Source organism: Vipera berus, assembly GCF_964194415.1.
Source record: "Vipera berus genome assembly, chromosome: 1".
NCBI lineage: Eukaryota > Metazoa > Chordata > Lepidosauria > Squamata > Viperidae > Vipera > Vipera berus.
In genome coordinates, this window is record NC_138202.1 from 276,549,569 (window position 1) to 276,693,747 (window position 144,179).

Below are 144,179 nucleotides of genomic sequence, written 5' to 3' on the forward strand. Positions count from 1 at the left end.
AGTTGAGGATTACCTGTACTGTATGCATATTTCTCAGAACTGAACAGTTAGGAAAGTGATTGCAACATAAAGGGAAAGGAGGGTGTTTAGAAACCTTTCTTTTACGCTGAGATTTCCATAGCTTCCACCCCAAAACTGTTAATTGTGCTCCGAGTAATTCTGCAAAAAATAAGATCATTATAGGCAATGAAAACATGAACCTTTTGTATTAAAGTTCTGTATTACCCTGCCTATAAGGATGATCAAACATTAGTACTTTCCTTGTGTATCTAGCTAGTGGACAAAGAGAATCCTGCAGTGTTATGCCTGAATTGCATTTTTGTGGTTAATGGAACCTAAAGTGCAGAACCTAAAGTAACTACTGTGCGTATTATTTGATCTTTGATGAAGAGAGGAAAAAATCCTGTTTCAAAGAAAAACCCTCTCTTTCTACTTCTATTTTGGGGAGCGGGGGAATTTAATTGTGATTGTGGTGATATCATTTCAAAACTATTCCATGGTAGATGTGATGGCATGATGGAGTGATGCCGACATATGACTTTCTATAGAGAGACACTGTGGGATAATATGAACAAGAGATATAAAACAGAGCTTAAAGAGTAGAGAGGGTGGTGTTGAACATGAGATAAGAATCACATTATTTATTTGTTTGTATATTCCATAGAGGTCTTTCATTTTTAAATGAAAGATTAGCAGCAGCTCCTATCCTATTTCAAGAGGGAAACAGAAATCTACTATGTGGGGGATTGATTATGTTCCATCAGGTTACTATTTTTGGGACCACATAATTTTTCTCCATGACTTATCTATTTCTAACTTCTCAGGTCTTGCAATGGTGCGCCTATAGTGAAGGGAAAACACCAGGTTCCTTGTCAACAAGATACAGGTCCTGATTGTAAATGCCTGCAGGCTCAGGGCTGGCTAAGCTTAAAATGGCAAAGGGGATGGGGTTAGAGAAGAAAGTAGAGGATTCACTGCTAAAACACTACTTTGGCTTAATGAATTATGCAATTTGTGGCAGCCATAATGTCCCTTATTCTTCAGCCTTTTCTAAAAACTCTGAGAAATTCTTTGTTAATTTGTTTTTAGATCTTTCTTTTGTTCGGTTTAGACTTTTTTCCCCCCACCATCTGTTCTGAACATCCAATTTGGGTTGTTTTGTTTGTCTGTTGGTTTGTTTCTTGATCTATTACAATCTCTCTTCGCATTCATCCTTAACAACTTCTTTAATTTCATTTCATAATTCCTCTGAGTTTGAGATCTTCAAAGTGACCTCCGATGCTCTTTTTGAAAATTGTGGGGATGTGCTCAAAATCATACCATAGAAACTGGTTGCTTTTCTTCTTCCAAGTCTTAGCTTGACTTAGAACATGCTCGTGACAAATTCATGATCTTGTTCCATAGTTATCCCTGGGCCATATATTTACTGTTGTATCCAATCTCTTCTGTTTCACTGTACAAATCACAAACTCAATTTGATTTCTCTGTGCTCCCTCTGGCAATGTCAATCTATGTAGATGTCATTCGGTTATTTGGAGACAGTGTTAGCAAGTGAGGAAATGATTAGATTGGCAGAAACTGATAAATCACTCTCCCATTTCATTTCTGTATCCTGGGCCATACAGTGTAGATATGTTTTCTTCCTTACTATTTCTATCTTGAGTAGTGCATCTTGCTTGCATCTTTTGTCAATTTCAGATTGAACGTGTCAGTTTCCTCTTCTTCTTCTGCATCAGTGGTTGGAGGATAAACTTGGATAGCCATCATATTAAACAGCTGTCCACAAAGTCAAATGGATATTATTCAGTCATTATTCAGTACTGTCTCTGTCATATTTTTCCTGACTACAAAGGCAAAGCTGTTCCTTCTATGTTTGTCATGTCCTGAATAGTAAACAGTGTGATTTTTCTCACTGAGAGTGTCCAGTTCCAATCTATTTCAGTTTGGATGTCTAAGGTGTCAATGTGTAATCAATACATTTCATTTGTCACTGCACTGAGCTTTTCCATATTCATGCTTCTTACATTTCATATTCACACTGAAATTCCGTCTTTGCAGTTTCTAATATTTTTTCTTGCATAGCAACAGCAGTAACTAGATACAGCAAAGGCTTTAATTTAACTGCTTTATAAACATAATTAGTAGACCCAAATATCCTCAGCTGTTCCTCAATAGCATGTTGAAGGTCATACAATTTGCATGCCCCATCATCCATTGTCAATCACTTTGTCTATCCATGTAGTTTTCTTGTTAAAAGAGCCATGGTGTCGCAGTGGTTAGAATGCAGTAGTGCAGGCTAACTCTGCCCATTGCCAGGAGTTTGATTCTGACTGGCTCAAGGTTGACTCAGCCTTCCATCCCTCTGATAAAATGAGGACCCAAATTATTGGGAACAATATGCTGATTCTATAAACCACTATAAAGCACTATGAAGCAGTTTATAAGTTTGAGTGCTATTGCTAAAATACAAGAGTGGTCTACTTTTGCCTTCTTCCACATGTATGAAATGATGCCTTTGCTGTTGTCACTAAAACAACCATCCATCTCCAGAATCTTCCTGTGTCACAGTTGCCTGATATAGGAGCCAGTTTGTTATGCTGGGCAGCTGGGATGTCCTTTATACCCTGGTTGCCCTTGCTGGGAGAATACACTTTTGGTCTACACTCCTGGAATTCTTTGCCCATTCCTCCCAGGATCAGCTCCATCCTATACCAGATGAAGACTTGAGGGGGGAGATAGGTTTCTGAAAACCAGAGTTACCAGGTTATAAACCAGAGAAAATGACTTTTTCTGTGGAGTTTCACATATAAATATCTATTTGTAGAGATTTCCAGGCCTGAGTAAGAAGTATCCTTTCTGGACCACTGCTTTTGGTGGAACATAGCTGCACAATCTTTCCTCCTGGATAAGTAACCACAATATAGGCAATCTCCCTTTTCAGTCCTTTGTTCAGAATTTTTTATATATAGGAAAGCATTACAAGCCAAGTAACCCTGGAAACAGCATCTACAGTTCTACGACACCTTGTCTGTTCTCTCCATTGGAAAATCCGTTGAGAGATTGGGAGTAAAATGCTTTGGTTTCCCTTTTTTTTTTTTTTGCAGAATCCTCTAAATATTTTTTTTGTTTGGTCTTTTAATACTTTGATGAGTAACAGCACAGCTCAGATAAAGACATTTCCCATCTCTTGCAGCCTGACACCTTTTTATTTATTTACCTCTATTTCTGTGGCATATACCGTGTTGCCCGGAAAGTAAGACCTACCCTGAAATTAAGCCCTAACTTGATTTTTTTGGGGTGGGCCTAATATAAGCCCTATCCCAAAAATAAGCCCTAGTTTTGGGGTGCAGAAGAAGTGGGCTGGCTGGACGGGACTGTTGGTGCCGCTGCCGCAAGGTGAGACCATGGAAAAGGCACCTCCCCCCGAAAATAGGACGTGGTGCCTCTTTTGAAGAAAAAAAACTATCAGTTCAGGTCTTATTTTCAGGGAAACAAGTAGTTTTTATTGACCTGGCCTGGAGGCAGTCAGCAAATGTTTGGGGAAAGAGAGGAAAAGGAGTTCAGTTGGGGCCGTGAAGGGCGGCTGTGCTGTCCCAAGGGCTGATGAGTTGACTTGGCTGTAGAGGTGTAGTGGCAGATGTCCCATTGATTCAGTCTGGTATCATTTGAGTGTTGAGTACTAAGAGCTAAGTAGGGACACCCCCCAACTTCATTTGCTGGGCCACATGCTGTTGGTCCAATCCAAAATTGGAGAGAGAAAGACTGTATGAAACCGAGAAACTAAAGAGAAAAGTTGGAGAGTGAAGTTAGGTTAGTGTGCAGAGAAAGAGAAAGAGAAAAAAGGTCCATGGGTAGCTTCCCTGAAAGAACAAAAGTGAAGATCCAGGAAAGAGGCCATATCCATCCAAGACAAGATAGGGGGGATCCAGCTGGCTGCAGACAGCATCTTCACTTTTTGAGGACCAAAATAAGAAGAAGGGATGAAGTCCTGGGAAAGGACTGGGCTGAAGAATCTGAGAGAGGTTCTTCCCCCAATAAAGAAGTAGTCGGTGTTCTGCTGAGCAGATCCAGGAGACAGTCAAGTTGTGCTGAGCACATTATAGTGAATCCAGTGGTTCCTTTCTTTTTACTCTCTCCTGATACGCACAGAAAAGGCAGGTGAGTTAGGGAATATTCTCTGAGAAGGAAGGAAACCTGGTACCTCAGAAGGAAACCTGGTACCACGTGAATACCTGGATTATGTTGTAAATACCTATTGCAAATACTTGCTGTAAATAGTAAAAAGTATAGAAGCCTTGACAGTCTTACTTCTTGTGTCAATTGCCACTCTTTCAAACCAAAATATACCTCAAATTCAAAAAGAATCCTGTCACACTGAGTCTCTCTCTCTCTCTCTCTCTCTCTCTCTCTCTCTCTCTCTCTCTCTCTCTCTCTCTCTCTCTCTCTCTCTCTCCCCCTCTCCCTCTCCCTCTCCCTCTCCCTCTCCCTCTCCCTCTCCCTCTCTCTCTCTCTCTCTCTTTCTCTCTGCCAGAAATTGAATTTAGGTCATTTGGCATACAAAGCAGTGGAACTTTTTTTTAAAAAAATGCAAAATTAGAAGGTACAGATTTCACAAAGGAGTTTTGTGATCCGTCAATTAAAAAAACACTCTTCCTCTCAATTATTTGTGAAGACTGCATAGGCCAGACATGTCAAACACAAGTCCCAGGGGCCGGATCCGGCCCGCAAAGTAGTTTCATGTGGCCCCCGAAGCCATCCTGGAAACAGTGAGGAAACGGCCCCCGCTGCCTTGGCCCTGGCCCAGAGACCCTCCTTCTGCCAGAGACCCCCAGATCTGTCCCACTCCTGTCCATGCCCCCATAGGCACCCTTGATGCCAATGATGTAGAGTTGGCCATGCCCACCCAGTAGGCCATGTGCACTCCAGCCACGCCCACCCAGTAGGCCGCGCCCACCCTGGCCATACCCACCCGACCCCCCAAGGGCAACCACAATGCTGATGTGGCCCTCAATGAAATTGAGTTTGACACCCCTGGCATAGGCCATCAACCAATTGCGTATGCCCTGTCAAAGACTCGTTGAGATTAGATTGTTTTGATAAAGGGCCTTTACAAACACTAGTGAAGAAAAAAGGCAGGAGGCTTGGACGTGGCCTTGGAACACTGAAAGTTCTCAAGCTAAATCTCAGCATTATTTCAGAAAAGGAGAAAAAATGTATCTTCCCCTGGAATGTTGGAACCGTTTGCTGGATCCAGATGGAAGTTGCTGTGGTTTCGCAAAAGTGAATGTGGCTTTGCTTAAAGTACTCTAAAAAGATATACGTTGGATGGCCCTTAAAAACAATGCAAAAACTGCAGCTAGTCCAGAATGCAGTGAGTTGCCTCGTGCCAAGTATAGATTAAAGAGAATCGACTAGTTTTGATTCTCCTGCATTGGAAATCAAATATCCTTTGAACTTAATTTCCAGTCCTGCTGTAAGTCTTTAAATCCCTTAATGGTTTTAAGCTTAAGTATTTAATTGAGTCAAAGATGCCTTACGGTATTCTGGTGCCGTCATTTGTACCAGAAGAGTTTGCAGATTTATTTGTGTATTTGGGATTATATGCTTTTCTAATCCAGAAAGATCCTGATCGCATATTGTACATTTGGACAGGACTTTTGGCAAAAGTCTGGTTTTAAAATAAGTAAGGTATACAAAAATGTCAGTATTGCATAATAATAATAATAATAATAATAATAATAATAATAATAATAATAATAATAATAATAATAATAATAATAATAAGAAGAAGAAGAAGAAGAAGAAGAAGAAGAAGAAGAAGAAGAAGAAGAAGAAGAAGAAGAAGAAGAAGAAGAAGAAGAAGAAGAAACAGAAGAAGAAGAAGAAGAAAAAGAAAAAGAAAAAGAAGAAGAAGTTGGAAGGGACCTTGGAGGTCATCTAGTCCAACCCCCTGCTCAGGCAGGAAACCTTATACCATTTCAGGCAAATGGCTGTCCAGTCTCTTCTTAAAAACCTCCAGTGTTGGAGCATTCACCACCTCTGGAGGCAGGTTGTTCCACTGGTTAGTTGTTCTGTCAGGAAGTTTCTCCTTAGTTCTAGGTTGCTTCTCTCCTTGACTAGTTTCCACCCGTTGCTTCTTGTCCTGCTTTCAGGTGCTTTGGAGAATAGCTTGGCTCCCTCTTCTTTGTGGCAGCCCCTGAGATATTGGAACACTGCTATCATGTCACCGCTCACCCTTCTCTTCATTAAACTACACAAACACAATTCCAGCAACCGTTCCCTATATGTTTTAGCCTCCAGTCCCCCAATCATCTTTGTTGCTCTTCTCTGTACTCTTTCTAGAGTCTCAACATCTTTTTTACATCGTGGTGACCAAAACTGGATGCAGTATTCCAGTTTTATTATATTATCTAAATATTATCTATGTCACCCACTTGGAAAATGTTGCTGAATTTTCTTTTGACTCGACAGTGATGGTTTTCTTTTGCATTAAAGTATAACTGTTAGACTGATAAGATGGCAGAACCCACACACCCTTACCTATTGTGTTATCCTCTGCAATTCCTTTCTGTGAAGAGGTAGCTTATTATTCGTGGTCATTCTGCTTTTTACAAATGCATTGTGACATTTTATCCCTTTTATTTATACTTCCTTGAGGATTGACAGGGGAGGTAATGGCTTTCATATTTTACGAGGTATCCTGTTTTTAAGTGGGTGGAAATAATAGATGATTGAGCAAGACTGAAGGATATTGGATAATCCAAGTGAAAACTATGTCCTTAGTTTACAGTTTGGATCAATTTTTCCCCAAGAGATTTTGAGACAAATTCATTTTACCAAGCAGAAATTATATTGAAGTACCGTACTATGACTATTAGAGCTATTCAAAACTTCAGTCAGAAGATTCATCAGTTTCAGAACCAAATCATATTTTGGGAATACTTTATTATATCAAACTGAATAAAAGGATTCAATTTGTCAAATTCAAACTGAATCTTATGATTCAAAATGTATCAGAGTCATGTCCCAATTTTTCTAAATAAGATTAGAAAGTCATTTGTCCTTGATCCTTTTTTGAATCAATACAGATTTTTTTTTTCTTTTCATCCTTTTTCCTCCCTGTACATTTTTGGTCCCTTTGCACACAATAGATTAGTGCTGTATTTCAAAACAAGCAGCGCCACCTAGTGAATTAAATAGATATACTTCTCTTATACGTGAATTAGGTGAACCCATCATGTGAACGACTTTTTTATTCCTTGAGATTTTGTTTTAGATTCCCCCCCCCCGCTTTTATTATTTTTATAAATAACTCAAGATGGTAAACATACATAACATTGTTTCCTTCCAGGGAAATATATCTAACACTCTTCCCTACTTTTTATTATTGCATGTATTATTCATTATATTTACTATACATTTATTTTTTTTAACAAAAGGGTCTCAGCTAGAAAAACATATGAAAAAAAATGTTTTCACTTGGGGATATCTCATACCACCAGTGTTTCTACTGCCCTTACACAATAGCTTGGAGATGATGGTCTTTACCAAGGGTCTTCAAACTTGGCCCTTTTATGACTTGTGGACTTCAATTCCCAGAATCCCTTAGCCAGGCATGCTGGCTGAAGAATTCTGGGAGTGGAAGTCCAGAAGTCATAAAAGGGCCAGGTTTGAAGACCCCTGGTCTTTACTCTTTGCAGATTTCTGTTGGTGTCAAAAAATATTGAGCAATGTCATTTCTATGTTTGCAAATGTAATATTCACAGATTATGAATCAGCCAGTATTCATTCTCAATCCCAGGGAGCCAAGAGAGAAGCACCATAGTCTGATCAACAATTTAACACCCAAGATGGCAAAAGGAGATTCTAGCAACCACCTTTCCTGGCAGAATTAAATACAGCATCAAATAAAAATTGACTCCTAGTGATTCCATAAACAAAGTCATGCATTGTTTTTAGCACTGAAATGGAAACACTTCACCATTGCTTCCTTTCATGATCTTTTTAACTTTTGAATCTAGCGTACTAACAGTTTTCTAACTGATGAATTGGAATCAATAAATCAACAATTGGCTAGGTGCTTCCACCTGTTCTGATGCTATTAGAGGTGGCCTCCAATTAATATTCTTATGCCATTACCGTCTTCCTGTTATCATTTGAGTAGCTTTGTATAACTTCATGGTGTTTCCTTTCCTACCATTTCAGACCTATAACTCGGAATGGCCAGAGTGGATGAGTTTTCTCTCGTGAGAATCAGTCTTTAACCATGTCATGACATTCTTTTAAAGTTGCCAGGAAATGAATAACACATCAGTTGTTCCCAGTGTTATGGTGTTCTTTAAAAAAATCTTCGTGGCCTTTAGCCTCACTGTTGAAGATGCATTGTTCTCACCCTTAAATAAGACATACCTGACATTCAAAGCTGTATAAACAACATTCTGCTAGAATTTTGTAAATGTGAAGCTGATTACAAATGGATAGGGCAAAAAGGGAATCAAAAGAACTTTTCTGTGCCTGCCAACCATTCATTCTTTGGTCATATCAACAGCATTTCCTGCCAACAAGTCAATGGTACAAGCAGAAAGGGTCTTTTAAAAGTCAGCTTCTGTTTCGCTGGGGATGTAACCGATAGTAGTGTAGATATTAGAAGAAGTTAATATAATAAAAACACCTGATCCGCATTTATTGCCTAAGAAGCTAATCCTACAGTATAATGTAGACCTAATATTGTTTTTACATTGCAATAAGAATTCAAGGACAAATATTCAAATGTGCAGTATATAAAGGTAAAGGTAATGGTTTCCCTGCACATGCGTGCTAGTAGTTTCCAACTCTAGGGGCCGGTGCTCATCTCCGTTTCAAAGCCGAAGAGCCAGCACTTGTCTCCGTGGTCATGTGGCTGGCATGACTAGACGCCAAAAGGCGCATGGAACGCTGTTGCCTTCCCACCATAGTGATCCCTATTTTTCTACTTGCATTTTTACGTGCTTTCGAACTGCTAGGTTGGCAGAAGCTGGGACGAGTAACAGGCGCTCACTCTGTTACGCGGCACTCGGGATTCGACCCGCCAAACTGCCGACCTTCTGATCGACAAACTCAGCATCCTAACCCACTGAGCCACCGCGTTCCTTGTGCAGTGTATAGATCAACTCAAACGCTACTATTTCAGAGCCCAAACACAAGAACCACACTCCGGTTATTCATATGAGATCCTTAAGAGAAGTTACAGAACAAACTATGTCTTATATGATGGACAACAGAAAGGTGATCAGAATCAAGGGCAGTCTTGCTATATATTGAAATGATTTTAGGTAACTGTTAGCCACAGCTAATGTGAGAATATTTAAGAGGCAGAATTGCAGAATTGCTGTAACCATGAAGAATTGTGTGGTATAGTACAGGGCTTTTCAACCTTTTCAACCATTGTACCACTTTTAGGATATGGCAACATGCGAGTACCACCAGTCGCCCTGCAAGGTGGCAAAAATTTGATGACAAAAAAAAAGGAAAAAAGTGATGAAGTACAGGTAGTCCTCGACTTACAACAGTTCGCTTAGTGACTGTTCGAAGTTACAATGGCACTGAAAAAAGTGCCCCCCAAACCACAGCCGAGCAAGACACCTGCCTGCCCGCCCGGCAGCGCTCTTCCTCCTGTCTGAGGTTGAGGATTGGCAGCGGGGGTGGGGTGGGGTGGGTGTTTGGTTTTTATTCCCACCATCTGCTGGGTGGTTGCAGCAGGTTTTGGTCACTTCACATGACCCTGAATGTAAACCACAAGACCCTGGAGATGCTGCAACATTCTAGCTGATCGGTGCTTCTTCTGGGCTCAGAAGCGCCAGGATCAGCACCAAGCTCCAGCTGGAACCTGGTGCTGATCCTAGCACTTCCTTTGAGCCCTGACAGCCCCGAAGAAGCGCTGATCCTGGCACTTCTGCTGAGCCCTGACAGCCCTGCAGCTCCAGCCATCTCTCGCTCAGGCTTGTGTAGTGCTGCCACCGGTTCAGCTCATTCCCCTCCCTCACTACCACTTTTCTAGGATGGTTGCGTACCACCTGCCAGGTGACAATGTACCACAGGTGGTACCCATACCACCGGTTGAAAAGCCCTGGTATAGTAGTTTACATAGACTGTAAAGCAGAAAGTATCAGGTTCACGCCAGCCACTATTTTCAGTTTTCAAGCCTTCCAATATGGTGTGATTTAGTAACGTAAGATGAGCCATAGTAGACTGGATCCAATCCCCATTTAATCCAGCAGTTTGGATCCTTTTGACCTTCTACATCAAAAGGGGGAATGAGGAACCAGTAAAAGCAAGCAAAATAGATGTTGACCTCGTCACTGTTTCCCCCCTGCTTTTAAAGACCCTTGTAAGTTGTGTTGGTGAAATGAGATTCCATTAGCCATTTCACCAGCAGATGTTTTTCACGGTAACTGCAACCATGATTGCATGCTATTGCAAAAGCTACCATAGTGAGGGCAATGCATTCTAGTAAAAGTTCCAAGAACAGGATTCTGAGAGAGGAAAACTCTGGCTTGAGCAAAGAGCAGGACGAGGCATATTTTCTCACCAGTAACCAAATATAACAGTCATAAGTTCTAAAGAGTCATAGAAATAAAATTAAAAAAAATTAAGTTCTCGGGCTAGGGAGTACATTTAGATCCAAAAATACGCATCAAAGAACATAGGAATATGAACAGAACATCGTCTGCTGTTTTTTGAAAAGCAGCTGCAGCTTTCCTTGGGTTCATACAGTTATTCTCTCAGGTTGGATTGCCTTCACTCTTAAAGTCCCTATTGTGTCCCTATTCTGATGTTCGTCTGATTATATCCAAGGGCAGAAACTGTTTTATGCTGCTTGATGTAAACAGCAGATATTGACAATTAATTAAAAATATTTTCCCAAAACTATATCTTGCGTTACAGTGATTATCTCATCAAAATCATCCTACAGTACCAGGTTCCTCCATGTTTACAACTTTTACCTGGGTAGTGCATTACATTCTGCTTGCAAATGCATTTAGCTTCTTTCTAATTTGCTATAGGATTCCCCAGTATTTTCTTGCATTGCCTATGTTGTAAATTTGTAACAGTGAAATTTACTATTGATGATGATGATGATAACTGATAACTTTATTGTCACTTTGAATGTACACCAATCGGCATACATCAAAATGAAATTTCGTTGCATACAGCTCTCAAAGGGTCACCACCTCCAATATATACTCCTTGTTCGTGGCCCGCTCAAATTTCACATTGTCCATTTTAGTCTCTAGGGAGTGAACGATGGCACACAGGACAGATGGAAATGGGGCTCCATGTGGATTAGCCCTCAAGTTAGCTTGTATTCTGACAACCTCGCCTACTTTCCTTTTTCTGATCCCGACTCTTCCACCTTTTCCTTAAAGAGGCCTTGCTTCTTTTTGCCCCTGGAGCACGCTGCTGCCGCCACCAACTCCTCCAAAAGCCTCTCTCTCTTCCTCTGGGCCTGCTGACAGCCTCATCCAGTTCCTTTGCTCCATAAGCTCCAGGTCCTCTCCTCCTCTGCCTCCTCTGGAAACAGCCCTGATTTGCAATACAATCCATCACTAGGCCAGCAGTCAGATCTTGCTGCTGGTAGAACAAATTCAAACAGCGCCAACGGCTTTTAACGGTCTCACCAACAGTTCCAAAACAACTAGAAACTCGCCATGCCAGCAAAGATTGTCGGTCGTATGTTGTGTGTTACCTTAGTTCCACCATGTTGCTCAAGCACATTAAAATCTTCCTGATCATGTGGCCTATAGCCCTTACTATCCCTCCCAAAACTATTTGCCTTCAAGAGCCAATGCAGCCGCAGCCATTCCAGGCGCCGCCATCTTAGAATTTGCCACTAGTAGTAATATACCTACTAATCTACCACTAATTCTAATGGATAATGAACTTGTCAGTTATTGAGGTAAACGTTTACTTAGCAATATCCTTTTTGAATGCTATTATATCTCCATCCCTCTGGCTTCCTCCATGCTTTTGTAGCTCTACCTGGCTAATGTGAATTACTCAGTGTCCCTCTGCCCCCAGCCCCTTTTACCTTACCAACTGTCCCTCCTCCTTGTACTAGTGTTTTTCAGACTTAGTGGAAATTCTAAGTCCTTCCACCAAGTCAAAATGGTAATCCCCTGGAAAGTATATCTACATAATACCACATCTACATGGAAAATACATCTATAATTAAAGACGCATGTTTACATTCAAATAGAGTTGGTTTCTGCATGCTAAAAGGGGTTTTTTTTGTTGGTGGTGGTGATGGGGGTTGTTTCTTTATTTCTTTATTTCAGGTTATCTTTATCTTTGCTCTTTTCGGTTCCTGAAATCCATTAGTGAATTGTCTCATTTTTTAAAAAAAGTATTCACTGAATAACATCAAAGGGTTCAGAAAGAATAGCAAATGGGTGGTGAAAATCTTCGTGAAAGTGTATCTCCACAGCAATGTTCTAAAAAACCATTACTACAGCAACTTAGTTTATACCACCTGTTTCAACACATTCTTCTTTTTAAAATAAGCGTTAGCCATTTTTCTGTTCAGTTTTCAAGTTGGCAAGGCAGCGAAAGGCGATGGGAGAAAGAATAACTGCCCAGCAGCTCTACACATTGCTGTTTCTTGCAAGGTGGATGAAGACTTCAAGTCCTGATCTTCAGCAGAAACTGCCACTGAGCCTAGCAGAAAGGGGCATAGCTTTCCTCTGCGCTGAGGAGTTGCCACGGCAGGGACTTGGCAATACAGGTAGTCCTCGACTTACGACCACAACTGAGCCCAACATCTCTGTTGCTAAGCGGAACATTTGTTAAGTGAGTTTTGCCCATTTTGCGACATTTATTGCCACAGTGGTTAAGGGAATCACTGCAGTTGTTAAGTTAGTAACATGGCTGTTCCCCACTGACTTTGCTTATCAGACGGTCACAAAAACCGATCACATGACTCCAGGACACTGCAGCCGCCACAAATATGAACCAGATGCAAAGTATCTGAATTTTTATCATGTGACCAAGGGGATGCGGCAGCAGTCATAAGTGTGAAAAATGGTCATAAGTCACTTTTTCCAAGGCCATGGTAACATTGAACGGTCACTAAATGAACTGTTGTACGTCGAGGGCTACCTGTATTATGCTTCTCCTTTTTCATTTGATTCTAGAGAATCAGAAAGTTAGGGATTTAATGCCTGGGATGGGTAATGGTCCAGATATGAGCAAATAAAACTATAATTAATGAGAAACACTCCCACACTCTGCATCAACTGATCCAGAAGATAGAAAAAAATCCACACTAGTGTCTTCCCTTAATAATTAGATGTTTGCAACTCGAGGGTTGTTTTTGTGAAGACTGGGTGACAGAAAAAAAAGAGCACCATTGTAGAGGAAAAGATTATCCATTTCATATTCCTAGACTTTGCCCTCTAGGTAATACACAAAGGACTTGGCTGCCTTCACAACAGACTTCCTTGCAATTTCAATGAGGGAAAAAATAGTAATTTATAAAGTAGCGTCTTACCATACTTACTCCACCAAGAGGAAAGATAAAATTGCAGCCGTGCTTAATTCTGGATGTATATCACAAAATTGCTGATCAGTCAATTTTTACTTTAATCCTCACGATGCTTCCTTAAATGTACACAGGTGCACACAGGGCAAGAATGTTGGATTACTCTGCAAGGCTGATCTATATCATCTCATCTCCAATAACAATATATGACTACCTAGCAGCACTGGCATAAAACGTCATCTGCCATAATTATGCATAATAATGATGCCCAACTAGTTGAAAATAGCTGAGCTTGGTGGGCCTCAAAAAGCTAAGCAGGATAAGAACTGGCTATTACTTGGATGGATTACCACTATGAACTATTAGGACTGTAAGCTAAACAGCAAAGGTAACAGAGGAAGGCAATGGCAAACTATTTTCAAGTTTTTGTCAGGAAAACTGTACGGATGAATCTATAAATTCACCAAAAGTCAGGCTTTACCTAAAGATTTTACTTATAACAACGTTGGATATTATCTGCAGGTTAATTTGAAAACAGATGGAATTAGGAACTTTCAGTGATTTGGGGAATGTGTTTTTTTTTATTCCAGCTATTGATTAGAAAGTTTTAATTTTCTAGATAAGCCACAAGACACATTGAATTCTCAGATTAAATGACTGATAACCTTGGCCTCCTGGAAACCTGGGCTGACAAGCTATATTGGAATGTGCATCTCTTCTATCCTTAAAACTGTTATAAACAATAGTGGCAGTGCAAGAAGTCAACCAAACTACTTTTTTTGGCTTGTTTGTTTTGTGCCCTTGGCCAGTAAATAATCAAGAAGTACCATTTTTGGAAAAAGTGAAACGTGCTTAATACTCCAAAAATGTACATAATTGAAGGGTCCTTGATGCTCTCTGAGCTTGGATGTTTTCTTTGTCCTGAGAGCAAACTTCACTCCTCACTAGCACTGATGATGTTACCTAGTTTGGGTAATGAAACGTCGGCAAGAAAATGAACCAAATTGAGACAGCACCAAGGACCCCCCCATTTCAACCTTGAGCTAGAAATATTCACCTTCATTGGGATACATAATTTCATGAATAGGCTAATGTGTATATACAGATGCAAATGTAGAAGCATGGGTCTAACTTAAACTAAAATATTATACATCTCAGTCTGCTGTTATTTAGCTTATATCTGATGGAAAATCTTAAAGCTCTGCTATCCCATTTAATAGTTACCGGTATTTAAATGTATCATTTTTTATTGTTACAGGTCTCATTTATTCTTTAAATGCAAGGTGTTTTCTCAGACAGTTTTCTGCAAAATAGGATATGTGGTTGTTCTGTTTTCCTTCTGTACAAGAAAAGATGCAGCTAGTAGAGTAGTAGAATTAATGTGTATTTGCTCAGCTATCGTGAGAGAAATTTCTTGGAACTTCAAGGTCTAGGAAAGTGACTATTTAATATATGGGAAATTAAATTTCTTACATGTAATTTACAAGTTAAAAATATCTCAAATGTTTTTGTACTCCTTAGAGCAATAACTTTAATTGAAAATGCCAGAAAAATTGTTTCCTTCCCATCATTGCTTGAAATGAAATGGCAGCAAACTTTTATTTAATTAATAAAGTTTATATACTGTTCCAATTAGTTTACAATCTGTAATACCATTTTATGAACCACTGTCTTCTGTGCACTTTCAAATAACTAAAGTTCAAAACTGAATTAGGAAAAGGATTCCTCGTCATTCTTGCTCTGAATTATGAAATCATGCCTTACCTTCCATTTTTTATATAAATAAACAATTTTCATAATTTCTCCTTTACAAAGAAGAGGTAAGCTAGAAAAGTGTTGTATATTCATTCTTTCACTATTGTTTCTGAAAACCTTTAGTTCCAATATAGACTATACAGAAACTTGAAAGGCAGCAAATTTGTAATGTAATAACAGTACAATAAATTCAGTATAATAAACGTTTTATTGCTGTCCACAGAGATATTCACTAGATGGTGCTGTTGTTCTCCAGATGAACAATTTAAAATATTCTGTATTATCTTCATCAATGTCCCTACAGTATGATCTAAAAAATAACATAAAATATTGTGTTTTATACCACAGTATGATATGATTAACATGGTAAACTAGAACTGCTGAGATCCAGATCCAGATAGATGTAGGCTACAACAATCACTCTCTTAGCCCAGCCTACCTCAGAGTTGTGGGGGGAGGGGGGAATTAGAGGCAGTATTATATGAGAAAAACAGGATATAAATCTAGCAAATAAACAGTAGTTATTTTTTCTTTTTACAACCCTATAATCCCTTTTACTGGGTTGGAATCAGGATGACTGAACGGAGCTGATCATTTAGTGGCTGGATGCCCTTCCTGACACAGAGTTCGCAGCAGATATTTTCTCTTTGCGCCCTGACAGAGAAAAATCTATCCCTGCCTAGAACTGAACTTGCAACCTCCGGAATGTGAGGTTAATGTCTTCACCTCTAGGCCACTACGATGCTTAGCAAATAAATAGTAAATAAATGATTAAGGATTTTTCTCCAGACATTGTCAATAATCTACTCAATAACCATGAAATATGGTCTTACATTATTCCCTTGCTGCACAGATTGTGAGAGGTTTGCCTGTAAAATTGTTGGAGTAATCTTTATTTGGGGGGGGGGAGAAGACAGATGTATGCAACAGTGTATTCTCTAATAAACATGTTTACAATCCTGCTGAGCCCTTAATTCAAGTAGGAAATGAGAGTAGGAAAATTACTTATATAATAGTAAAGCATTTATCAACTGGAATCCAGTTCTTAGTTCGGGTCTGATTGTTATGCTATTTAGCTATTATGACATAGAATATACTATTTTGGCCGGCCAAAGATAATTTGCTGATTCAGGCAGATGTAAGGTAGGACTCTGTACTCCATTTATGTACAGAAAGCAGTTGGGCTGGTAAATGAATCTTATGTTACTAGTAGTATCAAATGACTTTTTTCTTAATAGCTATAGAGTAGCTTGAAGTGCAAGGGACGCGGTGGCTCAGTGGGTTAGGACGCTGAGCTTGTCGATTGGAAGGTCGGCAGTTTGGCGGGTCGAATCCCGAGTGCCGCGTAGCAGAGTGAGCGCCTGTTACTCGTCCCAGCTTCTGCCAACCTAGCAGTTCGAAAGCACGTAAAAATGCAAGTAGAAAAATAGGGACCACTACGGTGGGAAGGTAACAGCGTTCCGTGCGCCTTTGGCGTCTAGTCATGCCGGCCACATGACCACGGAGACGTCCTCGGACAAGCGCTGGCTCTTCGGCTTTGAAACGGAGATGAGCACCGGCCCCTAGAGTCGGAAACGACTAGCACCCATGCGCGGGGGAACCTTTACCTTTACCTTTACCTAGCTTGAAGTGCATCTGATGCATCAAGTGGGACAAGCAGGTGATCATCCACATGTTTTTTTGTGAAATGTCTTTTAGTCTTAACATCTATGGGTAGTTGAGAAAAAGGTTTAAAATTAGATTTCAACTGCGGCAGGAAGGCCACAGGTTCTTCACTTCTATGCTTTAGTTTAGTAGCATCCTGTTTTTGGCCACTCCTTAAGCACCATTATCAATCAATTCTACTGGCTTAAAGCTATGCCTAGTTTCTGATGAACAATTTACTGGGTACATATGTAGAGCTGACTTAGGTAGAGTTCAACAAATGGCAAGCTGAATAGAACCCATCCTGCTGAGCACCTAAATACCCAGAAAGTCCAGGGCTGTTGGCCAGTTTCAATTTTTTTAAAAACAAATAAATTAACTGATTGCTGCGTTTTGTTTGGTTTTATTAAATTTTTAGGACTGTATTAAGAACCCTTCCCCAAATTAAGGCTCCGCTGGATATGGAAAATCTCAGGTTTGCAGAAGGAAATGAGGCAGAGGATGAGAACAAATTTAGACTTTGGATTTTTGATGGATTAAGCCAAAGCAAGTAAAATATTTTACCAAAGGAGTAGGAGATACATAATTGATGCTAAGCCAGTTCCCTCAAGCAAGGGCAACTATCCAGCCTGGTCTGATGGGTTTGGGGTTTTAACATTGTTTTTAACTAACTTACTACATTGGGCACAATCATTTAACTTTAAATCTTGTATCCTGTATTCTTATTTTTATTGCCCTGTACACCGCCCTGAGTCCTTCGGGAGAAGGGCGGTATATAAATCAAATAAATAAATAAATAAATAAATAAATAAATAAATAAATAAATAAATAAATAAATAAATAAATTTCCGAAGCGCCGTTTAAGATATTGCAGCAAGAAAGGCTCTCTTTCCCACGCATACAACTTTTCAGTAAGATTCCTCTGCAATATCCACAAGACATGTTATCTTCGAGTAGGCTCAACCGCTAAATAAAGCACAAGACTCCATTCGCTTTCCCGATTTTGCCCGTTCTCCGGGTCGGAGAGGAGAAGGGGAGGGGGCGGCCGCCGCGGCCCGATCTTGCCATCCCTCACCCCCCCGCCGCAGGACCGCCCCTTCTCCTGCGAGGGGAATTCGTTCTCTCGCGGAGCCCTCGCTAGGGTACCAGGAGACAACCCAAACGACACTCTTGCCCGCTACCTCGCTGGTGGCCGCCGCGCCTCTCCCTGTCTGGCGCTCGCCCGCTAGGAGCCGCTCTGGCCCGCGTCTCGGCTGCTCTCGGAGGGAACTACGCCGCTGCGAGCGAAGAGCCCTCCCGACCGCCATATTGGTGCCCGCGCCGCAGCTATTGCGTGTTTGTCCCTGCAGCGCCAGCCGAGCCTGCCCTGGGGCGGCCCAGCGGAGTTGGGAGGAGCCCCCTTTTCCCCGACCCGTCCGCCTCCCCCCCCTCTAACCCTCCGCTACCCCGTCATGGCGACCAGGCCCGGTGGCCCGTGAAAGAAGCCGACCGCCGTCACCCCAGCGGAGAACAACCCCCTTTCGGCGCGGTTCTAAGCCTTTCCCTCCGCCACACAACATGGAGGCCGTGAAAGCTTTTAATAGCGAGGTCTGTCTTGGGACTCCGAGGAGGGGATGCGGGGGTGGGGAGATCAGGGAGGGGTGCTGCGGCGGCTGCTGCCGCCGTTCTTCAGCGATACTACTAGGGTGGAGGAGAGGCCTAGATGCCGTTGGGGGAACCGGGGCTGTTCGAGGGAGGAAGGAAAGTAGGAGCGGGTTTGGGAGGTGGGGGGGGGCGTCTCGCTACTTCCACTGGAGTGTCACTGTTCTGATGATGGTGTAACACGCAACAGGGCTGGAATTAAGGAGGGGAAACCGAAACGGCAACCTTGCCTTGTTTTTCTGGGTTTTTACCCCTCCCCCCGCCCTCCCCCGCCCCAATTTCTTCTCCACCCCATTTTTTTTTGCCCCTTTTAAATACCTCCCCTTCCAGGGATATATTTTCCCCAACACTCTTTCACCTCCCCCTCCCCCCCCCCCACAAATACAGTTGTACTAGCTTACATTATATAGAACGTGTGTACAGCGCAGATGAAGGTTTGGGTCTGCTGTACCCAACCCTTAAGATCCAGTGTATTAGTAGTCTTGGCTTACTTAGGTTGTGTTTGGGATAAGGAGACAGCAACACTCCGGATGATGGAAGAGGCCTAAAAAAATAAAAAAAGTCTGCATCTCCGTTAGCCTTGGGGGGAAAGCAGCGCATGCACAACTGCTAAGCAAAGGGTACCTTTGGAGTTCTGCTATATATGCGGAATAGTCTGCTAAATGGGGAGGGGGGGAGTGACTTAATGTCAACCAATCAAAACTGCTGAATTAATAACAGAGGCTATTTCATTTATTTTGGTTAATTTGAAAATAATAATAATAATGTGGAGGTAATGGGAAACAGGTTGCTAAGAAGGAGGATAATCGTATTTCCTGAACATAAATATTGTTTACTTTGCTTCCATTGTGCAAATGTTGCACTACTTTATTAAGCAGATGGATTTGATACTGTGAAAAATGTAACTTTTGGGAGAGTTGTAAAAGGAGAAAATTTAACACGCGTTTGTTTTATGAGGATCTCAGATATTGTTAAAATTTTTATATTAGGAGTGCTACCATTTTTAAGATCAGCTTGCAAGAAGATTTCTACAGTCGTGAAATTATATGTAAGCTGTTTAAGATGATATGTGAAATCACAGACTTTTAGCTTGGTTTGATATATGAACCCAGCTTCTGTGATTAATTTGGTTTGTTATATAAACTCAGCTTCTGTGATTAATTCATAGTTCAATTTATCTTGAATTTAGAAAATTTAAGTAAACCATGGTTCACTTAACTATGGGTGTGTTGTACAAATGCAGACATAATATTGAATTACTGGTTATGTTGTATTGAACCTGGTGGATTTACTTTTGAGTAAACACAAAGAAGCTAAAAGGGTGATAATTACAAATACCTACTTCAGAGTAAGTCACTTTGAAAACCATGGAAATTGCTTCTCATAGAATATTAATTGGATTAGACCATAAACAAAAAAACACACTTCAAGTAGAAATGAAATATTATAAACTTAATTTTTATGAGAAGCCATTTGTTTTGAAAACAAAAGACTTCATGTATGTTTTAGGTGCTTTCAAGTGTACAGAGAGCTTCTATAAGTATCATTTGCAGTTAATATTAATTGTTCTAAAATATGTAAATTAGCTTACCACAACATACACAGAGTGTTGTAGAGTTGTAATCTGAAGAAATTTCATTAAATTTTACTCAAGTTTACTTTTGAATAGACAGCTATAGGATTGTACTATAATTCTGTTTTGCCTGCATTTAGGTTCCACCACTATGGAATAAGCACTATTAGATTTAATGGGTTTTACTTTGGGCTAAACATGCCTAAAATTGCATTTAATGAGATTCAACCTTTGTGAGTTTACATTCAAGTGTAGATTTATAGGATTGAATAATTCAGCTACAGTATCTGCCTTAACCCTAGATTCATAAATGCATTATGATTTACATTGATAAAAATGTATGTGAAACAAAAAATAATAACGAACTTATTGTGAATCAGGAAATATTAACAATCCAAGTTTGAACTGTTTGCCTTAAACTGTTAGAATATCTCAATCCCAGCCCTTCAAGTTGTACTATAGGTGTGATACTTAATCAATTGGCTGGATTTTTGTTAAAGATTATAATCCAATTTATGTGATCACTTTGTTTTAATGGCATATAATGTGGCTAAATCTAGTAGAAAAACATTTTCAGATTTTTATTTTTGAAAAAAAATATCATTTTGTCTATAGATTATTTGTTTTAATTAATTTTTAAGCTTGGCAAGAAAAGAAGGTTCCTTAATAAAACCCCAAATTCATAATAAATAAGATAAATATTTTAGACAGGAACCATTTTATATATGGTCAGTGTGAAAAAGTACACAATTTATATGCCATGGAAAACATTGATATCTGTATTTAGGTGAAAATGTTCACAAATGTTGCAGATTGGTTTGTATATACAAATGTTCATCCTGTGGACTGTGAACAATTTTTAAGCATTTAGTCATTCTAAAATAGAAAATATTGAATAATAAGATTTTCCCCCACTGTTCTGCAAAATTTTCATTTCAGTTTTTCATCTTTTTTCCTGTATTTTTTTACAGGTCTTCACATCTGTAGCTTCTGTAGTTTATACTTACATTTGAAACAAATCTTCTTTATTTTTGCCTTTTATTTCCCTTTGAAATAAGAAACTTATTTCATTTATATATCTTTTCTTTGAATTTAAGGCAGCTTAACTAAGATTCCTTGATGTTCTTCCATTCAAATATTTCCTAGACAAATTTGGCTTCAACAATATTGTAGAATCATGAGCTGCTTCTGATTTTACTCAGGCTAGTTAATTCTGTATCCAGAAAATTAAGAAGGAAAACCTAACGCTGTTTAAATACAAAAGAAACATAAAACACTGTGTGGGGGATAGCGGGCTGAAATAGGCAGCATACCCTATCTGCAATATCTTGGAAGTAAACCCTTTTCTGCTATAGCAGAACATTCTCAAACTGTTAGCAAGGATTTATGTGGTTAGAGTTTTGTAATACCACCTTCAAAATAGCTGTCTATTGACAGTGCTAACCATGTCTTGTCAGAGTTTTAGTCCAAAACATAAAGATCATGTTTTGAAAATGATTTGGGAAAATTGCTTTGGAAGGTAGAGAAGTACCAGTACAGTAACTTTTTCATACAACCCATTAAAGCAGCTGTGACTTTCTCAAGCTTATAAGGAAGATGCTTCTTTAAAGAGGCCCTGTGCATGGGCTCCTGTACATTCCAAAGAACATCTTCCTAATAATTTTCAAAATAAAACACAGTTTTTTATTGATTTAGAAAACACAGTGGTATGTCTTTTAATAAAGCTTGTGACCATTTGAACTTGTGTTTACTCTTGTTAATTGTATAACTGTTTATTCTATATGTTGGAGTAATTTCAAATGAATGGAAAAAATCTAGGCACAATTATCAGTCTACTTATAAATTCCCTGTACAATGCTATCTGCAAGTATGGTAGTATACATCAAGATTGACATTCATTAGGAATTTTAGCAAGGGGAAGCCCAGTATGATTTGTAAAGAGAATTTGGATTGTTTTTCTGCTAATATTTCTTGACTCACAATCAGTTCTATTCACTCTGTTTCAGCACCATGCTCAGCAGCATCAATGACTGTTTTCTGTTCCTCCCTGTTCATTTTACATTCCTATATACAAAGTGAACCAATAGAGATGGGGCAGAAGTCAACTAGATAACTTTGAAAAACAACTGCTTTCTTAGAATACGTAAACAACAAAAGCCATCCTTAAGATTTAAGTAAAGTATGGAAAGCATCTGTCTTTGTTTCACCTCTGCTAAAATACCAACTGCACATAGAGACATGTTACTGGCATTGAATAATGTAACATGTAATATGTAACATAAGTTTTCAATACCATTTAAGTTATTTTTATTCATTATAATTTATAACATTTATAATACTTACTAGGTTTTAATTTATTTCCCCAAATACAAGGAAATAGTATCATTTTTTTTAAAAAAATAGATATTAGTTCATAAAGATTTCTATTAAGCAGCATGTAAACTTGTTTTTTATCAGGGACGCGGTGGCTCAGTGGGTTAGGACGCTGAGCTTGTCGATCGGAAGGTTGGCAGTTTGGCTGGTCGAATCCCGAGTGCCGCGGAACAGAGTGAGCGCCTGTTACTCGTCCCAGCTTCTGCCAACCTAGCAGTTCAAAAGCACGTAAAAATGCAAGTAGGAAAATAGGGACCACTCCGGTGGGAAGGTAACAGCGTTCCGTGCGCCTTTGGCGTCTAGTCATGCCGGCCACATGACCACGGGGACGTCCTCGGACAAGCGCTGGCTCTTCGGCTTTGAAACGGAGATGAGCACCGGCCCCTAGAGTCGGAAACGACTAGCACGCATGTGCGGGGGAACCTTTACCTTTACCTTTAAACTTGTTTTTTATAGTATGTTCCTGTAAAATAACTTGGAGTAGCTAAGATTTTTTTTTAAAAAAAGATTTATATTCAATGTTCTTTCTTTTGCAGGGATACAGAAACAAAATCCTGTGTATAAACAATAAAAAGCAGACATATTATTGATGACCAACCAGATATTGGTTTCTCTATTTGAGATATTAATAGATATTAATGTTTATATCATGTGAATAGGGCTGTGTGGTTGTTTCAAGCTTGTAAAGGGTTATTCTAGCTATTTCAGAAATATTATAATCTTGAGATAGATATATTTTGAGGTTGGAGACGAAATATTTCAGAATGAGAACACATCCAGATTTGTAAGACTATCCAATTTATTTGAAACAAGTTTTGAGTTTGCAATATTTTGCAAACATCTACCCCTACATTTTAATGTTTTTCTTAAAAATAATCTTTATTTTGTACTGAAGTGATAGTAGAAATAGTTTGTCGGAGAATGCTTGTGATGCTCTGTGATGTCATGCTGGCCACATGAGGTGGAAATGTCTTCAGACAGTGCTGGCTCAATGGCCTTGAAAAGGAGACGAGCGCTGCCCCCTATATTTGGGAATGACCAGCAGAGTAAAATCCACAGGGAGTCCTTTACCTTTACCTTTATGATTGATAGAGGTGCTTTGATTACCTGTTTTTAAAAGTTTTTTTTCAAAATTATTGTAAGATAAATTTTTTATTTTTTATTTTTTTATTTTAATCCCATTTATATCCCGCCCTTCTCCGAAGACTCAGGGCGGCTTACAATTTAAGCACAAACCAATGTGCTTAGCAATAGCCTTCATTCTATGTATATGCCTGCTTATTAGGGCTTTCCCCCCCCAAGCGGCATTATTACAAAGTCAGCTTAATTGCCCCCAACAATCTGGGTCCTCATTTTACCTACCTCGGAAGGATGGAAGGCTGAGTCAACTTGAGCCTGGTGGGATGCGAACCTGCACTAATTGCAGGCAGGTGGTGTTACTTAAGGAGGCATTAGCCCACTGCTCCACCAAGGCTCTATTTCTACAAGTAGAAATAAAAATTAAGAGTGAAAGAAAAGAGAAATGCAGAAATAAAAGTTTCAAGCCATTTCTATAACAACAAACTCATTCTAATCATCACAACCTTCAATCAGAATTTCATTTTTTTTAGCTTCGAGTATAAAATCCAGATCCATCAAACCTAAAAGGAAAATGTCTGGTTTCAGTTTTATATATTTTTTAAAAATCTTCTGAATTAAGGAAAAAAAAATCTAGTCTCAATATTTTTTTTGCTTCATCACAAGTCTACCAGAGATGATAAAAAATATCGTCTTTACAATTGCATTTCTAGCATAAGTTTGAAACACCTTTATACATTTTTAACAATTTTTTAGGCATTAAAGACCAACAACACATAATTTTACAAAAAAATTATTTTAAATTATAATTCAGTGTAATCTTCATTCATCTATATATTTTCCCATTGATCAGTCATTATATTATACCCAAATCATACAATCTTTCACATACTCATTTTCCAAATTCACTTTCAACAACATTTTATAAATCTTAGCAATAACACGTTCATCATTAGCACACAATGCATTTTCAAATTCACTTTGCAAATTCAAAACCATGCTTTTCTTATCTAAATTAAACCTTTCTTTTTGTGATACATATGTGAGCCAGTGGCAAACATACCCTTCTATCTTCAATTCTTATTTCCTCAAAATTAGCTTTATCTTGAGTAAAACATATTATTTACCACAGTTCCACCAGATTAGTCTTGTTTTTATTGCTCCTATAAAAAAAGATTTTGGGGTGTGATGGCTAACAAGGTATCCTAGGTGAGAGCTTTGTTTTATATTTGTTCCAAAGTATTAGGTTGACATGTTTAACAAAATGATTTTTAAAATCTGCATTCACCCTTGTAGCACAACAAATCTCAATTTGTTGCCCTACAAGACTAGAAGTCTCAGTTCACCCAATTCTTTATACAAACTGAACAGCAATATTCAATGTCTAATTTAAAATTTGGTAGCCTTCCTCTTTTTCACATTTTGCAACAGTTTACATTAATTTTTGGGTTTTTTCCCTTTGCCATATGAATTTAAAAATACCATTTTCCCTTTCTTAAATAGAACATCAGTAATCAATATTGCTAACATTTGGAAAAAGACATCTTAGATAAAAAGGTTCGTCTTAATTACAGAAATTCTACCCAACAAAGGTAATAGAATTTTTTTCCACCTTTATAAATCCTTTTTAATATCATTCCAAATAGTCATGTAATTATTTGGAAGTAACTTAATGTTTGTATTAGTCAATGTAACCCCAAACACTTAGTCTTTTTCTCCACTTTAAAACCTGATGTTCTCATCAAAATTTCGTTATCCTGTAATTGTCATATTATTAACCAAAAAAACCTTTCTTTATGTTGAAGTAGCTGGACTCCCAAAGTCATTCAGCTTCTTCATTAAATATTCCATTCCACTAGTTGCTTTTGTAGAATCAAAACTAAACCAGCAGCAAAAGTTCTCTGTTTATACATTTCTTTTTTTATCTTCAGAATTAATATTTTCCTTTCCTGTCTAATCTTTCTAACAGAACTTCTAAAAACACAATGAAAAGTATAGGATATAAAGAACATCCTTGCCTTGTTTGTAGCCTTTTCAATCTGACTTGGCTTAATCAAAGCTCAATAACATGAGCTTGCTGGGATGTATACATCAACTTAATCCTATGAATATTTTCTTATCAAAGTCCATGTTTTCCAACACTTTAAACATAAAGACCCAATTTAAATTGTCAAAACTTCTGAAAAATATTAATGCTGCTTTTCCTGATTGTGGTATTGTGAATACTCAGCAACACCTAAGACAGTTTTCAGTTGTCTCTTAGCTGCTTTTTTGGCAAAAATCCAGACTGATCTTTGTGGATAAAAGTATGTAAAACTTCAATCTTACAGCGCATATTGCAATAAAAAGTTTGTAATCATTATTTAGCAGTGATATTGGTTTGTAATTTTTTCATTAAAAATATCCTGAGCTTCTTTTGGCAATAAAGCAACATTGGCTTCTTTCCAGTTTTGGGCGTTATAGAAACTTGCAAAATAGAATTCATTACATTCTTAAGTGGCTGTAAGAGGTAGTAGACTACAGGTAGTCTACCTGTAGTAGACTACAGATAGTCCTCAATTTACAATAGTTCATTTAGTAACCGTTCAAAGTTACAATGGTACTGAAAAAAGTTACTTATGACTGTTTTTCACACTTATGACCATTGCAGCATCCTCATGGTCATGTGATCAAAATTTAGATGCTTGGCAACTGACTCATATTTATGATGGTTGCAGTGTCCTGAGGTCATGTGATCACCTCTTGTGACCTGACAAGCAAAGTCCATTGGGAATTCAGATTCAGTTAACAACTGTGTTACTAACTTAACAGTTATAGTGATTCATTTAACAACTGTGACAAAGTTGTAAATTGGTGGAAAATTCACTTAACCATTTCACATAACAACATAGATTTGGGACTCAATTGTGGTTGTAAGTCGAGGTCTACCTATATTGACTCCAAAGTCCATATGAACCTGGTTCTTTACCCATTTTCATCTTTTTAATGACATCTCATATTTCAAAAGTTGTTATAGGTGCATTGATTTTTTATGGGCTTGTGAAAGTTTTGGTACTTGTTTGTTTTCATAGATAATTCCATCTATTCCAAATCCATTTCCTGTTTTTTATACAAGTTGGGGGAAAAGTTGTAAAAGAACCTCTGAATAGATTCATTATCTCTTAACACAGTATCACCCTCTTGAATTTTCTCTATGAGTTTCATTTCCTTTTCTCTTAATTTATATCTCCTTGGCTTTTAATAATCAAAGGGAAAACTTTAACTCTGAGATGAAAACTGAATGAAATCTGAATGAAAAGGTTATAGAGAATTGTAAAAAGAATCCGAATAAATTTTTTGACAATAGTTTGGGGAAAGGTACAGATTTAATAATGACTGGGATGCTAGTAAGTCTGTTAAGTAGGGTTATCTTATTCAGCACAGTTGCCTTGTGAAAAAGAAATCTCAAGAGAAGATACAAACAATATTGTATAAAATTAAAAGAAAAGAAATTGAAGCATAGAAATTACCAACAGACACGAAGTTTTTATATCAGATTAAGTTGCTAAACCAGCAATTTAGCAGAAACTGAATTGAATTTGGTTACTTGACTTCTTAATGTATCAGAAAGTTGACAGGTGGAAGTAAATTTCCCACTGCTCATCTTCAGCTTACCACAGTAATAGTAAGAATAGTGAAAATATTTTCCCCTTTTTGAACTTCACTAACATAGCAGTGGGTTTTTTTGTTTAATTTGTTTTGTTCTCTATAATAGTTTAATTGTGAAACAATGTCATTATTTCAGATTATTGTGTTTTGACCATTCATACTTATATTTATTATTCTGTGCTTTTATTTACTAATTCATCCACCTACTTTAGAAAGTGTTGCCATCTATTTTATCATAAAATAATAGTAATATAAATAGTAATTTTATTGCATCTGATTGATTGATTCTTTTTTTGTTGTTCCTGGGGTCCTGATTTCTTTAATTGCAATTTGAACAAGCAGCATGCACAGATTGTTACATTTGTGTAACATAAAGAACATAAGTGTGAAATCCAATCCAAGAATTATGCTTTGTTATGTCCAAACAAGTTAACATTTTTAAATCACTTTAAGTTAGAGTTTCTGGTTCATGTGTAAAATCCTAGCCACTTTGGGTATATAAAAGTTAATTCATGTGTGGAACAATAAATCTGTAATACAGGTTGCATGTTCAGACATAGCTTGTTTAAATTGTTCAGTAAGTGAAAGAAAATAAGTAATTTTTAATATATAATTGTAGCCTTTGCTTTTTATCATTAATTGCTGTTTTAAATATTCTCTAATTTTTTTTGTATACTATTGTGACAGAATTTGTGTACCGGTCTATTGGAAGTCTGCTACTTGTAAAGTATTTAGAATAAAGACAGAACATGCAAAGAATAACAGCACATTATGATTTGATGATATATTTTCAGGTGTTCATTGCTATTAAATGGCAATTTACATGATTACATAAATTGATAGATTGATCTTTTGGAACCAAGTAACTTGCTTTTTCCCACTATACCAGAAATATTTTAGATATTTACAAAATAAAATATTTCTGTAATTCAAAAAGCATAATGCAGGCAGGCTTATATTTTTATAGAATAGACCTATATCAGATGAAACATAATGCAGAAAGAACCACAAGGTGAACTATTAATGTGTTTACTTTTGGAACAGAATACTGGATTAAATGGATGTTTAATCTAAATGAAGAGAATTCCCTTTAAATGCAATCTGTAGTTTAATATCTCTCTTCCTTTATCTAAAGTATCTACCATAACCATTCTCTTTTCTCTCGATACATACATATTCTTAAAATAAAATTAGCCTTCAAAGTTTAAAGAATAATTTCTGCTTGGAAACTATAATTTTGAATTCATATATTTTGTTTAGGGGAATTGCTTTTGCAGCTTGGTTTTTAAAAACATGTTTTACTATTCTTTTAGATATATTAATGAGAACATATTTTTCATCTGTCGATACATTGATCTGGGAAACCATGACTCATCTTTTTTCCCGTTTGAGAGAAGGATAAGATACAGGTAAAACTCAAAAAATTAGAATATCGTGCAAAAGTTCATTTATTTCAGTAATGCAACTTAAAAGGGGAAACTAATATATGAGATAGACTCATTACATGCAAAGCAAGATAGTTCAAGTCGTGATTTGTCATAATTGTGATGATTTGGCGCTCCAAAATCTCCTGGTAGACGGCTGCGTTGACCCTGGACTTAATGAAGCACAGTGGACCAACACCAGCAGATGACATGGTTCCCCAAATCAACACAGACTGTGGAAACTTCACACTGGACTTCAAGCATCTTGCAGTGTGTGCCTCTTCATTCTTCCTCCAGACTCTGGGTCCTTGGTTTCCAAATGAGATGCAAAAGTTGCTCTCATCAGAAAAGAGGACTTTGGACCACTGAGTAACAGACCAGGTCTGTTTTTCTTTAGCCCAGGTAAGACGCTTCTGACAACGTTTGTTGTTCAGGAGTGGCTTTACAAGAGGAATACGACATTTGAAGCCCATGTCCAGGATCCGTCTGTGTGTGGTAGCTCTTGATGCACTGACTCCAGCCTCAGTCCACTCCTTGTGAAAGTCCCCAACACTTTTGAATGGCCTTTTCCTGACAATCCTCTCCAGGCTGCGGTCATCCCTGCTGCTTGTGCACCTTTTTCTTCCACACTTTTCCCTTCCACATAACTTTCTATTAATGTGCTTTGATACAGCACTTTGGGAACATCCAGCTTCTTTTGCAATTACCTTTTGAGGCTTTCCCTCCTTATGGAGGGTGTCAGATGGTTTTCTGCACAACTGTCAGGTCAGCAGTCTTCCCCATGATTGTGATTTTTACTGAACCAGACTGAGAGACCATTTAAAGGCTCAGGAACCCTTTGCAGGTGTTATGGCTTAATTAGCTGATTAGAGTGGGACACTTTGAGCCTAGAATATTGCACCTTTTCACAATATTCTAATTTTCTGAGATTGTGGATTTGGGATTTTCATGAGCTGTACTTGTGGATTTGGGGTTTTCATGAGCTGTACACCATAATCACAATTATGACAAATCACGGCTTGGACTATCTTGCTTTGTATGTAATGAGTCTATCTCATATATTAGTTTCCCCTTTTAAGTTGCATTACTGAAATAAATGAACTTTTGCACAATATTCTAATTTTTTGAGTTTCACCTGTATTGTGTAATAATTATGCCAAATCACAAACCATAACTTTAAAATTGGATTGGTCAAATCTCAACAGTATAAAAAAAATTCTTTCCACCCCAACATGATTTCATTGTTTAGCCATTCATTTTAGAACAAAAATGAAGGTAGAGCAGCTAGGCTAGGAATTTAAAAAGAGTGAGTAGACAGCATGTAGATAAATGTTATTGAAAGAAAATTAAGAGTAAGTGGACACTAAAGTTAATTCATAAATTATTTTGAGATTTTTATTTTGTTTCAAATTAGTTGTAATTAATCATCTGCAACAAAATATATATGATCCACTACAATGAAACCTATAGACTTCTTTTCCTATACAGTATTGCAAAATACTTTTAACACAATATGTAATGGTTACTGTTACCCTAAATCTTTATAAACTAAAGACCTTTGAGGGGTACTATAGGCGATATGTAGCAGGATCAGATTCTTTTGGCCTCACTCTTATCTCAGAGTGGAAGGATGACAATGGATGAAGTTATATTGAGTTCATTGTAAAATGTTCAATAACAAAAGCTGTGTGGGGCTTTGATACTTGCCTTGTGTTACTTTTCTTGATAGAGTAAGCTGTATGTCATACATTAACAATGGTTCCCTATGCTAAGTTTTATTTTTTTAAAAATGGAGGATGTTGAAGGTGGAGCTTAGCTGACTTGGAGTTAGATTGTTAAACTTCAAAACTTTTCTATATCGAGTCAAGTAGGAATAGTGTCAAATTCAGTTCTCAGGAAAGTTTGTCTGGCGTTAGGGTAGTTTGTGGTAAACTCTTTGTGAAGGTATTTACTTCCTCTTCATAGAACGGGTGTCAAACTCGCAACGTCACGTGACATGTCACGACATACATATCACGATTTTTTTGCCATTGCCAGCAGTGGAATGGGCATGTTTTGCTATGATGCATCTGGCCCATGGGCCGGCAGTTTGACATCCCTGGCATAGAAAAATCAAGCAAATAGCAAGGGTTCACAGTTATCCATTCCCACAAGGGTCAGTGTAGCAAAGAAATGTTATTTTGCTCTCAGTACATGTTCAGTATTTTTGTCCAGAGCAGCTTTTGTTGTCATTTACTCTGGAAAACATCTTGCAACTCTCAAGTGCTTTCTGCAACAAATGTGCACAACATTTTGAAATTTGTTGTTCCACATAATTTGTTTCAAATTTAATTAAAATATTTAATATAATCTAGGACAGTTGTATAGAATCTATTTCATTTTTTACAACCTTGAGGGTATGATTGTGATGCTTGTAGAGGTTTACATTGCCATTTGCCAGCTGGACCCCTGCCCATTACACTTTATTTGAAGTCAGTTGGCAGGAGTAAGAGAAGATGACTTTTATATGGAAGAAAAACACTAGACCCACAAGTTTATAGTTACCACTAATTATTAATTTTAATATTCCTCTTTGGAGCAGGTTGATTGAATTTATACCGGTAGCTGTGATTCAACTATTGTATAAATGTTTTTCAAGACTAATATTAGTATTTGCAGCCACTGAGTTTTATTATTTTATAAATTTCTGTTATTGTTGTAATCCATTTGCTTTGGGATTTGCATAAATCAGAAATAGTTTTTCAGTATTTTTAATACATGAAAAATATTGGGTAGAGAGTGGGAAATAGCACTTAGATTTAGATACATATTTCTATTGTATTTAGGTGGAATAAGGAGTAAGATAAGGTTTGGCAACCATTTTAACTAGCAGATCTGCTTGAGGCTTGTAAATAGCTGAGATTTTTTCTCCCATATATATGCACGCTCTGAAAGCTTGTGCAATTTGGCTTAATTATTGTTTCATTGGTGGTATTTAGGGATGTTGGGTACTATGGTGCCAGAGGTGTTATATTGCTCATCTGTGGACTAGGAAAAGTGGATAACATTGAATATATGAACCTGTGTTGGTATGCTCAGGAGTTCTGTCTAGAATATTTCCTGTTTTTAAGAATAATACATATGGTCTTTTATTTAAACTTCATTGAACATGGGAAAACTTGGTCTAGCTATTTAACATCTTGAATATGTGAATTTGTGAGTTTCTGATTATGCTCTGAATTTTCCTATTCCATCCCCCAGGTGAAGTGGCATCTTTCCATTCAAGAATACATAGTGGCTGTAAAACACTTGACTAGATAGAACTTTTTCATAGGGGAATACTCACACCCAGGTACTATGAAACTCAGGTAGAAAGGGCATAAGAGTGAAAATCTCAAGAAGCAAACTGGCAGGCAAATACTGGTTTTAGTGAAAGAGTGAGACGGGCTCCTTGCTATACATCAGGAAATCTTCATCTGTTAAGCTTCAGGTAGCACATCCAATTATGATCAGCTGTTGATCATGATAATAATTGGTAACTCTCCAGTTTGGATAGTATCATAATCATCTTTATGGTGGCTGACCATCATTTCTGATTTTCTTTTCTTTAAAATATATGGTTAACTTTTTCCTGATGTATAAATGTCATGCTAAGTTGTGGTGTAAGTAAATCATTGATGAATTGTAGATTCAGATACAGAATATAATAACTTCATCTGAATTTGTACCTTGCTCACACCAAGCCTTACCACAACACTTTTTAGTGGTGTTATGCAAATTTATTGTATTGTATTGCATTACATTACATTACATTATGTATTAAATGTATATGTTGCCCAACTTTGGGCAGTTTTCAAAATAGTAAAAAATAAATAAAGCAACATAAAACAAAACCAAAAATGGCAGAGAGAACTAACCCAGAGAGAATAAAAGAAAAAGAAGAAACGGGGGCTGCAATAATTGTTAACACCTTGTAATGTATCTAGATCAGGCATGTCAAACTCGCGACATCACGTGACGTATCACGACTTTTCCCCCATTGACGGCAATGGGGTGGGCGCGGTTTCAGGACTACGCGTCTGGCCCACGGAGCGGCAGTTTAACATGCCTGATCTAGATGAACAGTGATTTCAGGCTTTACTGCAGTCTGGTCACTAATGTGGTGAAAATGAAAAGGATTACTTGATTCACTTACACATTTGACTTTTAAGTTTGGTTTCAACAAAAAATTTGCTAGCTTTGCTTCTACCCAAACCAGTCTCTTTTAAGGGGCAGAGTTAAGGTAAGGGGTAAGCTCCTACTGGTTTTTTTTTTCCAGTTTTAAACTTAACTAACAGATTGTATAGTTCTACTCCAGAAGCTGGAAAATGCTGTTTTTGTATTGGGAGTCCATACTGTTCTCTCAGTCAGTGCAAAATCATTCAGGGTTTCATGTAAGTGCCAGATCACACCTGGAATCAATAATAAGACATGATTAATTGCAATAAACTAAAGCTCAGTTTTGATCTGATGAAAATATTAGAGGATCTAACGTTCTTAGATAAATTTTAATTGTTTTTCCATTTATATTCACAGTCATCTCTTTTCTTTCAGCTTTACTCACTGAATGATTACAAACCTCCTATTTCAAAGGCTAAAATGACACAGATTACTAAAGCAGCAATCAAGGCCATAAAGGTAAGAAAATGATTATACAGTTTACAAATACCTCTTAGCTTTAAGTGGTCCAGGTAGTTTGTTAGTACAGTGCAATGCCCGGGTAGCCTGCTCATTATCTCAATAATCCCTTTAAAAAAAAACTTCAGTACTGATTAACATTTAATATGTGGAACCTCTAAATATTTATACTTGTTTATATTTATTGGGGTATTTTCTTAATTCTGCATAAAAGAAACTTCTCTGAAAACATGTTAAATATTAATTGCATGCCTCACTGTGGCCCTAATTATTTGGGGCTTTTAATTCACAGCACACATACTCATGTATATATACACATATACACACACATATACATACAAAAAACAGGTTTTTTTTAGATCAAATAAATAATATAGTCAATAGGTAAAAGTCATTAAGGGGAACAAAAACCAAAAATAATAGATGCTAAATACCCATTTAGTGGGAGTTTTTTATTAGACCCTGTAAAAAGAGCCTTGGTGGAGCAGTGGGCTGATGCCTCCTTAAGTAACACCAGCTGCCTGCAATTAGTGCAGGTTCGCGTCCCACCAGGCTCAAGGTTGACTCAGCCTTCCATCCTTCCCAGGTAGGTAAAATGAGGACCCAGATTGTTGGGGGCAATTAAGCTGACTTTGTAATAATGCCGCTTGGGGTGTGTGTGAAAGCCCTAACAAGCAGGCATATACATAGAATGAAGGCTACTGCTAAGCTTGTAAGCCGCCCTGAGTCTTTGGAGAAGGGCGGGATATAAATGTAATAAAAAAAATGTTTTTTTCTTCTTTCAGTGTCATACTTTTCCTTTAATATTAACATTAGCATTTGGTCATGCATTTAGTCAAAAAGAAGAAGCTATTCCTTCTTTACAGTATTCTTAAACCCTATTTTATATTAAAGGGATATTTTTAAAAGGACAAAGAAATAGAGTAGGAAATCTTCCAAATGTAGGTCTTGAGGGTATCATTCACTAAATGAAGCGTCGGAGACGGAGTCTGGAGAGCTGTTGGAGATCCAGCCGGTCTGAATCTGACCGATTGTGAATAAGATCTTTCACTAGGTCTTATCTTGCGGCGATGAGGACGGCGAAGTCTAATTACTTCGCCGCCCTCATCACATCCGCAGATAATCGCCCGGCCGCCCTGTTTAGGGTAACTTGTTCCCTCCTTTCTCAGGAGGTGAGGGAGGAGCCCTTGCAGAGGCGGGCCGAGGAGTTTAGCCAGCATCTGGTGGACAAAATCGCTCAGATTCGGACCGGTTTGGACTCTGACTGGACAGAGTCTGACGGGGAGGAATCGAGCGGTCTTGAGAGTATTATCTGGACTGAGTTTGGTCCTGTGACTCCCGAGGAGGTGGACAGGATTATGGGGAGGCTGAGCTCTACCACCTGTTTATTGGACCTGTGCCCTTCCTGGCTGGTTTATTCAGCTCGGGAGGAGACACGAGGCTGGTTCCAGGCAGTGATATCTGCTTCTTTGAGTGAGGGTGTCTTTTCCGCTGCCTTGAAGGAAGCGGTGGTGAGACCCCTTCTCAAGAAGCCTGCCCTGGATCCAGCTATTTTGAATAACTATCATCCAGTCTCCAATCTTCGCTTTTTAGCGAAGGTTGTTGAGAGTGTGGTGGCGCATCAGCTTCCTCTGTTCCTGAAGGAAACTGATTATCTTGACCTGTACCAATTGGGTTTCAGGCCTGGGTACAGCACAGAGACGGCATTGGTCGTGCTGATGAATGATCTCTGGCGGGCTCGGGACAGGGGTTGTTCCTCTGTCCTAGTCCTATTAGATCTCTCAGCAGCTTTTGATACCATCGACCATGGTATCCTGCTGCGACGTCTCAGGGGGTTGGGAGTGGGGGGCACTGTTTTGCGGTGGTTCTTTTACCTCTTCGGCCTTTCTCAGTCGGTGTTGACGGGAGGGCAGAGGTCCGCCCCGAGGTCTCTCGTTTGTGGAGTTCCTCAGGGGTCGGTCCTCTCTCCCCTCCTGTTCAATATCTATATGAAGTTGCTGGGTGAGATCATTCATGGTTTTGGGGTGGGGTATCATCAGTACGCTGATGATACCCAACTTTTTCTTTCCATCCCAAACCAACTCAGTGATGCCCTCAACGTGATGTCCCGTTGCCTGGAGGCGGTTCAGGTTTGGATGGGGAGAAACAGGCTCCAACTCAATCCTGCCAAGACTGAGTGGCTGTGCGTACAGGCATCTCGAGTGAACCATTCTATTCCATCTTTAATGATGGGGGGTGAGGTGTTACCCCCCCCACATGTCGATAGGGCTCGCAACTAGGGTGTCCTGGATTCGCGGCTCAGCCTTGAAGATCATATAGGAGCCGTGACCAGGGGGGCTTTTGTCCAGGTTCACCTGGTGCGCCAATTGCGGCCCTATCTGGACCGAGATGCCTTGCGCACGGTCACTCATGCGCTCGTGACCTCCTGGTTAGACTACTGCAATGCTCTCTACATGGGGCTGCCCTTGAGGACCACTCGGAGGCTTCAGCTGGTGCAGAATGCAGCCGCGCGAGTTGTGATGGGGGCTTCCCGATACTCCCATGTAACACCTCTGCTCCGCGAGCTGCATTGGCTTCCGGTTGCCCTCCAGGTGAGATTCAAGGTGCTGGTGATGACCTATAAAGCCCTAAATGGCTTGGGTCCGGGATATCTGAGGGAACACCTGCCGTCATCAAGTTCCCTTCGTCCTGTGCGCTCTCACAGGGAGGGCCTTCTCAGGGTGCCGCCGGGCAATGCGCAGGGGGAGGGCCTTCTCTGTGGGCGCGCCTGCCCTCTGGAACCAGTTACCCGTAGAGCTTAGGACTGCCCCTGATTTTCGTTTGTTCCGCCGGGACCTGAAGACCTGGCTCTTTGAGCTTTCCGGCCAGGACTGAGGATTTTTTAACTTTTTAATTTATTGTAATTGGGTTTTTAATTAGAGTTATAGGGGTTTTAGATTTTAATTAAGGATAATTTAACCTATTTTAATTGTTATTAATTTTTGTATTATAAATAAATAAATAAATAAAATAAAGTACATTAATCAGAAAGCTGCTAAAACAAGAAAGAAGATGGTATAGAATGGAACCTATATAAACGTTGCAAGCCACCCAGAGTAACCTGTATGTGAGTTGGAAAGCTATATAAATTTGTTTAATGAATAAATAAATAAACCTATTGAACAAATTATATATATTTATTTCTAGTTCTACAAACATGTTGTGCAGAGTGTTGAGAAATTCATTCAAAAGGTAAGTCATCAAACAAAACGTTAGTAATTTAAATACTCATGAATCTAGATATTTAAATATAGATAAATGTATTAAAGATATTAATGTTATATTATTATGAATATATTGTCACAATTTACAATATGATGGAGTACAGTAGGTATTTTTCCTCTGGAGTGTTTGTAAGGGCAAGGATCAAATAAGAGATATTTCTTGTTTGAAAGTCAGAACAAAAGTCCATTATGATTCATTCCACTATTTCTTCCTTTACACGGATTACTTTCCAATCAGTGGGTCCCTTAGATCACAAAAACTAGAATGCATAACTGTTTGCTTATGATAAAGGGTTTTATCCATTGTATGGATATTATTTGAATTCAGTTTAATAAAAGTTCAACTTCCTTTGGTATTTACCCACATATTTTGAGAGTAACAAAATAAGCACAGATTGCCTCAGATGGCTGTCTCAGCACTAAATAACAGCTCTACCAGAGGTTCAGAACATATATTTGAACATCTTCCCATGTCATGTGCAGCCATTTGTAGACCATCTATCTCCTTGAACAATAACTAAATGATGTTCCATAGAATGAGAACATTCAGAGGAATCAGAATAGATTAACCCCAGCATGGCATTGGCTTGACATTCATTGTCCATAGGAGATTGCCTAGTAGTCTTATTGCATTTTTTTAAGAGCACAGGTGGCAATGTCCATGCCTGGAGACAATAGTCTTGTTGCTTGTGCTGTCAAACCCAGTGTCATTCTATGTGAGCAAATTGTGAGCAATACAGTTAATACTAACAAACTACTCATGATGGTGTGATTTTTGATATTGGCCCTAATTGTCAATACATATTGTACAGTTTCAATTATTCCCATCACACCAAGGTATGATCTCAGTTCCAGAAAGACTTGACCTTATATAAAATTGGTGTCCAGCAATCATTTTCTAATTTGTCTTTTTGTTTCCATACAATCGTACCTTCAGAGATGATATAGTCTGATTAAGTTAACTTTAAGGTTAAGTTACTTCTGCCAAATATTAACATATCTTCTTTAATAATAATATTAGATAATTTGTCTGAGGGTAAATTATGGTGCACACTGATCCAAAAACACAGTGTCCAATCTAAAGTATCAGTTGCAGGGGGGACTTACTTCAAGTGAGTAGAGGTGCATTTCACAAATCATAGGTCTTATGCAAATTTTAAATACGATAGATCTCTGTGAGTGACAGTGAACATTACCATACTAGGTTTCCACCCCTTTCTGCTGTGGACTCTGACTTTCACTTTCAGTGCTTGGGCTTTAAACTGATAAGAATGAGTTGACAAGGGGAATGTCAATGTTTGCAGAATGATTTGTCTCATTTATCGGAACCTTGGCAGGGAACATCACAATGTTTCACCTTTTCCAGGGGAAAAGCATCCCCTCTGGTATTGAGCTTTATCTTAATTTTACACCCCCCCCAAATAATACCAGCTGGTGGCATAACTGCTGCATAGAGTACATCTTAGTAAAGTTATGCCTCTGATAAATTGCAGTGTTCCCCAGTACTAGCTGTGTTATTATCTAAATAGTTCAAAAAACTTAGAATATTTCAACTGTTAACATAAAAATGAAGGTACATTTCCCTAAAATTATTTACTATTACCTTTATATAAATGAAATTTAAATAATTGAAATTTTACAACAAGGAAATGTTACAAATGATTATAGCATACTCTGTGAAACACATTTTAATATAAAACAATACCATACTGGGGGAAAAAAGAGCATTCATAGTTTCTACAGATTTGCTAGCTAATAAATCTTATAGGAAATTTTCATTCTTATTGTATTTCTATGTAGTGTAAACCAGAATACAAGGTGCCTGGCTTATATGTCATTGACTCGATTGTACGGCAGTCTCGGCATCAGTTTGGGCAAGAAAAGGATGTCTTTGCTCCTCGGTTTAGCAATAACATCATTAGCACTTTCCAGAATTTATATCGTTGCCCTGGGGATGATAAGGTATGGATTCTTCTACATTTTACTCTTTTCCCAATAAATGATTTATTAATGTATAATTTATGTTAAAAATATAATTTTACAAAAAAATGATGCATGGTTTTTTTTACTTGACAATGTTCCTGAGTAATAGATAATACTGTTTGTGAATTGGGAAGAAAATACTGCACATATCCTCATTGTATTCCCATGTGGGGTAAACATTGTTATGCAGAGTACTGAAAAAGAGCAGGAAATAATAATAATAAAAAAACCAACAACAACAACCCCCCAGATTAAAAACAAAAAGAAAAGTAGATGTAGCTAAACCATTCACTATGTTTGTTGATATCATTCTGCCCTGCTGTACTTTGTCATGTTTCATATATTACTTTTCATTTTTAAAAAATTTCTCATTTCTCTCTTAAGAGCACATCAATTTATTATAGTCATGACTTTCTTCACCTTTCTTTTACTATATAACGTCATCCAACGTATATTAATTTTTCAGTTTCAGTCTCATCAGTTCTTTCTGTATGACCAAACCATCTCATTGTATTTTCATAACGGTCACTGCCTTTTTATTCAGTCCATACTAATTCACTACTCATTGAATGATCATCTTTTTATGGTTATACTACATACCCTTCCTAAGGAATCTGGTCCCATTACATTTGGCTTTTATGTTTTCCTTGACATATTCAATTCTCAATCCAGTATAATCAAGTACTATTGGCATAAACACATTCTTTAACCCAGCCGTTTTTCTTTGTTTTGGAAAGAATCCTTTTTGCAGCAGTTCAGATACTACTCGCTATCTTTCTACCGTCATTTTTTATGTTTTAAATTTTTTCCATTTTCACTCTTTTCAAAGGACACACACATTCATCTACTATTAACTTGCAGTATTCTGTTTCCCTTGAGAAATACAACTTCCTTGCTTTTCAGTAATTAATTTTCAGGTTGGTACTTCATACAAGCAAATGTCTATTTTGGAAAAATTATATCAATCAACATTTTCCAATATTTTTAGTACTATTTTTGATGTGTGGAACAAATGAAAGGGACATAATTTTATTGGGTAGTGAATTATAGATGGAAAATAATGTAATTGTTTATTGGTACTTGATTATCATTTCAACATATAGCATGTGAGCCATATTTTTGAACCCCATAGTGAAATCAAAAGAATAGACAGACTCTGGCTCTAGCAGGTGACGTAGTGCTGATTTTAATCTGCACAGGTATTGTATAATAAACATTGCATAATATATTCATAGCAAGGTAATACAATAATATTCTTATAGAATATATATAAAATTAAGCATAACAGTGCCTATACATTATGTATGTAAATGTGCTAAGCTCTATAAAATTGAGAAAAGGGAGTATCTAAAGTTCTTAGGGATTTAAAATAACAGTTTAAACAGAATACTAAAGAGATTTACATTGGATGGAATCTAGGAACCCATAAACTAAATTCACTCAGGCAGTAGAATTTATTTTCTTCCCTAACCCCCAACTATTTTAATAGGTGTACAAGTAGCTGTAGAGGAAGGGGACATTAATCTTTCATTTTCAATAATAGAATTCGTTTCTGTTCTTATTTTCTAAGACTATGTGGCCACTGCTAGAAGATTCAGAATTTGAATCACTAGATACACTAGCTTCAAAATAGAATCACTAGAATCATTCAGTGCATTTGTAGGAATGAAATGAGAAAATCTAATACAAATTGAACATACGTTAATTGTGTCACATAGACCAGGGGTCCTCAACCTCCAGGCCACAGGCCGCTATCAGGCTGTGGCCTGTTTGGATCTGGGCCGTGTGAGCGGCTGGCTAGAGCACACACAGAGCTCTACTTGTGCGAGTGGGAGCCAGTTCCCCTCTCTCCCCTCCCCCCCCGCCAGGCCGCCAAGCCATAAAGGTTGGGGACCACTGACAGACTATTTTTCATTCTCTAAAACTGGAGAAGTTTCATGATTTCCAGTCCTGATATAAAAAGGGCACTGAAATCTACAACACATTCCTGATCCTTGTAACCATGATAAGGAATCTTAAACATAGCCTCATAGTTTTATTTTAAAAGCTGTTTAACTTGGAATAGGGATTTGTATGATGTAAAGTCTAAAATGTCATCTCTTTCCTTCCTAGAGTAAAATTGTTAGAGTGCTCAATTTGTGGCAGAAGAATAATGTGTTCAAAAGTGAAATTATCCAGCCTCTATTGGATATGGCAGCAGGAATTCCTCCTCCAGTTGTTACTCCTGTTTTGCCAGGAACAACTGCTACTTTGAGTAATAATACACCAGGTAACAAGAACCCAACATTATCCTTTTGTTTTACATCCATGACAACTTTCCCTTTGTTACATCTTTTAAGATTTAAATTTGCAAGAATAATTGATTTTTGTTGCATTACTTTTTTCAGTTACATTCTTTCCTGATATGTATATATTTTTCCTTAAAATGTATTCTTTCCTGATATGAATAATAAACATATATTCAGATTTCTGGGTTTCTTTGGACAGGGACTTCCTTTATTTTTTATATTTTATAGCTTTTTTATATTTTATTTCTGATCTTTTGAAATATATTAGGTACACCATAACTAAGAGAAGGAAATGAAAAAAATATTTTTTTCTATAAGGATTTGAATGAACTGAATAATTAAATTGGTTAATGTTTGCTTGTGAAATTTCTGTTGGTAGAAAAATAGACTATAATTCAATATCAGCCAGAAGAGTCAAGAATTAAGACATATGCATACATGCCTAATGAAGATGGTTAAATTCAACATTAAAAGTGCCATTGCTAAGAAGTTTATTTTTCCAGGAAAATAACATATTTACACATTAGCCATTAGGGGTCAGCATATTCTACAACATTAAATACGCAACTCTAAATGACAGGGTTATGCTCTCTAAATAATACTGTAGCTTTTTATATATAAAATCATAGTTTATAACAGTATGATGATAGTGTTATAAATTGTTGATATCAAACCCATAGTTTGAAACCAGAGCACATTCTATCATGCAATATGTTGAGATTCAACAAATAGAAGAAGGATTTAACAATGATTGGCTGCACTCATAGGAAACCACTTTATGTTCGTTGAGCATAAAGAAAGCAGTATTGCAGGATACTTTTGCTGACTGCCAGCAGTTCGAGTCTCACCTGCTCAATGTTGACTCAGCCTTCCATCCTTCCGAGGTCGGTAAAATGAGGACCCAGATTGTTGGAGGCAATATGTTGACTTTGTAAACTGCTTAAAGAAGGTTGCAAAGCACGGTGAAACGGTATATAAGTCTAAATGCTATTGCTATTTCTTCAGAATAAGTCAAGGCACTGCTTTTAGATCATCTTTTCCTTATATTGGACAACATTGAATACCAAATCTTGATTACCCTCCTCAAACTCATTAAAAAATTTCACCCATTTTTGTTACATGGAACTTAGCCTTGGCTTGGAAGATAGGAGCTCTCAGTTAGAAGATCTATACATATTCCATAAAAACAAGATGTTTCTAGGCCAGATATAAATTGTTATTCAAAATTCCAACAAGCACAGGAGAGAATATTCTTGCCAACTGACAGCACATGGCTCAAACAAGATGTACATAGGGCTCTGAAGGTCCGCTTCAAACTCAAACTGGAGAGGTAAATAGTTTGTTTTCTATAAATAGAGAATCAGAGAAAATAACTTTCTGTTCCAGAGTTGACACATGACTTGGAGAATGCTTTGTCCTGTTGTTCACAGCAAACACAGAATCATGCTTCACAGCATTCTGTGTGAAAAATGACTATGTTGGCAATCTTTAATAGTAGGAGTACCAATAATAGATATTTGTAAGATGAATCTGGGATAAGGCTATCTACCTTAAAAATATGTGAAACAGGTAAAGCTGCCTTTCAGAAGTGGCCTTTGATCTCCTTTGGGTTGTGTAGAGTGCTGATCCACCCTGGGAATACTGCTATATTTTATTGCTTTTCTGTTCACTGTTATCTCCTGCAACCAAGAAGAGTAGGTGTCAGAATCCATTTATATCACATTTCATAAATGTATAGGTAGAACAATGTGCTTATTCTGGGGATTCTGCCATCTCTCCGAAGGGGGGGGGGGAGAGGATAGACTTTAGGTGATCTTCAAACAACAGGGAACATTTGAACTGGGGGAGGGAGGGGGAGAGACAGATCTGGATTGCATCTTCATTTACAACTAAAAAGGAAAGCAATAACCATAAAACCAAGGAGAGTTCCCTTTCCCATGGAAGGACCTGACACCTAAGCAAATGATGAGAGCCTGACCAAATGGATGAGGGGAGGGGCTGAAATGGGAATGCTTTATATAGGATTGAAATGTAACTTTGTTAGATTCCGTCTTGTATTGCCACAATCGATTCCATCCTAGTAAACATTTTCCTTTTGGACTAAACTTGCATCCAAGAGTTCTTATTTCCTAAGATGTGGATTGAGGTGGGTCCTGACAGTAGGTGGACTTATGTGAAGTACTGTCTGGTCACCAAAAGATAGACTTGATAAGCTCACTGTATTTAGTAAGGGAAGTAGTTTGAACTAGCATCCTAGTCACCCAAGAGTTGAGATACAAGGTACTTTACTGCACTAAATGTTAAACACTTTTTTTCTGTTCTCATGTGTCTTGCTAATGGGGAGTTACAGTGGTATTCATATTAATGCATTGAACAATTGATACAGGAGGAGCTGAATTGGACTCAGATAAAGAATAGATGGGAGAAATTTATTTATTTTATTTATATCGCAACTTATTCAAGAGTTTCAGGTGCTTACAGAGCACTCCTGCTGTTTTTCCCCAAAAAATCCTGTGAAGTAGGTTGGGTTGAGAATGATTGTTCCAAAGTCATCCAGTTATTTTCTGTGGCTAAGAATGGATTAGATGAAATACAAATGTGATTAATCTCTTGCTATTTACTACTTCTTTCCAACGGTATCTAAAGATAACTGCTTGTCTTCTTTGCAGGAACTCCAGTGACTCCTGCTACTCCAGCCAATGTAATCCAAAGTTTACCTGATCCATGGGTATCTCAGATAACTAATACAGATACGCTTGCTGCTGTAGCACAGATCCTGCAGAGTCCACAAGGCCAACAGGTAATAAGTCCATTTTGGTCCCTTATCCACCTAGAAATACATAATTCTGCTTCTCTGCTTCATATAATTTAAATTGCTATTGAAAAGTTAAAAACTAATTTCAATTTGTTTTGCATTTTTAAAATGTTTGCAATTTCTGTTTTTAAAGCAAATAACATGAATATCAATAATAAATACTGAATATGAACACTTGTCCCAATGCCTTTTATGCCAGAATTTTAAAGGGAAATATATAAATAAGGAACTTCCCCATCATCACAAGTATAAACAATTTTAGTAATTTATCACCTCTTAAAATACAACAAATGCCAGCTTATCTCTTAACTGTAAACAAGATCTTAAAACCTCTTTGTTCAGTCGTAGTCAGCAAAAGGCCATTAAAGGGTTACTAGAGATAATAATGTATCTGTTTTAACCCCAATCAAATAAACCAACTTTGTATTGCTTCCCTGTACCTTTAACAACCTTGATTTTTAATCCCCTCAAATAGTGTTTTAGAACTTGATTTCTTTTCATTTTTTCTGTATTCCTTCTCTGAAATTCCTTCAAAATTAACAATTCTCTCTTGCAAATCTAGTGCAGAAAAGTTATTTCAATAATTAACTTCTGTGTTATTTTTAGATCTTTTTAAAATTATAAATACTTCATTTGGTTTCATTTGTATATACAGTTTATCATCTTTTTCATATTCTTATAGCTTGTCATTTTAAAATCCACATTCAAATCAATTTCAGTCTTGCCGGTAGAGCTTGTTCCTCTATGTAAAATTTATACACCATCTTTCTATGATAACAAGACATTCTTAAAATTCACTTCTGAGTCTATTGTTCACAAATATCCTTGAAAATATCCAGCATTAAAATATTTTGCTCCATTCTGAATTAACAAGTTGACTTCAAGTTTTGTTGTCCTTTAATTGTAATTTTTAGTTTCTTCTAGCCCAAACATGTCAAACTTGTGACATCATGTGACATTGTGCAATGTATCGGAACTTTTTTGCCATTGCCAGCAATGGGGTGGGCGTGGCTTCCCGATGACATGTCCGTCCTGTGCGCTGGCAGTTGACACCCCTGTTCTAGCCCCCTCTAGTGTTCAGCTTTCAAATTCCCAGTTTTTTCATGTTTTTTTCCTAAGGAATCCAAACAACAATAATTTCCCATGGGAAGGATTCTTATAATTAGGTTTAGGTTTTATTAAATTTTTATACCGCCCTTCTCCCGAAGGACTCAGGGCGGTGAACAGGGCATATCATAAAACTACAAAAATACAAAAGTTAAAAAAGAATTAAATTATTGCCCACAGTAAAAACAATAGAAAATATATATAAATATTAAAACCCTAAGTAACTCCCCATCAGGCCAGGCCAGCTTGTTCAAATAAATGGGTCTTTAACCCGCGCCGGAAGGAGCGGAGATCCGGTGCCATCTGGAGCTCAACCGGCAGCTGATTCCACAAAGCCGGAGCGCCCACAGAGAAGGCCCTCCCCCTGGGGGCCACCAGCCGACATTCTCTGACTGGAGGCACGCTGAGGAGGCCCTCTCTGTGGGAACGCACAGGGCGGAGGGGAGTCGACGCCGGCAGCAGGTGGTCCCCGAGGTATTCCGGACCCATGCCATGTAAGGACTTAAAAACCATCACTAAGACCTTGAACCTCACCCGGAAGACAACTGGTAACCAATGCAGCTCGCGGAGCAAAGGTGTAACATGGGAGTACCGGGAAACTCCCAAGACAACTCTCGCGGCCGCATTCTGTACCAGTTGGAGCCTCCGAGTGGTCTTCAAGGGAAGCCCCATGTAGAGAGCATTGCAATAGTCAAGACGAGAGGTCACGAGCGCATGAGTGACCGTACACAGGGCATCCCGGTCTAGATAGGGCCGCAACTGACGCACCAGGCGAACCTGTGCGAAAGCCCCCCTAGTCACGGCTACTACATGATCTTCTAAGGTAAGCCGTGCATCTAGGAGGACTCCCAAGTTGCGAGCCCTATCTACGGGGGGTAAAGACTCACCCCCCATAGAAAGTGATGGAACATTTTGAATGTCCCGGGATGCCGGAATGTACAGCCACTCAGTCTTGTCAGGGTTGAGTTGAAGTCTGGACCTCTAGACTGTTTTTAACTTTCCAAAATCAGTGCTCTAAACACTTTTTTGCTGTTAATTCCAAAAAGTATTTTTTTAATTAATCATTAAACTTATACTTGAAACTAATTTTGTTAAGGAGAAGAAGACTCATCCAGTGAATGCAGTAAAGATTTGGCCATTCTGGAAAAAAATAATATTTAAAAATCAGTAAAAAATAATAATTCCAAAAGCAATTAAGAAATAAAATTCAGCTAAGTATTATGTCCATATAGGCTATATTCAACTGTGAGCTTAGATGGAATCCCCTTTACTCCCAGCTACTGGCATAAACTGACCATTAAAATCTCAGTAACCTTTTGCCCCCCTCTGCTAGCCATGATCCAACATCTGGCCACTGATTTCTACTGCAAATGATATCCCTGCTTTTTGCCCTGTCCTCACCAGTTTCTTTTGTAACTGCATTGAAGATTTCTTATATTTTACAAAATGTTTAAAATTTTAAAATTAGGAATTATGTGCTTGAAATTGAAGTTTTGATTGGAGATAGTTTGTCCTATCTTTCAAAGCAGTGCTAGAATTTATGCTTAATTCCAGATTTTATTTATAGCAAAACTATCTTCTTCCCAACTCCATTTCAGCTTCAGCAGTTAATACAGACATTGCAGATGCAACAACAAAAACCACAACCATCATTGCTTCAAGCACTGGATGCGGGTCTCGTCGTTCAGCTACAGGCTCTCACTGCTCAACTTACGGCTGCTGCTGCTGCCGCCAATACGCTCAATCCGCTAGAACAGAGTGTCTCTTTTAACAAGGTAGTTATTCGTAAGATTTCTAAACAAAAATTTGATTACAGTTATACTCAATCCTGCACAGTGTAGAAGCTTTTGTTGGATTCATTTCAGAGATTTTCTCTCTACAGTACTAGATGGGAAGTACAGTGGGATTTCATTCACTGAATAAGCCTGAGACCCTTAGTCATACTCCATTTAATAATAATAATAATAATAATAATAATAATAATAATAATAATAATAATAATAATAATAATAATAATAATAATAATTTTATTTATATACCCTTTCTGTGGTAATTTAAATATATACATAACAAAAATCAACTTGGTTATGAAGGAAAAAGGTTCATTTCTAATCTCAGGTTGAAAACTTGCTGACTAGTAGCGTTGTTGAGTTCTTATCTACAGCAGTTTCCATAAGAAGATAAAAGTTGTTCTAATCATGGAGTGGTAACATAATGAAATTTTCTATTTTATTTATCTTTTTTTCTTTTTTGTTTATTTTCTACTATATTATGTTTTGCTTGTTTTATCTTTTTTTTCCTTTTAAGTCTTAGCTTAATATGCTGTATGCCAGGGGTCCCTAAACCCTGGGCTGCAGCCCACTACCGGGCCGTGGCCTTTTCAAATTTGGGCCGCACACGCACAGCTCAACTTGCACAAGCAGCGGGCTGGTGGGCACACACTGTTCTCACCAGCCTTCCACTCGCGTGGCCCAGTTCCCCTTTCCCACCTCAGCCGAGCTACCAAGCTGCAAAGGTTGTGGACCACTGCTTTATATGACTGATACAAGAACCAGTTTGGTGTTGTGGTTAAAGCACCAGGCTAGAAACCAGGAAACTGAGTTCTAGTTCCACCTTAGGCACAAAATCAGTTGGGTAAACTTGGGTCAAGCATTCTCTCACTCAGCCCTAGGAAGGAAGCAGTGGCAAACCACTCCAAAATCTTGTCAAGAAAATTGCAGGGACTAGTCTAGACAGTTCCCAGAAATATTTTTTTTAAAAAATAAACAGACTCAAATGGCTAAAAGTAAAGAGACTGATACACTATTTTTGTTGTATTCATCAATGCTTCTGTATTATCTTGACCATAGCTAAATGAATACAATAATAGTAGTAATAACTATACTTCTATTTATGTAGTACCTGATATGAATTTTTTCCCCCACAATCAGTTGACCAATATTAGCGTGACTTTTTTTTGTCCTCTTTTTGCAATTCTTGGTTTTCTATTGGGCACTAAACTTGCAGGTCTAAGTGCTTCATGGTTGTCTTTTTATCAAAACCTATCTTATAATTTTTAATTTTAGTAACGCAAGTCATGTCTTTGGAGTACATATAGATAATGTATATCAGTTAATATCCCAATTAAATATTTTGGTTTTTATATTTATGCATTTGTTTTACATCTATGGTAATATATATAAGTGAGACATAAGGTACTGTTTTAGAAAGAATATTGTGTACATATTTTGGTATCTGGGTGTTATAGTGTGTGTGTGTGTGTGCGTGTGTGTGTGTGTATGTATATATATATATATGTATGTGTGTGTGTACACAGAGACACACACACACAGAGACACACACACACACAGACACACACACACACACATATATATGTATGTATGTATGTATATATGTATATATGGAACATTAAAATATATCTAATAATGCTTTTCTTGTTCAACAATGCATTTTTAATGCATTATTTGTTTGCTCCTAGAAGCTGATAGATAGGTTTGGAGATTTTGGAGAAGAAACTGATTTGAATGAAGAGCCCAAAAAGGAAACTCCAACTTCTCAGTTGTAAGTCTTAATTTGTGTTTGGAAACACCTTATTTTATATTTTGATTTGAACTTATTTTCAAAGTAAATCTGCAGTTAACTCAGCTTCTAATTGCTTACCCAAATCCAGAGGCTTTTCACATATGCAAAATGGTTTTGGAATATTTGTGACATTAACTGATATTGGAGAAAAGTTATAGAAATCATTTTTTTTAAAAATGATCATTTAAAAAAAATGATTAGTTGGTTTTTTTAAAAAAAAAATCAGGCAGATCAGATTTCCCCTACTTGAGTTTTCCAGTATATTTTAATCTTACTAAAATATTCTTAAGTTGTGGTCTTACACTGAGAAAGGGAGAAGAAGGGAGAGAGGTTGAAGATAAACCATAATTTCTTAAATCAACAGTTGAGTTCATTCAAGATATTAAGCTATAAGCTGTTGTTTAAAAATCACACTGTTGGATTCTCTGTACCACATAAAGTGCAATATGATCTACTACAATGTTTGAATCCCATTAAAAACCCATTAGATCAAGCTTGTCTTCTTGTCTCTTCCTATTCTTACCATACTTCAAGAGAACATCAAATTCTGCTTCTACAAAGTTCTGTTGTATTCTTTAATGAATTCTAAATATATTTATACAGTTACTGTAAAACAATAGGGTAACTACTAAATTATGTATTTTAGGCCCCTTGTATCTGAGTCCGTGAACAATTCACTTTTTCATCAGCTAGCTGAACAACTACAGCAACAAAACTTTGAACATCTTCGACAGCAACTTCTAGATCAGCAGCCACCAAAGGTATACTATTTTTCCTACTTTTGGAAATACTGCATTTTTTAAATTTCTAAACTAACCACATGGCTTTAGGTTTCTAAATTTTTGAAGCAACATGTTACTTTAGAAATTCCCCAAAAAAGTATATTTGTTTTGCCATCTTGAATTCCCCTCAGCATTAGCTTCCTTTTCCTTCTTTCCCCCCTTTTTTTGTTCAATGTAACACTTGCTTATACTTCACTTGTTTATATTTGCACTTTAACTTCTAATCCTAACAATCTATTTGAACTTAGGATCTCTGTAGTTCCAGGACTATGGTTTGAAATAAAAGACTGAACTTTGCACACTTGTTTGCTTGCTTGTTAATGTTATCCAAAATTCCAAACATATTCCATAATACAAATTATATATTAGTTATTGAAACCCAGAGAGAGAGGTAGGTCATAGATAGGTAGAGAGGCAGACATGTATTGCAGAGCTTGAGGCTAAAAAAATAAACATTCTTCACTGCAGGTAAGCCCTGAGGAAACTCAAGAAGAAAATTTTGGTTCTGAGCATTCAGCATCACCTTCGCAAGACAGCAGTCACCAACAGTTTTTAGAAGTGGAAACAAAGCTTGACAGTTCAATGGATGTTCAACAACAGGTAAAATTTAGTATTTCTATTTAAATTATGAATTCAGTAGATCACAAAATTGTAAAATAAACACTATCCTATCTATAATCTCATGGATGTCTCTATACTGGGAATGTAAATATTAACATTAGCTTTGATGTCATAATATAATTTGTTGGAGAGCAGCATACTCTGTCCATGAGGACAGGAACAAATTCCCATCGTTCAGTACGCTCACACAGAGAAGGCCTCCTCAGGGTACCGTCAGCTAGGCAATGTCGGCTGGCGACCCCCAGGGGGAGGGCCTTCTCTGTGGGAGCGCCAACCCTATGGAATCAGCTCCCCCCTGAGCTTCGGATGGCCCAAAACCTCCAATCCTTTCGCCGCGGCCTCAAAACACACCTGTTCCACCAGGCTGACCTAGACTGACAGGCATTTTAATTAATTTATATTTAGTATTTTTAATTCATTTTTTAAATTCTCTAATTTTAATTTACTGCACTGATGTTCTCAATTTCATTTTTATCTTGATTTCTGTACTTATTATATGTTTTGTTGTTAGCCGCCCTGAGTCCTTCGGGAGATAGGGCGGGATATAAATCCCATCAATAAATAAATAAATAAATAAATAAATGAGGACAATAAGGACACGTCAAGATATTGAGTCAGGAGATTTTCCTAGATATAAACTGATATATTCAGGAATATATGAAAAAAAATCTTCATAAACACATATAGATAAGAATGAATATAATTTCCAATATGTTGGCATCTCACTTGCTCCCTATTTAGGACATGGATATAGATGAGGCCCAGGAGGTTGTAGAACAAGAAGTCTTCGAGCAAGAAGAAAAGAAACCAGCAGTTCTTTCAAGATCACGAACACGCTCAAGATCACGTTCAAGGTTTCTGTAACTTTTATTACAAAGATATTTGTCTTCCTGCTTAAAACCCATAGTTGGTTTCTTAATATTCATAATATTAATATTCATAATATTCATAAGAATTGTCTTATGAATATTATGTTTTACATTGACATAATTTAATTGATTATTTTGTAGGTCACCAAGAAAAAGAAGGTCAAGATCACGGTCTGGTTCTCGAAAGCGTAAACACAGAAAGCGCTCGCGTTCTAGATCAAGAGAAAGAAAGAGGAAGTCATCAAGGTCATACTCAAGTGAAAGAAGAGCTAGAGAAAGAGAAAAAGAAAGACAGAAAAAAGGGTTACCTCCTGTCCGATCAAAAACACTAAGTGGTATGTATGTTTGTTTGGGTATTTTCTGAAATGTTTGTAGTACATTTTCATTTTGGTCCAAGATTCTCAGTGTCTGTATTTTCTTTCATTAAAATTGCATTACCACTTCTTAAATGGGTAAATTTCAGCATGATTCTTCGTAGTAGGTAGAATACTGTAGTTTGACTTCTGTATAACACTCTCTAGAATCTATAAATCAAGGAGAAACTGGAGAAGCAGAACTATTACTATTATTGCTAACTTTAAAGATCTTTTGCAGGCAATGCCATGATATTTGAGGGGGTGTATGAGGGACCTGTCTCCATAATATAACTTGCTTTCATTCCTCCCGGCCCATAAAAGAGAGGCAATTCTGTAGAAATTGCAAACACCAATTGCAATCGGGATTGTTAGCAAATCTTCCCTCACTGTAGCTATCTTAATCAGGATTGTTATTTCCTTGCCAGTAACTCTGAGAAGAAAATGACAATCCTATCTTTAGAAACCATGTTTTCATGGGTCTGCTGGAGACAGAATCTTAAAACTTTCCTTCACTGATTATCAAGGATAGTTTGGGTTCCTGCAATCCCAGCTGATGTGCACTGTGCTAAATAGTATGGTTAAATTTAGTGAGACTTCCTGGGTTTCAGAGTCAACCCAGAATTAAGAGTTGTTTGATATTTCTGGGACTTAGGTTGTCCATGTGATGTTTATTGTGGAAGAAATATTCAGCTCACATTTAAAATTTTCCATGATTAGTTGTCCATTTTTATCCATTTTGTTAATTTGTCTGCACAGAATTAATATTTTAATAATATGCACATGGTATAAAATTTGTGCAAGATTTGATATAAACATATGTTTTTTATTGTAATAATCCAATGAATTGGGTGTATTGTTAAGATACATTTAACTAATGTTAATGAAAGCATTTTTAAAACATTTCTTAAAATATATTGCAAGAAGCTAAAGAAATTGCTCATAAATATTCAGTGGTATGTCCACTATAACTTCCCATATTGTTCTAAATATTTTTTGCCATTTTTTTTCTGTAATGCCGGGACAGGAGTTGTATTCTTCTCTCTGTAACTTGTAGGAACTTCAAGAAAAGTTTGGAAGATAATAAATTGGTTTCTAAGAGGGAGGAGGAATTAAAAGATTGCTACTCCCTCTTTCGGGCATCACCTGCTATTTCAAAAAGACTTCTGTTCGAGTATTGATTTTGATTCCTTTGTTAATCACTGCATTTGAAATAACCAAATCTACAATATTTCTATATTCTCACCATGTCTCTCCTTTTTAATGTATATTAAAATATTCTTATCTATATGTAGCTTTCATAAAAAGTTAGTGTTTCAGGATTTTGTTATCCTGCTATTCACTTCTTGGAAGACGGTTGACATTTCCATTTCCACTGATTTAAATTAAATAATTGTATTGTTTTCTACGTATAGGCAAGTTGTAAATTGTTTCAGCTTGTCTTTCACTCTCTGACAGTAAAAGATTGTAGTGATGATAAATGTCAAATGATACGAATAAAATATAAACCTTATAATTTGTTGTGGCAGTCTGCAGTACCACGCTTTGGGTTGGTCAAGTGGACAAGAAGGCCACACAGCAAGATTTAACCAATTTATTTGAAGAATTTGGACAAATAGAATCTATAAATGTAAGTAAAATAATCTGCAATTTTTAAAAAGAATGGTAATTTTGAGTTTTCATAAATTGTTTAATTTACATAAGAGGAAGTTTTATATTATTTACTTTAAAATAAAAGTATCTAGAGGTTGTGTGGCTGGATCCAAAGAAATATAAATTACATTCACATAATAAGATATTTTTGTTACTCCATTTGTGCCTCTTAAAACATTTCACCTGAATTTCAGGAAATCATTTAGAATGGCATGGGGTATGACATAAAAAATATAAAAATAAATATAAATTGAGATTACTAGTATTCATTATTGTAAGAGATTTTTTTTGAAACTCAGTTATTAATTTTGTTTTAATTTTACTTGTTCTTTTGTTTTGTTTTGTTTTGTTTTTATAGATGATCCCTCCCAGAGGTTGTGCATATGTCTGTATGGTTCATAGGCAAGATGCTTATCGTGCTCTTCAGAAATTAAGCTCTGGATCCTACAAAATTGGATCTAAAATTATTAAGGTACAGTTTCAGTGGTCCTGCTTATCTGTACTATGAATTGTAGTTTATTGTCATAATCCTGTGCTTTTGTATATAATGAAGGAAAGCCACTGTTAGTGCTTAAGATTGTGGGCTATAACTGGGGATAGCAAGATTCAAATCCATGCTGAGCCGTAGAAACTCACTGGTTGACTTGAGCAAGTCACTATGTTTCTCATCCTATTTCATATGGTTGTTATAATAGGTTGATCAGTTTGCAAGAATGGTGGAACATAAATCTAAGAAATAGTAATAGAAGAATGAACGCCAGGAGGTCAAGAAGTAATGTCCAGACCAATGGAAAAGTCTCTGTCCACTGTACTTATCTACAAATCATGTAGAAGGGAGTTGAATGTGTTGGACATTATTGGAAATTGGGATGTATTGAGTGTCATGTAAGTAGGGTTTCGCAAAGAGGTGGGGTGAGTGATTCACCAGATTGTTAACTCCAAGCATAGGTTGGGTAAGAAAGATGGTTAGTGAGAATTGGGATGAAATCACTGCTTGCCTTTGATCAGAGGTCCCCAACCTTTTGGGCACCAGGGACCAATTCCATGGAGAAAAGTTTTTCCAAAGACCAGAGAGTGCATGGTTTTCAGTGCTGCCTGCATTCCACGGATGGGGCTTTGCTTTTTTGTGCGGACCAGTTGTTGGCATCCCATGGCCAGGTACCAGTCCACGGACCAGGGGTTGGGGACCCCTGCCTTAGATGAACAGGATGGTTGAATGGGAAGAGTACAGAATACATATGCCAAGTACCAATGTTTTCATCAAGGGGAAATATAGTGGAAGGCATTGGTTGACTATTTCAGGGGACAGATGATTTGTGGTGATCTCTTTTTTTCTAGTCCAGTAGCTCCATGCTGGGGACGTTGTCAGATTTTCAGAGTATCTGGCCTCATAGTGTTCCTGGTAAACAGCAGATCTGTCTATAATAAAGCAGTGTCAATTCATGATTGGTGATGGACAGACAAGTAGATCTGATGTGTGTTACTCATGCCTAACTGCATGAAAGGAGCAATATTCTTCTTTCAAAAATTTTCCCAACCAGGTTTTGGGTCCTGCCCCAGTCTGAGTACCAGGGTCAGGGAGATAGGGTGCTGTTGATATATTATAAGACCTTATCTGTGACCAGGATCATTAGTTTGAATGTTGCAGAATGTTAAGTTGGGCCTAAGGACAAACTAGGGGTACTGTTGCTATACCAGTGGCTCTGCTGTCTATCTGGATCTTTTCCAAGCTTCCTGGGCCTGGTTGTTGGGTTGAAGATTGAGTTTCCTCCCTATGGGTATTAGGGAATTTTAACCTCCGTACAATGAACGCTGGGAAAGCCTAGGAGTTTCATGAAGATCTGCATACATAGCTAGGCATGAATTAGGTCTAATTTTTGCTTTAGAGCAATTGTCTTATGATCTGAAGGATATGGAAGGTATTACCATTACCTCTTTGTTATAGTTAAATCAGCAGCCTGTGTTATCCATAGAGTCAGGTCCATTTGGCTTGTCTGCTAGATTGGTGAATCCATCAGTTAACTGCCTACTTCACCACTTGCAAGAAATGACTCCTGAATGGCCTCACTCCACTGGCTGATCCAGGCAGCCTCTTGGGTTTTAGTGGCCCTCTGGAAGATGAAGCAGCAGGAATGATACCTGGAGCATAGGTGAAAGATGAATAGTGAAACTAACAAAGCACAACTAACTGTCCAGGTTCAAGCTTATTCCAGAGCAATAAGAAACACAAAGCATTCCTACTTTTCTCTCTCTCAGGGGATTGTGGCAGGATATAAATATAATAAGTTTCTAGATTATATTCTATAATCTATATATAGATTCCTACGTGTGTGTGTGTGTGTGTGTGTGTGTGTGTGTGTTGTGTAGATTTTAATATTTTTGTTACTGGAAAAAATGTTCCTAAGAAAGAATTCACCTGAAGAACACATTTTAATGACTCCAATTAAATGGAGATATTATCCAAAAATAGAAAAAGAAAAAATTAAAATGAGTTAAAAATATTTATTGTCTGATTATTAGAAGGGGAAAAAACTGTCCTGTAAAATAGTAGAACATAATTAGAAATTTAGGGTAAACAATAAGCCTGACATTGGGAAGAATGATGTCCATATTCTTTGGGAGTGAGAACTTTAAAATTCTTTACTGCTGCATTTATATCAGAAAAAAAAGAAGGAAAATTCATGATGAGGAAATATTCTTTTAATGTCAGAAGATATCATTACAACGTATTTGGACAATGCATTTTTCTGTTTTGCAAGTATGTGTTGTTCAACAAATGAATTGTTGATCAAACTGTAAAAATAAACAGAATACTATGATGCCTTGTAGAGATTATTGTATTTTTGTTTCCAACACTGCTGAATTTGCTTTATTTTCAGATTGCATGGGCTTTAAACAAAGGAGTGAAAACTGAATACAAACAGTTTTGGGATGTGGATCTTGGAGTATCATATATACCCTGGGAAAAAGTTAAGCTGGATGATTTAGATGGCTTTGCAGAAGGAGGCATGATTGACCAGGAAACAGTAAATAGTGGTAAGGACAATTTAAAATACTTTGTAATTAAAACTTTATTTTCATTTTTTCATATTTTGTTCCAGAGAAATGTGTTTCCAATAATCTAAATATGCATTCCAAATGCTGTTCCTCTCTGGCTGTGTAAGAGGTAGGCTGACTGTTGGCAGTCAAGCTGAATCACAGAGTTGCAGTTTGTGACATCTCTAGAATATTTCTGTCTTCAACTAGGATATATGCTAGTTTCCAAAGGAAATTTGGAAATTATTTATTTAAATAAACTTACTTATTTAGTAAATAAACTTATTTACTAATTATTTATTTCATTTCCAAAAGAAATTTATTTACTAATTAAATAAATCTCATGTAATATAACATTTAAGGTTTAGTGTAGATATATCCTTAGTCCAAAATTGTAGAGAATTTGTAAATAGGAAAAATCAATTGCTACTTACAAAATAATGTTTTGCCAAAAAAATGTGTGGTTTGGTTTAATTTGATACACAGAAAGAAATAGGAAAAGCATACTAAGAAAAATAGGACAAAAATATATTATGAAATACTCAGATCAGAATCTCCCAGAGGTGCTTTAATCCAAATATTGTACATATCTAATAATGTCATGTTTCCCCCAAAATAAGACCAACCCAGAAAATTAAGCCCCAGCCTGATTTTTTTAGCGTGCTTATAGTATAAGCCATACCCTAAAAATAAGCCCAGGGGGGTGGGCTTGTTCAGCACAGGAGGCAGCAAGCATGCAGGGGCCAACAGTGTGCGACAGGAGTCACAGCCTGCACAGCACAGGTAAGTCCAAGCATGGAGGCAAAGTCCGGGGGGGCAGGTGATCCAGACATGCTGCGTGGCCAGAAGGCTCGCACAGTGGCAGCAGACAGAGGTGCCTCTGCCTCCCCCTGCTGCTGCTGCCGCATGAGCCTCATGCAAGCCAGACAGCTGCGCAGCACGGCTGGATTGCCTGCCTCTTCCCTCATGCCTCTGTCTCCGCTTGTTTCTAGTGACACCGTGTGAGCCTCCCGTGAGCCAGGTGGCCGCGCAACACATCTGAATTGCCTCCCTCCTGTGCTTCTGCCCTTGGGACAAGTGGGATGTGGCTGCTACCGGCCCCCGTGCACTTACCGCCTCTTGTTGGGCTGATCACCCTGATACTGTGCTTCCCCCAAAAAGGCCCTATGCATCTTTTGGTCAAAAAAAAAAAAGACCGTTGCTTATTTTCAGGGAAACATGGTGTGTGAAAGCCCTAATAAGCAGCCATATACATAGAATGAAGGCTACTGCTAAGCTTGTAAGCCGCCCTGAGTCTTCGGAGAAGGGCGGGATATAAATGGAATTTAAAAAAAAAATTAAAAAATATTTTTTTACACTGTTAGAAACGGAGCAAACATTAATCCAAGGTTGTAAATTTCAAGAACCACAAAATATCCCTTCTCCCCCCACCCCACCCTCAAAAAACCCTCTAGTTCTACATAAAACAATCCGGGAATGTGCCATTCAGATAGTTTTTTAAAATATATTTTTAAAATATATTTTTCAATCTCCACTCATTGTGAAAAGGTAGGTATCATAGCTAGTGAAGCAAATGCTTGTTTTCTTCTAATACGCTTTTCAAAACACTGATCAGTTGTTGTTTCTTTAGAATGGGAAACTACAAGGACTTCAGAGACTGTAAAAGAGAGTGTTCAGATAACCCAGAGTGCAACTGTTGACAAAACCACAGTTGTCACAACACAGGCAGAAACCTATAAACAATCTGTCACTATGTTACAGGTTAGTATTGTATTCCATTTTCTGTCCACACTTTTCTTCCAGTAGTAAAGGACATTCAGATTATTGATTCGATTGATAACTCTACTTTTGTGTCAGTGCATATCATATCTTCTCGTGCCTTCTGCAACTTGTTAAGACTTTTTTTTTCCTTTTATTGTGAAAAAAACTCTGAAATTAAGTATGCACAAAACAGAAAACGTCTTGGTTTCACCCATAGAACAAAGAACTCCACTCAGACATCTCAGGAACGTCTCATGTTGGTTGCTTCCTAAGGAGGCTCCCAATAAGTATGTCGTAAAAAAATTACCTCAGTAAGCAAAAGTAAGAGGCAGCAAAACTCTGAGAATGATTTTCTTCCCTATAGTAAATCACCCTGTGAAGGAAATGAACAGTTTAAAAAATGCAATAAATAAAATTTAAAAATACTTAAATTGACCTGGGGTTATTTTGGGAATTAACTGGCAAGTGTTCAGTTTACTGATAGGAGAGAGAATTTGGAAAGAAAATGAAAAGTAGTCATCTGGACTTTCTAGAAGTTCATTTGTTGGTCAACATTGGTCTACATTGAAAAGACAAAAGTAATACTACATTGCCCTTCCTATATGCCAGGGGTCTTCAAACTTGGCCTATTTATTTATTTATTTATTTATTTATTTATTTATTTATTTATTTATTTATTTATTTATTTATTTATTTATTTTATTGGATTTGTATACCGCCCTATTCCCGTAGGACTCAGGGCGGTTTACAGGGCAGTTAAAACCATGAATACAAAAAATTAAAAGCAATTAAAACAATTAAATTAAATTCAAGCCCCAAGAGTAAATCTAAAACCCAGTTAAATTAACAACCCCACAGTCTGGACCAAACAGATCGAAGAGCCAAGTTTTCAGGTCCCGGCGAAATGAGCGAAGGTCGGGGGCAGTCCTAAGTTCTGTGGGTAGTTGGTTCCATAGGGCAGGCACACCCACAGAGAACGCCCTTCCCCTGGGAATAACCCGCCGGCATTCATTAACCGGCAGTACCCTGAGAAGGCCCTCCCTGTGGGGGTGCACAGGACGATGGGAAGATGATGCCGGCAGCAGGTGTTCCCTTAGATAGTCCGGACCCAAGCCATTTAGGGCTTTATAGGTCATTACCAACACCTTGAATCTCACCCGGAGGGCAACCTGAAGCCAATGTAGCTCACGGAGAAGAGGTGTTACACGGGAGTATCGGGAAGCTCCCATCAAAACTTGCGCGGCTGAATTCTGCACCAGTTGAAGCCTTCGGGTGGTCCTCAAGGGCAGCCCCATGTAGAGGGCATTGCAGTAGTCTAACCGGGAGGTCACGAGCGCATGAGTGACTGTATTATGACTTTTGGACTTCAACTCCCAGAATTCCTCAGCAGTCCACAAGTCATAAAAGGGCCAAGTTTGAAGACCCCTGCTATATGCTTTTCTGTGATAACTTGCAAGCTATAAATGTCCTTATTTTGAGGCTCCTTCATTCCACAGATGAAATTCAACAGCAGAATAGGCCAAAGAGGCAGATTTACAGGGGTGCAATTTTAAAATTTCCTTTCATAAATATGTATGGATTAAAGATCACCAGGAATATTTTTCTCATTATAACAGATTCCTGTAGCGCCAACTGTGCCGGCTGTTAATTTAGTTCCACCTGCATTTACAATGTCTGTCCCTCCACCTGGTTACAGTGCAATTCCTCCGCCTCCATTCTTGAGAGCAAGCTTTAATCCTTCACAACCACCTCCTGGTAAAGTTATCTTTCCATTCTGTGACATAAACATCAAAGTGTATTGGCATTGTTATTTGTTTATTTCTCTTTAAGTTTACATTTGCTGAGAATTTTGCATAATTAGCCAGAAAAGCTTTGGTTCCCTCTTTGCAAAGCAGGGCCCAAAATTGTGAACAAGGACTTGGCTTCAAGTGGTTTAAGGAGTCCTTCAACTTTATGAATCTATGACTACTTATTTTCAAAATATTAATTTAATCTGTAGTCATCTATTTGCACAGTGAAGTGGCAGTAAATCTTGTTTAATTCAGTAAATATCTGTATGTGTGCATTTTTTTTTAATTGAAAAGTTTTATCATACATTTTATCTTTGACAGTCCCCCCTACCCCTCCCCTGTCCCTCCCTCCTTACCCCTCCCCCCCTCCCCACCCCCCACCCCCGACTTCCCAGAGCTAAGTACAAGGTATAAAAAAACAAAGAAAGAATCATAAACAACCATATGCTAACAACCATAGACTCTAAAATCTATCACTCTCTAGCTCACATAGGATAACTACAAACACTATTAATATAGAATATATAAAAAAAACAGAAAAAAAAAGAAAGGAAGACTTATTCAAATACTACATGAAACTTCTTAGTCCCATATTTGTTCTGGATATACTCAATCCATTCCTCTTAACAGTTTAATAGCCTCCTTAGACTTCACAACCTCTAAATTCAAAATCAAAGCCTTTTCTTTTTCCTTTATTTCATTCTCCAATTCTTCCCTCCTAGCTTCCACAGCACATCTATGTTTATTGTTCATATATATCAACACCCCTCTCAAATAGGCCTTGCTAGCATCCCAAACCATATCCATAGAGGTGCCCTTATTCATATAAATTTCAAAAAAAACAACAAACCCATTTAATGCATTTAATTACAACACTTTATTGAATTAGATAATGTATGCTTGAACATATTTATAATTCAGTTAAGAATTTAGCTCTTGTTATTTTTCATAAACTTTAATAAATTTGTTTATTAATATTTATTCTTTGTTTCTTCCAGGTTACATGCCTCCACCTGTTCCGCCACCTGTTCCACCACCAGTAGTCCCAACATGTAAGCTGTTTTTAATTTTTTTTTCATAGGATTCCAATAAAACTGTCACAGTTGGGAAAAAAACTTTGGTGGAATTGGATTTATTTTTATAAATTGATTGGTGTCAGAAATTTCTCCTTAGTTCTAAGTTGCTTCTCTCTTATTTGTGGTTACTTGTTTATAAATTAAGTAGAAAAATGTAGATTAACATACTGGTGTTTTGTTTTAGAAAGACTTGTATAGATTTGCACAAGCATTAATATACATGTGTATTGTTTTACAGCTCTTGTACAGCCATCACTGACTATTGCTCAAGAATCAATGAAAGATTTTAGCAGCCTTGTTCTACCAGGTGGTACTGTTTCTAGTAGTCTTACGACACCAACATTATCTGCCGGAAGTGTCTTTTCTTCTCTTTCAAATAACAGTTCAGAATTAGATGAAAAAGGATCTCTTTGTGCTGATCTTCAAACCTCTTCTACCGAAAACAGAACTGGTAAGTAACATTATAAAACCTTTTGGGAGAACTGTATGGGTGTTTGCATCTGCATGTACATGACAAATGCATGTGTACATACATACACATATATGCTTGGAATAGGAATGTCATAACTTTCAAGACTTCATATGTGTATCAGATACCACTTTTGGGAGAGCAATAAGCTTATTTGTTCCTAAGAGCTAAATAAAGACAGACAGACAGACATTTATACTAGAAGGATAGATAATAGGATCAGAATAATTAGAGGAGTTTATTAGGCCAGTTGCAATATAATTTTTGTTTTTTCCAACAGTAGTCTGTTTTTAATAAGATTTGTTATTCACTCATCATTATATTGCCACAATACTTTTTGTTTATTTAATCTGAATTGTATTAATATTAATACCATATAAATAATTTAAAACCTTTTTAACATAATTTTTATAGTTTCTATTCACTCAAATATACAGGAAAATGAAATGCTAAATCTTAGTGCTATTTTTTTTAACTTTTCTCTAACTTTCTAAATAAAGTACTTTAAAGGCTTACAATTTTTCTAAACATTTATTTTATAAGCCAGGACTTTTCAACCAGTGGTACAGGTACCACCTGTGGTACATTGGCACCTGGCAGGTGGTATGTGGCCATCCTAGAAAAGTAGCGGGAAAGGGGAATGAGCTGAACCGCTGGCAGCACCGCACAAACCTCAGTGAGAGATAGCTGGAGCTGCAGGGCTGTCAGGGCTCAGCGAAAGCACCAGGATCAGCGCTTCTTCGGGGCTGTCGGCTCAGTGGAAGCGCCAGGATCAGCTCTTCTTTGGGGCTGTCAGGGCTCAGCGGAAGCGTCAGGATCAGCAACTGATTCATATTTATGATGGTCACAGTGTCCCAGGGTCATGTGAAGTGACCAAAACCTGCTGCAACCACCCAGCAGAGGGAGGGGAATAAAAACCAAACACTCCCAACCCCACCCCCACTGCCAATCTTCAACACAAATGTTCACAACAATGACAACCTCGGACAGGAGGAAGAGCGCCGCCGGGCAGCAGGCAGGTGTCTTGGGCGGCACTTTTTTCAGTGCCATGGTAACCAAGCAGTCACTAAGCAAACTGTTGTAAGTTGAGGACTACCTGTACTTCATCACTTTTCCTTTTTTTTTTTTTTTGGTCATCAAGTTTTTGACACCTTGCTAGGTGACTGGTGGTACTCGGATGTTGCCATATCCTAAAAGTGGGTGAAAAGGTTGAAAAGCCCTGTTATAAGCTATTCTTCAGTAAGAGATATTGTTTACTTTTCCTTAAATAGATATTGTTGCAGATTATAATCAAAAGCCAGCCTGTAGATGTTGAATTTAATTTAATCTGACTCTATAATTAAACTTATTAAAAGTATTAGGTATGGTTGTTTGTTTGCTGATTTGAGTTTTTGTATTTCAGTTCAAGATGATGTTTCAAGCAGTTCTGGACTTACCGAGGGAGTACAGCCACCTGGTATCACAACCAGTTCTGGGCATGTAGGGGGAATCCAGCCACCACATGTCTCAAGTAGTGCTGGACTTGTGCAGCCAGTCAGTGTCTCAAGCAGCTCTGGACTTTTGACAAGAGTTCAACCACCCACTGCTTCAAGTAGCTCTGGTCTTATAACAGGTGTTCAGGCTCCAAGTGTCTCAAGTAGCTCTGGGCTTTTGTCAGGACTTCAGCCGATAAATGTTTCAAGCAGCTCCAGCCTTTTAATGGGAATCCAACCACCCATGGTCTCAAATAATACTGGACGTTTGTCAGGAATGCAGCCACCCATTGTATCAAGTAGTTCTGGGCTTTTGACAGCACTCCAGCCACCCATTGTATCAAGCAATTCTGCAATTTTAGGATTGCCACCACCAATCGTTTCAAGTAGTTCTGGACTGTTAGGATTACCACCGCCAAATATTTCAGGTGGTTCTGGACTATTAGGACTACAACCACCCACTGGAATTCAAAATTTGCCCCATTTAACTATTGCTAGTCAACGGTTGCCTGGAATTCCTCTAGTAGAAATCCGATCAGGATTAATACCACAACCACCTGGTCCTAGATTTCCACTACTGCAACCTGGGATGCCACCACAACGTACAGTTCCTCCTCCAGCTATACTTGATCCATCCCTTCCTCCACCTAGAGTTCCTTTCCTTCCAGGAGATATTTTTACTCAAACAGAGAGGCCATTTGCAACTTCTGGTAGGCACAATATGGATATTTCTAACCCAGATAAAAGATTGCCGGTTGGGGAAGATAGCATTCAACAAGAAGGAGATAGAGACTATCGCTTTCCTCCAGTGGAAAGTAGAGATCGAACATCTTCAATAGATATAAGGGATTCTGTTGGAAGGCCACCACTAGATCCAAGAGAAGCTCTAGGTCGACCTCCTATGGATGGAAGAGAACACCTTCTCAGACCACATATAGATTTACGGGAGAACTTTGGCAGGCCAGGTATTGATAATCTAAGGAGAGAGCATTTTGCTTTCAACTCAGAAAAACACTGGGGTCAAAGAGGAGATTATGATGAAAGAGAACATCAGACCTTTCCTGGATATGGTGGTCTCAAAGGGTTCCAGGAAGCTCGAGACAGATATCGGCAAACAAACTACAGATTTGAAATTCGAAGCGGTCCTACCTGGAACAGAGGACTTGAACAAGATGCTCACAGAGACTTTGATGACCGTCGTAGACCATGGGAAAGGCAAAGGGACAGGGATGATAGAGATTTTAATTTTGGTAGAGAAATGAATGGAAACAGATTTGGGAGAGAGAGAACACAGAACAACTGGATACCCCCTCCGCACCCAAGAGCGTTTGAATATTTTGAAGGTGGTGCTTCTCAACAAAAAGTTGATAGTGTTCCCCAAGTCAATGGTGAAAACACAGAGACAGAGAATCAGCCCTCTGCTGTGCAAGTGCAGGATGAATTGGAACTTTATGAAAAGTTGGCGACTTCAAATGAGACAGAAAAAGAGAAGAGTGACACAGAAGCTGAATTAGAAACTGAACCAGTGGTAGAAAGCACAGAAACTGAGGGGACATAATCATCACTCAGTAGGTAAAAAAAAAAGATACCTTTTGTAAAGTTGTCATCTCTCTCTGTAATAGATGAATGGCTGACTGGACCTTAGTTCATTTTTTTTTCCTTCTTCTTCCAGAATTAAGTTAATCTAATATTCATGTTCATCTTTCGCTTAAATAGTTGTACAACTGACCTGTATAGAATGTTGCTTTTAATTTGAACGTGGTAGGTAAAGTTGGTCTTTCTTTTCTTTTTTTTTTCTTTTTTTCTTTTCTTTTTTTCCCCCCCTGGCAAAACACAAAAACTCCCCCCCCCCGCTTGCTTTTACTTCAGAAGGATAAATTACAGCTTGTCAAACAAAGGAAAAGACTTCCTATGGAAGAACTTGATTTATTTTTTTTTTAGATGCTATTAGGTTGGCCATAGAAATTGTTATACTTGAAAACAGGCGCTGGTATATCTTATCCAGATTTCTAGGCTGGTGGAAATTTTTAAAACATAGGCAGAGCTGTGATACTAAATGTTCCCTCAGTTTGGCCCAGAAAAGGAGCATAAAATAACACAGAGATGGTGTATTTTTGAAATTTCTGCATTTTAGTCTCTGTTTCTCAAACAAGTGTCCGTGATCTGTCCTCCTCGTACTGCAATGAGTTTAAAAAATAACATACGTTTTAAATGTTTTTTTAGATGCCAATAAAGCATTACTTGTTTGATAAGCATTCTAGGTATTGTATTTTTTATATACAATCTATAACATTCTGGTTGAATTGTGCTTTACTAATTGTTGCAAAAGTTTTATAATGCTCTTGTAAAACTAGTGCAACAATTATATATATATATATATATATATATATATATATATATATGCTACAAAAGCATATGCCTTTCTACTAAAAATCATGGAATCACATTAGTTTGTGTATAATACATGTATGTAAATATTTGTGTAAAACTGTATGTAGATACCACTGTTTCTGTGTGTGATAGTGCATGCGCACGCACTCACAGAATAATGTAGACAGTTAAATAAAATGAATTAGGTTATATGCAATTTCATATTTAATCTTTAGGTAGAAAGAAAATTGTAGATGCTGATGTGACAGGCTAAACAAATTAATACTTGCTCTTCTAAATTCTTATGACTTCAGAAGGTGGACTGGCATGCTCTGAAGGCTGAAGAGTAAGATTTAAGGATGCTTTTTAAGTGTGGCAATATATGGTGCAAAAATGAAGCAAATGTTTGAATTGTCATTTTTGTAATGCTTCTGGTGTTTTGGGTAGAAAGTGATATATAAAAATACTTTGTTGATGATTTGCTTGCTGTGAATATTCAGTTCATAGTTGTTATCTAAAACATGTTGAGCCACTTTAAGAACAAAACACTCTTGCTTATCTCAAATAACTGACCACATAAGGTTTAGGTTTGAAGATTCTTTAGGCTGCAATCGTATATGCATTTAACTTGGATTAAGTTTCATTGGTATCAATATTGAAAACTGGCATCTATATATTTGGAATTTTTTTAACTCTGGGCTAGCTAGCTTCCATAATTTGAAATGGCCTCATAAAAATATTTCTGCCCAAACTAAAAATATGTTTTTAGGATCCACTCTCTAACAAGTTAATGGAATGTAACCATTTATCCTTTTTTTCTTTTAAAAAAGCCTTCAAAATCTAAGAATATGATAGTTCTAGAATTTATATTGTGCTAAATTAATATTTTATGTAGAAAATGACATTCTTTTAATTCAAGAAAAGTTTGAATTTTCAATAATGTGAATTAGTCAAGTTCCACAAAATTATGCTTTTATAATAATATGAAATATATGAAAGTTACAAAAATTTCATTAATGTTATGAAGTCAATACACTTTTATTGCAAATAAAGTTTGAGAATTACAAATTTACAATTTGGAAATTCACAGTTGCACTACCACTTTTGCTTTTGGTGAACTTAAGTCTTAAATTACAAAATGCATAATTGTTGCATACTGTATTGGCAGTCTGCCTGTCAGGATGGATTCACTTTCATTGAATTACTGTTGCCAAATATAACAGCATTAAGAATTAAGATGCTGTTGCTTAAAATCAGTATAATTTAGCTACAATGCCCTAGTTTTGTATTTGCTTACTGCAACAGTGGAATATAATTGCATTTCTTACTTTGGGACAGTAGTTCTTATAAGATACCTGTATTTGATTGCATTCTTGATTTTTACAAGTGGCCAGAAATTTTGGATGTGTTATGCAGGTTTAAGTTTAAATCTTGGAACAGCACTAGCTACATATCACTATCCTATAAAAAGATACCTTGGAACTATGTAAAAGCTGTATCTTAAAATTTTAAATAGCATAAAAGTATGCCATACTTTGTTATCTTTGGACATAGCATCTATGACTAAGACAGGCTTGGGATATCTCAGATCTACTAGTTGAGGAAAAGTAAGAAGAGACAAAGCTGCCTCTTAGATAGAAGGGATCTCCAGATAAGGTAGTTATGTTCTGTTGGTAGAAAGTTACTGCTAGTGGTATTCCAAATTATGATAGTAAATATATCACTTACATGAATCAGTGTCATTTTGAGAACTGAGAACTACTGAATTTGTAGCTGTTCCATTTTTCAGCTGAGAAATTGTAATTTACCTCTATCCACCAACATATTGAAAACATAGGATCAGCCGTGAATCTTGCTTGATATGACTGGTTTTCTTATGAGGCTAAAGTTGATAACTTAATGAATGAAATTAATAGCCTAATCACTAATTATTACAATAGCAATCTAAGACATGGTCTAGAAATTATTTGAGAGTATACTGTTCTTGCCCTATATTTTTCTCCTCTTGTTCCCATATATGTAATAAACATTTGTATTATAGAGAAAAACTGTCCTTTTTCAACAAGGAAACGGCTAATTGTTATAAACAGTTTCAATTCTATTTTTCACTGGCATATTGGTTTGATATGTAACTTTTAAATGTGTTTTGATATGCTTATTATAGAAAATAAAGTAAAATCTCAAATAAATGAAGTAACCAAAATAGAAATATAATTAACAACATAATTATTATACTCTAATTCAAAAGATTGACGGTCCTAAAAGCTTCATTAAGCATCATGTTAAATTAATCTCTTCAAAAGAAAATTAAAGCATAACCAGAAATTTGCACTATAATTGACACCGTACAGAATATGACATTCCCAGAATGTAAACTCTTATTATTTAAAAAGAGACTGCTCCCATATACGTATTTTAATGCAAATAATCCATGTATCTGATTCCCATATTCCTATTTCCAGTGGTGCTCATGAAATTATAATATATCAGGAATGATTTCCCATAGATTCTGTATTTCATGCAAAACATTAAATGCCAGTAGTAGTTACCTGCCTTTATTTTAAAAAATATGTATATTTCCAAAATACATTTTTTATTCTAGGACATTTCAAAAATCACAAGTGTGACCACGAATTAATACTAAAATTATAAGTGATTTTAAGACTTTATACTGTTTACTGAATAATAAGTCTGCGCCACTTCTTTCTTGATGATTTTTTGTTGGTTTTCTAGTATGAAAAGATGGCTATTTGCTAATAGTGTGGTCCAATGCATGTTTGCTCAAACCTACTCCATTGAGTTGAGTTGAATTTGCATAGGATTGCAGCCTTGAAATGCAATGTAAATTGAGCCATGAAGTTTTTCTTGTTTGGTTTTTAATTAATTTTGCTTATGAAATGCCCTGATATGTTTTTGCGAATACTTAAAGCTGATTACAGTACCTATAAAAATGAACATGGCTGGAAATCATACTTTTAGTGTGTTATACTATATGTGCATAGTTTCTCACATGAAGAATTTACGAGCTTGACAGTTCCTAACATTCCATCCCTAATTTCTGAAAGAATGTTTCTTTTTGAGAATTATTTTGCTTCTTTCCTTCTATATTATTAGATGTGATTCCTTCCTTTGATATTTGAATAACCATCATCTTTCTATAAAATCTAAGAATATACAAAAACAAAGTTTACTTCAAAATGTATATTTAACAGATTTAATACCAAAAAAGATAATAACACTATATTTCATTTGACACTAGTGTTCTGACATTTCCTCTTAATTAACCATTGCAATAGGATAACTGTCATCCAGTTTTACAGTCCCAGTGGAAAAAACTGAAAAATCAGAATAGTGCAATATGAATTTTGTCATATTAGCACTATTTTATTTTATTTTTATTTATTTATTTTAATTCCATTTATATCCCGCCCTTCTCCGAAGACTCAGGGCGGCTTACAAGCTTAGCAGTAGCCTTCATTCTATGTATATGCCTGCTTATTAGGGCTTTCACACACACACCAAGCGGCATTATTACAAAGTCAGCTTAATTGCCCCCAACAATCTGGGTCCTCATTTTACCTACCTCGGAAGGATGGAAGGCTGAGTCAACCTTGAGCCTGGTGGGATGCGAACCTGCACTAATTGCAGGCAGCTGGTGTTATTTAAGGAGGCATTAGCCCACTGCTCCACCAAGGCTCTACACATTACGTAGAATCTATTTTCAAATGCTTTTTTTTCTTGGGACAATACAAGTCTCCAATCCTTAAAGTGTGAGTATGGAATATTCCTTTAGTGTGCCTGAATAAGTACTGTAACTCATAGTTCCAGAACTTCAGTGACAAGGATGTCTGTATATATAGTGCATTCAGAAAGTATTCAGACTATCTTCACTTTTGTCAATTTTTTTGTGCTGTTGTTGACATTCATTTTTTTCTCATTAATCTATACTCAGTACCCCATAATGACAAAGTGAAAACAGAATTTTAGAAATGTCTGTAAATTTATTAAAAAGAAAAAACTGAAATATCACATTGGCATAAGTATTCAGACCTTTCACTTAGTACTTTGTAATTACAGGACTTAGTACTTTGTAATTACAGCAATTACAGTTTCGAGTCTTTGTGGATATGATGCAACAAGCTTTGCACATCTGAATTGGGGATTTTCTGTCATTCTTCCTTGCAAATCCTCTCAACCTCAGTCAGGTTGGATGGTGACTATTGGTGGACAGCCATTTTCAGGTCCCTCCAGAAACGTTCAATATGGTTCAAGTCAGGGCTCTGGCTGGGCCACTCTAGACATTCACAGAGTTGTCCTAAGCCACTTCTGCATTGTCTTGTCTGTGTGCTTAGGATCGTTGTGAAGTTGAAAAGTGAACCTTCGGCCCAGTCTGAGGTCCTACGTGCTGTGGCACAGGTTATCCCTGTACTTCATTCCATTCAGATTTCCCTCAACCCTGACCAGTCTCCCAGTCCCTGCTGCTGAAAAACACCCCCACAAGCACGATGCTGCCACCACCATGCTTCACTGTTGGGATGATATTGGATAGGTGGTGAGTGGTGCCTTTTTTCCCTCCAGACATAACATTTAGAATTGAGCCAAAACAGTTTGACCTTGGTTTCATCAGACCAGAGAATCTTGTTCCTCACAGTCTGAGAATCCTTCAGGTGCTTTTTTGCAAACACCAAGTGGGTTTTCATGTGTTTTGCACTGAGGAGAGGCTTCCATCTAGCCACTCTGCCATAAAGCCCAACTGGTGAAGAGCTGCAGTGATGGTTGTCCTTCTGAAACTCTGTCCCATCTCCACACAAGATCTCTGGAGCTCAGTCAGTGACCATCAGGTTCTTGGTCACCTGTTCTTACTAAGGTCCTTCTCCCCCGATTGCTCAGTTTGACAGTGCAGCCAGCTCTTGGAAGATCCTGGTTGTGCCAAACTTCTTCCATTTGAGAATTATGGCGGCCACTATGCTGTTAGGAATCTACAAGGCAACTGCAATTTTATTGTAGCCTTCCCTAGACCTGGGCCTTGCAATAATCCTGCTTCTGAGCTTTGCAGGCAGTTCCTTTGACCTCATGGCTTTTCTGCTATAGTATGCGTTGTCAGGTGTGAATTCTTCTATAGAGAGGTATGTGCCTTTCCAAATGATGTCCAATCAATTTAATTTACCGCAGGTGGACTCCAATCAAGATGTAGAAACATGTCAGCAACAATCAAGAAAAATGGGAGGCACCGGAGCTAAATTTCAAGTGGTGTCGCAAAGGGTCTGGATACTTATGCCAATGTGATATCTCAGTTTTTTCTTTTCAATAAATTTACGGACATGTCTGTAAATGTCTGTTTTCACTTTGGCATTATGGGGGTACTGAGTGTAAATACATTAGAAAAAATGAATTTAAACAACTAATCAGACCGCAGCATAACAAAATTGAGAATAGTGAAGGGGGTCTGAATACTTTTTGAATGCACTGCATAATGATTCTTTTGCTATCTTCGGTACAGGAATAGCAAAGTAATTTTAGTATGGCTGTAGAGGCAAATATATGGCACAAGATTGATTATAGGAGCATGAGCGCAATATGCTTTGGTATTGTACTTTATGATCCATGATAGCTAAATATTAATTTAAAGTTCTAAACTCATGGGAAATACCAAGTTGCTTATCTTTGTACTAATTGAACTTGCTGAAGCATCTTGTGATCAGGCACTACCTTTATCCTGCAAGTAAAAGATCTTTTATTTATTATTTCAATTTTATATTGTTGCTCATTTCAAATGATTCTGGATGGCTCACAGCAATTAAAACTATATATTTAAAAATACAAGAACCATAATAGAAATGATTTAGATATCCATATAACAAAACAGTATCCGAGGTATCTGAAGATTCACCAATAATAGTGTTACCTTGAGGTAAGATGGGCCCCCTGATATTTTTGGAAATAAATAAATAATAGCACAACTACTGCGCAGCCTCTGCCGCACACCCAGATCCCCAAGTATAAGCAAAATCATGTCCCTAAGGCTTTGTGAAAAACCAGTAGGCTTTCATTCAATAGCCTATTTATTCAATAGCCATTCTGATCTCTGGGAAATGATTTCCAGAGAGCAAGTGCCACGACAGAAAAAGGTTTTCTTCCTGAATCTAACCAGATGACATTCCGTAACAAAAGGGAACCAAAGCATGCTTGTCCTGCCAGATCTAATGGGATAGATAGATGAAATAGGGGAGAGGCATTCCCTCAAATAACCCCACAAAAATAAAAAGGAGGAACAGTCGCAAACAGCATCTAAATTTTGATTGTGAAACTATATTATTGCCCATGCTAAATTACCATATAGATGCTTAAAGTCAAATCACCATAGAAAGAAGGCACCATCAGGTTGCTCATTTATAATGTAATACATATCAAGATGTACACTTTCAAGAGAAAGATAAGATAATCTTTACCTGTCATTTTTTTTACTGTGGGCACAATGGTGCCCAGAAAGAGAAGCAAGAGAAGAATCTTATTTTCTATGGCATTAATAGCTTTCCTAATACTGGATAAAACCATAGCATTCCTTTAAATGGTTTGAAATAAGGCAAATCGAATTGTTTTGATTCCTTACTACTAAGGCTTATGAGTCTTGCTTTAACAGTAACAGTAAACCTGGGACAGCTGCCTGCACATTTGCCACCAATAGGGTTTCCTGAAAATAAGTATTTTTATTTATTTTTTTATAATTCACACTATAAAGATAATTCTGGCTGTCCACAATAATAATATTTTTGACAATATTTTAATCCCTTGATAGGGGAGCAGTTCTTTTTGGTGCTTTTTTGAGAAAGAGAGCAGCCACAGCATTATTAACAGCTTGGAATGCAGCTTATGTACTGTGATACTATCAACAATACTATTAATGTAAAAGTATTCAGTATTGCATCTAAAATTATACTGAGGGAAGTTCATTTAGGTTGCACTTCTGTATCACTTATTTAGGAGCAAATCTTGTTAAATTCTTTGGGGTAAACATGTAGGTTTATTCTGTTGTTGCCGCTTTCAGGTTCTTAGATGAAATAAAGCCAAGAATTTTAAAATCTTATCTATTCGCTGATGTTGGAGTTATGACACATGTACGCATTACATTTTAAATGGGCTACTTATTCTTTATTACATATTCACTACTGTTAAAGGAACATAAAGTAATTTTAAAACTACACAAGTAAAATAATTTTATCATTTTTCTTAGGCAAACAGACATCACTTAGTTTTGTAACATTTCTTCTGTTAGCTGCTTCTGATCTAGCTTACATGGACATTGGAAACTATATCTTTGTTGTATTTTAGTTCAGCTTGTGTGAAATATATATCATTCCTTTTAAATGAATAATTTTCAAACATTGGTGTACAATTTCTTATATAACGTTCAACAAGAGACATGAATTACAAATATCATTATGGTATATGTAACAGTTCATAGATTTAAGAGTCAAATACAGAGAAGAATACACTCATTTATTCTGCATCAGACGTAAGTAACCTTGGAGTAATACAACTGAGACTGAATCTGTCCCAAAATTTAAAAGAAAATATTCCCAACGAAGTTTACTCAAGAAAGTTCAGGGCTGCATTCTATAAGAAAATTCACAAAGTCAGAGGAAGATTAGTCTGATAGAACAGATCTGTAGAAAGGTGGGCAAAGACTTTGAAAATGGGATGATTAAGAAAGAATAAGTAGCAAAAAGGACTTTCCCAAGTCTGAATTGGAAAGACCATATTTTTTAACTTACATGAATAAATAAGGAAGACTAAAATAAACTAAACATATGACATTAGAAATTTAGAATTGCCTTTTGCTTAGACAAAGCCTAACAGACCCAGTTCTTTCCCAGTCATTTGGGTTCACAGATGAAAGGAACTTTGGCAATAAATATAAATTGTATTGCTTAACCTTAGAGAAGGCATGTCAAACTGCCGGCCCACAGGCCAGATGCATCATGCTGAAACCACGCCCACCCCATTGCTGGCAATGGGGAAAAAGTCCCAATACATCACACGACATCACGGGATGTCGCGATCTTGACATGCCTGCCCTAGAGAGTAAGCTGGATCCAGAAGATTTAAATACTTAGCCAATTCTTGCAGAAATATTTTGACTTCTTTCTGTCCCCTAGATCAGGCATGTCAAACTCGCGATGTCACTTTTTCCCCATTGCCGGCAATGGGGTGGGCGCGGTTTTGTGATAACATGTCTGGCCCGTGGGCTGGCATTTTGACATGCCTGCCCTAGATCATTCTATTAACTTTAAGTTAATACCTAGGCAGTTAGATTTATGCCTACTATGGTTTTTATTGCTGATAATTCCAGTGAAGACTCCACAAAATTTCCTGATTCAGTGCCTGCTGGTCATGATATTTCTTACTTGATTCCACCACACATGTCCACATATTTGTAGAATTTCCTCAACTACTCTTAGGAACACAGTGTTAAAATAATAACTTATAATTATAATGACTGGTAGTGATTTTGTAAATGCTGATGGTGGTCAATATCTGGAGCAACACTTAAATACTGTTGACATTGACAAAATTGCAAAAAGCCATTTAACTTGGAACAGTTTACATCCTGTAATGATACCTCTAACATCAAATAACATCTGCCTAACTTAGGTCCTTGGGAAGACTCAATAGACAGATTAAAAATTGCCAAATCCAGCCTAAACATCTGGCTGACTGTATCCAATCATAGTAATACTTTAATATCATTAAACAAAAACTTCTGTCTATTCTAGCTAGGTCCTTGGAAAGGACTCAGAAGCTGGATGAAAATGTCAAATCCAATCTAAACATTGTGTAACCAACCATAATAATAATAATTTTTAAAACTTGTATTTTTCCTGACTCCCAATGACTGAGCATCTTACAGCAATCAAAGTAATTATATAAAGGTAAAGGTTCCCCCGCACATGCGTGCTAGTCGTTTCCGACTCTAGGGGCCGGTGCTCATCTCCGTTTCAAAGCCGAAGAGCCAGCGCTTGTCCAAGGACGTCTCCGTGGTCATGTGGCCGGCATGACTAGACGCCAAAGGCGCACGGAACGCTGTTACCTTCCCACCGTGGTGGTCCCTATTTTTCTACTTGCATTTTTACGTGCTTTCGAACTGCTAGGTTGGCAGAAGCTGGGACGAGTAACAGGCGCTCACTCTGTTACGCGGCACTCGGGATTCGACCCGCCAAACTGCCGACCATCTGATCGACAAGCTCAGCGTCCTAACCCACTGAGCCACCGCGTCCCTTAAATGCGTGCTAGTCGGAAACGACTAGCACGCATGTGCGGGGGAACCTTTACCTTTAAGTAATTATAATAACCCATAAAAGATGGCTTGCATTTCAGATCAGAACGAATGAAGCAAAGGGTCTCACTCTCCCTTGCTAAAGGTTTTTTATGAGGAGCCAGGTCTTCACAGCCCTTCTAAATAACAACAGATTCCAGATCTCATGTATGTGTGGGGGGGACCTCATTCCAGAGGGGAGGAGTTATTACAGAGAAAGCACACTTCAAAGTCCTGATAGTGATATTGTTTAGTCAGGGGAATCTGGAGCACACTAACACTGCAAGATCAACTTGGCCAGGCAAATATAGGAGACAGATAGTCCTTTGAGCAATCAGCCCCTATGCCATATAGGACTTTATAGATAACAGCCAGCACATTTAATTGCACATGGAATCAAACTGGAAAGCAGTGCAGCTCATGCAACAAAAATGTAATGTGCATACCATAGCACACCCATCTGCTTGTGCTGCTGCATCCCCTATCAATTGAATTTTCTGGGTGGTCTTCAACAGCAGCCCCAACTACAGTGTGTCAAGGTTGAGTATGAATGACTGAAGACCTCTCCCCAATTTGATGATGTAACTTGGGGGTCCCCAACCCCCGGTTCGCAGCCTATTACTGGGTCGTGGCCTATTCGCAACTGGGCCATGGGCTGACACACACTTCAACGTAGCCCAACTCGTGTGAGTAGTGGGCTGGCACATGTGTGCAGCTTGTGCAAGCAGACAGCCGATGAGCATGCTGAACTTGCGGATGCGTGCGCAGCTTCCAAGCCAGGCCACCAAGCCACAAAGGTTGGGGATGCTGGTGCAACTGGTACAGCAGATAAAGTTGTCATGGTTCCGACAGAGACAAAGCAGAACTCTGAGGCTTGGAAATTCCTCAAAGAATATGTTTATTAGTTACAAAGTATTGGCACATCAAAAGTGAAACCAAGTCTAAAGACACAAATCCCCAATACAAAGTTAAGAAATCCCACCTCTAAAGCTATGCAAGCAACTACGTTCCCCAATACATCTTGGAGGGCTTTTCACGAAATGCCCAGCCAGCAGTCTCAGGAACAGCCAATGACCTTGGTTCCCAAGGGACAAAAGATTATTTTGACTAGCAAAGCACCTGGCAATCCCCCCTCTCCCCTTTGTATGTGTCAACCGAAAATGAATAGGGAAAATGGCCAAAGCCATGCTCATTTTCAAAGTTGACAGTTGTACAGAGAGCCCCACATTGCGCACCAACCTTGGAAGGGAAGTGCTACCCCATCAGATCCCAACCTTTGTGGTTTGGCGGCCTGGGTGGGGGAGAGGGGAACCAGGCCACCTGAGCGGTGGGCCAGCTCTTGCATGCGACATAGCTTGATTCACGCAAACAGCAGGGCAGCACTCGTGCATGCACGTACAGGTCAACTACAAGTAGATCTGCCTATGAATCCGTTTGTGTGTTAGCTTGCTGTTTGTGTGAGTCAAGCTGCACACATACACCAGCCGAATGCTCACATGGGGAACTGCACGTGTGTGTATGTGTGCTGGCCCACGGCCCAGTTGCAAATAGTGGGCCACAGGTTAGGGACCCCTGTGCTATCACATCCAAGACCAAAAGTGGAATATCCCAAATTCTGGGCAGTGCAAACTTTCACAGTCATTTGATCTTGATAGGATTGAGTCAGAGGTAGTTCCTCCTCATCCAAATCTGCACAGCTTCCAGGAACCTGAACAGAACATTTACAACCTCACTTGGCTGGTCCAGAATTGATACAATTGGGTTTCATAAGGTTACTGATCCCAGATAAGTGATGACTACACCCAGTGGTTTCATATAGTTGTTGAAAAACAGGGAGACAGAATAGTACCCTGCAGCTTACCAAATAGGTTGTGGTCTCTTATGATTGTAATCTGTCCAGAGTTACCTTGAGGTAAAATGGGCAGCCAATAAATTTTACAAATATATAAATAAATCTCTTCACCTAATCAACCCAAGAGAAAAGAAGAGAACCACAGTAAAATGGTATGCCCAATCCCGAACCCATGGCATTAGGATGCTGTGGCTGATGATATCAAAATTGTTGAGAGATCAGGGTGCACAAGAATGGCATCCTCAATCCCACTACAAATTATCAACAATTATAACTAAGTCTGTGTTGGTACAAAATCCTGGCCTGAAACCCCATCAAAACATGTCTAGATAATAACATGTCTAGACTTATTAGCTGCAGACCAAACATCTTCTCACCAACCTTCCCCAAACACAGAATGTGGAGTACTTGCTGGTAGTTGTCAAAAACGGTTGGATCCAAAGATGGCCTCTTGAGGAAGGAGCACATTTTTTTTTCTTTCAAGGCAGACACTAGCACGTTCTCCTTTAGAGAAGCTGATACTAAGCCTGGATCTAACTGCAGATCATTTTCCTGGATGCTTTTATGATATAGGAGGGGCCCAGATTCAGTAAAGAGGTGGCTAAACTGACAGCAAGAGAATCCTGTTCACTTCCTTGGGAGTAACCAGCTCAACTCATTCCAAATTACCTCCCTCCCAAACCATGTCCCCGGAATCAGAGTGCCCTATTGACTCCAGGTTGGAGCAAATCAGAGAGACTTTATCCACCAGTAGCCCAACAGATGTTCCAAGGAGCTCACTCTACCAAATAGGGACCATTTTCTTTAATAGTTAAATAATAATAATTAAAAAACTGAGCAATTTTGTTACATTGCTGTGAGGAAAACATGGTCAGTTATGGCAACTGACTTGTCAAAACTGTGGAGAAAAAAACCATGTGACCATTGAAGATATAATATAGAATATTGATGGAGACAAGGCTGTCAGTATGATAGGTTGTTCTTGGATTCTTTGACTAAACCCACAAAACAAACTAACCAGAATTTTGGTTTGGTTTTGGTCCGTGGTTCTCATAACATAACACCAATTTACAGTCATATAAAGCAGTTATCTTCAAGAAGACCTGAATTGCTGACAGTTGATATAAACATACCCACTGTTGTAGCCATTACCTTCTCTCAGGAAGTTTTTTTCAGCTGCTCCGTGTAGTTTAGAGTCCTGGATTTTCCAAATGTTTACATTCAAATACAAACGAGGCCTATCTCTTCTGAGGAAAAATGACAAACAGTAGCATGCATTTTAGTAAGCGTGAATGTGGCTGTGCATAAAAAAGTAGATTTGTTCCTGATTTCAATCTAGAAGTATAAAAAAGCCTTACAAATGCTTTTTAGAGAATTTAGAGAATACTAAAGATAGGAAGGCTGTATTAATGTTGAGAAGTACACATTTTGATTTTTAAAAAAGTATACAGTTTGGAAAACATGAGAGACTAATGCCAGGTATATATGCAAGTGTCTAAATACCTTTCCTAACTGAACCTTTAAAAAGTAATGTGGAACTAATAGTAAATTTGGACTTTTTATTACTTTATTGTTATTCTCTGCAGTCCATGTAAATCTTCCTTAAGATTTGACTTAAGGAATTATCTTCACTTTATGTTCATAGTTGTTTCTTTCATTCTTCATTTCCTTGTTTTCCACATCGTAATAGTTTTTCTTCCTTACCCAATGATCTTGGTTTCAACTTCTTGAAAAGTAAACTCAGTTGCTTGGGATTTTGTGGCATCAGAGTTTACAGAAGCTTAAAGATATAAAATGCATTCACAAGCCTAAAGCCTAAATTTTTATCTTTTTCCCAAAGGCATGATCTAAACATAAATAATTTCTGCACACACCCTACAAAGCTTGAAGCCTTTAAAAAAACTTTTCATAATGCATAAATTAGAAAACTATCAAACCCTCTGTAGTTCTTTAAAGCATTTAAGTGTCAGACTACCTGAATTTGAATAGAAATGGTGTGGTTATTTATACCATATAGATGGTCATAGTTTCCTCTGCTTATTTTATTTTAAGAAAGCCTAAATTTTCATTGTATGCTCACTGTAAATGGAATGATCCCATTCGAAGCTTCAGTTAAACTGGAATACTGTAATCAACTTTGTAATTATTCTGACTTGTTATCAGGCAAAGAATATGGGAGAGAAATGCCATTTTTCCTTTCTGAAGCCTCTCATTTGGGGGGGGGGATTTTAACTTCACAATTAGCACCTCACTTCAGTCCCTTTTCTCAGCATATTAGAAGCTGAGCCAGTTAATTATTTATCTTCCGAATCCCCAATTGGTTCCTCTTTAAAAAGTAACCCATTTTTGGTAGGTCAAGGAAGTATAAATCCTTGCCAGGCCATTTTTTAAAATTTTAATGGTCTTTTAATTTGAAAACTGATATGTTTCTACATAGCTTATAAATGCTACATTATTTTCAAGCAATACCAGTACACATTTTTCATATTCACGCAACCAAATATTTTGCTCTCACTGTCTGCCTGACCTTGTTCCTTTGGATATTATTTTTCTCCCACCTAGCTAAAATACTACACAAAGAAATCAATAAAAATATGCAGGGTTGGGTTGTTTTTTTACTGTTGCAATGATAGTGCATGTATAAGTTCCCTATGCTACAAATGAAGGATAGCAGCAAACTTTGTTTTGTAGTGCTAAGTGCTTACTCATCAGTGAATGTTTTTAAGCTCTACTTCTCAGCTTTCAGTAGGTTGTGGAAACCCGTTTCCATCTTTCTTTCTGAATACTTCACATATGTATGTACAGTATATATCCAAGAATGCTGAAGGCATTGTTTTATTTTGGATAGCTATGGTTTGTTTTTAAGTTGACAGATACTTGACCACCCAAGTATTTATCTCAGTTTTGAAGGAAACCATATATATCTGTTTAATGCTTATATTTTTATTCATTTTTATCAGCAAAAGGTATCTACTAATCTTCCCACAGACTTTATAGCAGTGTTTACATAACATAACATTAACATCCTAAAGAAACGGCACTAGAAAATTGTTATTATGCTTTGAATTGAAAGTACGAGCTCCATCCCTTCACAATACACAGCTTTGGACTTATCTCCAAGGTATCAATGAATGCTTGCTTCTGTACTTAAGTAGGCTTAGAAAACTGCCATATGTTTAACCAAATATTGTTTCATCTTCTAGACCATTGTCGTACATGTCATTACTGAAGCTTACCTGAAGGAACAGCTCTTTTTGTAAATGCTTTCCACAGCACTGAAAAAGCATTTTCAGTGCCAGTAAGCAGAATCAGAAATATACAAACATATTATTTATTTGTATCCCGCCTTTATGATATTTACAAATAACTCAAGGCACCGAATATATCCAACACACAATATATCCCTACAACAACAGCCCTGTGAGGTGGGTTGGGCCAAGACAAGACAAGAGTGACTGGCTCAAGGTTATACAGCTGGCTTTCATGGCTAAGGTGGAAATGAAACTCATGGTTTTCCAGTTTCTAAGTTGATTGTTATAACCAGGTCCCAATAATATTTTTACGAGGAAAAAACTGATCAAAAGAATGTGAAGCAACCAGCATTTGGTTAAAAAAAGGGGGATTTAATTCTGTTTTGTTCTTTTTGAAATATTTGCCCTTTCATTACTTTGAACAAAACTCTGTATTATAATCCATCCAAGTTTGCATTAAACTGTCTTCTCTTACACATTAGGAGAAATATTTTCTAACATGGCCTCAAGCGATCTCTCGGAAGCAATTTCACAGTGCTAAATTGCATTGGAAATATAGTGACTGTAAAGTTTACCAATGAGCATCTCATGTTTACGTTAAATATTCTCTGTCTGGTGAACTAGATTTTACCTTGTCATAATAAATGAGAAAACAGGAAAGAATTTTTTTAAAAAAAATTATAGCCAAAAGGAGAAAAAGAATTTTAGAAAAATATGTCATGGGATATATATATATGGGATATATATATATATATATATATATATATATATATATATATATATATATATATATATATATATATATATATATATATATATATATATATATATATATATATATATATATAGAGAGAGAGAGAGAGAGAGAGAGAGAGGAGAGATACACACACATACACACACACATATATACATATATAAGGTAAAGGTAAAGGTTCCCCCGCACATGCGTGCTAGTCGTTTCCGACTCTAGGGGCCGGTGCTCATCTCCGTTTCAAAGCCGAAGAGCCAGCGCTTGTCCGAGGACGTCTCCGTGGTCATGTGGCCGGCATGACTAGACGCCAAAGGCGCACGGAACGCTGTTACCTTCCCACCGTAGTGGTCCCTATTTTTCTACTTGCATTTTTACATGCTTTCGAACTGCTAGGTTGGCAGAAGCTGGGACGAGTAACAGGCGCTCACTCTGTTACGCGGCACTCGGGATTCGACCCGCCAAACTGCCGACCTTCCGATCGACAAGCTCAGCGTCCTAACCCACTGAGCCACCGCGTCCCTTTTATATACATATATATATACATACATTATATATATATACATACATTATATATATATCTCAGATAAAGGGTATGACTAACTGATGAGAACATAAATGAGTTCGAAATGATCATCTTAGCCTCCCAAATTCTTTATTAGCAATTTGAATAATTTGCACAAATAATGAGCTGTCATAAGTTGACTAGTTCCTGTGGATAAGCCCTGAGCCGGGCCAAAACAGGAATGAAAGAGTTAATTAGCAAGGTCCATTCAAAAAGCCTTGACAAATACTTAAACATACATTTGCCTTGCCTTCCAGCTAATATAAGAGAGAAAGAACCCCGTGGCTCAGGAGGTTAAAACACTCCCTGATATACAATCAGCCCGGGTTCGAATCTCAGATAAAGGGTATGACTAACTGATGAGAACATAAATGAGTTCGAAATGATCATCTTAGCCTCCCAAATTCTTTATTAGCAATTTGAATAATTTGCACAAATAATGAGCTGTCATAAGTTGACTAGTTCCTGTGGATAAGCCCTGAGCCGGGCCAAAACAGGAATGAAAGAGTTAATTAGCAAGGTCCATTCAAAAAGCCTTGACAAATACTTAAACATATATATATATATATATATATATATATATATATACACATACACATACATACACATACACACACATACAACTTTAATTAAAATATAATTAAAATATTTATCACTTGCAAGAAGATCTTGATCTTCTTAGGTGCTTCATGATGGGGAATGAATGCATTCTCTTAAACTAAATGTATCTTTCCTGTGATTAAAAAGAAGCAATAGCTGTACAAAGCCAAAACCAGGTGTGACTGCCTTAAGGAGTTTCAAAAAGGTGTTCTCATCTTACCGTCCCTAGTGACTGAGGTACTGTGTAGTACCTCACATAAGCAACTCTTAATATTAACCAGTCTGATGACCTAAAATGTAGTGCTATGTTATGTAATAGATAACATTTCTAGTTTTAAAAAAGCATCAGAATTTATAATAAATATTTATTTGCTCCGTTCTTAATCATGCAGTGATTTTCCTACATTCGTACCACCTCATGTAGATAAACATCTGATTGCAGATAGATCACAGGTTTTTCAAATTACCCTTTGTAGCACCTTATAGACTGAAGTTGTCTTGTTAATTGCTATTCAGGTCTCATATGTTAAATAGCCTTTGATAAACATGATGAAGTTTATTACAGTAATTCTTTATTGCCCAATCCATAAAAAATTGTAAAATTTCTAATAGTTCACATCTAGATATAGGGTAGGATTTTTATTTACTATGTGTTGTGGTCAATTAATCTCCTAAAACAGAACACACTGGTAGAACCAAAGGCTGTGGTTGCTGCCAAAGTGCAACAAACAACAAAAATGAAAGCTTTTATTTTTCCTCCCCAAATTGTATAGATGAAAGCACAACTGCAATTGCTTCCACTTGAATGACAAGGTTTTTCTGCGTCTTGCCTGCTGCTGTTACTTAGACCCAGAAAGACCAATTGAGAAAGGAGATCAGTGACAGCTGGAGATTTTCCCTTGTGCAAATGAGAACACTTTCTACTCATACAAGGGATTTTTCTTCTGTATGTTTTTTTTCTTCATTTTTTTTCTTATTCTATGTGCTGATTTTTCTGTTTGAATAAACACTCGAGGTGTTGATGGAGATTCTCAATCATCCAGGTCATGGTTGTCCCAAAAGGCAACTGGACTTTCTTGTTCCAGTTCAAGAAAGCCCAGTTGGCTTTTGAAAAGTACCTTTGGGAAACACTCAAGGCATTTACATTTTGAAACAATACAGGTACACGCAAAAGCAAACTACAGAAAATATGTAGAAATGTAAATGAAAACATGAATAATATAATTTTCACTACCAAAGGCCAAGCAAAAGAAAGACCTATTTACAGACTTCCTAAAGGCAATTCATCTCCAAGAGAATACAGTTAGTAAACTGGGAGCAACACAGCAAAATTTTGTCTCCCATCTGTTCAATAGACAAACCTCTGAAAGTGGGGACACTTTCAGAAGGGCCTTTTGTACGGATCTTAAAGTATATGAAGGCAATTTACTTCACATAGTCTTGGTCTAACTGTTTGAAGTATTTTTTAAAAGTGTAGTTTCTTAACACACCTCTGTGTACCATTATCTGCTGTTCCCTACATCAGGGGTCCTCAACCTTGGCAAGTTTAAGACTTGTGGACTTCAACTCCCAGAATTCCTCAGCCAGCAAAGGTGGGAGTTGAAGTCCACAAGTCTTAAAGTTGTCAAGGTTGAGGACCCCTGCCCTACATTATGTATATTTTCAAATGATTCTGGAAAAAGTAGGCTTTGGGGACACTTGGAAATTTTACTTTGCTGGATTGATATGAAGTCCTTAATTTCTTGAATGATCATGACGTTAGCCATGGAGCGTGGATGTTCCTCATCTCTTAAATCTTCGGTCTATACCTGTCAATTTTGGCCAGTAGCCTTGCCCTTTACAATCACTAGCTATATTTCTAGTGAAATCACTTCTAATAAAACTGTCTTTACAAATAACTGAAGTTGTTGTTTCTTATTGTGCCTCTCTGCATGCAAATTAGCTGATGCAGTCAGCCAACTGACTACCACTTCACAAGATTGGCATTTTTTTCCCTTCCATTCATAAACATAATAAAAATACTTCTAATGTATTTTTAAGCCTGCACATAGCTAGGGCCCAATGATTGACAGCAACATTCTGTACATGCATTAGAAGTTTCCTGGTTCTGAAATGCCATTCCTGAAATAAAGGGGATTCTTTCCTGCCATATATAATAGCAACAATGGTTCACTGTAAGAAAGAAAATACATATTGACCAATTCAGATTCTGACCTAGAGCATAGAAACATAGGAAGTAACTTTAGAGTGGCTGGATTAACACATTACAGTAACACATTACAGTAAGCCATTCTGTTATTCGATTTTGGATTAGTGTATGAAATGAACTACCCATATATATTAACTCAATCAATTGTGACTTATCTAATAAACCACTGTTGTGCTTATATGTGAATCGAGTATTCTTTATGCTCATTGGCATGAGCTTATCACGAACTTCAGTCAGAAGCTTTTTCAAAATCTGCCAGGAGCTGAGTCTGAGAACTTTCTCATAATTCATTGGTTTTACAGCTCTTCTCTGCTATTTCAGCTGACTCCAATATTCTTGATCTAGAATTACCTGATCTGTTGTTGACAATGAATTCAATGCATTCATATATATTGGATCAGCAACATTGTGAGTGACACATGGTGAGTGACACAGCAGGCTTATCAAAATGAAGACACATGGGCAGCGACATCACATAAATGACATCCTTATGTACTTGCGTCTAAATCTTTAATGCAAATATCTAAGTTGTGGCATACCCATGACATCAAACGTCATTCTCCCCATGTAGCTGTCCAAACTCATTGTAGGTTCTACTATGCAATCTTCAGTGATTGCACAATTGCAAAACATAGAGAGAAAAAATTATTTTTAGATAGGTGAAATCCTATGAAATCTTCCTCGAGAATTCCAAAAATTGAAAATGCGAATGTGTTTCTCAAATCTCATGAAATCTCATATAACACGACTTTAAGGAGTTGGTTATCTTGAAATATTTCCCCCTATTTTTCTTTAAAAGATACACATCTTTTAAGTATAATGTGAGGTGCAGCATTGATGATCCCTGATAAAGATATTTTTGCATTAGGTGATTGTGCTGAGTCTAGCTAAGGTGGATTTAATACCTTTTTACATTGAAATATTCATTATTTCTCCTAACTTCAGCTGTCAATCATTTCAGTATGTAATACAAACTAATATTGAAATAGCTGAAATGCTGACCATATTCTAAGGAATATTTTTGCCACTACGAATGTTCACCTGGAAAAACGAGTATTAACTCAATTCTAATTTCATCCTCTCTGATTCTGCTAATTAATCACTATACTTTTAAGACAAATTTTTAAGAGAAAAATAGGGTACTTCTGCCTTTTCCCCTGAAATGTAGACATTTTGACATCTAGAACTTTGTATTCTTAATAAACGACATGAGTTATTGAAATCCTCTAAGCACTAGATAAGGCCACAGTTGATGCATCAATTAAAATGGCTAGCAACAGCTTCCATATGTTGTACTAGCCACAGAAGGATTCCCAGATCCTAAACCTCTCTTTCATGGCTAGTGCATACCTACACAGAGACAACATTGATGTTAATGGAGAACCTCAGTGAACAAGCAGTACTGCTGTCTTTTTTGTGTTCAGCTTCAACCTGTTTCCCATATAGACCTTGACAACCTCCAGACACTGGGACAAGATGTTGGCTGCATGTTTCCTACAGGGTAGCAATGTGCAGTTAGATATTATCAGCGTAATAACGATACCCCATCCTAAACTGTCAGATGACCTCAGTGGCTTCATATAGATATTAAAAAACAAGAGGCAGAAGACTGATTTTTGGAATTCCGCAAAGTAGGTCCACCAAGCCAACCTTTGTTCCCTACATCAGCTGCCTGAAATCGCCCACCAATGCCTCCAATCTCCAACCACAGAAGGCAATCCAACAAGATACTATTTTAGATGACATCAAAAGCTGATGAAGTATCTAAAGAGATCGGGAGAGGTGCACTTTCCCCATCCAAGTCCTGAATGAGGTGAAAAAAACAATTCTGTCTCCAAACAACACCCAATTCTATTCATGTAGAATCTGTTGGAATTGATCTGCCACCACCATTTCAACAATGTTGAATGTTATAAATGCCCATGAGCACAATATTTTTGTTGTACGTTATTTCCTTGGAAGTAACTCCCACTGAGTTGGATGAAGCACAGTGGTGGTATTTTTAAGGTATCAAATATTTGCCATTTTCTAAAGGAAGATGCATTATGTACCTGCTCTTTCCAAAACTATTCTATTTAAAGCAGCTTTTGCCAATATGAGAGCATCTTGCAAATACATAGACTTCAGCTTCCTGAATTTCCAAACAGCATGGTTATTGCTGAGAATTCTGACAGTTAAAATTAACATGTAAGCTTGCTTATGTGCTTTGTTTATTTATTTCAGTTTTTTGTAACCTGTCCCTATCCATAGACATTCTAGGTCGGGGTAGGCAACCTTGGTTCTTTTATGACCCGTGGACTTCAACTCGTGGCTCAGGAATTCTGGGAGCTAAAGTCCATGAGTCATAAAAGAGCCAAGGTTGCCTACCCCTGCTCTAGGTGATATACAAAAAGACTAAAAATGCAGAATAAAAGCAAGATAAACAATAAAAATCCCTCAGATTCTTACAAGAAATACACATTCTGGTATAGTGTTGTTTTAAAAGCTTTATGAAGTTTATGATATTCATACTGTATAGAAGGCCTACCAGTTGGTATTTCTGCCTCATGTCACATTATAGACTGTAAGCAGGTTTCCTTGACACTTAATAATAATATGAGGCCTTTGTAAGTACAATTTAGAATATGTTAATTGTTTGTATCTTAAATGTGGACATGACATACTTTGGAACATCCTATCAGATGTTACTAGATAGCAAAAATCCAATTCCTCTGCAGATCTAAGTGTCATCTGGATTTTTGCAATCCAAATCTAATAGCCCTAACCTTCCTCAAATTAAGGATAGGTTAGTGAAGATTCCTTGAGGTATTAATCCAATCATGTCATACTAAGTTCTCTATTGCCGTTTACCTTTTTCAGTGTAGTGCCCTCAAGATGTTTTGAACAAAAACTCCCAGGCAATACAGGAACATCTGCCCTCTTTACATAAAATCACACAAGGAAATCTAGATCAGGCTGATGGCTTAATAATAACAGAATAACAGAGTTGGAAGGGACTTTGGGGGTCATCTACTCCAACTCTTTGCTTTATTAGGAAACCCTATACCATTTCAGACAAGTGGCTGTCCACTCTCTTCTTAAAACCTCCAATGATGGAACACCCACAACTTTTGAAGGCAAGCCATTTGACTAGTTAATTGTTCTCGCTGTTAGGAAATTTCTCCTTAGTTCTAGGTTGCTTCTCTCCTTGATTAGTTTCCATCCATTGTTTATTGTCTTGCCTTCTGTGCTTTGGAAAATAGGTTGACCCCTCTCTTCTTTGTGGTAGCCCCTCAAATACTGGAACATTGCTATCATATCATTCCTAGTCCTTTTCACTAGAGTAGACATATTCAATTCCTGCAACCATTCTTCATATGTGTTGGCCTTCAGCCCCTTAATCATTTTTGTTGCTCTTTTTTGCACTCTTTCCAGTGCACAAGTAGTTAAGCATTTTGTGTACCACAGTAACAAACCAGTTATGTTCAGGCTTAGATGGACAGGAGGATAATAACCTGTTCTGCTTTTTTTAGTAACTAGTTTTGCTTTCTGTGATTCTGGAGCAAATAATCAGCCAGTGATAACCTGATCTTTCATAAATTTGTCCAATTCCTTTTTAAAGGTATTTTAAAGTGCACCATAGTACAGCACCAAAGAAAGCCACAAGTTAAGTTGTGCAAGCAAGTACTTTATTGGTCCTGAATGTCCTTCATTATGTTTATTGAGTGGCTAGTTCTAGCTCTACAATCTATATTATGTATGAGCTTATATACCTCTGTTAGCTTCCCTTGCCCACCTTTACTCCAATCTAAAAAATTCCAGACACTAGTATTTCCTTGCAGAGGAATTCCTCCTATTCCTCTGCTAATATTTTTAGTTCTTGCAATTTTCCCAGTTCTTAAAATTCTTTTCAGATGCATATAATACTCCAAATGCAGTTTCAATTATTATTACTGTTACTATTATACTGTTGTTATTTCCAATTGTCTTCCTAATAGCATGGAATTTATTTTTGTTTTATATGGATACACACTGGATTTTTATTTTTATTGAACTGTCCATTATGACTCCATGTTTTCTCCTGATCAGTTACAATAAATTTCTCCTGATCAATTACTACCAAATAATAATAATAATAATAATAATAATAATAATAATAATAATAATAATAATAACAATAATAATAATAATAATAATAATGACAAAAAGTCTGATTAGTGGACATGGCAGTGCCTGGAGACAAAAGAATAGATGAGAAAGAACTGGAGAAGATAACAAAATACAAAGACTTACAAATAGAAATAGAAAGACTGTGGCAAATGCAAGCAAGGGTAGTACCAATAGTAATAGGCGCCTTGGGTGCAATCCCAAAACAACAGGAGCACCACTTGAACACCATTGGCATTGACAAATTCGCCATTAGTCAATTGCAAAAGGTGGCCTTACTAGGAACTGCTTCCATCCTGCAATGATATCTGTAATACCATCAAACATCCACATCTGCCTATCCCAGGTCCTTGGTAAGGACTCAATAGGTAGACAAAAATGCCAAATCCAGTCTGAACATCTGGCTGACTGTGCAATGATCAATAATGATGATGGGAAGACAAAGCACTACATGGCCAGTACATTTAAAAAAAAAATAGCTGGGAAAGCAGATAATAACAAGACCTGGCAATGGCTAAGAGCAGGAAAGTTGAAGAAAGAGACCGAGGGACTAATTCTGGCTGCACAAGAGCGAGCCTTAAGGACAAATGCATACAAAGTCAAAATTGAGAAGACAGCAACAGACAGTAAGTGCAGCCTATGCAAAGAAGCTGAAGAAACATTGGACCACCTGGTAAGCTGCTGCAAGAAGATCGCACAGACTGACTACAAGCAGCGGCATGACAAAGTAGCAACAATGGTGAATTGGAAGATCTGGAAGAAATATCATTTGCCTGTAAGCAAGAACTGGTGGGATCATAAAATAGAGAAAGTCATAGAAAATGATAAAAGTTAAACTGCTCTGGGACTTCAGAATTCAAACAGACAAGCACCTGCAACACAACACCCCGGATTTAACAATTGTCGATAAGAAAGACAAAAAAGTCTGGATAGTGGACGTGGCAGTGCCTGGAGACAGCAGAATAGACGAGAAAGAACTGGAGAAGATAACAAAATACAAAGACCTACAAATAGAAATAGAAAGACTGTGGCAAAGGCAAGCAAGGGTAGTATCAATAGTAAAAGGCACCTTGGGTACAATCCCAAAACAACTGGAGCACCACTTGAACACCATTGGCATTTACAAATTCACCATTAGTCAATTTCAAAAGGTGGCCTTACTAGGAACTTCTTCCATCCTTCAATGATATCTATAATACCATCAAACATCCACATCTGCCTATCCCAGGTCCTTAGTAAGGACTCGATAGGTAGACAAAAATGCCAAATCCATTCTGAACATCTGGCTGACTGTACAATGATCAATAATATAGTACCATACTAATAGGCGTCTTGGGTGCAATCCCAAAACAACTGGAGCACCACTTGGACACCATTGGCATTGACAAATTCGCCATCAGTCAATTGCAAAAGGTGGCATTATTAGGAACAGCTTCCATCCTGCGACGATATCTGTAATACCATCAATTCAAACATCCACATCTGCCTATCCCAGGTCCTTGGTAAGAACTCGATAGGTAGACAAAAATGCCAAATCCAGTCTAAACATCTGGCTGACTGTGTGATGAATAACAACAACAACAATAATAACAACAACAACAACAACCCAGTGTTGGAGCATTCACAGCTTCTGGAGGCAGGTTGTTCCACTGGTTAATTGTTCTATCAGGAAATTTCTCCTTAGTTCTAGGTTGCTTCTCTCTTTGATTAGTTTCCATCCATTGCTTCTTGTCCTGCTGTCAGGTCTTTGGAGAATAGCTTGACTCCCTCTTTTTTATGGCAGGCAGCCCCTGAGATATTGGAATACTGCTATCATGTCAGCCCTAGTCCTTCTCTTCATTGAACTAGACATACCCAATTCTAGCAACTGTTCTTTATATGGTTTAGCCTCCAGTCCCTTGATCATCTTTGTTGCTCTTCTCTACACTCTTTCTAGAGTTTCAACATCTTTATTGAAATTTGCTCACTTGAAGTCCAAAACTCTAGTTTGACTATGTTCTATTGCTTGTGCTTGCATAATGTTGAATTCCAACATTGCATGGTCACTTCCCCCCAAGGTTCCTGTGTCTTCAACACCTTCTATTATTTCATCTCTTTTAGTGAGAATTAAGTCCAATATGGCTGATTCCCTAGTTCCCGTCTCTACTTTTTGGGAGACAAAGTTGTGTGCTAGGTTTGTCAGGAATCTGTTTGATCTTCCACTTGGCACAGAGTTTGTTTCCCAGTTGATGTCAGGTTAATTAAAGGCCCCCATTACTATTTTGATGTGCTTCCTACATACTTTAGTTAACTAACTAGCAAAAAGTTCATCTACTTCCTGGGTGGCCTTAGTATACACTTATGGCAATGTCATTTTTTTACATCCGTTCATTTTAACAGTTAAAAATAGCTAGCAAAAAGAATCAAATTACATCACCGAAAGATTTTATATGATATGCTTTTATTACTTGCCAGTATTTGGGTTAATGGACAAGACAGAAATCCAAAATAAATAGAATTAAAAGTTGATTGATAGAATTAACACTTTTGTAGAACTTAAATCTTCATTTGCCTTAAATTTGTGTTTTTATTGATTTGTCATTACTGGTAATTTGCACAGCTATTGCAAAATACTAATTGTATTTTGTGTTTTTGTATTGAAACATAGACTTTCTATGTTTATCAAGAAATATTACCTAGTAATTAGTAGGCATGACATTGTAAAGCTTAGTACAGTATACATAACAATATTTGCCTCATCCTTTCCCTTACAGTATACCATAGGATAGCCTAGTTTCCCCTAAATATACGTAAGCTAATAATCTTTCTAGGATATAGGGAAATTAAGAATTGTGGAAGAGTATCCCGCATACCGTTCAGAACTAACTGCCCATTTTTTATAGGAATGTGGGCATATACTCCTTTTCTCTACATTTACATAAATATATTTATTTACACATGATTTTTTTCTCCCTTCCCCATGTATTCTGCCTACTTTCTCCCTGTTTACTCATCTCTCAATCATCCTTTTCTCTGTGTATTCTACCCCACCCACCCTAGCCCCACACAACTATACTTCTTGCAGCCCACCTATCTAGTCTAGATATAATCCTGTTATTTACTTTCCAGCTACTTTCTTTAATAAATAAATGATCTAGGAGACTTTATATTGCAGCCTGCTAGCATCTTTAGCTGGAGTGGCTTTGGGCAGAGACATATTTTGAGAAATAAGGGTGAAGCTAGAAGTGAGCGTTTTGGTTTGAAGCGATTCCAGTCATCCTGGGAGATTCTTTAAATAATAAATTATTAGAAAGAATTGGGTCCTTGGTCCAATTAGTTCTACAGTGCCAATCTCTACCATAAAACACTATATATGTAGTTAAACTAACATATTTTTAGGAATATATCAAGAAGATCCTCCTATACTCTGTATTCCAAAGGCAGTAGATTTTTTGCCTTTTGGTATGATGCGGCAAAAAGTGAAAATATTTGCTCTAATATGGGCAAAAAGAATCTTAAAGGTAGAAATGTGGGTCTTCCTAAATTGGGGATTCTAAAGCCTAATTTTTTGAGTCTTTTTTTAAATGCTGGGTTCTTTTTTTCCTCAAGCCCTAACATATGGCAGGGCCATACTTTTTTTATGCTTTGCATATTGTATTTTGCTCACCACTCTTACCTCATCTCTGAAAACGGAGAATTTGAAGCCCACTCCCAATACGGTAACATTACCCACTTTGGTGCTACAGCTATTTTAAAAAATAAGTAGCAAAATTTTGCATTAAGTTTAAACCCCTGGAGATTTAATCCATGAACTGAAAATGTATTGATATCTGAGCTTTCAGCTCTTTAACAGTGCTTTCAAATCAGCTCATGAGAGTTGTGTGCGATGACTTGGAATATCTAAGAGTTGTCATCTTATGTGGACTTTTGTTTGACAATTGAACAGATTGTAAGAATTAATTATAGTAGCTTAATACAAGGAAATCTGTTTCATGATTAAATGTCATTTCTCACGTATTTCCTCACATGCTGTATAAATAAGTACAGGAAAAGTTACAAGCGTACATGTTTGTACACACTCACATATACACAGTTGCTTGATTAGAGCATCTGGTTAGTGTTTCATCTGAAAGTAATTATTACTCCCTGTCCTCTGGCAAATGACTAACTGCAAGATTCATTTAACTATTTGAGATACTTTCCATCTTTTTGCCAAGATTCTGAAGTACATCCAAACAAGAGACTGGATGGAAAAGATATGGAAGAAAAGAAGCAAGAATTAAAACAACAACAACAAAAACTATTGTGCAAAGGCAGGACATCAGGAATTAGTATGAAAACTGGCATTTGCGTCCCTTGACAGAATTTTTAAAATATATACAGGTAATGCCAGTTCAGTCACCTCCGGCTTCCATATGATCACTTGCAGCTCATGAATAAGTAAGACAGGAAGAGCATACATTGCATAAAGATAAAATGTGCATGTTATTTATTTTTATTGCTTAGCTTAAAGCTATTTTAACTTACTCCTAGCTGAAAAACAATAGCAACTACTATCCCTGCTATCTGAAAGATGCAATGCAAGGAGAAAAGAAGAAAATGGCCAGCTTACACAATACTTCTGAAAGTTTCAGCTTTTCTGTAACAATTGGCTTAAATAGAAATTTTGGAGAAAAGAGGAATCAAAGGAAGTTAGCAAAATTAATGGAATAGTCCTACTTTACTTCTGCACTGGATTTTCTTGAAATCCAGACCACCTACGGATCAGAATAATCATTCATTCATTTTCCCACAGTGAAGCCAACAGATATGAATTCACTATTTTGATTCTGGTTTTGAGAAGGCGTTTTCTCATTCTGGTTCTCTAAAAAAATCTATTGTTTTACCAAAGATAATGCCAGAATGTTATTGCCAAAATGAAAAATATTTCGGTTTTGGATTTTATCAACAACCTAGCTGTTGCAAATCAGGGAGACTCTTGCAATCAGACCATCGCTGGCCTCTCCAATCAAGCATTGTGTTCCTGAGATTGAAGGACTCATCTTTAGTTTTCCAGTTCTTTACAACTTAAGGTTGCCCACTATCTCATCTATGTGACCATATGTTATGGACAGTGGGCTAGTTACTGATTTACATTATAAGCAAGACCCTTGATTTAATCATTTATGCCTTCACCTTACTCAGCTGTGCTTTATTCAGCAAGAGTATCAATTCTTACATTTACCCCAATATTTGCATTTGCATTAAGTAAGCATTGAAAAGAACATAACTTGAAACCTTTGCATTGATTTCTATGATGCTTGATATAGTTAATCCCATTATAATTGTCTAGTTTACATAAACATTTCAATCCATTGCATGAAAAAATGTATTACACCCATTTATATTTTTTCCATGCTAGACCTTTTAAGGAGCAGAACTCTTTTTCTCCCAATTCTCCCTCAAAATCCAGGCATTGAATTGGGTTGAATACCATTAGTGTGACCTAAAGCTGGGTGGGTCCTTTGTGCAGAGGGTCTCAATCAGATATGGTAATCTTCGCAGGTTTCCTTCTTCTGCTGCTGCTTATATTGTATTTGTACTAAGAACTGTGACTTTTTTTAACTTTATAAACAATTTTGTATTCTAGATTATAAATATTTTGGGCTCACTGCATACATCTGCTACGTGGTACTGCGAACAGTATGCAGAAGTTCAATTTGGCAGAATAATAAAAACTTCAACTAACTACTAACATATGTTATTATTTAAAAATTAGATGGAAAAACAACTGCAGATTTGAAATAATAAGGATTGTTTTAATTTAAACTTACATTCTAAGTGAGAAATGATTAGCCCTTCTATATTAACCATTTTTATTACTGTATTAAAAATATACTGATTTGACACTGAGTTAAATTTTTTATGATCCAGTTTATTCTGGATAAAATTAAAAGTTATAATCTTTTCACTAATGGTAAATAAAAGAATTTGAAACTAAACATTAAGAAAACCAAGATCATGGCAACTGGCCCTCTTAATTCCTGGCAAATAGATGGGGAAGAAATGGAGGTAGTGACAGATTTTATTTTCCTGGGCTCCAAGATCACTGCAGATGGGGACTGTAGCCAAGAAATTAAAAGATTTCCTCCTGGGGAGGAAAGCCATGGCAAATCTAGACAGCACACTAAAAAGCAGAGACATCACCCTGTCAACAAAAGTGCGTATAGTCAAGGCTATGGTCTTCCCAGTTGCAATGTATGGCTGTGAAAGTTGGACCATAAGAAAGGCTGAGCGCCAAAGAATTGAAGCCTTTGAACTATGGTGCTGGAGAAGACTCCTGCGAGTCCCTTGGACTGCAAGGCGATCAAACCGGTCAGTCCTAGAGGAGATCAACCCTGACTGCTCTTTAGAAGGCCAGATCCTGAAGCTAAAACTCAAATACTTTGGCCACCTAATGAGAAGGAAGGACTCACTGGAGAAGAGCCTAATGCTGGGAAAGATTGAGGGCAATAGAAGAAGGGGACAACAGAGAATGAGGTGGCTGGATGGAGTCACTGAAGCAGTAGGCGTGAGCTTAAATGGACTCCAGAAGATGGTAGAGGACAGGAAGGCCTGGAGGAATGTTGTCCATAGGGTCGCGATGGGTCGGACATGACTTCGCAACTAACAACAACAACAAAATAAAAGAATATATAGCCAGATCCATAGCTAAGTACTGTCCAGTTTCTAGGCAATTTGTAATAGCTTTGTTTCCATGGTAATTCATGTATAGTTAACTGAATGATGGTTTACTGAATTAACTGAATTGCCTGGATGCACATAACACTGCTTGAACATTAACCACATTTGTAGAGTTTGCACAGCAGGCTGTGTGTTAAGTTGCAAATTATCTTGTAGTAAATTTATTCATATTGCAGGAAGCATATTTGCCTCCAGGCATTTTCATTTTATATTCACAATTTTTGGATTACATTTTCCAGATCTGAAAATAGGAGCAGCTCTGTATTAGGGGATACGCTATTTTGAGCATTTCTTAATTTATTGCACTTAAATATGCTACACTGCTGTGTAAACTAAAGCTTTCACCATACTCTGTTTAGATACTGTAGCCATACAACACCATCTTCCAAATAAATTCAGACAGTTGAAAGAGTTACAAACTCCAGGCTTACATTTGGCAATGCAAGCAAACTCTTAAAACCTCAGTCACCTTACTTTAGCTTACTGCTATATGGCTTCTCTTCTCCTTTTGACCATTAAAATCCTACAACTAGATTGAAATAAATTATAAAGTATTATTATTTGCATTACTATACCTACAAGTTACATAATTTTTTTGTTCTGACACTGGCTGCAGAATGCTGGCAGAAGGAATTGCAGTTGAGGAGACAAACGGGGATGGAAGAACAAAAATCAGATGGTTGGCCAAAGCAAGTTCAGATTCAATCATTAATCTTATATAAGCTTTTCTAACAGTGAGCCTATGGACTTCCCAGCAGTCATGCATGGATTGTACTACAAAATGTACATATGAATATAGCAGCAATTTTTAACAGGTCCTACAGTTGATCCAAGAATGATCCTACAGTTAGAAAGTTTTTCAAACCTTTCTTGCCTTCACATGTTGAGATCTTACTATGATCCAGTACAAATTATTTTTCCCATAGAATTTGCAATGTACTATTACATTGCAAAAATGAATCAGATGCTAAGATATGATGTTTTTTAATTGATCTTGTGTATACATGGGAATGTGGTGTTTCTCATTCATATTTCACCTCAGCACTGGGCAGTAATCCTTAGATTTCTTTTAACATCTTACTGAGTCTAGCTTACAGGAATGGCTAAGAGGACCTAAAACATCATATTAAAGTAGTTTGAACACTTGAACATTTAACTTGTCATCGTTCTCCCTTCTATAGAAGAGAGGAATTTTCCTTAATTATAGGCCTATAATTTTATAAAATAGAATTTAGATTCTATTTTAGATTAATAAATAGTTGATAAAATGAGAGGTGAAAAATAATGCAAAAATTACCCAGGCAGTCTTCTAGGTGGAATTATTATTATGCAATTAACATTAAGATTTAAATTAGCAGCTTTAGAGTTCCAGGCTGGCCTAATAGCATATTTTTGTTCCATTTTTGTGCTATGAAATATCATAACATTTAGTCTGATTTTAATTTTCATGTACAATCAGTAGAGGCAGAAACTTAGTCCTAAACCTATTATGAGGTAAAAAAAAGTTATAATTAGTCTAAATGAGGCTTATTGCTTTTGTGATACAATAGAGTAGAATTTAAAAGGCATCCTCTCCGGAGTTCTTTTGTATCTGTAATAATTGGACATTGCATCAATAACTCATCTACTTCAATTTTCATTAACTGAAAATGTATTATTGAATTCTGTAAAAGAACTGTAAGATAGATCATACATAAAATAAATAAATCATATAACCATTGTGTTGTCTTAATGGAACTTAATGAAACTTATGTAATATTTTCTTTTTTTTTACTATGTATGAATACCATTTCAACTTTTGCTCTTGAAAAATTCTGCTCCCAACACAGGATACAGAAGTTCAGTGACAGTAGTATGCTATGGGTTTTTATATTGAGGACATCATTCAGAAATTGTTCCCAGTACCCAATTATTTAGAATTTATTTCACTTTTATGAAATACAGATTGTAGACCTGTGCATATTTACTTTTATTAAAATGTATTTTTAAGTAAGATCCTTTGTCCAATGAGCAATAGTTAGGCTAACTATCTTGTTCTTAAAGAACCAACCAACAGTTGCTATATATTGAAAAGTCTTTTAACCCAAAATTCCAAAACTATCCTACCTGAATGCATATTTAGAATAGGATGATTTTCCCCTTGATGTACATATAGTCCTTGCTTAATGTTGCTAATTGGGACAGGAAACTTTGTCATTAAACAGTGCAGTTGTATGTTAAAAAACCATGTCTCAGTTGCAGTCGTTAAATGAGGACTATGTGGGCCATTAAGCAAGGACTTCGCATTGATCGCAACTTCCTGCCAGCTTCCCCATTGACTTTGTTTTTTGGATGTTGTCAGGAAAGGTCACAAATTACAGTCACATGATTGGAGGACACTGCAGTATTATAACTGCCAGCCAGGCACTGAGCATCTGGACTGTGATTATGTGACTACAGGGATGCTGCAGCGGCCATAGGTATGGAGATTGGACATAGCTACCACTTGTTCAGTGCCTTTGTAAAGTCAAACAGTTGCTGAACAAATGGTTGTTAAACCACCTTTATGACTTGGCATATTGTTATGAATTACTAACTGAAAATGGCATGTGCATAATGTTTGGTACTCCTAACCTAATATTTTGTAGCACACTCTTTTGATGCAGTAACTGCAATCAAGTTCAGACTTCTGTATTTCTCAACTGGCAATTTGTCACAGTCATCTTGCGCAAACTGCTCCAATTCTTTTAAGTTTGATGGGTTCCTTCTCTCAACTATGATTTTCAGCTATTTCCATAGATGTTCTATTGGATTCAAATCAGGCCTCATAGGAGTCCACTTCAAAACATTCCAGTGTTTACTTTTCAATCATTCTTGAGTTTTCTTAGATGTATGTTTTGGGTCATTATCCTAGTGGAGGAACTATGACCTGTGACTAAGGCAGAGCTTTCTAACACTGGGCATTAAGTTTTGCTCCAGGATGTCTTTATTGTCTGTTTTCACTGTGCCCAGTACAGATTCAAGGTACATAAATGTCTTGACAACATTAGCAACCAGGAATATGAAGCTGTTTGGAGATTGTTACCTTTACCTTTACCATGCTTGGCTATTACCTCTTCCTTTGCTTACTCTCCACTTTTGTTTCTCTTGTTCACTATGCTGCACACAATGGCACAAAGTGCCTGAGTATTTTTCTCCATTCAAATAGACTGACTGCTTATGAAACCGAAGATACTCATGATAACTAAATACAGTAAATAATTTGCTTGAGCGATCACTACAATCCAATAAAGTCTTTTAATTTCTAAGAGTACCAATTATGTCCATGCCGTTTTCATGTGTTTTATTATTTATAAGACTTAAGTCAGACATCAAAAGCAAATTGTCTGCTCTATGCTTTATGGAATAAAACTTGGTGGATACCATTTACTGTAGGTGTGTCAGTTTTAATTTATTTCATGGCAAATAGAGATTTTTGGCGGGGAGGGGAAGGGTAGACTAACAATACTTTAGTTTAGACCACAGGTCTGCAACCCGCGGCTCCGGAGCCGCATGCGGCTCTTTCAGCCATCTCCTGCGGCTCCCAGTCCTCTGCCATGTGCAGTCCAAAAAAAAAAAAAAAGTGGGACTAAAAAAGTTCAACCAATCAATTCAAATATGCAGGGTAGGTGCATATCTCGCCTTGGCTCCACTCTTCAGTCAAACCCTGTTCTGCACATGCGTGCATGTACGCGCATGTGCACACATTTTTTGCGGCTCCCAGTTTTTCCTTTTGTGAGGGAACCGGTTCCGAGTGGCTCTTTCACTATTTCAGGTTGCTGACCCCTGGTTTAGACCATATCTGTAGAAGCACTGCAGTTTTGCAAGTTCCCAAACAATATTCCAAAAATTCAGAAAATTTTCAAAGTTTACACAGTCCTCATTGCTATCAGCTTAACTTCTGAACATCACTAAATAAGATGTCTGGGCACATTGAACTGAATCCAGATGTCAGTAATAAATTTTCAATACTGGAAAATTGTGAGAGAATAGCTAAAATTGTAGGTACCAGTTAATATCTGGCCATTATTTTTTAACCATTTTGTTCAAGATGTAACCTTGTATTCAGCTTTGGGTACAATCATACAAATATTGTTACTGTTAATTATTCATAGCAGTAACAGATATTGTTACTGCTACAATAATTCTAGAAAATTTTATTTTTTTCCAGTAAACCTCATAACTAGCATATCAGTTGGAACTGCTTAAATGTTTTGAGCTAATGATGTTGCAGAATCATCATTATCATCATTACCATCCTGTGACAATGCCTTTAACACCAGCAAACAACATCTGCCTTTCCCAGATTCAGAAGGCCTGGATAGGTGGATAAAAATGCCAAAGCCAATCTAAACATCCAGCAGACTACCAGATTCAGAAGGCCTGGATAGGTGGATAAAAATGCCAAAGCCAATCTAAACATCCAGCAGACTATGCAATGAATCATAATAATAATGAAAGTTATCCCTTCAGGTCTTAGCAGAACAAGTGTATCCCTCAACCCATTTAATATGGTGAGAAAATAGAAGAAGAATCCTTGTTGCCACCTGGGTCATCATGGACCATGAGTTCCTGGACATTTGTCAACAAGTAGGCAATGAGATGCAGGAAATATGGAAGGGCAACCAAAGCTTAGCCCTGTAGGATTAATGGAGGAACAACAACCATAGGCAAGGCTATAAATCAGAGTCAACAAAGCAGGGATATTTAAAATGACTGTTTGAACATTAGAAAAGAATTACTGAGAATCAAATACCACTGAAAAATGATTACCAGACCAAAGGAGATAGAGTACTAGAAATAAAATATTCAAGGTTGCAGAACTGGAAACAAAATCAGAAAAATTGTGAAAATGGAAGGCCCCAAAATAATAGTAGAGCAGAGGAAGAAAGTCACATACGTTGCATATTATAAATGAAAAAGCTGATATGAGCTATAGAAGTGATAACTTAGAAGAAGTAACAGTAATAGAGCCACTACAGATCAGCACTGAAACAACCTTGGCAATGCCTTAGTAAGACTACATTTGGAATATTGCATCCAGTTTTGTTCACCACAATATAAAAAAGATGTTGAAATTCTAGGAAGAGTACAGAGAAGAGGGGACTGGAAGTTAAAACCTATGAAGAATGGTTGCAGGAATTGGGTATATGTAATTTAATGAATTAAATTAGGGACGCGGTGGCTCAGTGGGTTAGGATGCTGAGCTTGTCGATCAGAAGGTCGGCAGTTTGGTGGGTCGAATCCCGCCTGCCGCATAACAGAGTGAGCGCCTGTTGCTCGTCCCAGCTTCTGCCAACTGAGCAGTTCGAAAACACGTAAAAACGCAAGTAGAAAAATAGGGACCACTACGGTAGGAAGGTAACAGCATTCCATGCGCCTTTGGCGTCTAGTCATGCTGGCCACATGACCACGGAGACATCCTCGGACAAATGCTGGGTCTTCGGCTTTGAAATGGTGATGAGCACCAGCCCCTAGAGTCGGAAATGACTAGCATGCATGTGCGGGGAAACCTTTACCTTTAATTTAATGAAAAGAAGGACTAGAAGTGACATGCTAGCAGTGTTCCAATATTTAAGGGGCTGCCACAAAGAAGAGGGGGCCAGCCTATTTACCTGAAGGCAGGACAAGAAGCAATAGATGAATATTATTCAAAAAGAAAAGCAACTTAGAACTAAGGAGAAATTTTTGGACAGCGAAAACAATTAACCAGTGGAACGACTTGCCTCCAGAAGGGAGTTGAAGTCCATGAGACATAAAAGAGCCGAGGTTGCCTACCCCTGGTATAGGCCAATAACTTTCTTGTGTACATGTTTAAATTGCTCACAGACATACCGGTATCCAAAATAATTTAAGAAGATTATAATATCGTTTAGTGGAACAGAAAGGAAATAAAAGGAAAAGATCAACTTCTGATTGATAAAATGGTTTCGGAAAATTGCAAAAGGTGAAAAAACAATTTATATATGGTCTGGATTAATTATAAAAAGTTTGGTTAACCACATAGTTGGATCATCAAGTGTTTGGAAATAGCTGGTGTCAATAAAAAATATATGACTTTTAGAAAATAATGATCCAGTGGAAGGCAGAAAAATTGCTGGTTGCAAATTTGTAGTTATAGCAGTTATAGCAATGGAATTTGGCCTGGAGAAATGTGCTACAGTAGCAATAAAGAGGGGTTAAATCACACACAGTAATGGAATTGAAATGCTGAAAGGTGAAGCCTACAAGTACCTGCATATTCTACAGTTGAATATTGACAAGATAAAAATGTGATTAGTAAAGAATATGTTCAAAGAGTTAGAAAATTGGTAAAGACAAAATTGAATGCTGGAAACACCATCAAATCCATCAATACCTGGGCCATTCCTGTGATATGATACACTGCTGGAATTATTAACTGGACACAAACAGAACTGAACAATTTAGACCAAAAAAACAAGAAAGCTAATGACTATTCATTATGCATTACATCCCCATAGTAATATTGATAGACTATACCTGCCCTGCAGAATTGGAGGCAAAGGTTTACTTCAAGTCAAATAAACTCTTGAAGAGGAAAAGCATGTATTGGCTGATTACATAAGAACAGACAGCATTGACGCAAGTTAAAAACTTGAACTTACTAAACGTGGAGGGAAAACCCAACCCCATGAATATTGAAACAATGTAATGTAAACAAGAAGATGCTGGCAACACACTACCCAGTCAATTTCTACAAAAAAAAAATCAAGGGGAAAATGAATAAGAGAGCATTCCATAGCCACACAGAGGAAGGTCTTCTCTTGCCTAGCAGATACCCTGATTTCTGGCAGTATAGGGTTTCTTTTGCTTATGCCCAGTGCTTTTTTTGTAAAACAAAAAGGTGCTGGAACTCACACATGTCATACAACCCGCCTTGCCTACCCATCCAAAAAAGGTGCCGGAACTCCGTTCTGAGCGTTCTATGAGAAAAAAAGCCCTGCTTATGCCCATCAGTATAATTAAATTTAACAGAGCCTCTTTTGCTTATGCTGACAGCATAGTTTAATTACCTAGAGTTGAACTAGTGATTGTAACTGACTGAAAAAAGACCTCTTCTTGGAACATATCCACAGTCTGGTTTAAACAATGATGTGGTTTAAGATATGACATTTTAGAGTCCCTCTGATAACAAGTAATGTGACTGATTTCTTGCTGTGTTCCTTTTGTACCAAGCAAGCCAGTTGGTCCATCTTGCACAGCCATCTGGCTGAGAGGAATCCTTTTGTTATTTCTCCTCTTTAATGCCTTCTTAACAGACAGTCCCCTAGATGGAACTGTGGACCTTCAACATGCAAATAATGTCCTTTTGTAATGATTCATTACTGTTTTCTACAAGTAGGCTTCCCTGAAATCCATTACTTGGTGGTGTCTGAGCCAACTAATGTTCATAGCTACTTAGAGAACTGTGAATGTACCAAATAAAGGAGAATATTTGTAGCTCAAGGTTGAAATGTGGGGTCCTTGGTGCTCTTTAAGTTTGGTTGTTTTCTTGCAGAGGTTTCATTACCCAAACTAGGTAACATCATCAGTGCATTGATGATGTTACCTAGTTTGGGTAATGAGACCTCTGCAAGAAAGCAACGGAGCTCAAAGAGCATCAAGGACCCCTTAATTGTGAATGTGTTTCAGGAAGAAACCCACAATACTCATGATTCTGTAATATTTATTGAGTTAGAATGCTTTACTGCAACAATAGCAGCTTGGTAATTTCCGAAAGATACAAATTTTAATTTCATCTTCAGAGGTAGATTTACTATGGGAATTCCAATACCAGTGACAAACATGTGAGACTTCTTCTTGGTTCTCTCAACATTCCATAAGTTAATTGGTTCTGTTTTTTAACTGTTGTGCCACCAAAGCAGATATTTTTAAATGAGGAACCCCTTGTAGCAATTATAGCATCCATCATTCATTGTCAGAATTGAAACTATCCACCATCCCAAAAGTTTGCAGACCCAATTTATGTATGAGCAACGTTCTGAAAATCAATTTATTTAGTATGAAATAGCCAGAAATTGTCAGCGAGCTGTTTCACATAAGGTTCTAAACCACAGGTCTGCAACCTGCGGCTCCGGAGCCGCATGCGGCTCTTTCAGCCATCTCCTGCGGCTCCCAGTCCTCTGCCATGTGCAGTCCCCCCAAAAAAAAGTGGGACTAAAAAAGTTCAACCAATCAATTCAAATATGCAGGGTAGGTGCATATCTCGCCTTGGCTCCACTCTTCAGTCAAACCCTGTTCTGCGCATGCGCGCATGTACGCGCATGTGCACACATTTTTTGCGGCTCCCAGTTTTTTCTTTTGTGAGAGAACCGGTTCCGAGTGGCTCTTTCACTGTTTCAGGTTGCTGACCCCTGTTCTAAACAGTGCTACGGTGGTTTTTACTTGTCATCTGCTGGGGAAATGTTGAGAATGAATGTGGCATGTATGCATAAATGTTGAAAATAATCTTTTCATGACATCTGTGTAGATTATCTGCATAAAGCCATTATGTCTCCAGCCTTACTGACTTCATTGTTTGATTTATGTGTAAACATTCTTCTGTAGGCCTTTAAACAGATAAATATAACAGAAGGGCCACTTATTTCATCCTTAGCTGTCTTTGCTCAGAGATTTCCCCCCTCTCCTCTGTTTCAACACTAACTATAAATTCCATACTACCTTGCTCTGATCGTGATGTTGTTATTACTGTTCCTCTGATTAGTCCAAGCAGTAAGACTCCTCTATTTGCATTTCTACTTCTATAGCCAGTCTACACCAAATTGTAATGCTCAGGCAGATTCCATCATGTTTTATGCCAGTGCATTTGATGAAAAGACTGTTCAGAGAATCAAAGTACAACTTTCCTAAATAAATGACAAATGTGTGTAGGATTAATCTTGCAGTTTAAATCCATCTTAATATCTTCAAAGTTACACATTTTTATGCACTTTGAAATATTTGAGGTAGGAAGAAGAGGGCTAGGAAGCAGTGCTCTAGGTTTAAAATAGATAATTATTCTTATGTTGTTCTGCATTAAGAGGAATCTTGTAATCATGACCTGTCTTGTGTTTTGTACATGCAACTTCAAATAAATGCATTCAGCATTTATCACATTTGCATATATATAATTCGTAGTGAGTGTGCATTTCAACAAGTTTACTTTAATTTTCCATTCTTTGAATGGACATATGAGCACCTCGCCAATTTGAAAAGAAATGTAGGAAATTTGATTATAAATGGTTTTCCCTATACTCCAGTTTTTTATGTTAAATTTATCATGCTGTAACTTCTGATATTTCAACTGTAGGGCTTTAGTGCATCAGAAATAACTAACTCTGATTTACAAGTCTCTCCATGATTGCATTGTTCTGACAAGCAGATTTTTTATTGATTCCTTGAGCCTTAATGTGCTGGATCAATATTTAAGGGCTTTCTTCTCAAATAAGGATATATTTAAATGGCTTAGACTGCAGTTTTACAACTGCCTGTAATTAATGTCAGTAATTTCACTTCAAAGCAAGGATGTCCAACCCACAGCCCTGGATAGCTTATATATATGCTTTGAAGTGAAATTACTGACATTATATATATACACACACACACATATATATATACATACATACATTACACAATTATATATATATATATATATATATATATATATATATATATATATATATATACATATACACATACTATACACACACACACAGACACACATAACAATGAACTTTGTTATTTATATACATTAACTATATTATATATTTTATATTTGGCCCAAGACAATTCCTCTTCACTCAGTGGAGCTCAGGCAAGCCAAAAGGTTGGACAACCATGCTTTAAAGTAATATGTATTGGCTTGTGTTATTGCAGGATTGCAGCTATACTTAAACGTACTGTCATGCACGTATCATACATGACTTCACAGTCACATTCTCCGCTAACTTCTTATTTCAAGCCACATAAAATACATAATTCATTTATTTTAGTAAGTGTTGAGATTATTTTATTTTCACAAGAAAAACCAAAAAAAGTGAATGCCTTATACAGGTAGTCCTTGACTTATAACAGTTCATTTAATGATGGTTTGAAGTCACAATGGCACAAAAAAAGTGATTAGGACTGTTTTTTCATACTTACAACCATTGCAGCATCTCCTGGTCACGTGATCAACATTTGGATGCGTGGCTATTGGTTCATACCTATGACAGTTGCAGTGTCCCAGGAACACGTGATCATCTTTTGTGACCTTCTGCCAAGCAAAGTAAATGGGGAAGCCGTGTTCCTAATTTAACAACTGCAATGATTCACTTAATTGTGGAAAGAAAGGTCATGGGGCAAAACTCACTTAACAACTGTCTTCCTTAGCATAGGAAATTTTGGACTTAATTGGGTGTCGGGGACACCCTTTAATGAATGAATACAATATTTGGGTATCAGGTGAAGCAAGTAGCTGAAAATCAGCATTTTAATATCAAAAGTAATTTTGTCAAGAAAAGCAGAGTAATTATTCAATTTAGCGTGAGATAGTTATGATAAGTCATTAAAGTTTGCGGTTTTCTAGGAACATGCTGAAAGAATGTTGAATGTGAATTCAAAGGTACTCTAAAATTTTCTTCGAACGTTAGTGTCTCTGTATTTGGGAAATGTCAAACCACATGTCCTGTGTCGACTAGTAATTATTCCTTTTGTCAACAGGCAATATGATGAAGGAGGTTGTGGCAACTTATCGTGTGCTGGGCTCGGCAGACTTAAATGAGAAGTACTTCAGTGTTCTAATGGGCACCACATCGCATCTTGATTATGAAGTATTAGAAGGAAGGAACCTGGCCTTACATACTGAGGAGGCAGTGTGTGTCAAAACACACGTTCTGATTTTTAAAAAAAATAGAGATTGCAAACATATCTACCAGTATTACCTGTCTGGAGCAGGCTTAATTTTATAAATTGAAAGCAATAAACTCCATGAGTTTTTTTTAAAAAAATACTCTTTTTTCCTATGTTTTTGAGGATTATTTGTTCAAATGAAAGTTTTTGCATCCAGTAGAGAGAAAGGCTCTTCTGCAGGATCAGAAGATAACACTGGAGTGTAAATTATAACTAAAGCCCATATCTTCTCATGTTATTAATCAAAGGACAGGTTGCAAGAAAAATACTTAGTGGTTTTGCTTTTGGATTAGACATTTTGAAATGTGTCCCTAAGAAGTTCCATTTGATGTAACACCATATGGGCAGTCACTGTATAGACCTTGCATTAAGGATACGCCTTTGGTTCAAGACATTCAGCAAGTGGTCAGTGTCAAACTAACGTGTTCTACAATCTTTGAGCATATCAGTCCATAAGCACTTAAATCTGTTACACAGAAAGTCTTGAAGAAGGGTGGAGACAACCAGAGAAGACCTGAGCCTTTTTAGGTTCTTGAATCCCACAGTCTTCAGGATTTTAGAAGAATAATGAGATTAAATCGCAAAGCCAGTATTTGTCCTGAATCAACTTTTTGGCTTTTTGTTAACATTGAAAAAGTGAGGTCCAAATAGAAGTGATTGATGATGAAATGAAAAGTTATGATGAATTCATTTTAAAAGGCACTCGGTGGACCAGAGTGTATTTGTTCACACTTAAAAACAATGACCCTCAGTAAGCTCAAAGCTTTATGTACATTTCAGGTTCAAACATGTAGACCTGGTTTACTGATCAGCTGTAGAAAGAGGAAAAAAGACAACAACATTCTTATGTACCACGCACAGGGAGCTTCTGTCTCTCTAAGTTTGTTTACTCCAAGAAGTAATGGGACAGTTATACAAAATGTTGTAGCTTATGATCTCGTGGAATCAGAACTTCAGCAAAACCATTCTCCTTATGCTGTACTTGCATGCTGACCAGAGCTTTGGACTTGTGTAACAATAAAAAAAAATAGATGCAGAGTCCTATTTTTGTCATTCGTTTCTTCATCTGGTAACACTATAAATCGTACAGTTTGACCTCCTCACTGTACCATGACAATACCTTAACACTAACCCTCTCTGACCTGATGCTGTTTCCATTTGTTGGGATGGGAACCACAAAATCCCCAGCTTCCGTGGATATTCATGATGCTAGCAGGAATTGTAATTCTAGCAGATTTTGAGGCAGCAGCTTGGGAAGCATTGCATAAAACCTATTCATTTAGGTACCTTGCCATTACAGTCATAATAAGCAACAACATAACAATGAACACAGTGAAAAATCAACTTTCTATTGAATTTTATTTTTTTTAAAAAATGTAGAAATTAGTACACAACTCTATTGCCAATATCAAAGCTGTCCCTTTTGAAGAGCGGATTGCACATGCCCACATTCTAGCTACCACCACCACCACCACCACCACCCTGTTCCTCTGATACTTCTACTGCACTGTTTTCTTTATTTATGGTTCTTGAGTCATGTGCATCTTTATCTAACTTCTAAATTAGTTTTATCACAAACAAAAAAAAAGTGAGCTTTCAAACACAACTACAATATGCTCCTACAAACTGTCTCTGTGATCTGTAATAGGACAAAGGCTTTATTAGAATCAACTACATTTTTTTATAAAAAATAGGCACACTTGTATTGATTTTAATATTGGTATTACAATATTGATGCATTTTTCCTTAATGGGTCAATTAAGCTGTTTTGATCGATCTATTAAAGAAAAAAAATGGATCAGCAGAGTTCAACAGATTCCTATGAGATATTCCTGAAGAAATGTTTGGAGCAATGAATCTCCATTCTTAGGAGAAAGGAATACATGAATAATGTTTTTGCTGAGGAAATCATTACAAATGTGTCCCTGATTTTGTACACCAGGATGTTATGTTCTAGGATATGATTTCTAATTGTGTTCATGTTATCTAACACAAGGCATTTCTTAAGTGTAATTTGAATTTGCCAAGTTATGCTTGTATAGTTATGCAGTTATAATATTCTCCATCTGATGAATACTTCTTTGTGGCTGAATAGAGCATTAACAAAAGAAAAATAAGTTTACATTTTTCAGTCTGAAGAGTCTGATAATATTTCAAAATCAAGCTATTCCTAGTAATTATTTTCAATTATTTTTCCCCTTTATTTGTCCATTGAAAAGTTGTCCACATAGAATAATTCAAGTGTGGCATAAAAATGGTCTCACTCACAAAGAGACTACAGATTCCCTGTAATATGGCATAAAAATGGGATAGAACGCCAGATTTCCTCATGGAAAATACTGTGTTGCTCTTTCAGTGTTAAAATAGTGGAATCCTAACCTGCGTCATGTACAGCAGTGTTTCTTAAACAGTATTTGGCAGTTATTGACATTTTTAGTAAAAAAAAACAATCAGCAATGGACAATTTTTTCCTCAAACAGAACCTATTCACATTGACTAAATTTCCTATTACGTGAAAGTTTTTAAAAAATTGAAATAAAAATGTTTTATAAGTTTGGTTATCCAACAGCCCTGCAATTCGCCATCTGTGATTGAGATAAAATTGAACATCAACACTGAAAAAAGGTAGTTCTTGACTTACAACAGTTCATTTAGTGACTGTTCAAAGTTGCAGCAGCACTGAAAAAGTGACTTATGATTGTTTTTCACACTTAACGACTATTGCAGCATCCCCAGGATCTTGTGATCAAAATTCAGACACTTGGCAACTGACTCATATTTATAATAGTTGCAGTATCCCGGGGACATGTGACCACCTTTTGTGATCTTCTGACAAGCAAAGTGTAAGGACCTCAACTAGATCGCCCAAAATAGCAGAACTCTTGAAACAGGCAGTCTCAAAAGGAAAACTTTTATTGAGAGTTAGTGATGGCAAGAAAGCAAAGCAAGATCTGAGATTTGGTGTGTAAAGGATTACATAAAAAAGGCAATGCACATCCCCCCCATGTCCAACTGTTTGCTTGAAATCCAGCCAATCCACAGGTGCCACCGTGTTATGAGAAGCTAGAGATTTAGCGCTCTTCTCAAGGTCTGTCTCACTTTTGTTTTCCAACAGTCCCAGGCTAGGTCATCCGAAGATAAGGAAAGATGTTTTCAGGTCACATTCTTCTCTCTCAGAGGGAGGGCATCTTGTACCAAGCAGAGCAAAGCAAATAATAGTCCCCATGCAAATACCCTCTCCCAACAATAGGGCAAGCCCCGAAAATACATAGGCAAAAGCAGGGAAGAAGGAAAGGATTAAACAGGGAAGAAGGGAAGGATTAAGGGCCTCTGACACAAAGTCAGTGAGGAAGCCAGATTCACTTAACAACCATATCACTAACAACTGCAGTGATTCACTTATCAACTGTGGATGTTAAAAAGGATGTAAAATGGGGTAAAATTCACTTAACCACTGTCTCACTTAGCAACAGAAATGTTAGCCTCAACTGAGGTCCTAAATTGAGGGCTGCCTGTAAAATTCCGTATCCTATTCACACATTTAAATGACTAGGGAAGCCAAGAATTGTAGATGTATGCTACTAGGATTACAACATAGGTAACAATCAAGTCTGAGTTAAGGCCGAATCCTGAAGAAAGGTGTGGCGCTGGAAGAGTCTCTAGGTTTACCACTGTCTGAAACTCCATTCTTAACTGAAGGTCTGACTGGAGTAAGAAAGAAATCTAAGATTCTCTTAGCCCTCTGCCGCACCTGAAATCCATGAAACCTTTAGATCAGCTCAGTTATAACACACTTCCTATTATAAGCGATATAAGGGATTTCTTTCCCTTTAGAGCTGTTCTTTCTTCCTATTTTGTACCGCTGGTCCTTTGACAGCAGAAGTATTGGAGGTATTGGACTGCTCTGTCACCAGAGAATTCCAGCCAGCCGATGGCATTGATCCATCAAAAGTCTTTAAGTGGATGCCTAATGAATGAAACTTCAATGGCATTATTGTGCTCATTGTGTGATTCATAGACTTGATGTTTATTTCTTTATTTATTTCTGTGCTGTCCTGAAGTGCTTGTGTCACTTCTTACCATGCCTGTTCCTTTAAGGTCCTGCTGTTTGGCTGGAGCTGGAATATAACCTCCGTAGCTTGAAGAACAGTATTCTGACAAGGATATGAGTTCAAAGGTTTTGATTCAAAAGTCTTCACTTCTCAGCATTTGGACAAGCCTATCTTTGTGAATAGCATATGAATATTTACAAGGTTTACCCTCCGTTCTTCTCTTTCTGAAGTTTCAAAGACTAGCCTTCAAATGCCATTGCTCTCTAGGGATTTCAGACAGCTGGATGCAAGGCTTCATACATCATATCAGCTGAATTAGATAAGCTGAACTGATTCCCTACTTACACCATTAGAACAATATTACATTCACATTCAAATAAGATGATTGATGGATGAACGGTTATTTATTTATTTATTTATTTATTTATTTATTTATTTATTTATTAATGGGACTTATATCCCGCCCTATCTCCCGAAGGACTCCTTTGGCAGTTTTTTTTAATAAAGGAATCTGGCATTATTTCAACTTGATTTGAATGAAGACAGACGGTTAATTTGAATAGCAAACATTTTTATATCCACAGACACAAGTGAGGCTTCCAATTACAGCTAGTACTTTCAGAAGGAAAAAAAAAGCACTCTCAGATTTCTGATGTGCTTTTGTAATACTTACAGCGTAAAGTAAATTGCATTAGAAATCCTGCTGTGTCCTTTCTAGTCTATTTAACCCCAGGTTTTGTCACCTAAAGCAGAGGTTCCCCAACCTTTTGGGCACCAGGGACCAGTGCCATGGAGAAAGGTTTTTCTGCAGACCAGAGGGGCTGTGGTTTTGCATACTGCCTACATCCCAAGGATGGAACTTTCCTTATTTGTGCGGCCCGCTTGCTGGCATGCTGTGGATGGGTGCTTGGGGGTTGGGGACCCCTGACTTAAAGGTAAAAAGGACATTTCACTTAACTGTCCTTGTTAGCACCTATTGATTTGGTAAACATGGCTAAACTTTTCTCCCTGTTGCAATTAGTAGATGATCCATTTATAGGCTTGTGATTCTTTATGTTGGCATAAGAGGGCGCTCTTTTCTAACCTTACAGTATATCTTGCCTATTTCACACATCAGTTATGTGTTATGTGCACATGAAACACATTGTTTTAAACAATTCTGATAGAAGAATTTAAAAAAAAACAATCTACCCACATAGATTGTTTATTTCTGCTGCTTCCCTGATATTTTAAAGCTCAGGAGATGTTTCACTGTTGAAGTTTGAATAATTACAATTCACTTGGTGGCTTTGTTTTCAATTTGCTTGCTAAAAAAATAGAATGAGGAGAGCTTCCTTTTAAGGAACAGCTGGCCAATCTTTCAAAACAAAGTAATAGTTCTAATCAAACCACTTGAATCTTCAGAGAGAATTCTAAAAGAAGGGTTGTTTATACTTTGGGAGAGTTTTGAATTTAGCATAAAGTTGATGTTTAAATTCATTAACTAAGAATCGGGTAGATTTTCTAGGTATTCCCTTTTGACACAAGAATGGCAAATAATCACAATGTTGTTATAACATCCAAATCCTCTGCATGCAAAGGTAGTTTAAAACGGGGGTTCTAAGGCTTTTTTTTTTAGTTTGGAAGCTATTGATGCATAAACATACTGACTGCCATGAGGGATACAATCTGCATCATATTACTATCTATCACCCTTTGAGCTTATTTTCTTGCATAGAGCTCCACCTCTGCTTATTTCTGGGAAGATGGCCACAGAGTTTAAACTATCCATTTTTCCCCCTATTCAAATATTGGTGATTGAAAAAGGGATACCCTTCTGCACATGTGCTACCTCAGATCTCATTGTGTCCATGCCTATGGCTATATGACCCACAAAGAAAGACAATGTGATCCAAAACTGTACATAGAGGATATGACAGATACCTCCATGATGGCAGAAGCCAGAAAAATAATAATCATGGTCAAGAAAAAAAATGGCTGCTCCTTCCCCATCAGTCAAATTATTTTTTTTTCTCCTGCCTGATCCAGATAGAGAATTTCATAAATTCCATAACCATTGTCTTCTTGACTGTATAAATTAATTCAACAGCTGACATTTTCTACTTCCTGCTCACTCATACCGTACAGCTTCCAACCCTTTTTCTCTTGGATGCGTCAATATATGCACAAATCTTTCAGATCATCTCTTGTAATTGCTATCATGAGTAACCATTGAGATACTGCTTTTCCCCCCAAATAAGATATTTATCTGTGAGGTTAAAAACCACACAATTAATATTGTAGTGCAAATCTATTTCCAGATGTAAAAGGATGTATGGTATCCAGGCAATATCAAAGATAGGGATGGATCTGCCCATTATTGCAAGATTGTAAAAATGTATAGATTTAGGAAAACAATGTTCCAATTGTCTCAACCCAAGGTACTGCAATAGCCTGTAGCACAGCTGGTTTTTCTATGTGGTCATAGGAGATTGCCAGAAAAATTGGAAGAAACCAGGACCAATTCCTGATCTTCATGACTTAGTGTGAACTGTTTTATTGCTGGTACTCCAGCAGAGTTTCCTACAGTTTGCTCTAAGGCAGGGATGTCAAACTCGCAATGTCACGTGACGGGTCACGATGTATCACGACTTTTTTGCCATTGCCGGCAATGGGGTGGGTGCGGTTTCGCTATGATGCATCCAGCCTGTGGGCCGGCAGTTTTACACCACTGCTGTAAGGTGACTAAGTTTATCAAAGGGGCAGCACATGTGCATTTCATTCCCATGACTCAAATGTCTCTGGAAACATGGAAGAGGAGACTGAGGCTGATAGGGGAGATGATGTAGAGGGAAGAAGGGAAGAGAGGATGGCCTTGAGGGACAGGAAGAAGAGTCTACCAAGACAATAGTCAGTCAAAAGATAATTGAATCCAGGGTAGGAATGTAACCTGAATAAATATCTCAGAGTAGACCAGGGGTCTCGAAATTCTTAAGCCCATCAAAGCTTTCATGAGGTTTCAGATTGTTCATAAACTCCCAAACATATATTATGATATATGGAAATAATTTAATAGATGCTACTTTAACTAATGACAGCCAGTTTTGTGAGATGATTAAGGCATTGGACTGGAAATGGGAAGACCATGAGTTCTAGTACCATCTTAGGTATGAAGCCAGCTAGGTGACTTTGGCCAGTCTCTCAGCTCTGGGAAGCAGGCAAGAGGAAACCACTTCTGAAATCTTGCCAAGAGAACTGTGGGGACTTGCCCAGGCAGTCGTCAGGAGTCAACACAGACTCAAAGACACACACACAAAGATACACAAACACACACTTTAACTAATAGTACCATGAATAATAATAATCAATAAAATCCCTTTTTTATGACCCTGTAATCCCTTAATTCGGGGTAAACTAGATGGAGCTGAGCATTTACTAGCCAGATGCCCTTCCTGACGCCATGCAGAATTCGCAGCAGATATTTTTTTTTCTTTGAGCCCTAGGAGAGAAACATCTGCTGCTACCTAGGATGAACTCTCAGCCTTCCAAGTGTGCAGAAAAACTATATTTTTCAAGACAGAAGGAAGAAAAACAAGGAAATGAAAGGACCATATATTTCCTTCTTTAAACTAAATGGGTGGAAACCTAGGACCAGCAATGCCATGAGGGCAAGGCTTTGGGTCAAAAATCCATGTCAAAAATCCAGCCAACAGAATAAGCAAGTCTTCCAAAGACAGAATGACTGGCGTGCCACCTATTAAAGTAAGTGAAGCCGTTCAGCTCATTATACAAGAAGTGTGGGTGAAACCACATTGACCAGACCTCAAAACTTTGCCAATTTGTAGAACCACTTACCTTGTCATTTGGTGCAACATTTCCTTTTTCTGTTTTCATCTCCCTTGTCCTCATGTTAGTATGGTCACTTAAAGATTTATTTATCTATTTGATTAGTTTAAAAAACTTTTACGGATGCCCAATTTATACGCCTTAACCTGGATGGTTCACAAAACAACAGCTGCCATGGTTCAGAGGACTCCAGGGATTAGAAATGACAGCTAGCTATTAATCAAGGACAAGAGCTTCCATGAATTAGCATGTCCTTTTCCAGTTTCTGACTCCTAAATTGGTGGGTTTCAGTATTCTCCACCATATCAGAATGCTTGGGTGCACCTGAATTTGGGAATAAATAATTTCATGCTTTTAAGAGAATTCTACTAATGTTACTTCTGTATAGTTTGTGCTATCGTAGCAGCAAATTTCCCTCCCTTCCCTGATAGCAACTGCTGTATCATTAATTTCTATCTGTAGTTGCTTTATAAAGGTTCCAATGAGCCAATGGACACTTGACTTTTTAAAGAGGCTAATTGCCTTTTGCATCAAAATTCTTGCACATATATTTTGCCAGGTGAAGACATCCTCTAAACTTTCTGCAAACATGACTGCTATGAAAATGATTTGGCACCATTCACATATTACAGGAATTTTTTTCCAAGTTGGCAACCTCAACAGTTGCCAACTGTAGAATGGTCTACAAATCCCATCATCCACAGACAATAAATCAGAAATGGTGAGAAAGGTTGCCAGCTTCAGGAAGGCTGCTCAGCACAGATGTTTCAGTTGAAATAGATGATGCACGAAGGGGCCACCAGATCATTTATAGGCAAGGCCATAGCAAATGAACCCACCAGGCCCTCCTGATTGCTTTTACTATGACAGTCCTTTATGTTTGTATGATGGTTATAATGACTAACAGCTTGGACTCCTGGACAGGGCTAGGGAACATTTGTTATTGTAAAATCTCACATCAGTGTTGATGAGGACTTTCTTATGCTGTCACATTCATTTCAGTGGCCTTCTGCAGACTGAGTCATGTTCTCAGAAGAAAAAATGTTCCATGTGTCATCAGCTATCATGAATTTAGCCTCCATTCTCAGGAGTTAGAAAGTGGTATTTATCTTTCTTCCTTTCCTTTCCTTTCCTTTCCTTTCCTTTCCTTTCCTTTCCTTTCCTTTCCTTTCCTTTCCTTTCCTTTCCTTTCCTTTCCTTTCCTTTCCTTTCCTTTCTATTGTTCACTTAATTTAATGCTAATTTTATTTTGTGTCTCTATAGATTCTATTTAAAAAAACAACAACAACCTTGTCATCAAGTCTTGCTAGAGAGTAGAAAGCAGGGATATGAATCTATTATATCAAAATAAATGTATGCTTCTGAAAAAAAAATAGAAAGGTTAGCATTCTAGCTTCATGAATGATGGCTCTTCTTTTAAAGCTGCATTTAATGTGTCAAGCTGGTCATAAATTCAATCCAGGTTTCATCAACACTGAGACCAATCCACTAGCATCAGAGGGAGGAAAAACAGTGATAACCTCAGACTATCCAGAAAGAGTTTCCAGTTCTAAAACATTCTAGTCCCAGAAAGATGCAGACTGGCAATATATAGTCTAATTCCTCGGGTGCTTCCCTCTGATCTTCCTGGCCCTCTTCTCCATTTGAGGAGGGCTCTTAAGAGAAACTCAGAACCATGCAAAATAGTTCTGGCATTCCTGAGTGCAACTACTTACTAAAGAAAGATCTTGGGTTTGGTTCCTCAGAATATCCAAACCAGGTTATCCTATCCTTAGGCAATGAGTAAATTGCCTTGAGCAAGTGATATTAGGTATAATGGAATGGTAGCAAATTGCAAGGTGCTGTTATTAATTGATTTTAGGTAGATATAGAATACCACAACCAAATATAGATACCCAAATGCTTTGCCAATGGCTTTTCATAGGACTTGGTAACTGGAACAATAATTCAGTACTCTGCTTAAGCCGCAAAATATCTTAAGCCAACTTGATTTTGCTCCATATAAAACCTTTATTATGGATGATATAGCAATAGCCTGAACCAGAATCTATGGAGGGTCATAATTAGTCCATGTAAAATGTTTGGGAACAGCAGAACTAGCTGACCCAATTTTAAATTGTTTTCTGTGATTCTTGTTTTGTCATATATAGTTCTAGTTTTAAGGCTGCATTGTCACCAGATTTCATGCATCTGATAAAATTCATCAACACATTTACTGTTATTTCTTGCTGTACTTTTTGTTGTGCACAGATTTAGAAGGCTGGAAAAAAATGAGAACATAGCCATGTCTCTGATTTTCATCACATTGTGAGCACTGAACATTATGCAAATGTTCATGAAACCTGGCTATGAATCACACTTGGAATGAGTTGATTTGTTAAATTCATTTGGCATTGTGAGGTCATTCATCTTCAATTTGGGAAACAAATTTTGATTTTACAATGACAGAAAAACAAATCAAAACTCATATTACAATCCATAACTCATATATAACTATATAATCATATAACAATATATAAAACTAACTATATAACTTTCTTTCTCTCTCTCTCTCTTTATATATATAGTCCCTATATTTGACAACACAATTCAATATTCAACTCTATTGGGAAAATGTGCTTTAATGGTTAATAGATTGGCTTTGACTTGGATTAGTAGAACTGAAAGAGGAAACTCACATTCAAGTTGATTCACAGCCACAGAAGCTCACTTGCAATCTAACCTAGGATTAATATTGTTAGCAAAAACAAGAGTAGGGGTGGTAAGTATACTGTCTTTAGCTTCTGAAGATGGATATAAATATAATCCATTGATAAATAAACTGTAGGATGATGCTGAGAGACCTTGACTTTTTAGTGCATTCCGTGTTACTTTCTGAGTAAAAATATATAGCAAATGTATAGCAATTGTTCCTTTCATACACTTGAGCAAGCATATTTTCAAGTATACTGACATATTGCAATAAATAAAAAGCCTTGTATGGATTAAGAGTTCACACACAAACTGAAGGACAAGATATGGCATCTAAATCTTGTCCTTCAGAAAAAAAATTACAGAGATCTTGGAAGAATTGTGGCAGAAGGGCTAGAGTTGCTACAGATAATGGCCTCCCATTCGATGTTGCAATAGCACTGATGTAATATGCAGAGCTGCCTGTGGCATTATTATTTGTCACACCACAGCACTGGGAGAAGTACCGACAGCAATTAGCCAAAAACAGAGACTCTCCTCTCTCCCAGAGTGTCCTAAGGACCAAGTTAGGAATAATAGCGTGGTACGGCTTTGGAAGCATCTGGATGACAGGTGACAGGAAGAGAGAGTGGGAATTAATCCTTACTAGGCCCTAGCTAAAAGCCCACCTGTACGGTCCAATATGCTTCATTGGAAAGAAAGTCACCTCAGGAACAAATGGAGTCTTCTCTCCTGATGCAAATAGCAGCTGAATGGGTAATCTGTTAACTCTGTTCCCGTAATATTAGACTGCTACTTATTTTTTAAAGTCTCTTCAATTGCTCCTGCAATTACAGAGAACTGCTCTAGATGACAATATGAGAATATATGTGTGCGTGAAAAAGATATCTACAGGTAGCCCTCGACTTACAACAGTTCATTTAATGACTGCTGAGAGTTACAACGGCACTGAAAAAAGTGGGCTATGACCATTTTTCACACTTATGACCGTTGCAGCATCCCCATGGTCACAGGATCAAAGTTCAGATGTTTGGCATATTTATGATGGTTGCAATGTTGTGGGGTCATGTGATCATCTTTTGTGACCTTCTGACAAGCAAAGTCCATGAGGAAGCCAGATTCACTTAACAACTGTGTTACTAACTTAACAATTGCAGTGATTCACTTAACAACTGTGGCAAGAAAGGTCATAAAATAGGGCAAAACTCACTTAACAACTGTCTCGCTTAGCAATTGAAATTTTGGAGTCAATTGTGATCATAAGTCGAGGACTACCTGACAATTGAGAAATTAAATTTGACCCACATATCAGCTTAAAGTTGTGTTTCTAAAGATGATGATATTGTCTCAAAGCATTTACGAATGGGCCAACTTGATTCACTCTTTTCTTATCCTTAACTCTGAAAGATACTTTTGGATTTTTAAAAAAAATATTTTAGAGTTTCAACATTTCTACCCATCCTTGTTAGCCTGAAGTTCTGTTTTACTGAATTATAGTAGGGTATCTTAAAGTGACCTTCAACCTTTTCCTGTCCTTGTGCTTGTACAATACTACATTTCTGATCTAATACAAATTTATATTATCAGTGACTTACATGTTTAAGGGCTACTAATGGGATGGTAGCTAAGTGGAAATAATCCTGTGAGAAAAGAAAACACAGTAATGAGATTTTGTTCAAAGAACCACAGTGGAGTTCAGCAAGCCTGTCAACACCAGTTCCAGGAGAGCAGCTGCAGCAGGAGTGGAGTTGCTGGCTACATGTCTTGTTTGTAAACTTCCTGGAGACATTTATTGGTCATTATGGAAATAATGACGTGGTGGCTCAGTGGGTTAGGACGCTGAGTTTGTCGATCAGAAGGTCGGTAGTTTGGCAGGTCGAATCCCGAGTGCCGCGTAGCAGAGTGAGCGCCTGTTACTCGTCCCAGCTTCTGCCAACCTAGCAGTTTGAAAGCACGTAAAAATGCAAGTAGAAAAATAGGGACCACTACGGTGGGAAGGTAACAGCGTTCCGTGTGCCTTTGGCATCTAGTCATGCCGGCCACATGACCACGGAGACGTCCTCGGACAAGCGCTGGCTCTTTGGCTTTGAAACGGAGATGAGCACCGGAAACAACTAGCACGCATGTGCGGGGGAACCTTTACCTTTACCTTTTTATGGAAATACTAGAAAAGAAGAACGATTGATTTTATGTAATTCCTAATAAGTACATTTATGATGAAAGCCAGTTTGCTGTAGTGATGAAGGCATCAGGCTAGAAACTGGGAAACTGTGAGTTCTAGTTCTGCCTGAGGCACAATGCCCACTGGGTGAATTTAGGCCCTCTTTCTCTCTTTCTTTCTCTCTCCCTCCCTCCCTCTCTCATATTGACTCAAAGGCACAAAATAATAATATTTAGGATTGCAATCTAAGCAGGCTTTCATTTAATTAATTAATTAATTAATTAAAGTTTGCTATACTATCAAACAAATATTGGACAAAAATTTTAATAACCAATAGGTTTTATTTTATTTATTCCAGGTCTGACATTATGGGTGAAACATACATCACCCTAAAATAATAGATAGCAAGATAACCACACACATACCCCATCTCACTCCAAAGACTCTCTGTTTGAAATGTTAATTAAAAGGTCCATGGTACATTCAGTACAACTCATTTATTTGATTTTATGGTCTATGCCATTTCATAAACAGCATTTTTTGAAAGTGGTTTGTTCTGTCCTCTTTCTAGGTTTGAGAAAGACTGACTGTCTCATATTCATCCAGTTAGCTTCATGCCTAAGGCAGGACTATAACTCATAGTCTTCCTGTTTTGAACCTAGTGCCTTTAACCGATAAACCAAAATGGTGTTTGTCAGTCAATGTACTGCACCTTTAACAGACAGTGGAGATATTAAGTGAATGGTTTGTAGCTCAAACCAGAAAAGGAGGGGTGAACTTGTATTTCAAAGATAGATATAAAAGGTTCACAGATGGTTAATTAGAAGAAGGTCTCATTCCCCTCTTTAAAATGCCTTGTAAAAATGTGCAGGCAAGTATGTGTGAAATTGCACACCCACCCATGTGCTGACACATCCATTTGCTCGTACAGCTTACTTAGATACGTGATGGTTTTTGAAAAGCAATACATTAAACTACTAATGCATCCCTTGATTTTTTTTTGTTATTGTCCATGTATCTTGTCCTTGCCCCTGAAATATTTAAATACTGCTTTCTTGGTATTTCATGCTGGGGATTTGGAACATTTTTAATGAAATCATGTGTATGAGAAAAAAGAAAAGCATTTAAACTTCTTTGCCAGGAAATGAGATGTATCTTTGAAAGAGGTGTGTTGCAGTGAGGGAACGTATTTGTATGGCCTGGACCTTCCACTCACACACACACACCCTTTGTTTAAACCTTTTTGAATCAGAAAGTTTTCTCAAGAGTACAAATCTATTTGCACTTCATTGGAGATCATATGTTACAGTTGGTTCCAATTTAGACAACACATTAAATTGAAGAGAAGCAAATCTTCTGTTGGGCTGTAGCCCCATTAGCCTCAGTAAATCTGGGCTGTTGAAAGAAATTTGGGGAGGTAAAATCCGAAACATATGGAGGGCACCATGTGGTCTGCCATAACCTTGATCTGAGATAATTTGAAGCAAGCATTGGGCTTGCAGGTAGCTGAGAGTGGGATTTGGGGATTTTTATTCTGCTGACAGTCAATTTCTGTTAGCAGCACTAGCAGATTTCAAAGAGTTCTAAATACTAATGATGTACAAATTCAGCAAAACAGCTTTGGAAATCATAATTTGAGCATTACATGTTTGATATATTGGATTTTTATTCAGGAGTTCTGACAAATGGTAGCTTATCACAAAAAAAATCTTGACTAAATTAAATCCTTTTTTTTTGCATGATCAGCTTTTAAAAGAGCTTCAGACTGCAGTAATCCACAATTCTATCCCTAGGAGTGTCCTATTCCTAGTCTGTGTAATTTATTGAAGAACCCTCTGCAAAAAAGCAACATCATTTTTGTGTGTGAAGACAGTTACTGAAAGAGATTGTAAAGTCCTTCTTCATGTGCTGAGCTAAAATTCAAATTTGATGACTTGACTTATTTGTGTTATCTCTGCCCAAATCTTTCTGGCACATTCAAGCCTTCTTTTCCCTTTGTAACATCCAAAAGATTTGAGTAGGCTTGGAAATGTTGCTGATAAACTGTCCAACGCAAAATGCAGGAACATGGATGGGGAAGCATATAGGGCAGTTACTGTAGCTCTTAGAGTAGTTATCTTTACAGAATTACTTAAAAGAAAGGAGAAAGCAGTAGTGAATTTCTGAGGGATTTCTCTGACAAATTTCATCAATGATTTAGAAACAAAACATCAGTTTTGGAAGGCTTAATTCTCCACTCCATTACACTCATTTTTATGCAGATAGAGTTACATTTACCTGAAATATCCACAATGAGTGAAAACCTGGAGAGACCAGAAAACTAAACTATGCTGATATCCTTTGCTATATATTAATATACCTGATGTTCCTGTGCTGTGAACCTAACCAAAAGTTTGAGATAGTTTATTTTCCTAATGGTTGTCAGTGTTTTGTAAAAAAAAAAAAGGTGCCAAAACTCACACACGTCATACAACCCGCCTTGCCTACCCGCTATCCAAAAAAGGTGCTGGGACTCCGTTCTGGGCGTTCTATAACAAAAAAAGCCCTTTCACTCTTGTAGAAGTCCAGCTGGTGAAGATCAAAATGTCCAAAAGGTTAACTTTACTTCCTTTTATCTGCAGTCATGGCCCAACTCTCATAAAATATAGCTATCACGGCCTTAGGAACTCTTAAAAGAGAGAAAGTTACCAAGCACAGAGCATTAGTGGCTAATAGTCATGATATCTATGTACGGTCACTTATGCGCTCGTTACCTCCCGTATAGATTACTGCAATGCTCTCTACATGGGGCTGCCCTTGAAGACCACCTGGAGGCTCCAGATGGTGCAGAATGCGGCTGCGTGGGTTGTGATGGGAGTATCCCGATAGTCCCATATTACACCCCCTCCTGCGTGAGCTGCATTGGTTACTGGTTGCCCTCCGGGTGAGATTTAAGGTGCTGGTTCTTACCTATAAAGCCCTACATGGCTTAGGCCCGGGATATTTGCAGGACCATCTGCTGCCAGGAACGACTTCCCATCGCTTGGTGCACTCACACAGGGAGGGCCTCCTCAGGGTGCCGTCGGCTAGACAATGTCAGCTAGCGACCCCCAGGGGGAGGCCCTTCTCTGTGGGAGCACCTGCCCTGTGGAATCACCTTCCCCTTGAGCTCCAGATGGCCCCGGATCTCCGGTCCTTTCGTCGCGACCTCAAAACATTTCTTTTCCATCAGGCTGACCTGGACTGACGTTAGGTTTTTTTTAAAAAAAAATGTTTTTAATATTTTATCACTGGGGCTTGTTAGTTTAATCTTTTTTTTAACATTTGTATTATTGTGTTTTATTGTTGTTAGCCACCCTGAGTCCTTCAGGAGATAGGGCGGCATATAAGTCCCAATAATTAATTAATTAATTTTATATATATATAAAATTGGTTTGTGCTTAAATTGTAAGCCGCCCTGAGTCTTCGGAGAAGGGCGGGATATAAATGGGATTAAAATAAAATAAATAAAATATACATACCGGTATATATATCGGCCCACGAGCCGGATGCATCATGACGAAACTGCACCCTCCCCATTGGGGAATGGGGAAAAAGTCGCGATATGTCGCGTGATGTCATGTGACGTCGTGAGTTTGACATGCCTGCCCTAGTGGTTAGCGCTAGATGTCCTGCTTGTACATTTTCTTTTGGTTGATCTCTTATAATTAGACCACTGACACAGCTTTACTTAGATCCAGCTACAGTGTTACACTTTTATGAAGCTTTTGACTATTGTAAACATTTCTATCCACTGTATGGATTTCTATCAAGCATCAGGTAAAGGCAGACTGTGTTTGTACAGCATGGTTAATTTAAGCACCATACATTAAATCAAAGTGCGGGTTCTTTCTTTGTGAATTAGCCTGTTGGTGACTTTGGGCAGTGTGGCTTGTAAACCATGATTAAACGAATTAACACTTAGCTTGCATAAGCCCCACTGGAAACTCTAGAGTTGCTGGAAGGTCATCAGATTTTTTTTTCTCCTTTGACTACACAAACCTGTAATAACAACCTTAACAGGGAGGAAAGTAACTTCAGTGTTCACATAAAAGCTATGCATTTGATAAAAAGGCTGAAGCCTGCCCAACCATTGCCCAAACTCTTTCAGCTAAGCAAATACCCTAATAGCAATTTGGACAGATGCCACTTTGTAGGCAGTGTGCCTTCTCTGTAGTCTAAGTAAGCGCCAGTTGAATGAGTGATATTTCAGAAATGTGTCAGGGTGTGTGTGTGACATTGTCCCTCGGTATCTGTCTTCATTTTTCTATTTAGGAAATCTCTCTCAGCCAACAGGGCAGCAAGAAAGGCTGTGCAAAAATGAGATGATATCAGATAAACTATTTACAATGTCGGACACCTCAAGGCAAGAGCATCCTCCCGATCCTCCCTTGGCTTATGCTTGTGCAGTTTCCCAGAAAGCAGTGCTCTTTGGGGCTGCCAAACTAAACCCGGAATTCAGGATTTAGATCCAGGTTACATGGGTCAGGAAGAACAGCTACAGTAGGGTTGGTTGTGGCAAATATTTGAATGTAAATATAAGTGAAAATTAGAGGAACAACTCTTTATTTTTTGAAAAGGTCATGATAAATAGCTTCCTTAAAAAAATAACCTACTTAAATAAGTACTTTGATTTGATTTGACACAAACTTAGCTACTGCTAAGTTTGTAAAGCCGCCCTGAGTCTTCGGAGAAGGGCGGGATATAAATGGAATTAAAATAAATAAATAAAAATAAAATATATTTGACCCCTACGAGCTCTTCACTTCTAAGGTGTTCTGACTAAAACAGTAGCTGTGTTTACAAATTGTTCTAGGTAAGTGTGGTTTGTTGTCAGTCCTTTGGGGAAGGCCAGGTCAGAAGCAGGCATGGCAGGAAATCCAGGAATGATCATTATTGTTATAGGGAGAATAACAGAATCTTACAAGCTTGTCAGAATTTCTCTCTGCCCCATCTTATACAAAATAATATCAAGGTAGGGATATTTTAAGTTTCTTTCTTGTACTTTCTTCTTCCTCAGGGCTGAGTAATCTTTTCTGAAAGTACTCCCTTCATGCTCAAATCCTTCCCCAATTCCCTAGGCCAGGTTTACATTCCTTTGCATTTATTTTACCATGCCTTATTAAACAGTCCAGAATGACCTGGTTGACAAATAGTTTATAAACTGCAGTTGGATTGGGTTCATATATTGAGGTAAAACCCCAAAGCATGACATTATGGCTCAGTATAGCAATTTTCATCAAACCATTTCAACCATCCACAGTATTTTCATACTGGTCCAATCTATCATGTTTTTTGGCCTTTTTAAAACAGCTTCAGGATAGGATTGGTAATTACCAGAATTAAATGTTGATTAATTTTGATAAATCCTAATTCTGTGTATTTTTGAATTAGCATCAGGAACAACTAAACCAAATCCAAAAATAAGTCGCTTAATGGACTATGACATTGGCTTTGATCCAGTGAATTTTTACACTTTACTTGCCTAATTGTCCATGTATGCATTTAGAAATCTTTTTGCTGCTATTTGTAGACCATGATATCTAAAACAGGGAAACTGCAAGTTTGATTATAAGCCATTACACGAGAAATTTTGCATATTTAAGGACAGTTTAGATTTCTACTGTGCTGCTATCAAGCTTATAAAATATATAAATATAAAATATCCAGAATATAATCATTCAACAATTTAATCATAAAAATAATTATCCAATTAGATTCTCTTATAGAAGCTATGCAGATATAGCTCCCTTTTTTCTAAATGTTCTTTTACTGGGAAGTTTTTTAATAGTATTATGTATAGGATATGAACTGGGAGATTCATGGTTGAGGGTACCCAGCTACAGCATAGGATCTTCTCATGCTACTCTAGCTACATGGGAATAAATAATGGTACTAAAGTCAGTTTAGTAAACCATATTTAGTGTGTTATATATACAGTGTGAGAATTAGGCCTATTGTCTTTTTTCACTAAAAATAAGTTATTAGCTGATTTTTGTAACTGCTTTCCGCATAACATAAAATAATAGAATTTTTTGCACTATCTTTTCCTTGCATTGTGGTTAGCAATTTAATATAGCAAAGAAGTTATTTCCTTTTTGGCCATGCTGAACAATCATTGAAATGTTCTAGTATAAGGAATTCTGACATTTTCTTTGTTTTGCTAGGGGACAAAAACTTGAGCTTCAACACTCTCACGGCAAATTTATTATCACATTTATTTGGCCATCCATCGCACGGAAACTGTCTCTGGGCAGTGTACAACAATCCAATATAATAGTAAATAAAACAATCATTACCTAAAATCAAATTATAAGAAAATACCATACAGAAAGCTAGACAAGATATTTCTCCAACAAGAAAAGAACTGGAAATAACTAGGGCAAAGATCCCTACTAGGAGATATACAGCATCTTCTAAAATAATCCAATCATTGATTGGTATGCCAAAATAAAAGTGATTATAGTAAGTGATATATCACTCATAGGTTATCTAGATTCTAGATGACCCTAGAATGATGTAAGTCACTGGGGGGGGGATTCTGCCTAACTCAGCTCTAAATAAAACTAAATCCAATGCAAACCAGTGGATAAACTTTAAAATTACAGTTTTGTCACAAACGTGTGAAGCTAAGCAGACTATGGACAGATTAATAAGAAAGTATGAATTTAAAACTGTATATAAAGCACTGAGCAAGCTAGAATTCAGGGAAAAACAATAATGCAAGTCATATAGTATCCTAGAAAAATCACGTTAAAGGACAAAACTCAAATCAAACATGAAACTCATTCCTGTCCAGATGCCCATTTCAGAGATAAAAATCAGAACTCTTTCCAGAAAAGGCTGCTGCTTATAGTTCATTGATTCACCATAGAGATCTACTCCCTTCTGATAATATCCATGTATAATTCTAGAGAATAGCAACTTACAAAAAAATATTTACAAAAAGTAATCTTGTAAGACTATAGAACAGCAGTTTAGTGGCAAGAAAAAATGGCAGACTAAAAGACAGGGGAAGCAGAACCTCATCCCGAATGATAGCCAGAAATATTTTTTGATAAAAACTCAACTGAAATTTGATCTCATAGTGGTTACATTGAAGGCCAAGATATTCCAATAGAGAGACAGTCTTGCCCTCAACACCACACAGTGGCGGGAGTGGTTTAATGTACTATAAAAACATATATTAGGGATTATGTCATTGAGGAATGAATGCCACATTTAATCTAATCCTGCACTGGAGTTTGTTCTGGTAAACATTTCAGGATGCAGGACAAAATTGCTACATGGATATTTTCAGATACTTTTACAACTCAAATATCCTTCATGATTCCATCTGGGTTCCTTTAACTTTGCCATTCTTTTGGTGAAATGAGTGCACACTGGCTTAGTATGGCTGCCACCCTCATAGATTTGCTAGCTGGAAAGTAAATGCATAAAGACTAACTTAAATATTTCCAAATGAATCAACATGATGCATTGCCTTTTCCCCTTGGTTTCTATTTTTTCTAGTAGTTTTATTTGTAGGGTTCATCTCCACGTATGGCCTTTGGTGAGCAATGAACTAATCAACAACTACTGTAATTCCAATTTCAAGTGCTTATGCTGACTAATTGGGAATGGCAGCCACTTCAAATTTGGAAGACACACAGTTTTTAGGTAAATGTGAACTCTTGATTAAAAGGATGCACCAGACAAGAGCCTAAGGTAGATGTATATATTGCTAGTGCTAGAGTATATAAAGGTAAAGGTAAAGGTTCCCCCGCACATGCGTGCTAGTCGTTTCCGACTCTAGGGGCCGGTGTTCATCTCCGTTTCAAAGCCGAAGAGCCAGCGCTTGTCCGAGGACGTCTCCGTGGTCATGTGGCTGGCATGACTAGACGCCAAAGGCGCATGGAACGCTGTTACCTTCCCACCGTAGTGGTCCCTATTTTTCTACTTGCATTTTTACGTGCTTTCGAACTGCTAGGTTGGCAGAAGCTGGGACGAGTAACAGGCGCTCACTCTGTTACGAGGCACTAGTGCTAATTTGAAAGTGGAGGTTGCTCCAAGCTTACTTGTCATGCATAATCACAAAATAACCACAGTTGTGATTGAATAGCCCCTCAGGATAGAGATAAGGAGGCAGCATGAATACATAGTTCCTGACTGACAACTGTTTTAGCCACTGTTCAAAGTTAGAACAGCACTGAAAAAAGTGACTTATGATCAGTCCTTATGATCAAAATTTGGGTGCTGGGCAACCGGTATGTATTTACAACAGTTGCAGTGTTCCGTGATTCACATGATCGCCATCTGCGATTTCCCAGATGGCTTGTGACAAGCAAAACCAACGAGGGAAAAGCCAGCTTAGCTTAACAACCACGTGACTCACTTAATGATTAACAACTGTGGCCAAAAAGGTCATAAAATCAGACAAGAGTCATTTAACAACCACCTTATTTAGCAACAGAAATTCTGGTCCTAAGTATAATCTTAAATTGAGGATTACCTGTATTGACATTAGCTATGCATAATGTTTTATCCTGTTGTGCTATTACAGGTAGTTTATAAAACAATTTGTTCTGAGAATCCATTTAGTGTTTTGACTTTCATTGTGTTGCACACTAATCCAGTTAAATAAGAATTCATATTTCACAGGTAAAATTTTTACCATAGACGGATTATGCAACCTACTAGGCTCACATGGGGTTGGCTAGGCTGTGGTTTATTGTGCTTAAATTCAGCAAACTAGGTTGATTCAGCAAAACATGATTAAGCAGTGGGTTATCTTTGTATCTAGACTACAAAATCCTGACTTCAGATATACAAATTAGCCCACACTTCTTGTTTGCAAAACATGGTAAACTACAAGCTTCAATTTTAGAGCAATTTTTGAAGCTAAGTCTGTGACCATGCTATGTCTTTCCTCCCTCCCCAGTTTATCTTGACCGTGATGACAATTAAAGTGGTCTGATTCGTTCACATAGCACAAGCTAACACGCAAGCTTGTTTTACCCAAAAATGGATTGGAGGGTGGGGGAAGGATGGTAGATTTTTTTTTTTTTGCTTTAGATGAAAATGGAGCCTCGAGAGTTTTTACCATCAGTTAAAACTAAAGCTAGACTAAATCCTATATACATTTTTTAACCACGGGAAGCAAAAGATCCTGGGGATTAAACCTGGAATCACCTGGAGGCAAAACAGGTACTTTCTGCATACGTTTTATTTGGTCATTCACCGGAATAATTCTCATCTAGAGTAGACCCCTTACTCCTCGGCGTCTGCCCCGCTAGAAAGGCTTCCCCTCAACCTGGCTGACCCAGCCCGGGCGGAGGACCCGGGAGCGGCTTTCTCAACCCAGCCGCAATAAAGCAGAAAGAAAGGAGCGTTGAGACCGGGGCGGGGTAGGCCCACTCTCTCTCGCAAGCCCCCTTCCCCTCGCCTTGCGCCGCCCGCAAGCCTGTGGGGAGTGGGAGGAGGCGAGGCGGAGTAGGAGCGCTTCACAGCAGGAGGAGGAGGAGGCGCTGGCGGGTAGCTCTCGTCAGAAACGGCCGCAGGAGTGTCGAGTCGAGTCGAGTCCGGGAGGAGTCAGTTCTTCGAGCAAAAACTTCAGCCTGGGACCGACTTCCCTCCCTCCCGCTCGGTTAGTTTTTTGCAAGGAGCCGGCGCTCCTGGAGGCTTCGGAGCAACAACCTCGCTGCGGCGGGCTTGGTTCAAGCTGGTTGGGTTTGGGATTCTACCACCTTGGACGGGGCGTGTGGGTGGGTGGGTGGACTCTCGGGGCTGAGAACGCGCCGTCGCCTTCGTCCTCTCCTTGGCCCGCGCGTAAAGTAAGCGGAGCGCTCTGGTCGGAGGAACGGCCTCTTTGCCCCTAGGCGCGCGTCAAGCCGCGGGTGGCCGCCTACGGGCGCGCGGACGGCGTGGCTGGCTGTGGTAGACACTTTCGGGCGTTGAAGTTGAGGACTTCGGTAAAAGGGCGAGTCTTTGAAAGCCCGTAAGGCGCGGCCGGTTGGCCTTGTTGGGTCCAAGATAAGGTAAAGTGAAGCTCAGAAGCTGCCTGGCTGGGTTCGCCTGAATGGGTTTGGTTACTTTGGGACTCGTGCTTTTTTTCTTTCTCCTTAAAGCAGCGAAGGTTGTTTTCTCTGCGGCTAGAAATTCGGCGGGATGGACTTGGAGAAGGTTGGGACGGTGTACAAGTAACTATGTTAAGTTACCTTGATTTCCCTTGGCTGCGGGGAAGCTAGAGATCCGCCGAAAGCCACCCGGTTAGTTTAAAAAGGTTTATTTTTCCTGCTCTGAATTCTCCGCGTTGCTCAAAGTGTGGTTGTGTATGTCCCAAAGGACATTTTTGCTTGAAAACGCTTCTCATCCAAGAAGCTTCTTGTTGGAACTGAATAAGCTTCTTGGATGAGAAGCGAAACGTTTTCAAGAAAAAAAACAAACCCAAGAAAGTTCAGTTGCCTTTTGAAAAGCATCTTTGGGACAACCATGACCTGGATGATTGAGATTCTCCATAGGCATGTATGTGTGTGTGAGTGTAATAATAATAATAATAATAATAATAATAATAATAATAATAATAATAATAATAATAATAATAATAATAAGAATAAGAAGAAGAAGAAGAAGAAGAAGAAGAAGAAGAAGAAGAAGAAGAAGAAGTTGGAAGGGACCTTGGAGGTCATCTAGTCCCACCCCCTGCTAAGGCAGGAAACCCTATACCATTTCAGACAAATGGCTGTCCAGTCTCTTCTTAAAAACTTCCAGTGTTGGAGCATTCACCACTTCTGGAGCATTCACCACTTTTCATTTAGTCTAGGCTGCTGGCTTGAACTGCAGGTTGCATTGCTTTTGTGTTTTTGCGTTGGAGAGAACTTGAACAATCCTCTTAATAAACCCCACTGCATTTCTAAGTTGTGTGCATGGCAAACCACAGGTTTAGGAGCACAGGATCCTCCTGAATTTCTAGAGTGCTGTGACTTATCTCCTTCCCCTTAGTTACCTTGACTTTCACAATTAAAGTGGTTTGATTCGTTCACACAGCACAAGCTAAGCTAACATGCAGGCTTGATTTACCCAATGTAGTTTGCACAACACACAGACTTGGCTAGCTTCCCTGTGCTATGTGAAGAAATTATTCTCCTTTCAACATCTCCTAAGGTCTGTTTAACACATGAGTCAAAAATTCTTTTTTTTTAAAAAAACCCATAATCGAAAGGTAATTTCTTTTCATTTCTCTTAATTTGTGATGTATTAGAGATGTTTAGCATTGGGACAGTATAATAATAGTTCAGAAATAACATTTTTATTTTATTTATCTGTACAGTTTATACTGCTGCCCATCTCATAGCAATGATTCTTGCATATGTGGTGAAACATTCACGTGCCAATGTACACAAGGCAGTTATGCTTTGCATTTTTGTTTTAATTTCTGATTTTACATTATCTTGAGTGGTGACTTCTGGTTATCATTGTTTCAGAGCAAGGCATTCCTTATCCCAGAATGTCTGGTTAATTTCATCGCAACCTTTTTGTCAGAAAATATCCAAGAAGATACTAAAAATAAGCCTGTTTTGAAAATGTTTCTGAACTTTTGCTGCTGGGAAATCCTTGGTGCCTGAGCTGTACAAATACTGATTCACAGGGTATTTAGTTTACATTGGCTTGTAAATATTTTTCTTACTGCAGTTTATAATGGTTCCCTTGTGTGGTAGATACTCCAAAGGCAAGTGAAAAGGAAAGAGACTAGTAATCTTCAAGTCTTCCCTAGATTGTTCCTGGGTTTTCCCTTATCAAAGGTTGAAGAAATTATGGGTTTGTTTTTATGGACCTGAATGCTGTGGAAAAGAGGATTGTTTGTTTGGTTCGTTACTTACGTTATTTAGCTCATCTTTCTTTGTATTTGGTATTTGGATTTTGCATAATTCTTTATCATTTCCAAATTGTGATGCACAGTAACAGGCGTGTGTTTGTGTGTGGGCTTGTATGTAAGACAAAGAAAATATGTGTAGCGTATACACCCCAGACAACACATTTCTTAGAACTCATTTCCAATCTGTCTCTGATGGTTATGTAGGCTGAAATCCAACATTTACAGGAATAAATAACTATCTTGGGGACATACAAAATACTAAATGGAGGTAGCAGTATATGAGATTTAAAAAATGCAATTTTTCTCAGGAATGTAGTTAATTATAAGAAAGTACTCTACGAGGGATGATTGTATTTCTCAGATCTGTTTTTCTTAAGCAGAGAAGACATTAACATACTTATTAGATGGTGACAAAGAACATTAAGAACATTTACTTTTATGCATTGTTATAGTCTCATATAACATTTCCCGATATTTAGTATAATATGAACTCTCTAGATCAGGGGTCCCCAACCCCCAGTCTGTGGACCAGTACCAGTCCGTGGCATGCCAGCAATTAGTCCAGGCAAAAAAGCAAAGCCCCATCCGCGGGATGCAGGCAGCACACAAAACCACACACACACTGGTTCGCGGAAAAACCTCTCTCCACAGAACCGGTCCCTGGTGCCCAAAAGGTTGGGGATCTCTGTTCTAGATACTGAAACAAAAAGATAAGCACAGATTCATTTAGGACAGGGGTTCCCAACCAGGCGTGTGAGACGATATTCCAAGGGGTGCGAAAACTTGGGTTTTCAAATTATAGTGTATATGCATAATTCGTTGCCTTTATTTCAAACTTTTGTAAGGGGTGTGAGCATATATCAGAAACATTCTAGGGGTGCAGGGTATAGAAAAGGTTGGGAGCTGCTGATTTAGCACATAGATTGAAGCCGGCTCATGAAGGTTGCAATGCAGATGTAGACTCTGCATAATTGTAAGCTAATCTGATTCTCTGGTACTTTCAAGCACTTGGTGATGCTTGTATTGTTTAAGGCATCTGATGTTGTGACAGAGTGACTATTCACATATAAGTGTCTGTATTCCCATCTGTCTTCTACTAGGATTGATGGCTCTGTTTCTTCTTGCTGCTATAGCTGGCAATCCACCAGAAACCGCTTCTCTTAATCTTTTCTGATTTTTGGACTCCTGCCACCTGTATATATTAACATGTTTACAAATAAAGTATATTATTTCTATAGTAAAAAGTAGCCCTGCCAGGGTGGGAAGATAGACTCACTTGCCTAAGGTTTCATTAAAACATAGAGTCACATAGTTACTGCAAGACTAATGCCACATATAAACCCATTACTTTATTCCCTTTTGGATAAGCAACGTTTGCAAAGTATATAGAGAAATTGCAACGTAAAGGAATTAGTGGCATTAAATTAAAGGAAATAAATCCTAATAGGTTCATTTTTATATGGTAAAGGTTTCCTTTGACCAGTCATATCCGACTCGGGTGTGTGTGTGTCAGTGCTCCTCTCCATTTCCTAGTGGAAGGAGAATATGTTGTCCAAAGATGCTTCTATGGTCATGTGGCCAGGATAACTTTATGCTGGGGCATATGGAACACGGTTACCTTCCCACAAGTGGTACCTATTTATTTACTCACTTTTGCATGCTTTTGAACTGCTAGGTTGGCAGAAGCTGGGGCATGAACGGGAGCTCACCTGATCATGTTATGCTTGGGTCTTGAACTACCAACCTTCCAATCAACAAACCTTCATATAGGCTTTATAAATTGGTTGTTTTGCGCCTTCTTTTATATGGTGTTTTTAATCTGTTATTGGCTACCCAGAATCACTGTGGTGAGATGGGCGGCATATATATGCAGTTTGCGCCGTCACCATCCCCATCCCCATTCCATACCTTTCGTGTTTTCATCCATGTCCATATACTATTTCATGTGTAAATTTCTCATTATGATGCACATTCATTACAGCCAAATAATTTGTCTGTAGAAATTATTATAAAGTATATGTTCTCTTCTGTCTAATAGTATGGGAAGAAGCAAATATTTAAAAAAACAAAAGTTTTGAATTTAGGGTTTGTAAAATTGCCTTTTGCTAGATGCTGACAGTGAGACATTAGCAAGAATTATCTGTTAATTATCAGTACTGTAGTTTTACTAGGTTAATTTTCTAATATATTAATTAAAAGTGAGTTTCTATTTGTAGTGGATAGTGTCATAAAAACAAACATATTCACATACTTGTGACAAAAATGAGTGGGTTTTAAGCCCTGTGACAACAATGGACCAAAAAAGAGTTAGTTTTGGCATCCCAAAGGGGAAATGATTAATGCATTGAATTGACGTTTACCAAGGAGATTGATAGGGCTTATTTTCCCAGTTTTGTGCATGGAAAAGTGACACAATGCATTAGTATGTAATTTGTTTATTTCTTAGGAGCAGAAGGTTCTGTTTAAGTAATGCAGGGTAGAAAAATACGTAAAATGGGCCAGTGGGCTTGCTTCTGCAGTACAATACCCAACAAAGGAAATCCAGAATAGATCCATGTTTATTTCCAAGGATCTCATGTAGAAGCATAACACCTCAAGTTGGTTGTTCAAATTGCATAGTATTTTTCAGACCATGGTAGATCCTAACGGCTATCAGGTTTACCACGATGAAAAGATTGCCAAATTCTCAGTCATCCAGGACATGGTTATCCCAAAGGTGCTTTTTCAAAAAGGCAACTGGACTTTTTTTGTTTTGCTTAAAGACGTCACTTCTCATTTCTAAAGCATCCTGTTTCATTTTCCTCATCCTCATTTACATCCTCATTTTGATTTCCAAAGCATCCTGCTTGCCTGTTGCTAGGATCAATAAACTGAAATGCTTTGGGCTCTATAAACTAGAGCAGAGGTCACCAGGGACGGGTTCCGTGGAGAGAGGTTTTTCTGTGGACCGGAGGGGGCGTGGTTTCATGTACTGCCTGCGGACTGGTTACTGGCATGCCGCAGCCCGATGCCAGTCCACAGACCAGGGGTTGGGGACCCCTGAACTAAAGCATTGAGGAAATATCTTTGGATGACAATAGTTTTGTATTTTTATAAGAAAGATATTTATTTCTAATCCCTTCCTAGCATTTTATTTTTTTCTGGGATCCTACCAGTATAAGGGTCTCAGAGGAATCTCAGAGGAGGAGATTTTATTTATTTTGTGTTATGTGTTGCTGTATGGTATGGAAAATATAAAAAAAGTCTGCTGTTATACGAGTAATCAATATAGTGCCAAGGAAAGAGCATTCAAAATATTTACTTTTATATGCTATTATGTTTTTATATAACATGTCCTGGTATGTAGTATAATATGAACTCTCTAGATACTTGGAACAAACATTGGCATATGTAGCTATAAATCCCCTGCCAGGTGAGTCTCCATTGCATATTCAAACCTTGGTGGTCTCCATATGGATGGAATTATTGTCTGTTCTCACTCATCAACCTGCACTTAATTGACTCCATGTCCTCCATTGAATCAAAGTGGAAAATTCCAGATGAATAACATTTGAGTGTTTTATTTATTGTTTGGACTGAAAGCAAGGCATCATGGATATGTGAGCAGGATATATTGATTTTAAAAAATTAAAAAAGTAGTGTTTCAAGCTGTTTAACCTGTTTCGCCTCTTATATATAAATTAGTTGACAGTTTGTAAGAACTTTGTTTGCATACATTGTCTATTCAAAAGGAAATTCCTACTCTATACAGATGGAGGATGTTGGAAAGAAGGAACATATTTTTATAATTAATTCAGTCAGTTCACATCATTAGATCATTACAAATGTATATGTTTCTCTTAAACAACAGAAATCCTGGAATAACAGAAATTGTGTAAGCTAATCCTGTTAAAACCAGGGGATGGGCAGCATTGGCATGTAGATTAAATATATATTATGTCTAATAATTGTATTAACTTTTATGTGTGCATAAAATTATTGTATATTGCAATCAAATGTTTGGAAATCTATTAATTGTAAACTGATATGTAAACACTATGATTTTTCTTCCATTTACAATCAAAGACCCTTATATTTTCATGAACTATGCTAATAGCCTCTTTTGTAACCAATCCTTTCCTCTACACAAGAAATAGAATTTTTATCTTCTTCTTGGAAGACCTATCTGTCCTGTGGTATATGAACACATTGTATGCTTGATTGCTTTTAGAAACAAACCTGTGATTAATTTTAACAAATTAACATTGAAGTGATTCATTCAACATTCACTCAAACATGAAAAAATGACACGATTGTAACAACCGTAAATGCAGTTTGTCAATTTGCACTTTGTTTCACCACATGACTTGGCTATCCTAGAGGGTCTGAAAGAGATTTCATGAAGAGGAGAGAAAAAGAATTCCACTAATATGTGCTCATGTTCTGAGTTTGAAAACCAGCATTTCCATGTATTGAAGGAGTGAATTGAGAAAAACTATAACAGAATCATAGAATTGTAGGGTAAAGCTTGGGATAATAAATACGTAGAAGTGAAGAAAACAAATGATGCGAGTGACAAAGGGAACAAATAGCATTGCATGTATCATAGTTTAAATTATTTGGGTTGATAATATAAAATGACACAAGTTCAAAATTTGTATGAGCTGAATAATGATGCATTCATCATAATTTGGATGTCTTTGTGACTACTAATTGACTAACACTCTAAGCTGTGTATTATTAGGCATTTCATAATTTCAGACCTAAGAGGCTTTTTATTTCATATGTTACAGTGCACTCCCTGTTCATACTTAAGGCATTAGGCTAGAACCCAGGTGACTGTGAGTTCTAGTCCCACTTTAGGCATGAAAATCAGCAGGGTGATCTTGGACCAGTCATTCTGTCTCAACCCAATTTACCTCACAGTGTTGTTGTGGGGAAAATAGGAGGAAGGAGTAATGTGTGTGTCCAATGCCTTTTGAGTTATTTAGAAAATAAGAAAGGCAGTATATAAATAAGATATCAGTTACTTATCTGTTTACTGGGTTAACATTTCTGATTCCTTTGTGGACTGATGATAATAGCCCTAGATATACTTGAGTATTAAATAACCATAGTGAAACAATCTGTCTCTAGTAGTCCAATAGGGACTTCTGTATTTTGGGGACAGGTTTATTTATGATAACACTGAGCTTATTCAGAGAGAGTGCAATTGGGCTTGTAACTTAGTAAACTTGGAATTAAATATAATTACAGTCTTATTTAAAAGAAGCATCTTTGGGGAAAAATAGAATAGGAAAAGGGAATGGAATGGAATGGGAATAGGAATAGGAATAGGATCTTGAAGGTGTTCTAGTCCAGCCCCTTCCTCAAGCAGGAGAAACTATACCCTTTCAGACAAGTGACTGTCTACTCGTCTAGTCTCTTCTTAAAAAACCCCAGTGATGGAGCGCCCATGATTTCTGGAGGCAAGCTGTTCCACTGGTTAATTGTCCTCACTGTTAGGAAGTTTCTCCTTAATTTCAGGTTGCTTCTCAGTTTGATCACTTTCCAACCATTGTTTCTTGTCCTGCCCTCTGGTGCCTTGGAGAATAATTTGACCCCCCTCTTCTTTCTGGCAGCCCCTCAAATACTGGAATACTGATATCATGTCCCCCCTATTTCTTTTCTTTAGACTAGCCAGACCCAAATCCAGCAGCCGTTCTTCATATGTTTAGTCTCCAGGTCTTTGATCATCTTAGTTGCTCTTCTCTGAACTTTTTCCAAGGTCTCAACATCATTGTTGTAGTATGGTCACCAAAACTGGTTGCAGGATTCTAGGTGTGGTCTTACTAGGGTTTTATAAAGCGGTATTAATACTTCGTGTGATCTTGATTCTATGCCTCTGTTTATACAACCCAAGATTGTATTAGCTTTTTTGGCTGCTGCTGCACACTGCTGGCTAATATTCAAGTGATTATCCACTAGGACTCCAAGGTCCCTCTCACAGTTACTGCTTTTGAGCCAGGTCGCACCTAATCTCTACTTATATCTTTCATTTTTCCTGCCTAAATGTAAAACTTTGCTCTTCTCCACATTAAATTTCATTTTGTTGGATAGGGCCCTAGTGTCATCTGCAAATTTGATGAGTTCCCCTTCTATTCCCTCATCTAAGTTATTTATGAAGATATTGAAGAATACTGGGCCTAAGATGGAACCTTGTACACCCTGCTTATTTTTCTCTATGTGGCTGTAGTACTATTAAGGACTACTCGTTGAGTACAGTTTGTTAGCCAGCTGCAAACATTTGGCTCTGTGTAAGTTTTGTAATAATACATGCTCCTATATTTATTTATATCTATACAATTGTTACTGTTACTCGTCCCAGCTTCTGCCAACCTAGCAGTTCGAAAGCATGTAAAAAAAATGCAAGTAGAAAAATAGGGACCACTACGGTGGGAAGGTAACAGCGTTCTGTGCGCTTTTGGTGTCTAGTCATGGCTCTTTGGCTTTGAAACGGAGATGAGCACCGGCCCCTAGAGTTGGAAACGACTAGGACACATGTGCGGGGGAACCTTTACCTTTACCTTTTATACAATTGTACAAAAAGAATAGAGTTCATTAAAATATTACAAATTAAATTGCTAATTAAAAAATGCATTTGAGTTTTTAGACATTCACAATTCTTTGACTACAGTTTGGAACTGCAATGTTTAAGTATCCTAAGTGTTTCAATACATTGCATGTAGCTCTGAATGGCAGAATATGGATAACGTGGTCTCTACCTGTTGGTCTGTAATGTATTCTGCAGACTAGCGATTCTAGCTTTCATAGAATAGAAGATGTATATGTGTCAAAACAAAAGATAGGTTGAAGAATAAATGAATATAGATTTATTCTACAATTAGTAATAGTATTTTTTTCTCTGTATGACCAACCTCCTTTTTTCACACCAACCACTCATTTTTGTATTCTATCTCTGCTCATTTATTGGCCCTTCAGTTGAACCTATCTGCTCTTATTTTACTGTGCACACTTCTGAAACAACTTATTCCACCACAATCAAATGTTATGCTTCTTCTGACTTACCCAATTCTTACTTTCATATAACAAAATAGGAAAAGCATGTCTGAAAATGTGAACAGAAGCAAGCGCTTTTGCTTTTTTCTCCAAAGGTTTACTCCCCACAATAGACAACCAATCTACCAATCTTCAAATGTCTTAATCCATTTTCACATCTTCACTAAACATTCTCCCAACATATGCAGATCCCTTTACTTTCTCTAATTTTGCCACATACATAATTTACAAGTATTCTCCCCTATTTACTATAGTAGTTGATATGTTGAAAGTTGCTTCATTGCATCTTACAGTCTAATGTGCTGCAGGTAATTTGGTTTTTCAGCCAACAACATGACATAGTCTTCATAAACAGTCCCAAATTAACTCTAATATCATACAAGCATTTCTTTATATATTTATCCCTGAATACATTAAATAACTTTAAGAAGATAGCATCACTCAGGGACCAAACCAAGTCACTGATCATTCCATTTATTCTTGACACATTTTGTTTCTGTTGTATAACGCTCCTATTCCATATAGCAACCAATCTATTTACATTCACACAAAAAGGCACAAAGCTAGATGGGACAGTCACTCTTACTCAGCCCTAGAAAGGAGGCAGTGGTAAACCTCTTCCCAAATCTTGCCAAGAAAAATGCTGGGATTTGTCCAGGCAGTCACTGGGTGTCAAAAACTGACTTGAAGGAACAAAAAAAAAACTACTCCCTTTCATTAAATGAACAAATGTACAATAAATGTATTTTTTCCATATTCATACATTTCTCAATGACCTACTGAAGAACAAAATCTGGTGTATATATATCCATGCACTGCATTTTCCAAAGTTTGGTCATTACCCTTATTTAATAAGCCAATTTTTATATTAAAAATGTGTATTGTATTTGAATTACTGTGTGATGGAATAGTAAAAGCATTCTTCCAGTCATCTGATACAGGTTCAGTTTTCACACATTAGTTAATAAGTCACACAGTCCTTAAGCGGACTACATCAATATTTTAATTTTTCTTACTATATAGCACTATATCTAATGAAAAGGTTTGAAAGCATACAACCTAATAAAGATTCCTTGTTTGGGAGTTAGTTGTTTTTTTCTGCAGTTGTTTATCAGTGTATGTAACTTAATCAGTGCATGTAACTTAATCAGAGCAAATAAGAGTGAAGTTTGCTAGTTGCTGATATTTTAGTATGCCGTGCCAGTCTTGATTGAACTATGGCTTCTTCTTTGATCTTTAATTAACATTGTTCCTTTCATGATTGTTTATCTATTTACAAAGGCAGCAAACTGTTTTCTCCCATGCATTGATGATGTTATCTAGCCTGGTAATGAAATATCTGCAGGAAAAAACTAAGCTTGGAGAATACCAGGGACCCAGGAATTTAAATTGTGTGTGTGTACACACACACACACACACACACACAGTCTCTAGAATTGGAGATTCTTCATTTAATAGTAAATTTCTACAGTAGTTGAAAGGTTTTCAAGATGGATATCTTGGGCACCAAAACGTATATTTATCTGAATACGATTTTATTAAAGCTGGTCTGAAAAAGATTTATATGTGGGGTCAGTGGTGGTCTCTGAGCTTGGCTGTTTTCTTGCCAATATTTCATTGCTCAACTAGGTAACCTCATTAGTGCTAGAAAGGAGTGGGGTTTGCTCTCTGCCACTTATGGAGAAACAGAGGGCAAACTCCATTTCCTTCTAGCACTGATGTTACCTAGTTGGGTAATGAAACATTTGCAAGAAAACAATCAAGCTCACAGAGCGCCAACGGCCCACCGTTCAATCCTGAGCCACAAAAGTTTTCTTCTATTGGAAGGCTTATATGACGGCTCTCAAACTCAATCATATCACGTGAAGTATCGTGATGTTTTTTGCCTTTGCGGAGTCGGGGTGGGCGTGGCTTGTGCATCATGCATCTGGCCCGTGGGCCATCAATTTGACAGCCCTGGCTTACATTGCTGAAACTATAATAACAGTAGATCAATTAGTAACAATAAATTAGAGTTTTGATTTTTTAAAACTTGGTCTTTTGAATACTCAAAGCCATTAATCGTCTTCTGGTTCTTCATTCTTAGTCATAAATACTTTACGACCTCTTACTAAACAATAATTGCACAGAAAATATTTTAAACAGAACATTTTGTTGACATTTCAAGAGATGAAAAATGCCAGCTTCAATATAACGGTGGTTTGGGCAGTTATCATTTACTTTGGTTAACTTTGAATCCATAATTTCAGTTTGTATAATTATTATTAAGCCATATATACTTAAGATTATTTTTAGTAACCCCCCTTTTTTAAAAAAAAGAAAACTTTTAACCAATAGTAAACATGTTATATTCAGTTAGCATAGATGAAAGTTATACTCAAACAATAATTCCAACTTCTGGGAAGTCTTTGGGAAGACTGCACATGAATCTCCAATGCTAAACCATAGCTGTCTGGGTTTACATGGTGTGCTAAGTAAAGTCAAAACAATTCGTTGTGTGAGTTTGAGTCCATAATTTTTTGACATTTTATCTATGTATCAAGTGCAACTAAATGCAATTTGAAAGCCATATGAATGCAATGTAGTATTTATTTTGAGAAGAGTGCAACTAGGATTAACATGCATTTGTTTTAATAAATTTAATATATTTAATGTAAAGCATACTCATGACAGTAGATTGATGTTCAATGCTGGTATTTGTCTAGTTTGATCAATTATCTTTGTTCAGTATTCTCAATTTACAATAGAACAGTGTTTTTCAACCTTTTTTGGGCAAAGGCACACTTGTTTCATGAAAAAAATCACGAGGCACTCCACCGTTTTCCGCACCGTTGGACCTCCCCACGGTCGCTACACGAACGGTCGTAAGTCGAGGATGGCCTGTGTTCTCAAGGGGTTCTCAAGGTCCCTTCCAACTACTTCTTCTTCTTCTTCTTCTTCTTCTTCTTCTTCTTCTTCTTCTTCTTCTTCTTCTTCTTATTATTATTATTATTATTATTATTATTATTATTATTAGCCTCTTTATTTTATTTTATTTTATTTTGGGGCTTTTGTTTGTTTTTGCTGTGAAGGAAAAGGAAAGCTTGCATTTCTTTTTAATTTATCTTTCTGTATTTTTTTCTCTTCTTTTCTTTCTTCCTTCCTTCCTTCCCTCTCTTCCCTCCCTCTCTTTTCTTTCTTTATCTTCCTTCCTTCCTTTCTCTCTCCCACTTTCTTTCCCTCCCTCTCAATTTCTTGCTTTCTACTTGTTGTGGAAATTGGAAGCTACTTGCATTTCTTTTTAATTTTTCTTTCTGCATTTTTCTCCTTCATTTATTTTTCTTTCTTTCTTTCTTTCTTTCCTTCCTTCCTTCTTTCTTTTCTCTTTCTTTCTTTCTTTCTCTCTTTATTTTCTCTTTCTTTCTTTCTATCTTCCTTCCTTTCTTTCCTGCCTTTCTCTCTCCCACTTTCTTTCCCTCCCTCTCTCAATTTCTTGCTTTCTACTTGTTGTGGAAACTGGAAGCTACTTGCATTTCTTTTTAATTTTTCTTCCTGCTTTTTTTCCTTCCTCCCTCCCTTCCTCTCTCTCTCTTTCTTTTCTATTCTCCTTTTTTTCTTTCTCCCTCCCTTTTCCCCTTCCCCCTTTCTCCTTTTTTGCCTTCCTTTTTTCTTTCTTTCTCACCTTTACCATCAGAAGCACTTCACTCCAGGGGGAGGGAAACCCCAAAGGTTTTTAATTGCTTTGGTCCAAAGGACATTTTATTATGCAACGTATCAAAAGGACAGGTTAAAAAAAAATCAGCCGTGTAATTTTTCAGACGCAAGCGAAGCCTCCAAGAGCGAAGCGGTCAGATCCCTCTATTTCGGGCTGGGGCGAGGGGTCGCGGTGAGCAAAGAAAGCGGAGCCAGGCAGCCGACCAGGCGGGAGTCTCGCATCCTCAGCCGCGCGGGGAGTAAGGAGTAAGCGGTGCGTGCTGGGGAAGAAGAGCTTTTTCGAACATTGCAGGCAACCAACCACGCGACAGCTCAGGCGAGCCGGGCTGGCCGCCCGTCCGTCCTCTTCCGATAAGCGAGCCGGTCGCCTCTCCCCAGCTTCTCTCTCTTCAGCAAGAGACCCTCCGAAGCCAGAGAAGGGGGCGGAGCTACGCTGCCGTGGAGCCCTGGTGCCTACAGAGGTCGAGCCCACTTCTTTTCCCGGGCTTTTGCTTCCAGCGAAGTAGGGCCCGTCAGCTTAGTCAAGGCTCCGGTGACCAGCGCTCCCCGCCAGAGAGTCTTGCAGCGCCGCTCCGCCCGTGGCTGTTCCTCCTCCTCCTCCTCCTCCTCTCACCGCTGTCTCCTAGGTCAGTGTTTTTTCAATTTTTCCCACGGCACACCAGGCAACATCTCGCGGCACACTAGTGTGCCGCGGAACAGTGGTTGAAAAACACTGCAATAGAAGTTGCTATTGGCATTCTGTTGTTTGGTGTTTAGATGAAAAGTTCTCAACAGTAGTGAGATTTTCCTTCTATTTCCCCAAACTATAAACCATACATACAATATGTATTTTCATATTTACATCTTTTCCCTTTCACATACATTTTTTGCTGATACAAGACAGATTCAACTGTTCTCTTACTTGGCACAGGAATATGCTTATAGCATATTGGTTTATGCCTACATTTGCTCATTTTATATAACATAAAGCAGTACCTCATAAATAATGAGGAAAATTGATTAAGATTTAGTATGTAGGTAGTTCTCATTTAACAAACTTGTTCAACTGTTTGAACTTACGATGGCACTGCATTGACAGTTACAACCAACCTTTGTACTGTTCCAGTTCCCCATGTTTATATGAACTTGATCTGAGTGCTTGGCATCTGCTTCATAATTACAATATCATAGAGTCCCACAGTCACATGACTGGGATTTGAATCCCTTCCTGCCAGTTCCAATATGCAAAGTCAATGGGAAAGCCAGCAGGAAGTCTCAAGTCATGGTTAGATGAGGTCTTTGCTTAATAATGGCAACCAGGTACTGGTTGGAACTACTGCCACTAAGTAGCACAATCACATCATTTTTTTAACTTACAACCACTTCACTTAATAGTGGAGTTTCCTGTCTCAATTAGTCCCATTGAGGTGATGGAGGGTCTATACAAATGGTTTTCATAAATCACTTTCTTGATCTGTGCTCAATATGTATTTACATTGCCTTGTATTTGTATTTGAAAATTATCCTCTATTTTCATTGCACTATGCTTCTGGGTACAATTCAAAGTGCTGGTTATTATCTATGAAGCCCTATATAGCATTGGGCCAGGTTATTTGAGGGACCACCTGACTCCTGTGGGTTTTGCCAACCAGTATGTGCCAAGAGAATTGACATACACTGGATACCTTTGATTAAATAATGGTTATTTTGGGACCCAAGAAACATGCCTTTTCTGGCACTGATTCCCACCACCTTAAAAATCCATGTGACCCCATCCTGTTGGTGTTCTGCAAAGTCTTGGAAGACCTCAGGACTTGGGTTTAGATGGATGGAGCTTCTTCTTGGACCTGTCTTTATTTTTGCGTATGATTGTATAGATTGACTGGGTCCCATCTTACTCTGTTTTTTGCATTTGGCTTTTTATCGTATATTGTGAGCCATACAAAGTCATTGAAGTGGGTGCCGTATAAATTGAAATAAATAAAAAAACTGGATTGGAAGCTGTGAGCAATTAATATTGCAAGGAAAAAGATAGGAATATCTGTTTTACACCTCCTAATACTTGGTTGTACATACACTATACAGTATGCATACATAGGTTATTCTTTTCAAAAGAATTGGATTGCCTTGATGAAAATTGCCTTTCCAGTGTGTAACAGAGCTACAAAGCATAAAATGGAAGGATAGTATATTTAGCTGAACCATAGGGGAAATAATGCTGGTGGGGGTAGCAGGTGTTGAATATTCTGCTCCACTTGCCATTCACAGGCAGCTTGTTAGAAATTGGGCAGGATATTTATAGCCCCCTACCGTCTGTTAATTTCACAAGTCCTGTGTTGTGTGTCTTTTGAGTTTTTTGCAAATTCTCGTAAGGATGATGTCTTTATTAGTTGCATATGTGTGGCAAAATAGTTCTTACTGTTTCTGAGCATATTTTCCATTGTGAAGAAGACTTCTTTCCCAGAGTTTTGATGTGTACCACTTGATCATAACTTGTTTAGTGTGTTAAAATAGCCCAAATGATAAGATGCATACAGTCTGGCATTGAATATCGTTGTATGAGTGGTATATGGAATATTTATTGTATATGTAGTCCTCTTCTTACAACCATATCAGAGCCTGCCAATTATGGTCATAAGTAGTGATGGTCATAAAGCAGTCACACCTGACAGGACCTGATCTTACAACCTTTTTACAGCAGTCATTAAATCAGGGATGGGCAATTTATTTTCCCTAGGAGCCACATGGGAAACGGGGACTATGGAGGATGACTGCCTTTGTCATTCCCCCCCCACAGCTGCTGCTGCCCCACCCTCGCTCCTATTGGTGTCCTGCCCTCTGTTGATGTTGTCTCCAATACCAACACCCCCGTTGCTGCTGTCTCGCTCCCCATTGCTGCCAACACCCACCATCACTGCTGCTGATGCAGTGGGCCAGATTGCAGGCTGAATGTGGCCCACAGCCTGTGTGAATAGAATAGAATAGAATAGAATAGAATAGAATAGAATAGAATAGAATAGAATAGAATAGAATAGAATAGAATAGAATAGAATAGAATAGAATAGAATAGAATTGGAAGGGACCTTGGAGGTCATCTAGTCCAACCCCCTGCTCAGGCAGGAAACCCTATACCATTTCAGACAAATGGTTGTCTAATCTCTTCTTAAAAACTTCCAGTGTAGGAGCATAAACTGCTTCTGGAGGCAGGTTGTTCCACTGGTTAATTGTTCTAACTGTCAAGAAAATTCTCCTTATTTCTAGGTTGCTTCTCTCCTTCATTAATTTCCATCTGTTGCTTCTTCTCCTGCCTTCAGGCGCTTTGGAGAATAGCTTGACTTCCTCCTCTTTGTGGCAACCCCTCAGCTATGTGTAGCAGGTTGTAAAGTCAGAGTCATGGTCATTAAGCAAATGCCGCGGTCACTAAGAAATCCATTGTACACGATGGGGTGGTTTTTTTTCTGGAAACTAGAAGTAAATATCACTTTCCACAAAAAATGTAAATCATGGATATGTCATCATGGGGCACTGCCAACGGCCATAAAAGCCATGTGACCACAGGGGAGGGGAGAGACATTGTAACCGTGAAACTAGGTCATAAGTAGCTGTTGCGGGGTCCATTGTAACCTCAAACCATTACTAAGCAACTGATCGTTAAGTCGAGGACTACATGTATTGCCCTGTCACTGGTTTAATGTAAATGATTCCTCCCTCCCCCCTTCGTTTTGCTCAATTATGTTTGATATTCAAGACTGCCTTCAGTTATCTTGGCAAGGTTTTTCAGAAGTGATTTTTTTCTTGCCTCTTTCCTAGGGCTGGAAAAAAAATATTAACCCAAGGACACCCAGCCGGCTTTGTGCCTAACGTGGGGGATTAGTCTCCTGTTGTTGACCTGATGCCTTAACCAGTATACTAAACTGGATGTCAGCATAAATGATACATTCCAGTAAAAACGGAATGCATTGATACTATCCCAATTA

General features: G+C 37.7%; 1 protein-coding gene across 5 annotated transcripts; it reads left to right on the forward strand.

The window, feature by feature from the left end:
• Positions 1-17,415: 17,415 nt before the first annotated feature.
• On the forward strand, positions 17,416-105,923 carry SCAF8 (SR-related CTD associated factor 8). Of its 5 annotated transcripts, none has more exons than XM_081312646.1 (21): positions 17,416-18,502; positions 33,224-33,307; positions 36,494-36,538; positions 38,371-38,532; positions 40,666-40,822; positions 43,511-43,641; positions 46,362-46,538; positions 48,242-48,324; positions 48,992-49,106; positions 49,596-49,727; positions 50,490-50,602; positions 50,759-50,952; positions 52,500-52,600; positions 52,982-53,095; positions 55,503-55,659; positions 57,290-57,420; positions 59,037-59,175; positions 60,209-60,262; positions 60,525-60,737; positions 62,158-63,799; positions 81,700-83,307. In XM_081312646.1, exons 1-20 carry the CDS (start codon positions 18,473-18,475, stop codon positions 63,783-63,785), a joined length of 3,960 nt encoding a protein of 1,319 aa, XP_081168772.1. In that variant the 5' UTR covers positions 17,416-18,472; the 3' UTR covers positions 63,786-63,799; positions 81,700-83,307. The 5 variants fall into 5 exon arrangements, with proteins under 5 accessions (XP_081168772.1, XP_081168771.1, XP_081168774.1 ...); XM_081312645.1 differs by lacking the exon at positions 81,700-83,307 and adding an exon at positions 104,703-105,923 and having other exon boundaries at positions 17,417-18,502; XM_081312648.1 differs by lacking the exon at positions 81,700-83,307 and adding an exon at positions 25,083-25,171 and having other exon boundaries at positions 17,417-18,502; positions 62,158-67,552.
• The last annotated feature ends 38,256 nt before the right edge of the window (positions 105,924-144,179 follow it).

Bases quoted from the DNA above. Each gene is read 5' to 3' on its own strand.
- SCAF8 (XM_081312646.1), top strand. From the start codon at position 18,473: ATGGAGGCCGTGAAAGCTTTTAATAGCGAG. The intron at 55,660-57,289 runs GTAAGGACAATT...TTGTTTCTTTAG, and splicing joins CCAGGAAACAGTAAATAGTG to AATGGGAAACTACAAGGACT. The intron at 57,421-59,036 runs GTTAGTATTGTA...TCATTATAACAG, and splicing joins AATCTGTCACTATGTTACAG to ATTCCTGTAGCGCCAACTGT.